The 124,488-nt window shown below is 41.8% G+C and overlaps 3 protein-coding genes and 1 long non-coding RNA gene across 6 annotated transcripts in view; 1 reads left to right on the top strand and 3 right to left on the bottom strand.

The window, feature by feature from the left end:
- Positions 1-3,054: 3,054 nt before the first annotated feature.
- PIWIL2 (piwi like RNA-mediated gene silencing 2) lies at positions 3,055-72,632 on the bottom strand. Of its 2 annotated transcripts, XM_077766605.1 has the most exons (23): positions 72,602-72,632; positions 70,330-70,566; positions 68,489-68,576; positions 68,201-68,339; positions 67,515-67,718; positions 66,806-66,916; positions 63,668-63,788; positions 63,060-63,184; positions 61,902-61,982; positions 61,480-61,593; positions 51,070-51,258; positions 50,369-50,453; positions 49,428-49,517; positions 47,600-47,740; positions 42,633-42,746; positions 41,752-41,940; positions 39,567-39,668; positions 38,186-38,302; positions 37,499-37,587; positions 36,502-36,607; positions 7,317-7,570; positions 6,644-6,751; positions 3,055-4,952 (listed from the first exon to the last, which is right to left on the bottom strand). In XM_077766605.1, the coding sequence occupies exons 2-23, from the start codon at positions 70,516-70,518 to the stop codon at positions 4,796-4,798; spliced, it is 2,913 nt and encodes a 970-aa protein (XP_077622731.1). In that variant the 5' UTR covers positions 70,519-70,566; positions 72,602-72,632; the 3' UTR covers positions 3,055-4,795. The 2 variants fall into 2 exon arrangements, with proteins under 2 accessions (XP_077622731.1, XP_077622730.1); XM_077766604.1 differs by lacking the exon at positions 72,602-72,632 and having other exon boundaries at positions 70,330-70,703.
- Positions 72,633-81,201: 8,569 nt separating this feature from the next.
- Positions 81,202-94,685, bottom strand: LOC144233599 (uncharacterized). The gene is made up of 5 exons (XR_013335710.1): positions 92,859-94,685; positions 91,191-91,218; positions 85,775-85,833; positions 83,714-83,773; positions 81,202-82,473 (listed from the first exon to the last, which is right to left on the bottom strand). It is a non-coding gene; the product is annotated as an uncharacterized LOC144233599 (long non-coding RNA).
- A 3,742-nt stretch (positions 94,686-98,427) lies between these two features.
- On the bottom strand, positions 98,428-103,526 carry POLR3D (RNA polymerase III subunit D). 2 transcript variants are annotated; one of them, XM_077766603.1, is made up of 9 exons: positions 103,443-103,526; positions 103,018-103,187; positions 101,992-102,035; positions 101,215-101,366; positions 100,932-101,056; positions 100,578-100,746; positions 99,920-100,185; positions 99,323-99,475; positions 98,428-99,222 (listed from the first exon to the last, which is right to left on the bottom strand). In XM_077766603.1, the coding sequence occupies exons 2-9, from the start codon at positions 103,180-103,182 to the stop codon at positions 99,100-99,102; spliced, it is 1,197 nt and encodes a 398-aa protein (XP_077622729.1). In that variant the 5' UTR covers positions 103,183-103,187; positions 103,443-103,526; the 3' UTR covers positions 98,428-99,099. The 2 variants fall into 2 exon arrangements, with proteins under 2 accessions (XP_077622729.1, XP_077622728.1); XM_077766602.1 differs by having other exon boundaries at positions 103,394-103,522.
- Positions 103,527-114,774: 11,248 nt separating this feature from the next.
- PHYHIP (phytanoyl-CoA 2-hydroxylase interacting protein) overlaps positions 114,775-124,488 on the top strand; it is a 10,622-nt gene continuing 908 nt past the window's right edge. Inside the window, exons 1-5 of the mRNA XM_077766601.1 lie at positions 114,775-115,099; positions 118,630-118,823; positions 120,059-120,233; positions 122,086-122,203; positions 123,258-124,488. The exon at positions 123,258-124,488 is cut by the window's right edge and continues 908 nt beyond it. Coding sequence (XP_077622727.1) covers positions 118,659-118,823; positions 120,059-120,233; positions 122,086-122,203; positions 123,258-123,792 — 993 coding nt within the window. The 5' untranslated portion in view covers positions 114,775-115,099; positions 118,630-118,658 and the 3' untranslated portion in view covers positions 123,793-124,488. The remainder of the gene's footprint in view (positions 115,100-118,629; positions 118,824-120,058; positions 120,234-122,085; positions 122,204-123,257) is intronic.

Here is a 124,488-nt window from a genome sequence, read left to right as displayed (position 1 = left end):
CTGTTTTTCTTTGTTTTTTTTTTTTTTTTTTTTTGCTTTTTCTTAGTTCCTATTTATTTTTGCTCTCATCTTTATTATTTCTTTCCTTCTACTGGATTTCAGTTTTGTTTTCTAGTCCTTTAGGTGTAAAGTTTGGTTGTTTATTTGAATTTTTGTTTTTTGAGGTTGGCCTGTATTGCTATAATCTTTCCTCTTAGAACACCTTTTGCTGCATCCCAAAGATTTTGTACTGTGTTTTCATGTTTCTCTGTGCATTTTTATAATTTTTTCATTGATTTCTCCTTTGACCCATTCATTGTTTAGTAGCATGTTATTTACCTTCATGAATTTGTGTCCTTTACAGATTTTTTCTTGTGGTTGACTTCTAGTTTCATAGCATGGTTATAAAAGAAGCATGGCAGGACTTCAACCTTCCTGAATTTAAGGCTTGTTTTGTGGCCTACCATGTAACCTTTTCTGGATAATGTTCCATGTGCACTTGAAAAGAATGTGTTATTCTGCTGGAATGTTCTGAATATAGCTGTTAGTTTCATCTGGTCCAATGTGTCATTCAAAGCCACTGTTTCCTTGTTGATTTTCTGTTTGGGTAATCTGTCCATTGATATAAGTGGGGTGATAAAGTTCCCTGATACCATTATATTACTATTGATTACTTCCTTTATGTTTGTTATTAGCTGCTATATGTATTTGGGTGCTCTCATCTTAGGTGTATGAATACTTAAAATTGTTATATCTTCATGATGGATTGTTCCTTTTATCATTATACAGTGTTCATTTTTGCTTAAAAATTTTTTTAAACTGGTATAAAGCACACATAACCTTTGGCACTTTAACCATTTTACTGTTTTAAGTAATTTTGACCCCCATGTGGAGGTTGAACTCACAAGATCAAGAGCAAGCTCCACAAACTGAGCCAGCCAGGCAGCCCCTCGACTTTTATTAGTCTTTCTTTTAATGTCTATTTTGTCTGATAACAACTATTGTTATGTCAGCTTTCTTTTTACTCAATTTGCATGATAAATGCTTCTCCATCCCTTCACTTTCAGCCTGCAGGTATCTTTAGGTCTGAAGTAAGTCTCTTGTAGGCAACATATACATGGATCTTGCTTTTTTATCCATTCAGCAGCTTTACCTCTTTTGGAGTATTTGTAAAAAACTGCCAAACAGTCTTCCTATGTTGTTGTACCATTTTGTAGTCCTACCAGCAATGAATAGAAGTATCAATAATTCCACATCCTAGTCAGCATTTGATTTTGTCAGTGTTCTGATTTCGGCCATTCTACTAGGTGTATATCTTGTTTTAATTTGTAATTCTGTAATGACATCTGAGGTTCAGCATTTTTTCATATACTTATTTGCCAAGTGTGTATCTTTTTTTTTTTTTTTAAATGTTTTTTTTTATTTATTTCTAGGAGAGTGAAAGAGACAGCGTGAGCAGGGGAGGGTCAGAGAGAGAGGGAGTCACAGACTGAAACAGGCTCCAGGCTCTGAGCTGGCAGTCAGCACAGAGCCCGACGCGGGGCTCGAACCCACGAACTGCGAGATCATGACCTAAGCGAAAGTCGGACGCTTAACCGACTAAGCCACCCAGGCGCCCCATCAAGTGTGTATCTTTAATGAGAAGTCTATTCAGGTCTTTTGCCAATCTGGTTGTTTTCTTCTTATTAAGAGTTTTTTGTATATTTTGGGTAAGTCTTTTACCAATATTTTTGGCAAATATTTTCTCCCAGTCTATGGTTCATTTTCTCATTCTCTTGATTTCCCTCATTTTTTAAAGAAACAAAATAAATCTAGACAGGAAAACTAAGAAATTCAGATAAAGCTAGACATGGAACTACAAAGTGAAAGCAGGGTCTTCTCCAATAATCTCAAATCACAGAAGTTTCAGGCACAATTTTTTTCAATGTAGAAAGACAGTCATTTATAAGACTGCTTCCTTTTTCACATCATTCAACAAAATGTTGCCCAATAAAAAGGGCCCTATAACATTATACAGAAATTGGGTTCTGTCTAGGGGTGCCCAGATGGTTCAGTTGGTAGAGTATGTGACTCCTGATTTGGGGTCATGAGTTCAAGCCCTAAGTTGGGCAAAGAGCCTACTTTTTAAACAACTGGTTCTCTTAGGGCACATGGATGGCTCAGTCTGTTGAGCTTCCAACTTCGGTTCAGGTCATGATCTCACAGCTCTTAAGTTTAAGCCTTGCATTGTTTAGGACTCTGTGTTGACAGCTCAGAGCCTGGAGCCTGCTTCGGATTCTGTCTACCCCTCTCTCTCTGCCCCACCCCTGCTTGTGCTCTCAAAAATGAATAAACGTTAAAAAAAAATTTTTTTTTAGGGGCGCCTGGGTGGCTCCAACTGTTGAGCAGCCGACTTTGGCTCTGGTCATGGTCTTGCAGTTTGTGAGTTTGAGCCCTGTGTTGGGGCTCTGTGCTGACAGCTCAGAGCCTGGAGCCTGCCTCAGATTCTGTGTCTCTTTCTCTCTCTGCCCTTCCCCTGCTCACGCTTTGTCTCTGTCTCTCAAAAATAAATAAACATTAAAAACAATTTTTTAAAAAATTGGTTCTCTTGAGAATGAATTCAAGAAGCACCGCACCATTTCAGAAGGGAGTTCCTAAATAAACAGAAAGAGATGTAGTGGTTAAGCAAGCAAGCAAGCAACCAGGGTCTTTGGGGAAGGTATTTTAAAGGGGTATAGACACACTGTAAAGTATACAGAAAGAAGGGCAAGCATTAGAATAAGAGGAGAGGAGAGGCCACTCTTGGAGCTAGTTCTCACACTGGCTAATAGAAATTGTCTGATGGGAAAAGAGATTTGAAAAACAAAACAGAGACACACACATACCCATGCATATCCCTCAACTGTCCCAAAAGTAAGACTATTAATGTCTTTTCCGAGAAATCTTACTACCAGATCACAGTGAAATTACCTAATAATACTGGAGCTGCACCTTGCTTGTTGAGCAATAAATCAGTAATTCTAACAAATGCTACAGCTCTACAAAGGAAAAGAACTATATTAACACATCAACAGCACTATTTCAAACACAACTACATGTTTATACAAATTTGTTTTTATTTATTTCCCAACCCACAGCCCAATCATTGCACATTAAGAATGAAAAACAAAGCAAGAGAACAGGAATAAAAAGTGAAGAAATTTCTGTCTTACATTCAAGCATTTGTCTTTTCTGATTATATAAGAGAAAATGAGTATTAGGAAATGCAACTTCAAAAGAGAAATTCAAATGCTTCCACAGAGCATCAGAAAGCTGATCTGTTAAACCAGAGACCAGTGGTCCAATTTGTTTGATTCAGTGGGTTTTAAATTCCAGGCTTTAGCCCTGCCCTATGTCCCACACTCTAAATGAAACTAGGAGTGCACTTAAGGACTATCAACACTCAAAGTCCCTCAACCCCTGTAGGGCACTGCAACAAACTGAAAACTTGCTTGCTTTTATTCTTCTAAGGGGTTTTAGAAGCTAAATTTCCTCTTCTCAGACACTATCATATAAAATGGGAATTTCTGCTTTGTCCCCTCCCTGCCATCATACCAAAAAATAAATAAATATATACAAATTTGAAAAGGGTAAATAAAACTGGCTTTTAAAACCAGTTAAAGCAAGTTAAAACTGAATTAACCCTGAAGGAGTCAGAAGATTTTAAAACAGGGAAAAATAAACACACACACAAAAAACCCCACAGGCATAGTGACAACTTTCTAAGCTGAAATGTCTGGACTTTGGCAGGAGTGCCGTGTTTTCCAAAGCTGACTTCTGGAAATCTTAAGCTGGATTCAGAAAAGTTCCTAACAATATGAGCCAACAGCCAGGAATAGGTTATTGAGCAAGGGAAATGAGTGATTCCATTTACAAACACATCAACGAAAAGAAAGCCACACATCCGGGAGAAAGGTTTAAGAAAGATTCACTCCATCATGAATCTTCCTAGCTGTTGAATTTCACTGTGTTCTGATTTTTAATTTAAAAGCTGGAACGTATTAAAGATCAATAACAAAGAGCAAATGTGCGTGTGGGTGGGGGAGGCGGTGTAGGAAGAAATCAACATGGTACACTGTAAAGCAACTAAAATATACAGAAAAAAACTTCATCTGGCCTTTCTCAGGAGGCCAAGGAATGGCTAAATGCCCCTTTCAACGTTTCAAAGCCAAATCAAGGCACAGGTGTCATTAACTCAATCCCCAGACAAGATTAGGTCAGTAGGACCTGACTACGCCACCAACTGGTTTTACTACATGCCTTTCACACTTGCCAGCAATAGCAATATCTAGAAAAACTTTGCCTCACAGGCCTTTTTACCACCCTTCTCAGTTGCCCAAATAAAGTAACTCTGAACTTTGAGAAGCTTGGAATGACTTCATTCATTATCACCTGTGGCACCAGAAATAGGAAGTGTTTAGTAAGCAAAATTTACAAGGTATAATTGCTGCTTCTGCAGGTTTCCACAGCTCATGTTGGCTGTGGGGGCTTTTAAAGGTTCCCCGGTATTCACCCCATCCATCTATGCAGGACCAGTACTGCCACCACTTGCTCTACAAAGGCAACAAAGCAATTTCCAGCTGATGTTTAGAAATGGAACTTAGTTCTTTGTGATATCAGGTATAAAAGAGGAAAAAGAAAGAAAAAAGATTAACTTATTCTACCAGGTTGGTAAAAACAAATAAACAAACAAAACCCACCAACACAAAAACCCCTTGGGTTCCCTGCTGATCCTGCCTGAGTTGCAGCTGAGTTCAGAAGTCTAATCTCCCTAAGCACCCATATTTTGGCTGTCCAGTCACAGGAAGAACAGGTTCTCGCACAGCTGGATGGCTGGTTCATGATGTAAGATCTGTCCCGACAGGAAAGCTAGCTTGTGGGCATACTTGCAGGGAGCTGGGACTCTGATGGTGCCAGGCCAGTTCCAGTACATGTGGCACAGCTTGAAAGTCAACCTGTAGGCCAAGAAGAAAATATGAGCCAAATCATTCTCCACCTTCAATTTGGAACATGATGAGGTACTAATTGGTGTATGACACAAAGCATACTTTCCAAAAAACTGGGGAACTAAGAAATACATGATGTACCTTTTGGGAATCATTATTTTTAAGTGGAATTACTTCATTTCTACTATTTATAAGTAAAAGGACATGGGTAAATTCCCTCACTTTAGGTGCCCCCATTTTTTATTGAAACAAGGAAAACAACAGAATTTTTCTTTTGTTTTTGCCTCAAGAATAGGCTGAAGCCCAATGACATTGGGTATAATCTGAGCCCAATGACATTGGATCTCAAAACTAGATATATGTTGTAATTATCCAGAGTAGTTTCTTTTTTCTTTTTTTTTTTTTAAAAAAGGACGGTCTTTAAAAAAAAATCTTTGGGGCACCTGGGTGGCCTGCTTCAGATTCTGTTTCTCTCCTCTCTCTGCCTCTCTCCAACTCATGCTTTCTCTCTCAAACATAAAGAAACAAGGAGCACCTGGGTGGCTCAGTCAGGTGAGTGTCTGATTTCAGCTCAGGACATGATCTCACAGTTTGTGGGTTCAAGCCCCACTTTGGGCTCAAGCGGCACACTGGGCTCTGTGCTGACAGCTCAGAGCCTAGAACCTGTTTCGGATTCTGTGTCTCCCTCTCTCTTTCCCATCCCCCACTCACACTCGGTCTCTGTCTCTCTCTCAAAAATAAACATTAAAAAAAATTAAATAAGTAATAAATAAAATTTAAAAAGTGTTTATTTGAGTGAGAGAGAGAGAAACAATGTGAGCACTCGTGCATGCAAGTGAGCAGGGGAGGGCCAAAGAGAGAGAATCCCAAGCAGGCTCCTTGCTGTCAGCGCAGAGCGGATATGGGGTTTGATTTCCACATCCTGTGGGAATCATGACCTGAGCAGAAATCAAGAGTCAGATTCTTAACCAATTGAGCCACCCAAGCACTCCCAGAACAGTTCTTAAAATACAAATGTCTTAGAATGCTTGGGGTAAAGCCTGGGCATTGTTTTTTTTTTATTTAAAAACATTTTTTTTAATATTTATTTTTGAGAGAGAGAGAGAGAGAGAGAGAGAGAGAGAGAGCCAGAGCATGAGGGAGGGTGAGGGGCAGAGAGAGGGAGACAAAGAATCCGAAGCAGGCTCCAGGCTCTGAGTTGTCAGCACAGACCCTGATGCAGGGTTTGAACCCACACCGTGAGACCATGACCTGAGCTGAAGTCGGCCACTTAACCGACTGAGCCACCCAGGCACCCCTAAAAAGTTTTTTTAATGTTTTATTTATTTCTGAGAGAGAGAGAGAGAGAGACAGCGTGAGCAGGGGCGGGTCAGAGAGAGAGGGAGGCACAGAATCTGAAGCAGGCTCCTGGCTCTGAGCTAGCTGTCAGCACAGAGCCGAACATGGGGCTTGAACCCACGAACCATGTGATCATGACCTAAACCAAAGTCGGACGCTTAACCAACTAAGCCACCCAGGTGCCCCACTTCAAGTAATTCTGAAGTATACAGGAATTACCAATCACTCTTCAAAAAATATATAATTATTATAAAGACATAAAAAAACTCAAAGGGTAAATATTCCAGTTGGGGGCAGTGACCCCATCTTAGCTAGCTGGCCATGATTAATTATGAGAAAGAGTAAGTTATTGGTTAGCTCACCTCTGCATGTGATCAGGGCTCAGGTTTGCAGTGTTGAGAACACAGACGTAATGGGTAGGAATGCCACAACCCTGCCGTACATGATGGGCAAGAAGGTAGAAGTCCACCCTAGGAAGGAAAATGTACCAAGGAATGATATGGTCAGATTTGGCCAAAGAGAGCTGAAAAAGATCATGGTGATCATTTTGGTTCCTTTACCTAAAGCTGAGAGGTCAAATGACTGGATCAAGGATACACACAGACCAAACCCTATTACAGCTCAGGAATCTGGACTCAACAATATATGGTATTACAGGGGTACCTGATTGACTCAGTCAATAAGAGTGTGTGACTCTTGATCTCAGGGTTGTAAGTTCGAGTCCCACGTTGAGTGTAAAATTACTTAAAATTGTTATTAAAAAAAAAAAAAGAATGATAGCAGAAACTACCAAATCTGTGTGCGGAAGGTTAAAAGCATACATAATCTTAGGAAAAGAATGTGCATTCAATACATTATACTTAAGAGGTAAAGATTTATTGTTGGTTTGTTCTTCAATTGTTTAGAAAATATTTTAAGACCATCAAATCTGAGGCTTCCATTCCACATCTCTCTAGGCAACCTCCGTATTCCAATACCCAGGGAACAAATAACCCCTCCAACGTATTCTTACTGAAATATATTTTCCCCACTTACCACTCACAGCTTGTTATGGTATGATCTACCACAGTCCCAGGGGAGGGAGTCACAAAGTGCTCAGTAGCAGCCAGGTACAGATTGGTACTGATTTTCTTCTGAACTACAAATACTACCATCTTGGGCTGATAATTCTCAAAAGCTTCAAAACACTTCTGTAGCTGAGGGATCTCATAGTTGGCAACTGTCTTTAGTTGGCCATCAGACACTCCATCACGGTACACCACAATCTTCTCTGGGAGACAGTGGTTCACCTGAAACGACACCCTGCTGAGGTGAACTATGGAGTCTGGGGTTAATGACCACAGGCAGTGAGAGGCTCACTGAGCATACAGCTTGGCAATCTGGCAGCAGATCTTTCTCACTGCTGGGCCCAAAGCCACCATGTCAGAAGGGAAGGGAGGAAAAGTTTCTAGTCATTTCTAGACTTCCTCAGGGTAGTAAAACAGACCTCGTACAGCAAAAGCGTTATAAACTATGAAAGCAAAATAAGCCAGTGATGAGTCACATACATAGGGCACATAAACAATATGAACAAAGTTAAAAGAAATGGTAGGAAAATTATGGGGTGAATCAACCTTCCTTTGACTTGAATTTCACAAGAATTACCACTTAGGCAAAGAACAAGGTGAAGTGCTAGAGAAATTCTAACATATGACTGCACATCCCACAGATCTATCTTCTTGTTCAAGAGAATAAGCTATTCTATTTTTTTTTTTTCTGAGAGAGAAATTGAGAGCAAGTAAGAGACAGAGAGAACGAGAGCACTTATGTACATGAGCAGGGGAAGGGCAGAGGGAGAGGAGGAGAGAGAATCTTAAGTAGGATCCACACCCAGCCCTGAGCCTGACACGTTACTCTATCTCACAACCATGAGATTATGACCTGATCCGAAATCAAGAGTCAGACACTTAACCGACTGAACCACCTAGCTGCCCCTTAGCTGTTCTACTTTAAACAAGAAGTTCCCTGGGGAGCCTGGGTGGCTCAGTCAGTTAAGTGTCTGACTTCAGCTCCAGGTCATGATCTCACGGTTCGTGGGTTCGAGCCCCACATCAGGCTGTGCACTGACAGCTACCTCAGAGCCTGGAGCTTGTTTCGGATTCTGTGTCTCCCTCTCTCTCTGACCCTCCCCTGCTCATGCTGTCTCTCTCTCTCTCAGAAATGAAAACATTAAAAAAAAATAGGGGTACCTGGGTGGCTCAGTGGGTTAAGTGTCTGATTTCGGCTCAGGTCATGATCTCATGGTTCCTGGGTTCAAGCCCTACATCGGGCTCTGTGCTGACAGCTCAGACCCTGGAGCCTGTTTCAGATTCTGTGCCTCCCTCTCTCTCTGACCCTCCCCTGCTCATGCTGTCTTTCTCTGTCTCAGAAATAAATAAAAAATATTTAAAAATAATAAAATAAAATAAAAATATAAAACAAAAAAACTCTAAGTTCCCTGACAAGTGCTTTAGTTTAATCCACAGTTCATAAGTGGTAGTTTGAGTCTAATCAAGTTGTATAGATTATTCACAATTCCCCTCAAACACCTAAATTAGTACTGAATTAAATATATACACAATATACATTCTTTACATATTTATTCTTTTTAAGTTTCAATTCAAAGAATCCTATTTTTTTAAATGTTTTATTTATTTTTTGGGGGGGGAGAAAGAGCATAAGTGGGAGAGGGGCAAAGAAAGGAGGGGGACAAAGGATCCAAAGAGGGCTCTCTGCGTTGACAGCAGAAAGCCTGATGCAGGGCTCAAACTCACAAATCATGAGATCGTGACCTGAGCCGAAGTCAGACACTTAACCGACTGAGCCACCCAGGCTCCCCAAGAATGTTTTTTTAAAAAAAATGTTTATTTTGGGGCACCTGGGTGGCTTAGTCGGTTAAGCGTCTGACTTTCGCTTAGGTCATGATCTCACGGTTCGTGGGTTTGAGCCCTGCGTCGGGCTCTGTGCTGACTGCCAGCTCAGAGCCTGGAGCCTCTTTCGGTCTGTGACTCCCTCTCTCTCTGACCCTCCCCTGCTCACGCTGTCTCTCTCTCCTAGAAATAAATTAAAAAAAACATAAAAATTAAAAAAAAATGTTTATTTTGAGCACCTAGATGGCTCAGTCAATAAGTGTCCAACTTTGGTTCAGGTCATGATCTCACAGCTTGTGGGTTCCAGCCCTGTGTTGGGTTCTGTGCTGACAGCTTAGACCCTGGAGCCTGCTTTGGATTCTGTCTCCCTCTCTCTCTGCCCCTGCCCTGCTCACATTCTGTCTCTTTCTTTCTCTCTCAAAAATAAACATTAAAAAAAAAAATCTTTTTTCTAAATGTTTATTTTTGAGAGAGAGAGAAAGTGGGAAAGAGCCAGAAAAAGGGAGAAAGAGAATCCCAAGAATCTGCACTTACAGAGCAGAGCTGGACATGGGGTTTGATCTCACAAACACAGATCATGACCTCAACTGAAATCAAGAGTCACTTAATCAACCTAGCCACCCAGGTGCCCCCAAAGAATCCTTTTTTAAAAAATGTTATTATGTGTTTTGAGAGAGAGAGAACGCGCGTGTGTGTGTGTGTGTGTGTGTGGACATACAAGTGGGGAAGGTACAGAAAGGAGGAGATAATTCAAAGCAGGCTCTGGGCTGTCAGCACGGAGCCCAATGCATAGCTTGATCCCACGAAATGCAAGATCATGACCTAAGCTGAAATCAAGATTCAGAAGCTCAACCGACTGAGCCAACCAGGCACCCCTCAAAGAATCCTTATTTATTTATTTATTTTTATTTTTTAAATGTTTTTATTTATTTCTGAGAGAGACAGCATGAGCAGGGGAGGGTCAGAGAGAGAGGAGACACAGAATCTGAAGCAGGCTCCAGGCTCTGAGCTAGCTGTCAGCACAGAGCCTGATGCGAGGCTTGAACCCATTAACTGTAAGATCATGACCTAAGCCAAAGTTGGACGCTTAACCAACTGAGCCACCCAGGCACCCCAAAGAATCTTTTTTTAAAAATAATCCCCTAGAATCTTACTGAAATTAAAGTTCAGAATTTCAAATATTTTATAAATATGACTTTTTTTTGAGACACCCCAAGTACTACATTTACAAACGTGTAATTCATCTTCACAGTCCCAAACTGGAATTATTGCTCTTGTTTGTATGACTTTTCTGTTATTGTGTTGTCTTTGGCTGTCCAGCATCTATTTTACCATTTTTTGGTAAGAACATTTAGTTTCCTTCTCCCCTCAGTAGGATAAGTCTGCTGGGACTATGAGTCGAGGTCCTTCCCCTAATTCAGTGTTTCTCAACATTGGGGATCTATAGAACTAAATTATTATGTATTGGGGGCTGACAATGTTTACCAGTATTCCTGGCCTCTACCCACTAGACTCCAGCAGCAATTGGCCCACTTATAACTAAGATGCCCCTAGACATTGCCTACTGGGAGGACACAACTGCTGCCAGCTGAGGACCACTGCACTAACCAAAGGACATAAAGAGGACTCAAGTTATGCCAACATAATGTGCCTCCTTGCTCTGAATCTTGAGCAGATAATGAAAATCACTTGGAGTTTGGTCCCTCTGTGGTTTGGTCTCTTTAAATCCCTGCTTCTGGAACTCCAGAAGCTATCCTGATTCCTGTCCATTTTCCAGCTTGATATTAAACCTTCTCACCAATTGTCTGAGACTCTCCAGGATTTTACCAATTAATTCTCACTTTGCTCAAGTTAACACATTTCTGTGACTTCTCAAAGACCCCTTACTGATATACTATGTTAAAAGGTAGATACCAGGGGTACTTAGATCAGGAAGAAATCATCATTTCACATAGAAGGAAAAGAGAGTGTAAGTATAATGGATCTGAGGTGAGGAGACCTAGGATTGAGTCTGATTCTGCCATTCCCTGGCTATGATCTTGGAACACTGTTTCCGGAGTTGAAAGATGGAAATAAACCACCACCTTACCTTCTTGTCAGAGTTGTTAAGGAGGATAAAGTAAAAAATATACATAGTTGACTCTTGAACAACATGAGTTTAAACTGTGTGGGTCCACTTATATGTGAATTTTTTCAGTGTAGTACATTACTATAAATGCATTTTCTTTTTTTTTTTAATTTTTTAACATTTTTATTTATTATTGAGAGACAGAGACAGAGCATGAGCATGGGAGGGGAAGAAAGAGGGGGAGACACAGAATCCAAAGCAGGCTCCAGGCTCTGACCTGACAGCACAGAGCCCAACGTGGGGCTCGAATTCACCAACCGTGAGATCCTGACCTGAGCCAAAGTCAGATGCTTAACCGACTGAGCCAACTAGGCGCCCATGCATTTTCTCTTCTGTGTGATTTTCTTAATAGTGTTTTTTTCTCTAGCTTACTTTGTTGTAAGAATGCAGTATATACTGCCTTTACATACAAAGTATGTGTTACATCTACTGTTTATGTCATTGGTAAAGTTTCTGGTCAACAGTAGGTTATTAGTAGTTACATTTTTGATAAGTCAAAAGTTTTACAGATTTTAAAAAAAATTTTGTTTAATGTTTGATTTATTTCTGAGAGAGAGAGAGAGAGGCAGCATAAACAGGGGAGGGTCAGAGAGAGAGGGAGACACAGAATCTGAAGCAGGCTCCAGGCTCTGAGCTAGCTGTCAGCACAGACCCCGACGCGGAGCCTGAACCCACAAACTGTGAGATCATGACCTGAGCCAAAGTCGGATGCTTAACCAACTGAGCCACCCAGGCGCCCCATACATATATTTTTTAAAAACTGTTGAGAATGAATTAGATTAAGGAAATAAAGATATTCCAAAACATCAAGAAGGAACATAACAAGATCAATGGAGTGAAAAATAGAATCAATTTATCTGTAGTATTCACTGACATCACATCTTTCTTTAAAATTAGCTAACCAACTAATGAGTGTAAGATACCATACTTAGCCCTATAATGCCAGCAGAAGTGAAACACATGATTCCTGTTATCAAGGAGCTTAAAAATCTAAGAATAGTCAACAATGGTTACTTTTCTAGGTCATCTAATCCATTCTCTTTATTTCATAAATGATAAAATTAGGGTCAGGAGGTAAGACAAATCACAATATTGAAGCATAAATGTTAAATGTATATTCTTAAACCATTTAAATACAAGAGTAAATAAATGAAACAATAAATTAATGAGTATCTTGAAAGCAGGACTGTGCTTCTTTGACTTGTATTGCTTGCACTGAGTACAATGGCAAGGATCAAGTAGAAAATAAATATCTGCTGTAAGCTTGAGATATTCTTTTAGGTAAGGCTCCATTCGTTCATAAAACAAACAATGCCACTACATACACGCAACTGTGTTAGTGTCAGAAAATATAAAAAATTACTTTGATACAATCTAATTGTTCATGGAACTCAAATTAGATCTGGAGAGAGAGACACATAAAGTAAATGTTTGCAATAAATTATAAATAACATAACAACGATGACTTTTGTTGTCTGCAGGGAGAAGTGAACATTATGCCTCAGGAAAAGGTCTAATGAATCAACATATAATTTAGGAAGCAAATTAGGGTAAAAGGTTTCCAGGCAGAACACAAGCAAAGGCCTAAACTGTGGGTGGATAAAGGGTAAAAAACAACTAGAGACTTCTATATTATCAGTCACAAATCTGAAATCTACTCTGGCAACCATCTAAAAAACAGATCAAAGATGATTAAGAATGGGTATTAGATCACTTCCAGTTCAGGATTTCAAATGAGACAACAAAACCCTTCAGTCTTATGGTAACACCAAAAAAATCAAAATAATATAAAAATCACACTTAGATATGGGACCATCAAAGACCAGTGGAAGCAAGGAAGCCTCGATGAACTTCAACAGAGAGAGGAGCCTTCAAAATGAGCAGTGAATTTCTGAAGTATCCATGAGACAAATGACAAGAGTGAATGTGGGTGGCATAAAGATGCAGCCTGAGGTTGGAGAAATTTTACCAGGAACAGACAAGACTGACAGGATTCTGGGGAGATGGCAGAGAAGGAAAAGGGCTTTCTCTCTCCACCTAGATAACAAATCCACTAACATAATCTGTCTGATGTGAATAACTGGAACTGTGGAGTTTGTTGAAGGCTTGCAACTTCCCAGGAAACAAGTGGATGGTGAATTGTAGTTAATTTCCACTCTCGGTACAAAAGCTGCCCTATACTATGCTCATCCACATTGCAGGGCCCTGTCTTACAAATACTGGGATCTGTTCCTGAGTGCTGCTTCTGATCACAGAAGTTCAGACAAAGAGGCTGGTAGCCATTCTTGTTGCATCTAACTCTCCAGCTGAAGTACTTCCAGGGTATTTAATGGACAAGTGCCATTCTTCTCCCACCCTTCATTTTTCTCTTTATCCTTTTTTGGAAGTTAGACATTAAAGACTAGAACATCCAAAACACCACATACATGTCAAAAATCAGAAAGTGACCATGCATGTCCAGATAAAAGCTCAAAAAACTGAAAGACCTTAAGTTCCAGCACAGTCATAACCTATACTGATCAAAAAATGAAAACGACACAGAGAACAAAGCCCTGAAGAAAGGAGACAATCTGATTTCCAAAGTTACCACATTATTAGAATCAAGTGTCCAGTTTGCAACAAAAGTCACAGGGCAAACAAAGAAAAGGTAAGTATAGCCCAAAGGAAAACATTAAATCAATAGAAACGGTCATTGACAAAGACCTCATGGCAGTTTTACTGACCAAAGACCTTAAAACAACAGTCTTAAAGGGGCACCTGTGTGGTTCAGTCAGTTAAGCATCTGACTGACTTAGGTCATGATCTCATGGTTCATGAGTTTGAGACCTGCATTGGGCTATGTGCGAGCCTGCTTCGAATTCTGTGTTGCGCTCTCTCTCTGCCCCTCTCCTGCTCATACTCAGTCTCTCTCTCAAAAATAAGTAAACATTTAAAAAAAAAAAAAGGGGGGGTTTTCTTTTTTTAACAAAAAACACAATGGTCTTAAAGATGCTCAAGGAACCAAAGGGAGATGTGGACAAAGTAAACAATGTTTGAAAAAAGTGGAAGTATTAATAAAGAAAAAACCTAAAAAGTACCCAAAAATCACTACAAGAGCTGAAAAATACAATAACTGCAACTTCACTAGATGGATTCAAATACAGATCTGAGCAGGTAGAAGAACCAGCAAACTTGAGGACTGTATGATGAAATTATTGTTCACAAATAAAGAAGACTGAAGAAAGGAGAATAGCGCCTAAAGGACTTAGGTGACACCATCTAGCAGACAATATTTGCATCCTGGGACTCCAAGAAGAAAAGAGAAAAGGGGTAGAAAGAATATCTGAAGAAATAATGACTGAAAACTTCTTAAATCTGATCAAACATGTGAATATAAACATTCAAGCTCAATGAACTCCAAGTAATATGAATTCAAAGAGAACCACAATGACATACACAATCAAATTTTCAAAAGCTCATGATAAAAGGAATCATGGAAACAAGATAGAAGAAAATCACTGCACAAAGAATAAGGCTCAGTACGATTATCAGCAGACTGCCCATCAGAAACTCTGGAGACTAGAACATAGTGGGTTGATATATTCAAAGTGCTAAAAGAGAAAAACTGCCACTCAAAACTTGTACCAGCAAACTATTTCTTTGTCAAAAATAAGAAAGAAATTAAGACATTCCCAGATAAAAGCTCAAAGAGTTTCTTGTCAAGAGACATGCAAGAAATGGTCAAAGGAATCCTGGAGGATGAAATAAAAGACGATTACACAGTAATGTGTAGCCATATAGAGAAATAAAGATTTCAATAAAGGTGAAGTATTATTGTATTATTTTAACAGTGGTTTGTACTACATTTAAAAATTTTCTGTATGATTTATGACTAAGGTAAATTTAAAGAGGGGTGCCTGGGTGGCTCAGCTGATTAAGCATCCGACTTCAGCTTAGGTCATGATCTCATGGTCCGTGAGTTCAAGCCCCACACTGGGTTCTGTGCTGACAGCTCAGAGCCTGGAGCCTGCTTTGGATTCTGTGCCTCCTTCTCTCTCTGCCCCTCCACCACTTGTGTTCTGTCCTTGTCTCTCAAAAAATGAATAAACATTAAAAAAAAATAATAAAGTAAATTTAAAGAAAAAAAAAGCAAGCATTAGTCTAAGACCAAGTATTATTTAACTTTGGTTTATAACTCCAAATCTTATTCACAAAATTTAAAGACAAATGTATTTAAAAGGATTATCACTCTATATATGAGGGCACATAATATGCCAAGATATATAATTTTATGACATCAACATCTAAAGAGGGAGAGATGGACCTGTAAAGGAACAATGTTTCTATATGTTATTGAAGTTAAACTACTATACATTCAAATTAGTGTTTTAACTTAAGGATGTTAAATATAATCCCTATGATAACCACATACAAAATAGCTACTGAACATACACAAAAGCTAATGAGAGCCCCCAACAAAATTAACCCAAAGAGATCCACACCAAGACACATAATAATTAAAATGGCAAAAAGTAGCAGCAAAGAATTTTATTTTATTAAAACATTTTTTTAATGTTTTATTTTTGAGAGAGACAGATGATGAGCGAGGCAGGGGCAGAGAGAGTGGGAGACACAGACTCTTAAGCAGGCTCCAGGCTCTGAGCTCTCACTATAGAGCCTGATGCGGGGCTCAAACTCATGAACTGTGAGATCATGACCTGAGCCAATGTCGGATACCCAACTAAGCCACCCAGGTGCCCCTAAAGAGAGAATTTTAAAAGCAACAAGAAGGATGCCTGCGTGGCTCAGTTGGCTGAGTGTCCAATTCTTGATTTCAGCTTAGGTTACAATCCCAGGGATGTGAGATTGAGCCTCACGTTGGGGTTCATGCTGAGCATGGAGCCTAGTTAAGATTCTCTCTCTCCCTCTCCCTCTTTTCCCCATTCATGCACTCTCTAAAATAAAAAATAAATAAAATACAACAAAGTAAAATAAAATAAAATAAAAGCAGCAAGAGAAAAGAAAACAGTTACATACAAGGAAACCAAGAGTTGGTTTTTTGAAAAAATAAAATTGACAAACCTCTGGCCAGGCTTCTCAAAAAGAAAAGAGAGAGCACTCAAATGGACAAAATCATGAATGAAAACAGACTGATTACAACCAACCCCTCAGAAATACGAGCAATTATCAGGGAATACTATGAAAAACTATATGCCAACAAATTGGACAACTTAGAAGAAATGGACAAATTCCTAAACACACACTCACTACCAAAATTCACACCGGAAGAGATAGAAAACCTGAACAGACCCATAACAAGTGAGGAAATCAAATCTGTTATCAAAAATCTCCCAACAAATAAGAGCCCTGGGCCAGATGGCTTCCCTGGGGAATTCTACCAGATGTTTAAAACAGAATTAATACCAATTCTTCTCAAACTATTCCAAAACATAGAAATCGAAGGAAAACTTCTAGACTCATTTTATGAAGTCAGCATCACTTTGATTCCCAAGCCAANATCAGGGAAATACAAATCAAAACCACAAGGGGATACCACCTCACACCGGTCAGAGTGGCTAAAATGAGCAAATCAGAGGACTCTAGATGCTGGCGAGGATGTGGAGAAACGGGCACCCTCCTACACTGTTGGTGGGAATGTATACTGGTGTGGCCCCTCTGGAAAACGGTGGGGAGGTTCCTCAAAAAATTAATAATAGAACTCCCCTATGACCTAGCAATAGCACTCCTAGGAACTGACTCAAGGGATATAGAAGTGCTGATGCATAGGAGCACATGTACCCCAATGTTCATAGTGGCACTCTCAACAATAGCCAAAACATGGAAGGAGCCTAAGTGTCCATCAACTGACCAATGGATCAAGAAGATGTGGTTTATCTAGATGATGGAATACGACACGGCAATGAGAAAGAATGAAATCTGGCCATGTATAGCAACATGGATGGAACTTGAGGGTGTTATCCTGAGTGAAATAAGTCAAGCAGAAAAGGACAGCTACCATATGTTTGCACGTATAGGAGGATTAGGAGGAACTTAATGGAGGACCGTGGGGGAGAAGAAGGGGGAAAATAGTGGGGGAGAGGGAGAGAGTCAAAACATGAGAGACTCTTGAATGATGAGAACAAACTGAGGACTGATGGGTGTGGGGGGAAGGGTGATGATGGGCATGGAGGAGGGCACTTGTGGGGATGAGCACTGGGTGTTATATGGAAACCAACTTGACAATAAACTATTTGTAAAAAAACAAAACAAAACAAAAGAAGATAGTAGTACAGTAAATGGAGGACAAAAAAAAGGAATAAAGCATATAGAAAACAAATAGCAAAATGACAGAATTTCTCCCTTTATTAGTAATTACTATAAATATAAATGGATTAAATGCTCCAATAAAAAAACCCAGATTGGCAGAATAGATAAAAACACATGATCCAACTAGAGACTCACTTTAGATCCAAAACACATACAGACTGAAAGTGAAATAATGAAAAATGATATTCTGTGCAAATACTAATGAAAAGAAACTAGGGAGATCTATACTAATATCAGAGAAAAGACTTCAAATTAGAAACAAACAAGACAAAGGACATTATATATTAATAAAAGGTTCTAAAACTGTGAGAAGAGCAACAATTATAAACATTTATTCAGTTGATAATAGATCATCAAAATATATGAAACGACAGACTTGAAGAGAGAATCATTTGGGAAATGCAAACCAAAACTACAACAACATACCACCTCATGTCCATCAAGATGGCTAATGTATACACACACACAGGAAAAAAGTGTTGGCAAGGATGTGGAGACACGAATCACTGGGCACTTCTGGGGGGGTTGTACAATGCTATAGCTGCTGTGGAAAACAGTATGACAGTTCTTCAAAAAATTAAAAATAACACTTATCATATGTTCAACCAATTCCATTTCAGGATATATACCCTAAAGATTCAACACAGGCTCTCAAAGAGATGTTTGTATACCCATGTTCACTGCAGCATTATTCACAATAGCTAAAACATGGAAGCAACCCAAGTGTCCATAGATGGATGGATAATCGTAAGTTCATATACACATACAATGGAATATTATTCAGTCTTGAAAAGGGAGAAAATTCTGCAATATACTACAACATGAATGAACTTTCAGGACATTAAATTAAGTGAAACAAGTCAGTCAAAGAAAGACAAATACTACATGATTCCACTTATGTGAGGTACTTAGTCAAATCAATAGAGAATAGAAGGGTGGTTGCTCAGGGGCTGGGGAAAGAAGAGAATGGAGATTAACTATGTGCAGGGTTTCAGTTTTACAAGATGACAGAATTATGGAGATGGTGGTGGTAATGACTGCACAACATTATAAATGTATTTAAAACCAATGAACTGTGTTATTCGAAAATGGTTAAGATGGTAAATTTTATACATATTTTACTCAAATAAGAAAATATGGGGAAAAAGGTAAGAAGAGGCCAGGCAAGCTACTGGCAACTATGGGTTCAGGAAGGGCAGGCTGACGTCTCGAAGATTCTTCCAAATAATAATCACTTTCTCGAGTTAGCACTCCACCCCAATCTCTTCTTAATTCTGCTAAGAAAAGTGAAGTTGTAACTGAAAAGCAGAAAGAACTCATACCACATACTCTACAGCTGCCTGCAACTTTTCATTCCAATGGCAATACCTTGGCCTTTTCCCCTTTAAAGTCAAATATTAGTCAAAAACAGTCTAGCCCCATGTAGTCCTAGGCACAGCTAGAATCACATCAACAGCAACAAGGGTTAATCAGAGCAGAGTTCCACCTTCTTAAGCTCAGACCAAATAACTGATGAACTGAACATTTGGTGTTCCTCATTATGAGCTGTAAAGCTGAGGTAGCTTGGGTTTGATTTTCATACTGGCGGAGAAGTAAACACTGGGATTCAGACTCACATACTAGGTTTCAGTGACCTCTGAAACACTGAACTAGAGAGGCCAAGTAGGTAGTTGGAGATAAGACTAGGAGTTCAGATGAACAGCATATGCTAGAGTATGTCCTCTGGGGTCCCATCTATCTCTACCCAGAAGTCCTTGAAACATTCTAGGGAGTCCATAAAGTAAAAAATATGTTTCTTCTGTTACTACTATCACTACTGCTGCTGCTACTACTATACTACCTGCCATTTTCTCTGTAATTCTCTCATAAATATACACTAGAATTTTCCAGAGAGTAAATGATAATGGGATATCACAACAGATTAAAGGTAAGATTATTTACTTGTGGGACACCTGGGTGGCTCAGTTGGTTGAGTGTCCCACTTTGGGTCAGGTCATGATCCTATGGTTCGTGAGTTCGAGCCCCACATTGGGCTCGCTGTCAGCACAGAGCCCACTTTGGATCTTCTGTCCCCCTCTCTCTGCCTTTCCCCTGTGCTCTCTCAAAAATAAACATAAAAAAAATATTGCATTTTGCTAACCCAAATTAAAGGCTTTCACAAAAATGCAAAACAATGGCTTTCTTCTCACTAAACATTTTAGAAGTAGTTATCTTTAATTTAAAATGTTACATTATTGGAACCCATGGGTCACTCAGTCGGTTGCGCCTCCAACTTCAGCTCTGATCATGAGCTCACGGTTCACTAGTTTGAGCCCTGCATCAGGCACACAGCTGTCAGTGTGAAGCTCACTTTGGATCCTCTGTTCCCCTCTCTTTGCCCCTCCCCCACTCACTCTGTCTCAAAAATGAATAAACACTTTAAAAGCGTTATATTATTGGGGCACCTGTATGGCACAGTCAGTAAATATGCAACTCTTGAACTCAAGGTTGTGGTTCTGGCCCCATGTTGGGCATAATGCTTACTTAAAAAGTAAATAACATAAAAATAAAAATGTACTGAGTGTATAGTTTTTCTTATTCTATTTTTATGATATAATTGATATAGAACATTCATTTCAGGTATACAACACTGTTAGCAACTTTCAAATATACAACATGTGATATTTATTAACTATAGTCATAATGCTGTACTTTACACCCATGACTTTTATAACTTGTACCTTTTGACCTCTTTCAACCATTTTGTCCACTCTCCTCACTCCCCACCTCTGCAACTACCAATCTGCTCTCTATGAAGTTAGGTATTTTATTTTTTTGTTTTTTAAGATGACACATATAAAGTCATATAGTATTTTTCTTCCTCTGACTTATTTCACTTAGCATAATGCCCTCAAGGTCTATCCAGGCTGTTGCAAATGGCAAGATTTCATTCTTTTTTAATGGCTAAGTAATATTCCATTGTAACACATATATCACAATTTCTTTATCTATTCATCCACTAATGGATAATTAGGTTGTTCCCATACCTTGGCTACTGCAAATAATGCTGCAGATACCACTTTTAATGGTTTATTTTTTCTTCAGATGAATACTCAGAAGGGGAATTGCAGAATCATATGCTAGTTCTATTTTTAATTTTTTGAGGAACTTCAATACGGTTTTCCATAGAGACTGCATCAATTAACATTCCCACCAATAGTGCACAAGTGTTCCCTTTTCTCCACAACCTTACCAGTATTTCTTTTCTTACTGTTTTTTAAGCTTATTTATTTTGAGGGGGAGAGGGGCAAAGAGAGAGGCAGAAAGAATCCCAAGCAGGTTCTGTGCTGATAGTGACATAATTAACATAGCAATCTAAACACTTACTTAACCAACTGAGCCGTCCAGGTGCCTTCAATGTTTTATATTTTTAAATTTACTTTTTTTTTAATTTTTAAATTTAATTTAAAATAACAATAAGAAGGGCATCTCAGTGGCTCAGTTGGTTAAGCGTCTGACTCCTGATTTCAGCTCAGATCATGATCTCATGGTTCACGAGATCAAGGCCCATGTGGGGCTCTGAGCTGAGCACGGAGCCTGCTTGGAAGTCTCTGTCTCCCTCTCTCTCTGCCCCTCCCCTGTTCATTCTCTCTCTCAAAGATAAACTTAACTTAAAAAACAGTAAAAAAAAAAAAAAACTTTCCTCAGTTTTCACTCTGAAGATGGTAATTATTGATAGATATATGCCATATAAACAAAAACCCATTCATATTTAGGAATGTAAAGGGTTTCTTAGACCAAAAATTTAAGAATGCCTGGACTAGAGATATAAATCTAAATACAGATCTTAAATAAAGCCACAGATGAGCTTAAAGCTTGCCTGCAATGCTTCAAGTGGTGGACCAGGAATACTGAGCACCTTACAACTGAAAAGCTGGACAAAGTACATAAACATTCAGGTGAAGGCCTTAGATCTAGGCAGCATCAGTGAAAGAATGGAGGCCTAGGGAAATAAACTAGGCTTCTCTATCTGTTTTTTCCCTAGCAATAGTTGCTGGTTTTGATGATTCTACAAGGGTGTCTAAAAGGCTAGAAGGTTTAGAGGTGTTTTCTTTCTTTTTTTGAACAGCTTTATTTGGTTCTAATTTGCTACACCATAAGCTCACCCCCTTTTTAAAAAAATTTTTTTTAATATTTTTTTTTTTTTTTGAGAGAGAGACAGAGCACGAGTCGGGGAGGGGCAGAAACAGAGAAGGAGACATAGAATCTGAAACAGGCTCCAGGCTCTGAGCTGTCAGCACAGAGCCCAACATGGGGCTTGAACTCGGGAATGGTGAGATCATGACCTGAGCTGAAGTTGGGATACTTAACTGACTGAGCCACCCAGGTGCCCCAAGCTCACCCCTTTTAAGGTACAAAATTCAAAGGATTTTATGTTTATAGAATTTTGCAATCTTCACCACTATTTAATTTTAGAACACTCTGACTGATGACCTCAAAATGTAATCTCATACACATTAGCAGTCACTTCACATTGCCCCCTACCCTCTTGGAACATACCAATGTACTTTCTGTTTCTTTGGACTGGCCTATTCTGGACAGAATCGTATAATGTGGCCTTTTGTAATTAAATAATTTCACTTAGCATAACATTTTCACAGTTTATCCATACTGTAGTATGTATCTGTCCTTAACTTCTTTGTGTTGCCAAATAAATTCCACTGTGGGATAGATCAGATTTTGTTTGCCCATTCATCAGCTCATGGACAGTTGGACTGTTTCCATTTGCAGTATTTATGAATACTACTATAAACATTTGTGTACAGGTTTTTATGTGGACATGTTTTCAATTCTCTGAGGTATATACCTAGGTGTAGAATTGCTAGGTCATACAGTAACTCTATGTTTAACATCCTGAAGAACTGCCAAACTGTTTTCCAAAGTTGCTCCACCATTTTACAATCCCATCAGCAATGTATGAGGATTCTAGTACCTCCAAATCCTCAACAATGCTTAGTATCTTTTAAAATTATAGCCACTGTAGTGTGAGGTGGAATCTCACTGAATGTTAAAGAGATTAATTTTAGACCACTTTTTAAGTTCACACAAAAATTGAGGTGACAATACAGAGATCCAGATACTCCCTCCCCAACCTACTGTTTTCCCCCGCTGCCATACATTAGGATGGTAATTTATTACAATTAATGAGCAAATATTGACACATTGTTATTAAGTAAAGTCCATAATTTATATTAGGGTTCATTTTTTGTGTTGTATGTTCTTTAGACTTTGACAAAGGCATAATGCCATGTGTCCATCACTGCAGTATCATATATAACAGTTTCATAGACCTGAATATCCCTGATGTTCCCCCTATTTATCCTTCCCTTCCTTATACTACTATACCTCTGGCAACCATTGATCTTTACTATCTCCACTGTTTTATCTTTTCCAGAATGTGCCAGAGTTGGAATCATGCAGTATGTAGTCTTTTCAGATTGGCTTTTTTCACTCTGTAATATGGATGTCAGGTTCTACCACATCTTAATAATGAACTGACAGCTCACTTCTTTTTACTGCTGAATAACATTTCATTATCTGGATGTACTGCAGTTTACTTTTCCATTCACGTACTGAGGGACATCTTGGTTGCTTCTAAGCTTCAGCAATTACGGATAAACTGCAATGAACACCTTTGTGGAAGTTTTTGCACTGACATAAATTTCCAACTCATTTGGGTAATACTAAGAAGTGCTACTGTGGATCTTATGGTAAAAAGTGGTTTTTTGTTAAGTAGGTTCCACTCCAAACATAAGGCTTGAATTCACAACCATGAAACTGAAGAGTTGCATGTTCTACCAACTCAACCAGCAAGGCATACCTGAGGAATCTTTTTAAGAGAGTTTTGAAAGAAACTGCCAAATTGTCTTCCAGTGTATCCATACCACTTTGCATTCCTACCAGCAATAATGAATGAGAGTTCTTGTTTCTTCACATCCTCATTGACATCTGGCATTGTCAGTGTTTTGGATTTTGGCCATTCTAATAGGAGTGTAGTGTAGTGGTAGCTCATTGTTTTAATTTAGAATTCACTAATGTTATATTGAGTATCTTTTCATGTTCTGCCATTTTAATAACATTTTGGTGAGGTATCTGTTCAAGTTTTTTGCCCATCTTTCTTTTCCTAATATTTGTTAATTTTGAGAAAGACACAGAGAGAACAAATGGGTGATGGGCAGAGAGAGGGGGAGAGAGAGGGAGGGAGAGAGAGGGAGAGAGAGAGACAGGGAGGGAGAAAAAGAAGGAGAGAGAGAGGGAGAGAGATGGAGGGAGGGAGGAAGGGAGGGAGAGAAAGAAGGAGAGAGAGAAGGAAAGGGAGGGAGAGGGAGAGAGAGGGGGGAGAGGGGGAGGGAGGGAGGGAGGGAGAGAGGGAGAGAATGAATATGAATGAATCCTAAGCAGACTCTACGCTGTCAACACAGAGCCCAATGCAGGGCTCGAACTCACGAGCTATGAGATGATGACCTGAGTCAAAACCAAGAGTCACACAGATGCTTAACTGACTTAGCCACCCAGGTGCCCCCAAGTCTTTTGCCCATCTTTTAATTAGACTGTCTTGAGTTTTAGGACAATTCTTTATCAGACAGGGGGGGTTTATTGCAAATATTTTCTCCCAGTCTATAGCTTCTTTCCATTCTCTTAGTGTCTTTCACAGAGAAGTTTTTAACCTTTTTTTAAAAGTTATTTATTTTGAGAGAAAGAGCAAAATCAGGGGAGGGCCGGGGAGGGGAGAGAGTGTGCAAGCAAGCGAGGGAGGGACAGAGAGAGAGGGAGACAGAATCCCAAGCAGACACTGCACACCACACTGCCAGCACAGAGCCTGATGTGGGTCTTAAACCCATGAATCATGAGATCATGACCTGAGCCAAAGTCAAGAGACGCCTAACCGACTGAGCCACCCAGGCTCCCCTGTTGTTGTTGTTTTAATGCTTATTTTATTTTATTTTTTAGTGTTTATTTATTACTGACAGAGCATGAGCATGGGACGGGCAGAGAGAGGAGGAGACACAGACTCTGAAGTAGGCTCCATGCTCTGAGCTGTCAGCACAGAGCCTGATGCAGGGCTCGAACTCACAAACCACGAGATCATGACCTGAGCTGAAGCAGGACTCTTAACTAACTGAGACACCCAGGCAACCCTTAATGTTTATTTTTAAATATTTACTTTTGAGAGAAAGTGGGTATGAGGAGAAAAGGGACAAAGAGAGAGGTCTTCCTCATAGATTTACCATTATAAAACATCCTCCCATGTCTTTATTAACAACCGTTATCTTAAAGTCTAGTTCAGCCTGGTGTCAGTACAGCCACTCCATCTCTCTTTTGGTTACTATTTATATGGTATATATTCTTGTTTTATCCTTTTACTTTTAATCCACTGTGACTTTGAAACTAAAATGTGTCTCGTGGGGCGCCTGGGTGGCTTAGTCGGTTAAGCGTCCGACTTTCGCTTAGGTCATGATCTCGCGGTTTGTGGGTTCGAGCCCCGCATCGGGCTCTGTGCTGACTGCCAGCTCAGAGCCTGGAGCCTGTTTCAGTCTGTGACTCCCTCTCTCTCTGACCCTCCCCTGCTCACGCTGTCTCTCTCTCTCTCCTAGAAATAAATAAAACATTAAAAAAAAAAAAAAAGGAAACTAAAATGTGTCTCTTGCAGAAAGCATTAACATGCATTTTCACTTACTCCATTTTCTAATTTTTTTCTCTAATTTCTATTTTTTGAATGGAATGTTTCTTTACAATTAAGGTAGTTACTAATAAGGAAAGATCTACATGTGCCATTTCACTGTTTTCCACATGCTTTAGATTTTTCTACATGCTTTATATCTTCCCTCTGTTCAACTGCCTTATATTTCCTATTAAACAGATATTTTCTAGTTCCCACTTTAATCTCTTTTGTTATATTTTTCAGTTCTTTTCATAGAGTTTTCTCTGGAGATTACAATAAACATATTCACTCAAAAAAGTATCATTTGGTTGACTAATATAAAATTAATTCCAGAAATATTAAAAAACTTTGCTTGAAAAAAACAAACAAAAAACTCTGCTTGTATGACTCCATTCCCTCCTCTCTCCTTTGTGTGTTTGTCAAAGTATTATCGTAATACACTGTATGCACATCCACTCACATTTTTTGCTTTATGCAACTGTCTCTTAAAATTGGAGTAGAAAAAAAGTAACAAAAATACATTTTTCCTCTCTTTTGTATTTATCTGTATGGTTTATCACTTCTGGTGCTAATGATTTTTTCATGTGGACACAAGTTACTGTCTAGTGTTATTTCCACATGAAAGAATCCTTTTAGTATTTTTCTTCTTTTAATTATTTTTTTAAAGTTTATTTATCTTTGAGAGACAGAGACAGAGCATGAGCAGGGGAGGGGCAGAGAAAGAGGCAAGACACGGAATCTGAAGCAGGCTCCAGGCTCTGGGCTGTCAGCACAGAGCCTGATGCAGGGCCCGAACCCATGAACTGTGAGATCATGACCTGACCCAAAGTCAGAGGCTCAACCAACTGAGCCAGCCAGGAGCCCCTGGCAGTTATTTTCTTTTTTTTTTTTTAAATTTTTTTAATGTTTTATTTACTTCTAGGAGAGAGAGAGAGACAGCGTGAGCAGGGGAGGGTCAGAGAGAGAGGGAGTCACAGACTCTGAAACAGGCTCCAGGCTCTGAGCTGGCAGTCAGCACAGAGCCCGACGCGGGGCTCGAACCCACGAACCGTGAGATCATGACCTAAGTGAAAGTCGGACGCTTAACCGACTAAGCCACCCAGGCGCCCCCCTGGCAGTTATTTTCTTTAAGCACTACATAGCTATTATTTTATTATCTTGGGGCTAGCACTTTTTCTTTGCACAAGTTAGCTTTTAGTCCATTTGTTGTTCTTTTAAGGTAACCTTTCTTTTGTTTTCTTTTCACTGTTCTTAACAAGTATGTGTATGTATGTCTGTGTATTTGTCTTTCAAGAGTTTTACTGGGGTGCCTGGGTGGCTTAGTCAGGTTAAGCATCTGACTTCGGCTCAGGTCATGATCCCGCGGTTCGTGGGTTTGAGCCTCATGTCGGGCTCTGTGCTGACAGCCAGCTCAGAGGCTGGAGCTGTTTCAGATTCTGTATCTCCCTCTCTCTCTGGCCCTCCCCTGCTCACATTCTTTCTCTCTCTCAGAAATTAGAAAAAAAAAAAAAAAAAGAGTTTTATTATAATGTGCCTAAGTGTACTTTTGTTTTTATACATCCTACTTGAGATTTTTTGGGTATCTTTGTATTTGTGATTTGTTATTTTCTATCATAATGTTTGGAATATTCATTATCATTGTTTTTTCACGTGTTTCTTCTGTTCTATACCCTCTTTAACTTCCTTCTGGGCCATTTGTGCATGTATTATATTTTAACCCTATCTCTCCCATGTCTCTGTATCTCGGTGTTTCAGTTTGATATTTTTCTTATCTTTCAGTTGACTTTTTAAAAATGTTTATTTTGGGGCGCCTGGGTGGCTCAGTCGGTTAAGTGTCCGACTTTGGCTTCAGGTCATAATCTCACAATTCGTGGGTTTGAGCCCTGCGTCAGGCTCTGTGCTGACAGATAGCTCAGAGCCTGGAGCCTGTTTCAGATTCTGTATCTCTCTCTCTCTGACCCTCCCCTGCTCACGCTGTCTCTCTCAGAAATAAATAAAACATAAAAAAAATTTTTTTTAATGTTTTTGAGAGAGAGAGAGAGAGAAGAGAGAGCGTTCATGTGCATGTGCGCACAAAGTGGTGAGAGGCGGAAAGAAAGGAAGACAGAGGATCTGAGATGGGCATTGCACTGACAGTAGAGAGCCCTATATGGGGCCTGAACTCAGCAACTGTGAGATCAGGACCTGAGCCAAAGTCAAATGCTTAACCAACTGAGCGATCCAGGTGTCCCATCTTTCAGTTGATTTTTTACTGCATTGATTAAGTCTAAACTACTGTTTAGGAAAAAAAAAACTACCCATTTTTATGCATGGAGTTGTTTCCCTACTAACCCCTATTACCCCAGAATGGGGCTGTATTTGGAGTCTGAGCTTTTAAAGTGGTTATTAAGTTTAAATGAGGTCACTGGAGCAGGCTCTAATCAAATATGACTAGTGTCTTTATAAAAATAGGTAGGATATTAGGGGGCATCTGGGTGGCTCAGTTGCTGAAGCGTCTGACTCTTGATTTCGGCTCATGTCATGATCTCATGGTTTGTGGGACTGACCCTTGCATGGGGCTCTGTACTGACAGAGCAGAGCCTGCTTGGGATTTTCTTTCCTTCTCTCTCCGTCCCTCCCCCACTTATGCACACATGTGCTCTCTCAAAATAAATAAATAGGGGTACCTGGGTGGCTCAGTCGGTTGCATGTCCGACTTCAGCTCAGGTCATGATCTCACGGTTCGTGGGTTCGAGCCCCACGTTGGGCTCTGTGCTGACAGCCAGCTCTGAGCCTGGAGCCTGTCTTTGGATTCTGTGTCTCCCGCTCTCTCTGACCCTCCCTTGCTCATGTTGTCTCTATCTCTCTTTCAAAAATAAATAAAACATTAAAAAAAATTTTTTTAAATAAATAAACTAAAAAAAAAAAATCCAAGAATATCAGGACACAGATACACACAGGATGAAGACAATCATCTATAAGACAAGAAGAGAAACCTCAGGAGACTCCAGCTCTGCCAAGAAACATTAAAATATGGCCCATTCACATGAAAAAATAATAGTCAATATAAACTGCCTGGGATAAACCCAGATGGTATTACTGGACAAGGATTTTATTTATTATTTTTTTTAATTTCTGAAAAAAAGAGAGAGAAACAGCGTGAGCAGGGGAGGGTCAGAGAGAGAGGGAGATACAGAATCTGAAACAGGCTCCAGGCTCCAAGCTAACTGTCAGCACAGAGCCCGATGCAGGGTTCAAACCCACGAACCGTGAGATCATGACGAGAGCCGAAGTCAGACGCTTAACCGACTGGGCCACCCAGGCACCCCTGGACAAGGACTTTAAACCAGTATTTTATTTTATTTTTAAAAATTTTTTTTAATGTTTTATTTCTGAGAGAGAGACAGCATGAGCAGGGGAGGGTGAGAGAGAGAGGAAGATACAGACTCCGAAACAGGCTTCAGGCTCTGAGCCAGCTGTCAGCACAGAGCCCGACGCAGGGCTCAAACCCACGAACCGTGAGATCATGACCTGAGCCGAAGTCGGACGCTCAACTGACTGAGCCACCCAGGTGCCCCTAAACCAGTATTTTAAATAAGTGATGTGAGCCTTAATGTAAACAAATCTCTTTCTATACACACACACACACACACACACACACTCTACTGATTCTGTTTCTCTGAAGAACGTTAATATAGAATAAGCACACAAAAAGAGGACAAGAATAGAATTATATGAGAACAAAGTTTTTATGTATTACTGAAATCAACGTGGTATTAGTCTGAACAAGGTTGTTAAAAATTAATATGCAGAAAAAGCATTTGCTAAAACCCAGCACACTTTCAACATAAAAATACTCATCAAATTAGGAACAGAAGGAAACTTCCTTACCATGATAAAACAAGGTTATGGAAAACTTGCAGTTAACATATACTCAATATAGAAAGACTTAAAATTATTACCTACTAAGATCAAGAATAAAACAGGACGCTTGTTTTCACCACTACTATTCAATGTTGTACTGGAAATTCTAACCACAGCAACTGTACAAGAAAAAGAAATAAAAGGAATCCAAACTGGAAAGAAAGAAGTATGACTATCTCTATTTGGAGTTGACCTGATTCTATAAATAGAAAATCTCAAGAATGATTTTTCAAAAACAGTAAGTCCTAAACCTAATAAATTAAAAAAAAAAAAATGGTAAGTTTGGGGACCTGGGTGACTCAGTCAGTTAAGCATCTGACTCTTGGTTCAGCTCAGGTCATGATCTTGTGGTTTCAGGAGTTCAAGCCTGCACTGGGCTCTATGCCGGCAGTGCAGAGCTTGCTTGGGAGTCTCTCTCTCTCCCTCTCTGCCCCCTCCCTACTCAGACCGTCTCTGTCTCTCTCAAGATAAATAAACTTAAAAAGGAAACAAATTACATTTATAATAATATCCAAAAGAATAAAATTTCTAGGTATAAATTTAACAAGGGAGGTGAAATACTTGTACATGGAAACTATACAATGTTGCTGAAAAAAAGGAAGACCTAAATTAACGGAAAAGTATTCTATGTCCATATAAGACTATATACTACTAAGATGGCAATACTTTCAAAGCAATCTATAAATTCAGTGCAATCCCTATCAAAATTCCAATGTTTTTTTGTTTAAAAAGTGGAAATTTCATATGAAATTCTAAGGGGCCTGAACAGTTAAAACAATATTGAAAAATGAAAACCTGGAAGACTCACACTTTCCAATTTCAAAACTACCTAAAAAATAAAAGACAAGGGCGCCTGGGTGGCTCAGTCAGTTAAGTGTCTGACTTTGGCTCAAGTCACGATCTCACGGTTAGTAAACAAGTTTGAGCCCTGCATCAGGCTCTGTGCTGACAGCTCAAAGCCTGGAGCCTGCTTTGGATTCTGTGTCTCCCTCTCTCTCTCTCTGCCTCTCCACTGCTTATACTCTCTCTCTCTCTCAAAAATAAAAATAAACATTAAAAAAATAAAAACTATCAACATTATAAAAAATAAGAAATAAAAATAAACAGTAATCAGAACAGTCTTGTACTGACAAGAATGACATTTAGACCAACAGAATTTAGAGTTAGAAATAAACTATGAAATAAACATCTATGCCCAACTAATTTTTTAAAAGTGTTTATTCGTTCTGAGAGAGAGAGTAAGAGAGCACATGCACATGAGCAGAGGAGGGGCAGGCAGATTCTGTGTCTCCTTCTCCCTCTGCCCCTTCCCCACTTGTGCTCTGTCTCTGTCTCTCAAAAATAAATAAAAAACATTAAAAAAAACAACGACAGGTCAACACCATGACGTATCATAATAAAACTGGCAAAACATAAAGATAAAAAGAGAATTCCGAAAGGGACAAAAGGTCCTTGGCCTACAAGGGTAGACACATAACGTTAGTAGCAGAACTGTCCACTGAAACTTGCAGGCCAGAAGGGAGTGGCAGGAAATATTCAATGTGCTGAATAAGAAAAATATGCAGCCAAAAATCCTTTATCCAGCAAAGCTGTGTCATTCAGAATAGAAGGAGAAAGACACACCTTCCCAGACAAACAAAAACTAAAGGAGTTCGTGACCACTAAACCAGCCTTACAAGAGATCCTATGGGGACTCTGTGAGTGGAAAGCAGCAAAGACTACAAAGGACGAGAGACCATCACAACAAACATGAAATCTACAGATAACAGAATGGCACTAAATTAATATCTTTCACAATTATGACTCTGAATGTCAATGGACTAAATGCCCCAATCAGAAGACACAGTATCAGAATGGATAAAAAGACAAGATCCATCTATATGCTACCTATGAGAAAATCATTTTGTTTTATTTATTTATTTCTGAGAGAGCAAGAGCGAGTGAGTGCAAGAAAGCTGTGCGTGCTGGGGAGGGGCAGAGAGAGAGGGAAACACAAAATCGGAAGCAGGCTCCAAGCTCTGAGCTGTCAGCAGAGAGCCCAATGTAGGGCTTGAACTCACAGACTGCAAGATCATGATCTGAGCCGAAGTCGGATGCTTAACTGACTGAACCACCCAAGCAGCCCTAAGAGACTCATTTTAGACCTGAGGACACCTGCAGATTGAAAGTGAGGCGATGGAGAACCATCTATCATGCTAATGCACATCAAAAGAAATCCGGAGTAGCCATCCTTACATCAGACAAGCTAGATTTTAAAGACTGTAACAAAAGATGAAGAAGGGCATTATATCATAATTAAGGGATCTATCCATCAAGAAGAGCTAACATTTGTAAATATTTATGGCCCCAACATGAGACACTCAAATATATAAATCAATTATTCACAAACATAAACAAACTTATTGATAATAATACCATAATTGTAGCAGACTTTTAATACTCCACTAACAGCAACGGACAGGTCATCTAGGCAGAAAATCGATAAGGAACCAACAGCTCCAAATGACACACTAAACCAGATAGCCTTTACAGATATATTCAGAACACATTACCCTAAAGCAGCAGAATACATATTCTTCTTGTGTGCACATGGAACATTCTTTAAATAGATCACATTTTGGGTCATCACACAGCCCTCAACAGGTACACAAAGACTGAGATCATACCATACATATTTTCAGATCACATCACTATGAAATTTGAAATCAACCACAAGAAAAATTTGAAAAGCCCCCAAAATACATGAAGGTTAAAGAACATTCTATTAAAGAATGAATGGGTTTACCAGAAACTTAAAGACGACACTAAAAAATAAATGGAAGCAAATGAAAATGAAAACACGACAGTCCAAATCCTTTGAGATGCAGCAAAGGCAGTCCTAAAAGGAAAATACAAGGTGATTTAGGCCTATCTCAAGAAGCAAGAAAGGTTCCAAACATACAACCTAACCTTGCACCATAATAAAGCTAGAAAAGGAGCAGCAAATAAAGCTCAAAACCAGCAGGAAAAGGGAAATAATAAAGTAACAGAGATTAGAGCAGAAATAAGTGATATAGAATCCAAAAGAAACAAAAAACAAAAATTAAAAGAAAGTAGAACAAATCAATGAAACGAAGAGCTGGGTTTTTGAAAAAATAAACAAAACTGATAACCCCAGACTTCTCAAAAAGAGGAGGACCCAAACAGATAAAATCACAAATGAAAGAGAGAGATCACAACCAACGCCACAGAAATACAATCAATTTTAAGAGAATACTATAAAAATTATATGCCAACAAACTGGACAATCTGGAAGAAATGGAGAAATTTCTAGACACACACACACTACACCAAAACTCAAATAGGAGAAATAGAAAATTTGAACAGACCCACAGGCAGCAAAGAATTTGAATCCTTTATCAAAAAATCTCCCAAGATGGCTTCCCAGGGAAATTCTACCAGACATTTTATTTATTTTTTAATTTTTTTTTGTTTATTTTTGTGTGAGAGAGAAACAGAGCATGAACAGGGGAGGGGCAAAGAGAGAGTGGGACACAGAATCCAAAGCAGGCTCCAGGCTCTGAGCTGTCAGCACAGAGCCCGACGTGGGGCTTGAACTCACGAACCGGAGATCATGGCCTAAGCCGAAGTTGGCGCTTAACCAACTGAGCCACCCAGGCACCCCTCTACCAGACATTTAAAGCAGAGTTACTACCTATCCTTCTCACACTATTCTAAAAAACAGAAATGAAAGGAAAGCTCCCAAACTCACTCTATAAAACCAGCACTACTTTGATTCCAAAACCAAAGACCCCACTAAAAAGGAGAATTACATGCCAATATCCCTGATGAACCTAGATTCAAAAATTCTCAAGATATTAGCAAATCGAGTTCAACAGTACATTAAAATTATTATTCACCATGATCAAGTAGGATTCATTCCTGGTCACAGGGCTGGTGCAATATTCACAAATCAATCAACGTGATACATCACATTAATAGAAGAAAGGGTAAGAACCATATAATCTTGTCAACAGATGCAGAGAAAACATTTGACAAAGTACAGCATCCTTTTTTGATAAAAATCCTCAAGAAAGCTGGGATAGAAGGAACAGACCTTAACATCATAAAAGTCATATCTGAAAGCCCACAGCTAATATCATCCTCATTGGGGAAAAACTGAGAGCTTTCCCCCTCTGGTCAGGAATACAACAGGGGTGTCCACTCTCACCATTGTTGTTCTACACAGTGTTGGAAATCCTAGCTTTAGCAATCAGACAACAAAATGAAATCAAAGGCAAAGAAGTCAAACTTTCACTCTCTGCAGATGACATGACAATGACACTCTACATGGAAAACCTAAAAGATTCCACCAAAAAAATGCTAGAGCTGATTCATGAATTCAGCAAAGTCATGGGACATAAAATCCATGTACAGAAATCAGTTGCATTTCTATTCGCCAATAATGAAACAACAGAAAGAGATATCAAGGAATCAATCCCATCTATAATTGTACCAAAACCCATAAAACACCTATGAATAAACATAGGCAAAGAGGTAAAAGACCTGTACACTGATAACTATAGAAAGCTTATGAAAGAAAATGAAGAAGACAAAGAAATGGTAAAACATTCCATGTTCATGGATTGGAAGGACAAATGTTGTTAAAATGTCAATATTATCCCAAAGCAATCTATACATTCAGTGTAATTCCTATCAAAATAACACAAGCATTCTGCACAGAGATAGAACAAAGAATCCTAAAATTTGTATGGAACCATGAAATAGCCAAAGTAATGTTGAAAAAGAAAACCAAAGCTGGAGGCATCACAATCCCAGACTTTAACCTCTATTACAAAGCTGTAATCATCAAAACAGTATGATATTGGCACAAAAACAGACACATAGACCAATGGAATAAAACAGAGTTCCCAGAAATGGACCCACAAATAAATGGCCAAATAATCCTTGACAAAGCAGGAAAGAATATCCAATGGGGAAAAGTCTCTTTAACAAATGATGCTGGGAGAACTGGACAGCAACATGTAGAACAATGAAACTGGACCTCTTTCTTACACCATACACAAAAATAAATTCAAAATGGATGAAAGACCTAAATGTGAGACAGGAAAACATCAAAATCCTACAGGAGAACACAGGCAGCAACCTCTCTGATCTAGGCCACAGCAACTTATTATTGGACATGTCCTTGGAGGCAAGGGAAATAATAGCAACTAGGAACTATTTGGACCTCGTCAAGATTAAAAGCTTCTGCACAGGAAACAATCAACAAAACTAAAAGACAACCAAAAGAATGGGAGAAGATATTTGCAAATGACATATCAGATAAAGCATTAATATCCAAAACTGATAAAGAATTTACCAAACTCAACACCCAAAAAAAAAATAATCCAGTAAAGAAATGGACAGAAGACATGAATAGATGCTTTTCCAAAAAAGACATCCAGATGGCAAACAGACACATGAAAAGATGCTCAACATCACTCATCATCAGGGAAATACCAATCAAAACCATAATGAGGGGCGCCTGGGTGGCTTAGTCGGTTAAGCGTCAGACTTTCGCTTAGGTCATGATCTCGCGGTTTGTGGGTTCGAGCCCCGCGTCGGGCTCTGTGCTGACTGCCAGCTCAGAGCCTGGAGCCTATTTCAGAGTCTGTATCTCCCTCTCTCTCTGACCCTCCCCTGCTCACGCTGTCTCTCTCTCTCTCCTAGAAATAAATAAAAATAAAAAAAAAAAACATAATGAGATATACCACCTCACACCTGTCAGAATGGCTAAAATTAACAACATCTGTTGTTGAGGATGTGGAGAAAGAGGAGCCCTTTTGCACTCTGGTGGGAGTGCAAGCAAACTGGTGCAGCCACTCTGGAAAACAGTATGGAGGTTCCTCAAAAAATGAAAAACAGAACTACCCTACGACCCTGCTAGGGTTGCACTACTAGGAATTTATCTGAAGTATACAGGAGTGCTGATTCAAAGGCACACATGCACCCTGAAGTTTATAGCAGCACTATCAACAATAGCCAAATTATGGAAAGAACTCAAATGTTTGTCGACTAATGAATGGATTAAGAGGATGTGGTATATATATATTCAACGGAATATTACTGAGAGATTAAAAGGCTGAAATCTTGCCATCTGCACAACATGGCTGGAACTGGAGGGTATTAAGCTAAGTGAAATAAGTCAGAGAAAGACAGATATCATATGATTTCACTCATTTGGAATTTGAGAAACTCAACAGATGAACATAGGGAAAGTGAAGGAAAAATAAAATAGAAACAGAGAGGGAGATAAACCACAAGAGACTCTTAAGTACAGAGAACAAACTGAGGATTGCTGGAGGGGATGGGGAAGAGCTTAAATGGGTGACAAGGATTAAGGAGGGCACTTTTGGGGAAGAGCACTGGGTGTCGTATGTAAGAGATGAAATCACGGAGTTCTACTCCTAAAGCCAAGACTACATTGTATGTTAACTAACTTGAATATAAATTAAAAAAAATAAAATAAAAGGAAGGTGTTAGAACTTGGTGACAAAGTAGTATATCATATAGGTCTCCTTAGAGACAAAATTCAACTTCTTTTTTTTAACCTTATCTCTAACACTGAAAACCATCAAACTACTTAAAGACAGTGTGGGAAACATTAATTTGAAAAGAAACAAGGTGGAGTTCTAGTGACTGACTTTAATTATATGAAATTATTAAATTTCTTGCTGTTAATCTCCATGCAAAGGGCTCTGACCCTAAGAAATGAAAACGACTTATCAACACTTCCTTTGATGTACTGGCCAGGGCAAAACCCAGTATTTTGCTTGCTCATTGTGCCAGACCCAATATCAGTTTAATGACAGCAATTCTCCATGGTTAGCATTCCTGGGAGTCCTAGGGGTGATTACAGGGAGGCATTTGTCTTGAACCAAAATGAAAAGTGCCTAATAATAGCCATAAAAAGCTGAGTAAATTCATAAGCTTTAATTGCTGAAATTTACCCCCCACTTCCCTGATAAGGGCATGAAGATTATGTCTATAGGCATCAGGCTGACAACCTGAGAAATAATCATTACTTACCAAACAAAATCAAAGCATTTATCTCTTTAAGCTGTTCTGTACAAGTAGAAGCCTGAAAGCAGTCCCTTTGAGCTGCCTGTTCAGCAATGATTAACTTTTCAGTCTGTTTAGGAGATTCACCTCCAATATGGGATCCCTCCCACTAAATCAGACTTCCTCTTAAAGTGGTCAGATAGGCAGTCCTTAAAAACCCTGAAACTTTAGAATTTCTGTTCCCCTTACCTCATAAAACTTTTTTAAGGAGCCCACCAGGCACAGCTTTAGGCTATCCACAATCTCCTGATGAGGCATCTGGAACACGACTCGTGAATACCATTTCGTGAGTGTGCTGTGGAGGAGTCAGTAAAGAGAGAGAGAGATCAACACACACTCACAGAGGAAGACCCATGGTCTGAATGTAAGCACTCAGGCACCTCTATGCACCAATACAACAAGTATCTAGTAAATGTATTTATGTTACAGGTAAAAATACACGTTAATATGGGAAAAGAGATATATGTAAGCCATACACAGAATGTAAAAAGATAGGCGTAATTGTGGTATTTGATACAAAACTGCTTCCAACTGAAAAAATTTCAGATATCCACCAACAGAGAACTAGCTAAATAAATTGTGTTCTGGCATACAATAAATTCCATGCAGCAGTTAAAAAGAATTGGTTGAGATTTCTTTGTATTGATATAAGAAAGTATCTGCAATATACAATTTAAGTACATAAAACAAGCCGAGAAATAGTATACATAGCAATATGTCATTTTGTCAATATACATGCATCACCTATATGTGTTACTATGCACATGAGTGAGAATTTGAAAGTATATATACATCAAACCTTTGGTGGTGGTCAATAAAAGATGGTCCATGAGGAACCTTCACTTTCTAAATTTATGCAGATATCTGCATGATCATGTCTTGTTTTTAATCAGAACAAACAAAAAAAAATCCCTCATTCCTGGTGGGGGGAAAAACACCAAGACAGAGCCCCCATTCTGAAGATGATCAGACCACAGCTGTGGCAACAAACTTCCAGACCTGACAAGTTTGCTAAATAGACTGCATAAGCTAATAGGAAAATAAAGAAGAAAAGGCGACTTTAGTATTCTTTTCTAAAATATACTTTTACTATAATACAAAATACTCAGAAAGTATTTGCTGGATTTATAATAAGATTAGGCATCAAAATGAGGTAACCAAACAAAATGGAACTGAGTAGACTTACAGATTGATGCTTGCAACAAAGCCAACCACGGAGCGCATGCCTCGGCTGGGGTCATGGTAAACATCCATCCCAATCACCATTAATTGTTTCTGGGTTAGAAAACAAAAAACAAACCAAGAGATCCATCATCTTATCTTTAATTATTATCTGAACCCCAAAAGCAACATATAAAAATAAACTCTGGGAAAGGAAGAGGGAGACTGCAATCAACTTGACTTTTTTTAAACACTATGAACAAGTCAGAGATCTAGAACAAGGGTCAGCACACTCTTCCTGTAAAGGACTGTACAGTAAATAACACTGGGCTTTGTGAGCCACACAATCTCTGTAGGAACTACTCAATTTTGCCTGTCATTACAGCACAAGAGCAGCCACAATTAGTCCATAAAGAAGTATGGCTATATTCCAATAAAACTTCACTTAAGGACAATGAAAATGGATGTCCTATAATTTTCATGTGTCAGGAAATATTAGTCTTACTTTTACTGGTTTCAACTATTTAAAGTTATAAAAACCACTCGCAGCACGTGGGTTACACAAAAACAGGCCATGAAGCATTTAGACCACTAAGCATGGAGAATAAGGATAACTCTATAAGGAAAATTAGGATAACAGCTAGGTAGGAGTCTGTCTGGAGAGCTAAAGTGACATGTAAATTAAATGAAGACACATCTCAGTATCACTCACCAGAGGAATATCCACTCCCCAGAGCTCACCACCCAATTTACAATTAATCTGAAGTAAAATTTTCTGGGCCACACTCCGAAGCCTGGTTGGCTGACCAATGGTTCGGACGTTGATGACCTAATATAAAGGGGTGTGGGGAAAGATGACACTATCAACCTGTCAGATGATATAAACACGTCTGAAGTAAACACTATATTTGTTTAAGAACCCCCAGTTATCAGGCAATACATTATGCATGACTAGCTCTAATTCTAGGATTTCTATGCAGGCATGTGGACACACACAGACACAACACACATCAAAACAAAAAAACAACCAAAACCCAAAACTTTCAAAAGGATCTCACACAGAAATAAAAAACAAAACAAAACAAAAAAAACCTACTTAGGATAAACAGCTTTCCCCTTTCAGAGTGAAGCCCATACTCTCAGAACCCAGTCATGTGAAACCACCCAGCAGCTCAACTCTGAACCAACAAGAGTACTCATTTGGAGCAAATCAGAGAACTCTAGATGCTGGCGAGGATGTGGAGAAACGGGCACCCTCCTACACTGTTGGTGGGAATGTAAACTGGTACAGCCCCTCTGGAAAACAGTGTGGAGGTTCCTCAGGAAACTAACAATAGAACTCCCCTATGACCCAGCAATAGCACTGCTAGGAATTTACCCAAGGGATACAGAAATGCTGATGCATAGGAGCACGTGTACCCCAATGTTCATAGCAGCACTCTCCACAATAGCTAAAACATGGAAAGAGCCTAAGTGTCCATCAACAGATGAATGGATCAAGAAGATGTGGTTTATCTATACCATGGAATACTACATGGCAATGAGAAACAATGAAATCTGGCCATGTGTAGCAACATGGATGGACCTTGAGGGTGTTATGCTGAGCGAAATAAGTCAGGCAGAGAAGGACAAATATCATATGTTTGCACGTATAGGAGGATTAGGAGGAACTTGACGGAGGAACAAGGGGGAGAAGAAGGGCGGAAATGGTGGGGGAAAGGGAGAGAAGCAAACCATGAGAGACTCTTGAATGCTGACAAAAACTGAGGACTGATGGATGTGGGGGGAGGGGGGGATGGGCATGGAGGAGGACACTTGTGGGGATGAGCACTGAGTGTTATGTGGAAACTAATTTGACAATAAACTATTAAAAAAAAAAAAAGAGTACTCATTTGGGAATATAAAGGCAGCATTTACAAAGAGCATCTGCTTTTCACCAGGTTACTCTAATAAGGGGAACTTTAGACCAGGGTTACACGTGATGACTTCTAATAGTAACCTCAGTCTTTCTGAACATCTGTATGCCTCTTTTCAAAGCCTCAAGGGAAGCTATTGAGTTCCCATGTATGCCTCCTGCCCAGCTCTCCACTCACCTGTGAGGGCACAGGAGCCTGCACACAGCATAGCTTTTTAATGGCCCCATAGAGATCGTCACGTGTGCCCATGATGATGCAAACAACCATCTGTATCTTCCCCTTGAGGAGATAAAGTACATATAAATTAGGCTTTGGAATTCTCAGGGGACCTTGATGGGGCTACAGCTGTGGGCAGTCTGAGAGCCTGTAGAGTCACAGGACCTTTAAGGCCGTGGGGGACTGAAACAAAGAAGGCAGACACTCCATCCCCAAACAGGTTCTTGAACCTTTGTTGGGTTCAGGGCTTCTTTGCAGAGATATGGGATATGATACCATGAATTATCTAGAGCTGGTCCTGACTACCTGACTTCTTCCTTAGAAGATTTAAGATGCCTGCACAAGGCAGGCTTAAAATTCTGCAAGGGTTACTTATTAGTTGCTTTCAATTCTCTAGAATGCTTTTTACCACTCTCTTCAGTAAACTAAGCACCTTATCACATTTATACCACAAAACTGAGGAAACATGGAATGCAATACCACAAGAAAACATTCAGGGCCAAGTACAAAGAAATGAAGCTACTGCCAAATTTTTAAGTGGCTTTTCCTAACTTTCTGGTTAGGCGAGAGAATGATATTGCCAGCAGCATATCTCATATAAGCATTCCTGACCCCTCATCATTTAAGAGATCCAACATTGGAAACACAGGATCTTTCAGTCTGAATAAATGAAAGTAGCACTTAAGTGAAACGGAGGTGCCAATCCTTTATACCGGAAACAGCCATTAATGGTAAATCAATTCAGAATAATATTGAATCAAGATTAGTGTTAGATTAAGACTTCTCATAGAACACACATTCCAGCAATCACATCAAAGTACTTCCAAAGTCACGTAGAACACAGACTGCACACTGGGAGCCTATGGGCTGGATCTATCAAACACATGTAGCTTTTTAGTTCCTACAGTGTGTTACATGTTTGTTTTCTTAAGTGATATTTAAACACACGGAGGGGCACACACATACAAATCCAGATTTTTTTTGCTTCTACTGAAAAACAAATCAAAAATTCATTTGATATTGCTGGGCTTTTATCTGCAGTCATGGGGTTGATTACTCTCTTTAGTTCACTACAGTCCCCTCCTAGCCCACTACACTTGTTTGCGTTGCTCATCCGGCTCCTGTAGACATCTGTGGGATAATAAATCATAATAAAAAATTAATAAGACTAAATAATAAAATAATAATAAATAATAAAACAGCATGTCCTAAAGATGACAAAGAGACAGCAAGACCACTGTGATTTAAGTGTGGTAAAAATGAATGAAATTGCTAATCATGCTGCATGAAAACTGTTGGCAGTACACTCCTAAAGAGAATGTGGCAAGTAGTGAGATGGGGGAGTTGATACATTATGCTGGGTTATTCTTTTGAAAGCAGAGCAAAATTATCAATGATCAGGCCCAGGGGAGTAGCCACGGCAGACTACAATTAGCATGGGAAACCAGAAGGAAATTACAAAGAGAGAACATGAGGGTGCTGCTCTGGGTGATAACCCAGAGTGGGGGATCAGAGAGAACCCAGAAAAATCCAATTCTAGTACTGATCTCACAAGAATGGACGCTTCAAGTCAAAGACTAATTACTTCCCAAAACATTTGCTCTGCTTTTGTTCCCTCCTTAAGCTTCTTCCTCCGTTCTGTGTACAAACAGATAAGAACTGCAGGCTTGAACTACTGAGTTATGAGTGCTATAACCTGCTCAGCTACAGTGCTCCAAATCAGCTATCAGGACCAAGCTGATGCCCCAGAGGTACCAAGTTCATCCCCAGAGCAATTCAAATCTTAAGCCAGACCAGACTGTGACAGTGCAGTACTGAATTGTGCAAAATGGCACCGGGCCCAAATAATGGCTTTCTGAGCACAACATGTTCTATATAGATAAAGAAATAAAGTTAAGTCAGCTATTCTGTCAATTATGTGAAAAAAAGAACACCAGAGTGAGTGTGACTGCCAACATAGAAAGAGAGAAACAAAATTAACCAAAGGGCATAAAGACTACTAGGTTCAGTATTTCATGTGTACGTGAGTAAGACACAGATTTCTGAGCATCATAAACAGCAGACTGATAAGCAAGATAATTTAAAAGCAAGTAGTCAAGTATTTTAAAACAAGCATTCTATTCACATACTCGGATTAGTTTATTACCTCAACTCCTAGCATGGACTGAATGGTTCTGACATAGGTCTCTATTCGATCATCCTTTAGTTCAACCCAAGCTGGTGGGCTCATGCACATACCAATGGGGCCAGCTATCTTTTCCAACATATTAACCAGTTCTCGAGCCTGATCCATTGCTCTCTTTGGGTAAAACAGTGCCCAGAAATGCATGGGGACCTAGAAATAACCAAAGCTATTTTTAGCACCTTTCACAACTTAAACACTCCAAACTCACACCCAGGAGATATTATTCTAGAGAAGAAACTACTTATAATTCTCTCTTGCTTGAGTCCTTTTTTATCTAATTCCTATAACTAACATAGATGTGAGTGATAAGTAAACTGTGGCACACTCTCACAGTGGAATACTATACACTTGCAAGTACACTTTTCCTTTAAATATATTTCAATAAAAAGTTTTAGAAACAGATGTACTTTATGCACAGCCAAAAAGACCAGGTTAGCCAAAAACATTTAAAAATAATGATATACGATTTTGTCCTTTAGTTCCCTTGGTGGGGGGGACTGTTTTAATTACTTCTTTCATGGATAAAAACATCTTCCACAAACCCCCAAGGAAAAGCTGGGAAGATAAAAGAAAATAAATGGGAGACTGGGTAATAGGCTGGCACTATATGAATTACCACAGCAATCTATTTCCTTTTCCTATGTCTATGGCCAACCAAAGTGCTTATCTCTAACAACTCATCAATTTGCTGTATTTGAAGGACCCCTGTTTAGCAGATAATTCAGGATGGTAATTCAGTTGGTACTCTCCCTCAAAAAGAAGGCACTGAATCATTCTTGCTTTCTATTTTCCATATTTTTAGTAATGCTGGTCCCCTCTTCACCACCTCAAAAGTCACTTACAGTCAAGATGGAAAGGTCTCTGGTTACTTCCTTAATCCAGTTTAGTTCCTGAGATGTGATGAATGAAGTATTTCTTAAGTTAATTCTTTCCATTGGCAGAACACGTCCTTCAATCTGTAACAGAAAACAAAGTACCTATGACATGAGTCATCTGCAAACACACTTTAGGAAAAAACACTGACACTGTTCTCTCTTGGGCCTGGTCAATTCCACTGTTATAGACCTGTCCCTGTTATAACCCCTGAGAATGGCACAAAAATGAAACTGCTGGCAGTGAATCCAGGTCAATAAAACTCTGGACAAATACAGGTAAAACTTTCATAGTCAAGAATCTTTAATTATTGAAGTTTCCAACATGGTTTCCCAAGAAAAGGATTAGAAAGCATTATCTCTTTAGTAGACAATGGATCTAAAACAACTATAATTTCAAGATAAATAGGAAAATAGTTTTTAAAAATATTTTAAGGGACAAATTTAAAGTACAAAATTAAAAGTAAAATTTCTTTTTTAATTTTCTTATTCTTTTTAAAATGTTTTATTTATTTCTGAGAGAGACAGACAGAGTGAGCAGGGGAGGGTCAGAGAGAGAAGGAGATACAGAATCTGAAGCAGGCTCCAGGCTCTGAGCTACCTGTCAGCACAGAGCCTGACATGGGGCTCGAACCACAAACTGTGAGATCGTGATCTTAGCCGAAGTCAGACACTTAACCAAGTGAGCCACCCAGGCGCACGTACAATTTCTTTTTTTTTAAAGTAACTTTTTAAAATTTATTTATTTTGAGAGAGAGAGTGCGCATGTACACATACATGCGGCGCAGAAAAAGAGGGAGACAGGATCCCAAGCACGCTCCATGCTGTCAGGGCAGAGTTCGATGTGGGGCTTGATGTCATAAACCATGAAATCATGACTTGAGCCAAAACTAGACGCTTAACCAACTGAGCCACCCAGGTGCCCAAAAGTAAAATTTCTCAATAAGGCTGAACATAAACTACTTATAGTACTTTAAAAGTAAAAGCAGGCAGGTAAAGACATAAATATAACGAAACAACAAATTAAAGTTAGGAAAAAGTCAATCAGATCTAAATATCAAAAGACAAGAAGATAATTAAGTTGACAATATAACAACATGATGAACTACTTTGCAAACATTAAAATTACTTTTTTTCTATAATTTATTTTTTATAATTTACATCCAAGTTAGTTAGCACATGGTGCAACAATGACTTCAGGATTAGATTCCTTAAGCAAAACTCTTACCCATTTAGCCCATCCCCCCGCCCCACAACCTCCAGCAACCCTCTGTTATCTATTTTTAAGAGTCTCTTATGTTTTGTCCCCCTCTGTTTTTATATTATTTTTGCTTCCCTTAAGTTTATCTGTTTTGTATCTTAGTCTTTATATGCGTGAAGTCATATGATAGTTGCCTTTCTCTGACTAATTTTGCTTAGCATAATAATCTCAAGTTCCATCCACGTAGTTGCAAATGGCAAGATTCATTCTTTTTGATTGCCAAGTAGAACTCCATTGTGTCTGTGTATATGTTTGTGTCTATATATATACATATACACATATATATATATATAAAAGACATCTTCTTTATCCATTCATCCATCAGTGGACATTTGGGCTCTTTCCATACTTTGGCTATTGTTGATAGTGCTGCTATAAACACCGGGATGCATATGTCCCTTCGAAACAGCATACCTGTATCCCTTGGATAAATACCTAGTAGTACAATTGCTGGGTTTTCCAGATGGCTGCACCAATTTGCATTCCCATAAAATCACTTTCTAACCACATGTAATATGATCCTATTTTTACCAAAAAATAAATCGTAATGTATGCATCATAAAAATTTAGTCAGGGGCATGTGGGCGGCTCAATCGGTTAAGCATCTGACTTTGGCTCAGGTCATGATCTCACGGTTCATAAGTTCAAGCCCTGCATCAGGCTCTGCAGTGCAGAGCCTGCTTGGGATTCTCTCTCTCTGTCTCTGCCCCACCCCAACCACCTGAGATCCCTCTTTCTCTCTCAAAATAAATGAACTAAAAAAAAAAAATTTGAATGTTTACACTTAATGGTGATGGTCTCTGGAAATGTATAATTATAGAGGAATTTTACTTTCTATGATCTCTACTATTTGCTTATTAAAAAAATACCAGAGGCAGGGTCCCTGGGTGGCTCAATTGGTTGAGTGTCTGATTTCAGTACAGGTCATGGTATCATGGTCCATGGGTATGAGCCCTGCATTGGGCTCTGTGCTGACAGCTCAGAGCCTGGAGCCTGCTTCAGATTCTGTGTCTCCCTCTCTCTCTCTGCCCCTCCCCTGCTTGCACTCTCTCTCAAAAATAAACATTAAAAAGTTTTTAATATGAATAAATAATAACAGGGGCGCCTGGGTGGCTCAGTCAGTTAAGCATCAATTTCAGCTCAGGTCATGGTCTCACAGTTCGTGAGTTCAAGCCCTGCATCAGGCTCTGTGCTAACAGCTCAGAGTGGAGCCAGCCTCAGATCCTGTGTCTCCCTCTCTCTCTGTCCCTCCTCTGCTTGCACTCTGTCATTCTCTCCCAAAAATAAAATTCATTAAAAAAAATATTTTTAAGTAACTACCTATTTTATCTATAATCAAAAGAAACTGCAATGATTTAATAACTATCATCAAACTCTAAAATAAAGAGCAATGTCCATATTACCAAGAGCATATGAATCAAATTGATATGAAAATAAAAACTTGTTGAACCTTTCTAGAAGGCAACTGGCAATATACAATAAAAGTACTAAAAACATAAATGTCCCCTGACCTAATAATTCCACTTCCATAAATTTGACGATGAAAACAAACATGTACAGAGATTTAGTTATAAGGCTCTTCACTGAATAACTATTTCTAATAGAAAAATACTAAATTCAATTTGAATGGAAAAGAAAAGGAAATTGTTAATAAACTATCTAGCAGCCATTAAAATATTCAGAAAAATATTAAATGACATGGAAAAACAGAGGGAAAAAAGGAAACGATACGAATACATGCTATGTGTGAGTATGCATAAACATGTAAGCATGCACAGGTACACACACACAAATCCAATGAAGGATATGTACCAAAATATTAACAGTGGTTATGGTCATACAGCAAGATGAACTTTTTTCTTCTTTGGTTTATGTTTCCTATGTCTACACATTAATACTTAATAACATAAAAACATTTTCAAGACATAATGTTAAATAAAAAGATGTAAAAACATACACAATATAATCACAACTGGGTAAGAAAAAGGTTTATCTAGGGGCGCCCGGGTGGCTTAGTCGGTTAAGCGTCCGACTTTCGCTCAGGTCATGATCTCGCGGTTCGTGGGTTCGAGCCCTGCGTCGGGCTCTGTGCTGACTGCCAGCTCAGAGCCTGGAGCCTGTTTCAGTCTGTGACTCCCTCTTTCTCTGACCCTCCCCTGCTCACGCTGTCTCTCTCTCTCTCTCCTAGAAATAAATAAAAGAAAAAAGAAAAAAAAAAAAGAAAAAAGAAAAAGGTTTATCTCAATGTGGAAGGAAAGGAAATCTACTTAAGTATATTTTATTTTATGTTATTTTGTTATGTTTTTTATTTTATTTTATTATTATTTTATTTTTTTTGAGAGAGCCCACATGAAAAGAAGAGGGGCAGAGAAAGAGGGAGAGAGAGAATCTAAAGTAGGATCCATGGTCAACTCAGTACAGAGCCTGACAGGACTTGATCCCACAACTGTGAGATCATGACCTGAGCTGAAATAAAGAGCTAGACACTTAACAAACTGAACTACGCAGGTGCCCCTGAAGTTATCTTTTGTACATATCTAAAATAAATCATTGAGATACCATCTTTGAATGATGAAATTACTGATGTTTTTATGTTTTCTAAAATTTCAGTATTTTCCTTATTCACTATCCATTACTTTTTTTAAAAAGAGAATTTTTTTTTTAATTTTAACATTTATTTATTTTTGAGAGAGAGACACAGTGTGAGCAGAGGAGGAGCGGAGAGAAAGGGAGACACAGAATGAAGCAGGCTCCATCCAGGCTTCAAGCTGTCAGCATAGAGGCCTGACACAGGGCTCAAACTGTGATATCAGGACCTGAAATGAAGTTGGAAGCTTAACTGACTGAGCCACCCAGGCACCCCAAGAAAAAGAAATTTTTAACAAGGAGTCAATTCAGAGTGCAAGAGAACTATAGAAAAGACAATTATTTTGGTATAACCTCAAAACAAAGATGAAAATCAGTAATAGCTATTGTTTACTGAGCACCTACTACATGTACTAAAGATGATAATCATTCAAATTTTTATAACTCAATCATTACCCTCATTTTACAGATAAAGAAACTAAAATATGCTATGCAATTTGCTCAAGTAACTAAGATGGCAAGTAGCAGAATTGAGATTCAAAGCCAAATAAACAGATACCAAAGGCCAAGGACTCCACCATCTCATGCAGCCTCTGCCCTATGGATCATGCTGCACGAAATACAACATAGGAGACTCAAGCAAACTGCAGGCAGAAAGGGCCATAAGAAAATTAGATCGTGTAAGACTGAGACTCTCCATGCCTACAGAAAGAATGACAATAGTATATTCAAAGAATCACAAGTTACTTGCTGGAAAAGGAAAAAAAAAGAAAACATATAGAACCTTGAGAATTTTTTGGGTTGTAAAACTGATAATGAGGTAAACTGTAAGTCAATATTCCTTGGGCCATCTGTCTGACTAAAAATTAACACCTTGGAGCCCTTGGAAATACAGGAGAAAAATCTGTAAAACATAATAACAAATTAAGACAAAGAAAATTCAAATATTATGACTAGGACCAAAAAAAAGTATAATAATAAAGCAAAACTCCAAAATAAAGACAAGGTAGGAAGCTATCAGCTAGTTCCACTAAGCTCTTAAAATTGCTGGTCAACACTGGTTCCTAGTCTGCTACATTTTCCAGTTTACCTTATGTACATCCTTCTGCAGACAGAGGCCCCAGCGTGCCAGTTCATTGCTAGCTGCCTCATTCTTTGAAATTCTCTGCAGCAAGCATTCCAAAGCATTATGGTGCTGTTTGGGGCTCAGGTTGATCTGCTGGGTTAAATCCTAAATAAAATTAAAATAGAGATGTTGTAAGTATTACTTTCTCCAACATGAAGTTAAACCCCCAACGTGTCTAAAACATTTCCAAAAGAAAACCTCTTTCTCACTGAAATCTGTAGAAATTTTCAAATACCTCCAAGGATTTTAATAAACATCTGTCAGGAATGTGAATGTGGTTTACGGTTAAAATTTTAATCATAAAAGAATTTGAAATGTTATGGTTACTTCTCCCACATGACCTTATCTCTTTCTCAAAGCCATGTTCTGAATTTAAAATTCCTAAGAGAGTCTATGAAACAGGAGCAAAGGGGGCTTGATTACACCTATTTAGTATTTCAGAAAAATAGGGGGGAAAAGTGTTCTGTGCCCAGCACAGAGCCTAGCATAACAGAATGGAAAATCACATCCACTCTTATACTTCATGTCATACTACAGAGCACTGTATTTAATGTCCCCATAAGCAACTTTTTGTCCAATGTTTCATCCATAATAGGTGTTTTCTAAATGTTATTGTTGAATGATATCTAGAAAGTATATACGAAGACTGTCAATCACATAAGTGAGTTCTTTATTCTTCTGAGACTAAAGAACTGTACAGTTGTTGTTCCCTGTGAGGCAGTCATTAGCAACAGTCTACAGGGCTATACAGATAACTCTGTGATCATAAAGTCATTAGGTGACTAGACTTGTAAGGAAGGAGCCTTGACCTATGTAAGAAAGAGAAGGAACAAAAGTAAACATGAAAGAAATCTCTTACAGGAATGTTAAGCTTCACTTCAGGCTCTTGATGATGTTACTGAAAATAGTCTATGGCATCGGAGACAGGAATGGGTCCAAGGGTAACACAGACAAGGGCTGAAAAAGTGAAGCAGCACAGTAGCTCAAGTGTGGAAAGCCCCAAGCGCTGCAGGCAGAGTGGAGGTGAACCACTCTGGCTCTGGACTCATGCTGCTGTGCACGTCTCTGCTTCTCAGCTATTTCCTACAGGGACTGAGCCTGACACCTCCTGGACACTCCAAGCCCCACAAGATAAACTTCTATCCTTTCACGTCAGCCTCTGGCTTGTTGATTGCCTTTTGCTACATTATCTCCTCCATCACTTCAAATAGACTGAAGGCTTGTAGCAATGCTAGAAAAACTCAGTGCTCTCAAAGAACCTCACTTATGATCATATAGGCAGCTTACAGTCATCTATCTGGTGAGGTTTAAAACAGAGATATCTGGGGGTACCTGGGTGGTTCAGTCGGTTGGGCATCCGACTTCAGCTCAAGTCATGATCTCGCGGTTCAGGGGTTCGAGCCCCACACTGGGCTCTGTGCTGACAGCTCAGAGCCTAGAGCCTGCTTCTGATTCTGTGTCTTCCTCTCTCTCTGCTCCTCCCCCATTCACACTCTGTCTCTCAAAAATGAATAAACGGTAAAAAAAAAAAATTTTTTTTTTTAAAAAACAGAAATACCTGTTTCCTTTTACCTTACAATCCAATCATTCCACTGTTCTAACACTCTTCAAAAGGGAGATGTGATCAGCTTTTTCATAGTGTGTGGGAAGGGACATTGGATCATGTTTTACAGAAAGGAGAACTGGAGCCTGGAAGAACAGACCTGCCCAGGTGATAACACAAGCCTGCCCAGGTCTAGCTCATGCTGCTATCAAAAAGGCCTTCCATTCAAATGCCATGGGCATTTCTCACCTTCATGGCTCTGAAGTCTTTCTTCATCTTCTCAGGGATTCCAGTCATGAATGAAAGCTCAGGCAGCAGCAGGATTTCACCTTTCAGCAGCTTTGAAGAAGAATGGAGAGGAAAAATAAGGCAGTAGAAGATGGTCTTGTTCCCCTGACTTAAGAGACATGCCATATCCAGGGCTGGGCCTGCAGGTACATACTGTCACACTAAGGAACATAAAACCCCAGAGAAGAGGGCAATGAAACACTACAAGTATTTTACCCTTTTCCCTTCAGTCACAATACTTAGAGCTTACTGTGTTACATAAAGGGAAAAATAGATTTTTTAAATGTTTATTTTTGAGACAGAGAGAGACACAGTACAAGTAGGGAGGGGCAGAGAGAGAGGGAGACAGAATCCAAAGCAGGCTCCGGGCTCTAAGGTGCCAGCACAGAGCCCCATGCAGGACTTGAACCCACAAACCACGAGATCATGACATGAGCCAAAGTCAGAAGCTTAACCACCTGAGCCATCCAGGCACCCTGGTAAAGGGAAAAATACTGTAACAGTCAAAAAGAGAAGAAAAACTAGAAGAAGACAATCTGTCCCTCTTGGGCCTCCAGACAAGCTAAGGCGATATCTCCATCTCAACTAACCCACTGATCTTCAGCTTTCCCACTTAAGACAGAGGAATCAGTACGAAGGCACTTTTCCCTGGCCCCTAGCCCTGTTTGTTAAATGTCTACAACTTCCCTAATGGATGCAGTGCTTTAATCTCTAGCAGCAAATTCTCTTTCTTCCTTAACCTAACTTGCTCATATGGATACTCAGCTCATTACGGGGAGTTCAAAAGCAAATCCTAGCCTTGCTCAGCGTTCCCCAACCACACTGTGACTCTGCTCCACAGTCCCCAACACCACAGATGAAGAATGTAAGCTAGAAGTACAAATCTGATGCTCCCCACTCACCATCCCTTGGTTATTCTGTCTCTCACTTGGCCTGTGGATCAGCAGTGGCTGGTCCTCTTCCTTAATTGTGATCCCATAGTTTTTGCTAGAGCAGGGCAGAGGCAGGAAAACATTACAGAAGCAGCACCACTACTCTTATGGCAACAGTCTGAGCCTCTTAACTAGCACTGAGGTACACAATTTGAATAATACCCTTGTCAAGGATCCACTAGAAACTCATTATGCATATTATGCATATATTTATAGCTAGAAAAGGCAGGCTCAAGTTAACATTGCAATTAAATGCAAAAGAAATCATCAAATAGTCCAGGGAAAAAATTGCTTAAAACTGTATTGCTTAAAAATTGCTTAAAACTGAAAGGCTTGGGCAACTGGAAAGGCAAAATAACAGTCAAATAATTAATGAATCAAATTTCATCTCTCCAACCAGACTTCTAAACCAGCAAAAGAAATATAATTCAAAGTCTTGGCATTAATTTATTAGGTAACTTCCAAATGTACTAAAATAAATGAAATTGTAAGGGTAGCATATTCAAATCAAATCCCACAAACAAGTTCAATCTTAGGTACATTACCAATCCAATTATTTTAAAAGTGTCCTGCTGTATGCTACCATGGAACGCAATATCCTGCTAGAGAATGGTAGACTACAATTCCACACCCTCTCGAAAGCCCAAGCCCAGTCAGTGTCTTCTTTCTACCTGTAGTATTCCAAGAATGTGATCTCCTTCCCATCAGACATTGTGAAGCTATCTTTTGGTGTCTTATTCCAATCCACATCATCAATGCGATAGGTACGATTATTATATCGGGTTATAACAATATTGCCAACCAGAAGTTTAGTGCACTCATCCTGGAAGTTTTCTTTATTCTGCTGGTACACAGCATGCCTTTGGAAAGAGACAATAGACTTTTGAATCATACCTGTACATGCAGAGCACAATGAAAAGGATAGGGGATACAAATAAGTACCTCAGGGGTATGATCACAGCTATATAGCACCAGAAGGCTCCAGTTGTCTTTTGTAAGAGATAGGATTCTCATCGCTTTTCTTTTTAATATTACCAAAAAAAACCCCCAAATCAATAAAAAATAGTGAAAAAATAAAAGTCGAATTAAAAACAGCAACTATAAAGTAATAAAATTCACAGTTTGCCTTCAAACATGGTATTTAATCTTCAAAATAATGATTCTGTGTCATCACTATTAGGATAGTCTACATTGGAACAACAAAACATTCTTTCAACTATATTTGCCCTTTTGAGCTAATGGAAAGGATTACAAGTACCTATCATTATACAGCACTGGTGAAGATGCTAAAGATGCAGATGAACAGACTCACCACAGATAAATGTACCCTCACGGTAACCTCAAAACAGTGCTGTGAACAAGCCAACACAGGTAACTCACAGAAGGCAAGTCTGAATATGCCCAGGGAGTCCAGGAACGTTTACAGAGGTAGCTGATACTTGAAGGAGCAATCTGCCAAGCAGAAATACCAGGGCAGAGGAATAAGTGACACTCCAGGCAGAGGCAGCAGTATGCAGGGGACAAACAGGGATCTGGGATGGGGAGGGCAAGGAGGCGGAACAGGGACAGAAGATGGTAAGCATGGGCTGAAAATAGGCAGGGACCAGATGTAAATGTCCTTGTAAGTCAAGGATCAGAGCTTGGACCTTTTTCTGTGGGTCAGTGTCACCCAGGGTATATTCTTCAGGAGCACCGGTCCCTTGAGGTTGCAAGGAAGTGTGGAAAAGGTTCTACAATCAAAAAAGTTGAGTCCATTCTGCATATAAGCCCTGTTTAGAGATTCACAACATATAAGAAACACACCTACTGAGCTTGATTTACCTCCAATGTATTTAACCACAGATTCCTCCCACCTTTTTCCTTCTTACCTCACGAATGAACATTCAGTTCATTACCACTCTGAGTAATTGACGTCCTGCAGAACTCTCCCTAAGAAATACTGTAGTATGTGATGAAGATCATCAGACACCTGAAGTTGTTCAACATGATGACAGACCCAGAGCCAAAGTGCCTGGGTTCAAATCTTGTGTCTTCCACTGACTGGCCTATGAGATTTTGAGTGAGTTACTGGTCTTTGTGCCTTGGTTTCCTCATGTGAAAGTGGGGTCAGTGAAAGAACCTAACTCATAGTGTTGTTGAGAGAACACAATGACTTTATACTTAAATGAAGCACTGAGATCAGCGCCTAGCAAAGATAAAAGAACTGTGTAAGTGCTTATAAATATTATCTCCATCATCATTAGTGCTTGATACATGCCAGATGCAGTGTGTGTGTGTGTGTGTGTGTGTGTGTGTGTGTATGTGTGTGTGGCCTTATTCTGATAGGTTAAATACAAGGAAAAGATGACTATAAACACAGTTCACTATATATGTATGTAGTTGTGGAAGTCAAAAGCAACCACTAGCATAGAATCTATATTCAAATACTTTTTAAGCTGTAATTTCTTTTCAAACTCCTTCATGACAGTTTTTAATATTCTCTCACCAATCTGTTTCCCCTAAACATCTTTTGCATCTGAAAAGGTAGGTGGAAGATGTGCAGGAGGGAGGCACAATTAAGAAAAAGCTAAAAATGGACTAAGGAAAACAAGAGATAAAGAATATAGATCTATATCTTGTTAGTCCAATATTCAACATCGAAAAGTAGATAAAGGGGCGCCTGGGTGGCTTAGTCGGTTAAGTGTCCGACTTTCGCTTAGGTCATGATATCGCGGTTCATGGGTTCGAGCCCCGCATCAGGCTCTGTGCTGACTGCCAGCCCAGAGCCTGGAGCCTGTTTCAGAGTCTGTCACTCCCTCTCTCTCTGACCCTCCCCTGCTCATGCTGTCTCTCTCTCTCCTAGAAATAAATTAAAAAAAAAAAAAAAAAAAAAAAAACATGAAAAGTAGATAAAAATCAATGCTTTTATTTTATATTTTTATTTATTTATTTTTTGAGAGAGAGAGAGACAGAGACAGAGACAGCGTGAGCAAGGGAGGGTCAGACAGAGAGGGAGATACAGAATCTGAAGACAGGCTCCAGGCTCTGAGCTAGCTGTCAGCACAGAGCCCAACGTGGAGCTCGAACCCACGAACCATGAGATCATGACCTGAGCTGAAGTCAGATGCTTAACTGACTGAGCCACCCAAGCACCCCAGAAATCAATGGTTTTAAACTGTACCTATTTCACTTTAAGTTCTCTCCTAAGATTAAAATTTTTAAAATCATGCTGAAAACAGACCAAATAACAGAAAAACAAAAAGTGAGTATATGCCATATAATTCCACTTACAGAAAATTCTAGAAAATACAAACTAATTTCTAGTGGCAGAAACCAGATCAGTGCTTGCTGCCCATGGAGGGCAGAGGAAAACAAAAGTATAGAGAGGTCTGAAAGAGACATGAGTAAATTTTGAGTGGGAAATGGATATGTACATGTCTTCACTGTGATGTTTCATAGATATGTAGGTATGTTAAAACTCATAAAATTGTATCCTTTAAATGTATAAGGTTGATCGTGTCAACTGTGCCCAACTAAACCTGAAAAACGAAAAAATTAACCTAATAGAATAAAAGATCCAGATGGGACTGAAATATATGTTAAAATTGAGTGTCCAGTGATCTCTAGTGGCATTTCAAGTTAGTGAGGGGAAAAAAGTATCATTAAAAAATGGATATGAAAACTTGCTAATCATTTATAAAATAAATTATTAAGTTAATGTTAATGTGTAAGAAATTAAAAAATAAAACCAAATGATAACATAAAACTTTCATAAGCTACTGGAAATTAAAAAAGAAATCATCACAAACTTTGGAAAATACAGTTTTGCAGCCACGTTAATCAGTAGCTGTAAGATCTAGTTAAAAAAAATTTTTTTTTAAGTCATTTATTTTGAAACAGAGAGAGAGAGAAAATCCCAACCAGGCTCCGCACTGTCAATGCAGAGCCCAATGCAGGGCTTGAACTCAAGAACCCAGAGATCATGACCTGAGAGAAATCAGATGCTTAACCTATTGAGCCACCTAGGTGCCCCTAAAATCATGTTTAATGTTTATTTACTTTTTTTGGGGGGGGGGGAATGAGCAGGGGAGGGGCAGAGAGAAAGGGAAAGAGAGAGAATTCCAGGCAGGCTCCACACTATCAGAACAAACATGAACTGTGAGATCATGACCTGAGCTTAAGTCAGACAGATGCTCCACCAACTGAGCCACACAAGCATCCCCATATGATCCAGTTTTTTTTAATGTTTTTCTTATTTATTTCTAGGCGAGAGAGAGAGAGACAGCGTGAGCAGGGGAGGGTCAGAGAGAGAGGGAGTGACAGACTGAAACAGGCTCCAGGCTCTGAGCTGGCAGTCAGCACAGAGCCCGACGCGGAGCTCGAACCCACGAACCGCGAGATCATGACCTAAGCGAAAGTCGGACGCTTAACCGACTAAGCCACCCAGGCGCCCCCATATGATCCAGTTTTAAACCTGTTTAATATATCTATATCAAGTCAGCTCAGAAAACATACTCTTGCAAGCTATCTAACCAATGTCACCCCCTTGTTTCTGTAAATTGAGGAACACCTTAATCCGATAAGCATCCCACAGAGTACTAATCAATCAACAACAGACTACTTGAGCAACCAGGCCTTCACTTTCTACTGCTTGCCCCTCTGCAAGGCTGCATTCCTGAACCCTATACCTCTCCAATATTCTATACAATGTCAGCAGTCTCTTTATACTGTAATAAGCAGGAAGTCAGCTTTTTCTTTATTTCATATAGAACAAAAGTCCCATCATTCTTTGACAATTCTGGGGGTTTCACCAAGGTAACTATGGAAGCTCTTCCTCAGCAACAATCTAGGAGTTTCAGATGAACAGATGCACTCACGGGGTGAGGCTTTTGTGCTTAATTCCATTTGTCCTCAAGATCTGCTGTAGTGAGTCAATCCCAACAACAAACTGAATGTTGAAAAGCTTCATTAGGCTTTAGTTGCCTGTCTAATGACCTTTCAGGTTAGAAGTCATTGTTTGGCAATCCCTATCAAAATAACATAAGCATTCTTCACAGAGTTAGAACAAAACATCCTAAAATTTGTATGGAACCAGAAAAATGCCCAAATGGCCAAAACAATCTTGAAAAAGAAAACCAAGGCTGGTGGCATCACAATCAGACTTTAACCTATATTACAAAGCTGTAATCATCAAGACAGTATGGGATTGGCACAAAAACACATGTAGACCAATGGAAAAGAACAGAAAACCCAGAAATGGACCCACAAATATATGGCCAACTAATCCTTGACAAAGCGGGAAAGAATATCCAATGGAATAAAGACAGCCTCTTCAGCAAATGGTGCTGGGAAAACTGTATAGCAACATGCAGAAGAATGAACCTGGACCATTTCTTACACCATACACAAAAATAAACTCAAAATAGATGAAAGACCTAACCATAACACAGGAAGCCATCAAAATCCTAGAGGAGAAAGCAGGCAAAATCTCTTTGACCTTGGCCACAGCAACTTCTTACTCAACATGTCTCCAGAGGCAAGTGAAACAAAAGCAAAAATGAACTACCAGAACTACATCAAGATATAAAGCTGTTACACAGTAAAGGAAATAATCAGCAAAACTAAAAGGCAGCCTATAGAATGGGAGAAGATATCTGCAAATGATATTTCTGACAAAAGGGTAGAATCCAAAATCTATAAAGAAAATTTATCAAACTCAACACCCAAGAAACAATCCAGTGAAGAAATGGGCAAAAGACATGAAAAAACACTTTTCCAAGTAAGACATCCACATGGCTAACAGGCACATGACAAAATGCTCAACATTACTCATCATCAGGGAAATGCAAATCAAAACCACAATGAGATACCACCTCACACCAGTCAGAATGGCTAAAATTAACAACTCAGGTGACAACAGATGTTGGCGAAGATCCAGAGAAAGAGGAACCCTTGTGCACTCTGGTGGGAATGCAAACTGGTGCAGCCACTCTGGAAAACAGTATGGAGGTTCCTCAAAAAAAGAAAACTAGAACTACCCTACGACCAGCAATTATACTACTAGATATTTCTCTAAAGGATACAGGTGTGCTGTTTCAAAAGGGTACATGCACTGTTTATAGCAGCACTACTGACAATACCCAAAGTATGGAAAAAGCCCAAATGCCCATCGACACATGTATGTGATTCAAACAAACACAATGGAATACTACTCGGCACTCAAAAAGAGTGAAATCTTTCCATTTACAACAACGTGGACGGAACTGGCCTATATTATGCTAAGTGAAATTAGAGAAAAACAAATATCATAGGACTTCTCTCATATGTGGAATTTAAGATACAAAACAGATGAACATAAGGGAAAGGAAGCAAAAATAATATTAAAACAGGGGGAGAGGTACACCTGGGTGGCTCAGTCAGTTAAGCGTCTGACTTTGGCTCAGGTAATGATCTTGGGGGTCTGTGAGTTTGAGTCCCCATCATACTCTGTGCTGACGCACAGCTCAGAACCTGGAGGCTGCTTTGGATTCTGTGTCTCCCTCTCTCTCTCTCTCTGCCCCTTTCCTGTTTGCACTCTGTCTCTCTCAAAAATAAACAAACATTAAAAAAATCTAAAAAACAACAAGGAAGGGGACAAAACATAACACAGAGAACAAACTGAGGGTTGCTGGAGGGGTCGGGGGGGGTGGGCTAAATGGACAAGGGGCATTAATAATGGAGGACAATTGCTGGGATGAGCAATGAGTGTTATATGTAGGAGACGAATCACTGGATTCTCCTCCTGAAATCATTATTGCACTATATGCTAACTAACATGGATGTAAAATTAAAAAGAAAAAAAAAGGTCATTGTTTGGATTCAAGTCTTTGTTTTGAGGGAATACCATTTGAAAACTATTTTTGCCATTAACTTGATTATCTCCATTTGCTTACTTTGCTTTTGCTATTATTTGTCTAGATGCATAAAGTCTTCTCTCAGATGTTTTTGTTTTGCCCTGGATTTCCTGGTCTCTGTTAAATGTACTAGAGTGTTCTATAGAGAATGCATGGAGGCATAAACCAGATAAGTCCAGATAACCGAGCTAATCCACTTCAGAAACATCATAGTTGGAGGTCCATTAGTCCAACAACCAATTTGTAAAAAAGCAAGTGGTCAAACATTAGGAAGGTACTTCTTGTCTTGGCAATTTGTGAAAGAAGATCACTGTGTTTATTTAGTTCAAATTCCAGGGTCAAAGATAGTTGGGTCACTGATTTCGTGGCCCTTCCTATCTGTGGTTGGAACCTGAAATAGGATTCACAAACACATATCCTTAGACAACTTTAGTGCTTCTCTTTCTTATTTGTCATAAGTTTGCCTATGTCAAAGGTCTGAAAGTCTCCTTGGAAGAATTTCTGCTTCCAATATAAAGGTATACCATAGCTGTTCTGATTCTGGCACTTTCCTTAATAAATGTAAAATAAAAAATTTGAGTTAAAATTACAATGTCCAAAGTGCACACAGAACATTCTCCAGTATATATCATATGCTAAATCATAGAACAAACCTCAATAAATATAAAAGGATAGAAATACAATACAATCCTGCTGTCCAACCACAACAGAATGAAATTAGAAATCAAAAACAGAAGAAATTCGGGAAACTCACATATATATGGAAATTAAATAACTCCCTCCCCTAAATAATCAAGGGATCAAACAAGAAATCACAAAGGAAGCAGAAAATATTTTGAGTTAGATATAAATGAAGATGCAACATAACAAAATGTACGGGATACAGATAAAGCATTACTTAGAGGGAAATTTATAGCTGTAAAAACCTATATTAAAAAGAAAAAATATCCCAAATAAACTAACCTTTCACACCTCAAGACACTGGAGAAGAGCAAACTAAACCTTACGTATGCAAAAGGAAGAAGAGTGGGAATTAAGGAAACAGAGAAGAGAAAAATAAAGAAAATCAACATCAAATACTGGTTTTCTGAAAAGGTCAACAACACTGACAAACCTTTAGTTACACTACCTATGAAAAAAGGAGAATCAGATTTCTAAACTCTGGAATTCAAGAGGGAACATCACAATTGGGCTTAAAGAAATAAAAAGAATTATAAGAGAACACTTTGAACAGCAATATGCTAACAAATTAGATCACCTAAATGAAATGGACAAACTCCTAGAAAGACACAAGCTACCAAAACTGAACCAAAAATAGAAAACCTGAAAATATCTAATATGTACAGAAACTGAATTAGTAATTTAAAAACTGCACACAAAGAAAAACCAAAGCCCATTTGGCTTCCCTGTTGACTTTCTACCAAGCAATCAAAGGAAAATGAATTCCAATCCTTCACAAACTCTTTCAAAAAACACAAGAGGAAGGGAATACTTCCCAACGCTTCCTATAAGAACAGTAATCCAGAGATATCAAAATCAGGCAAAGGCATCACAAGAAAGATACAGATTTTAGGAATACAGACAAAGGGGTGCCTGGGTGGCTTAGTCGGTTGAGCATCCGACTTCTGCTGAGGTCATGATCTCATGGTTTGTGGGTTTGAGCCCTGCATCAGGCTCTGTGCTGACAGCTAGTTCAGAGCCTGGAGCCTGCTTCAAATTCTGTGTCTCCCTCTCTCTCTGACCCTCCCCTGGTCACGCGCTCTCTCTCTCACTCGCTCGCTCTCTCTCAGAAATAAATAAAACATTAAGGAATAAAGACAAAAATCCTCAACGAAATACAAGCAAACCAAATCCAGCAACATACAGAAAAAAATTATATACCATGAGCAACTGACATTTATCCCATGAATGCAAGGTTGATTTAACATCCAAAGATCAATTTAAAAAGGACTTTTTATAAAGTTTATTTATTTGGAGAGAGAACAAGCAGGGGAGAGGCAGAGAAATGGGGGAGGAGGGACAGACAGAGAGAGAGAGAGAGAAGTCCAAGCAGGTTCTGCACTGTCAGCACAGAGCCTGATGTGGGACTTGAACCCGCGAACTGTGAGATCATGACCTAAGCTGAAATCTAGAGTTGGATGCTTAACCGGCTGAGCCACCCAGGCACCCTAAAAGGAAGATTTTTTTTTTTTAGTGTTTTTATTATAAAAAACAATTGACAAAACCCAAGAGTATTTCATGATAAAAACACTCAATAAAAAGGAATAAAATGGAACTTCCTCAATGTGAAAAAGGGCATCTAAAAAAACCTAAAAAAAACCTCACAACTAACATACTTAATGGTTAAGACTGGAAAGGAAACTGATTCAGCACTATTTTCAAAATATATCCGGGGAACACCTGGGTGGCTCAGCTCGGTAAACTTCCAACTCTGGCTCCGGTCATGATCTCCTGATTCATGGGTTTAAGCCCTGCTTCGGGCTCTCCAAAGGCACTGTGGAGCCTCCTTGGAATACTCATTCTCTCTCTCCCTCTGCCTCTTCCCCACTCATGCTCTGGCTGTCAAAAATAAACTTTTATATATATATGCATATGTATATATATGTGTGTGTGTACATATATATGTATATATACATATATATATGCATATGTACACACACACACACACACACAAATAAAACCAGGAGCCAACCACTTCTCACCACCTCCACTGCTGCCATCTTCATGTCATCACCGAGACTCCTGGTTGGTCACCCCACTTCTATCCCCACCTTTTCAAGTCTCTCCTCCACACAGCAATGGGAGGAATTCTTTACAACTCAGGCCACATCATGTTACTCCAGCCACAAGTCCTGCACTTCCCTCAAAGGAAAAGCTAAAAATCCTTACAGTAGCCTTTAAAGCCCTATACTGCCATTTCTTCCGCCTTCTCCATCCTCCCACCACTCTGGTTTGGCTCTGCTCTTGCCATCCTGGCTTTCCTGCCACTCCCTGAAAACAGCCAGGCATATTTGGTTCTTTTAAATGACTATCACAGCTGTCTCTCTGGCAACAAGTCCCTTCGACCATATATTCACCTGACTAAATCCCTTGTCTCCTCCAAGTGTTGGCTCAAACGACTTGGCCACTCTAAAATTACACCTCTCCAACCTACCCCATCCCACCCCTGGTACTCCTGATCTCTCCTAACCGATGTTCTTTTTTTTCCTTCCAAAGCTCTCAACACTTCTAGTACACTATACAATTTGCTTATGTGTATTATTTATTGTTCACGACTGACTACAATGTAAACTCCACAAGGAGAAGGATCTTTCTTTATTATATTAATGGTACATCCCAAGGCTCTGGTATACAATTGGAGCTCAAATGCACACTGAATCAAAGAATCCATTTATCAGATAAGCAAAGATTTACAAGCCTGATAATACCTAGTAGCTGTACACAGCTGGTGAAAAAATGAACTAAAGTCTTCTAGAGAATAGTTTGTCAATGTACATTTAAGTATTTTTAGTATATATTTTTAAGCCTCTATCATGTTCAGCCCTTTCATTAAGTGATTCCGTTTCTAAGTACATAGCCTTATAGAATCACCCATGAACGCAGATTTATCTATAAAATAGGATTTCATGAAACCATTACAAATTGTACACATCTGTATTTACTATAGTAAACGATTCAATATAGTAACACATTTAAACAAAAACCCAGGATGCGTGTGAGGTTTTTTTTAAACTTTTTTTAATGTTTATTTTTGAGAGATAAAGAGAGAACATGCAAACACATACTAGTGGGGAAGGGGCAGAGAGAGGGTGAGACACAGAATCCAAAGCAGGCTTCAGGCTCTGAGCTGTCAGCACAGAGCTGGAAGCAGGGCTCAAACTTGTGAGCCATGAGATCACGACCTGAGCCAAAGTCAGACGCTTAACCAACTGAGCCACCCAGGCACCCCAGGGTGTGTGTGTTTTAAACCAAGCCTTCTTAACCAGAGAATTAAATACAATTCTTCCTCAAAGTACAGCAAGTCTCCATTTAAATACCCACCTCAGCAAGACTTATCAATAGAGCACATACATTCATTACCCTTAATTAGTTCTACAATTTAAAATCCAAACAGAACAATGGCCAATCTATATTTATTACCAGCTATTACTAAACTTTTCAAAAAAAAAAATGTTAGCTTGTTAAAAGTAGATCCCACCATTCACTCACATGACATCCAGCACTGAATCATTCCTAATGACCTTATGGGAGACATCAGCTAGCAGAAAAAGACCTCCATCTGTTCTTCGGATGCTAGCTGCATAGCCTGGCCAGATCTGCAACCTGAAGAGAAAGGTGAACTTTATCTTATGGTTCTAAAAGGGGCACAGATAATTCTCTGTCCCCATTTGAAACAACTGAGTAAATAATGCCCTTCTCCCTAATAACAATGGAAAAAGCACCATGAATCAAATTAAATCAACATCATTGTGAACTTAACTAAAAAAACTAAATTATGGGAATGGATTTAACTGATAAATTGTATTTACAATCATAAAATACCGTCGAGATTTCTGTACTAAATATGGTACAGATACAACGAAAAATTTCCAGAACATTCAAAAAGTGAGGAAGAGAAAAACACCACTGACCTGTGTTGCTGTAGAACCATAGCACTTGTAGGGTCATAAAAGTTTCTCCCCACAAGCTTCATATCTAAAAGTTTCATTACCCTGAAATAAAGAGCAAATATAGATCTTCTAGAGAAGAATCCAAAAAGTTAAGCTCTATTCTTCTTAGCTATATTTTCCTTTTGAAGCCCGAAGTGCCAAAAATTTTGATGCCCTTTGCACAGTACAGCTTTATTTTTTTTTTAACTTTTTTTAAAATATATTTTTATTTTTTATTTCTAGGAGAGAGAGAGAGAGAGACAGCATGAGCAGGGGAGGGTCAGAGAGAGGGGGAGATACAGACTCTGAAATAGGCTCCAGGCTCTGAGCTGGCAGTCAGCACAGAGCCCGACGCAGGGCTCGAACCCACGAACCGCGAGATCATGACCTAAGCGAAAGCCGGACGCTTAACCAACTAAGCCACCCAGGCGCCCCTGCACAGTACAGCTTTAATGCTAAGAACACCCTTGCCAAAAGAAAAAGAAAAATTAATGAAGCATTATCCTGGGGTATATACAATTGACAACAGCTTGTCTTACTAGGTAACCAAAAACTGAGTTGAATTTCCAGGTTCAATTTACCTTATTTTTCACTATTAACTACAAAGAATGCAAGAGAGTCAATTTTTGTTTGTAAAGATCACTCTGGCATAGGAAGTTATGTTTGTCCTGGTAGTTCAGCTTATTAGGTAGAAATTAGGTTCTGTGTTTCATTTAAAAAGAGATGGTATAGGAATCAGTTTTAATGAAAATTTGGATCTTATAAAAAGTTAAAAACTTATGAGCTGTCTGTATCCAAAAACTCAAGGGACCTAGAAAAAATTCCTCCAGCAAAAATTTTTGTACACTACCACTTTGAGTAGCTCCATCAGTAACACCATTAAATTATGCAATATAAACACCTGCTTTTAAAGTTCCTGAATGATTCCAAAAGAACCCATCCCACTACCTACCTTCATTGTACCCAAATCTGGCTAATCACTTGGCATAAGGTTTGAATAAGTTAGCCTCAATACCATCCATTTATTTATTAAATGTTTCCAAACTTATTTCGATAGGAACTGTAGTATACCCCAACCTTCTTGAAAAGCACTGTTACAAACACAAGACTACGATTAAAGAAAATAAGCTGTTTTCTCACCGACGGAAAACAACATTGTAGAAAGGAATGCACAAGTCAGAACAGGGCTCCAGGATCTTTGTCAACTGAATCTTAATGCTGATCTCTGCATCGTCAGTTTTCCTTTGACTTTTCAACTCAAGGACCTAACAAATAAATATATGCAAGTAAAAAAAAAAAAAAAGACAAAACTACCAAGCCCTAATCTAATCCAATGTGTTCTAGAAAACACTAAAATACCTTAACTATATTTTCTACTTTCCCCTCACTGTGCTTTCCACACTGGGCAAAATCACAGCATGATAACAAGGATTTAAGAAAGGATTTGACAAGAGAAATTAATGGAGAATTGACTAGCCATAGATCCCTTTGCATTTAAATCTTAAACCATTCCCTATCACTGAGTTCACAGGCTTCCAACCACTCTTCTTATTTAAGAAGGGAGTTCTTGGAGAATGCAAATGAAAAAGTGTCTTAGTTTGACATTTCATTGTTACAGAGAAGTCTGTTTTCCCTCTAAGAATAGAAAAGAACAACTCAAACGTCAGGATGTCTGTGACTTCCTACCACTCAAAGAACCAGAACTCTCTTAGGTTTCATTCCAAAATATATTTCCTATTTGGTCTCACTTGTTTCTGAAGCTTAATAGGCAGATAGAGAATGGATCCATCAAAAGCAGTAACGTTGCCGGTGACAGCTTGATGGTCCTTCAGCATGCCAAACCTCATGCTTTTGCACTCCACATTGGGGCTAGAAAACAAAAAGGATTTTACTTCATTTTGCTCAAACAGCAGCCTTTATTACCTCTCTAATAGGTCTGTTAGAGAAACAAATAATCACTTGTAACTATTGCTCCATCTAGTGGTCATATTAAAAATTCAATACAGTTTACCTAACTACAAAAGGAACTTCAACCCAAGAATACCTGCCCACAGAAAAAAGCCCGCTACCCAAAGACAACTGCCTTGGCATGTCAGCGCATGTTTTTCCAGATTTTAGACAAGAGAGTCAGAAAAGTTTTTCAGTAAAGGACCTGATCACAAATATTTTAGGGTTTACAGGCCACATGGTCTCTGGTATAGCTACACAACTAGACCAACATGCACCAAAGCACCACAGACGATATATATACACCAATGACCCTGGTTATGTTCCAGTAAAACTTTATTACAAAACAGGTGGTGGGCCAGATTTGCCCTGCAGGCCAGCCATAGTTTGCAATCCCTGCTCCAGAACCTGCAGAGATACACACTTTAAAAAGAACTTTTTAAAAACATGATTTTATGGGGCACCTGGGTGGCTCAGTCAGTTGAGGGTATGACTCATGATTTCAGCTAAGGTCGTGATCCTGGGGTTGTGGGATCCAGCCCCAAGTCTGGCTCTGCACTGAGTGTGGAACCTACTTGGGATTCTCTCTCTCTCACTCTCTCTCTGCCCCTCTCCCCCACTTGCACCCTAAAATTTAAAAAAATAAATAATAAAAATAGGATTTTACTCTTTTTTTCACTTGTGGCAATTTCTACTTTTTATTGATTCATTGTCACAAATCTTACAACTTTGAAAAGCTCCAGTAGCTACTTTGACATGACTGTCCCATTTCATCTCAGTAACACAATCTCTTCTCTAACTGCAAAGTTTAAAGAAATCTAGGGCTTAAAAGAGTGAAGTGTTTTCAAGTACATGATGAAAGATTAAAAAATTAGGGTTGCCTGGGTGGCTCAGTCAGTTAAACGTCCGACTTCAGCTCAGGTCATGAGCTCACAGTTTGTGAGTTCGAGCCCCGCATCAGGCTCTGTGCTGACAGCTCAGAGCCTGAAGCCTCCTTCGGATTCTGTGTCTCCCTTCCTCTCTGCCCTTCCTCTGCTTGTGCTCTGTCTCTCAAAAAGAAACAAACATTAAAAAATATTTTTTAAATAAAAATTAAAATGGTCTTTCTGGACTTCTGTCACATAATACAAGGAAGCCACAGGATGACCGATCCACTATAATACATCTTCTCAGTATCCTCTTAATGGCCTGGCATCCTCTTCATATTGTGGCTTTAAAGGTCCAGATTTACAATCTTGAAATTTATAAAATCCATGTCTTTTTCACTGTCCAGTCAATGCAAGGACCTGTGAAGGCTCAGACTCCTTTCTGCTTCATGAGCATTTGTCAATCTATTTCCAGAGAAAGGGTTCTTCCCTCTTGTTAATACTCACTCCTTTCCCTTACATTCCAGAGCAGGCCTAGTTCCATTATGCTCCCTTCTTAGGGGTTCAATTTCACCCTCTTTTTTAGTTCCTTCTCTTCATCTGTAACATGTGCTCAGCTTTGAAGCAATCATCCTAGTATTCTCTTTAACTATCATTGCATTTTTCATTCCTCTTACACACTTTTTAAATAAGTGGCCAGCTTACTGGCTATTTCCCATGGCCTATGCTCTCCTTGGTTGTTTTTTTTCTTTTTTAAGTTTTATAAGTTTTGTTTGTTTAGAGAGACAGAGAGAAAGAACAAGATGTGGAGGGACAGAGAGAGAGGGACAGAGGATCAGAAGCAGGCTCTAAGCTAAAAGCAGAGAGCCCAACGGGGGGGCTTGAAATCACAAACTGTGAGATCATGACCTAAGCTCAAGTCGGATGCTTAACCAACTGAGCCACCCAGGTGCCCCTCCTTGGTTCTTTCAGTCTAGTTTTTTCTCCATAACCCTAACAAAGCTACTAGAAAATCAACAAGAGTGCTCTTGAAAGTAAATTCAGTTAACTTTTTTTTCCTGTGGCCAAAGTCAATCATCTCCTCATCATTTAAAGGAGGCCTTTCTTTGGTCTTTATAATCTATCTTCAGGGTATTTCCTCCTAACTGTTCCTTTCTTCTCTCTTACACTCCACATATTCCTCTTGTACCAATTAGTGGCTGTGCTTCAAAAATTCAGTCTTCCATCTTCCTATTTTCTCCCCAAAGATACTCCAAAACATCATTTTCACAATTCCAGCTAATAATCTTCAGCTAATGACTCTCCTGAGATTTTAAAAGAGAATATAAACTAAAATGAATTTTTAATTTTCAAGAATGAGAAACCCTGAAGTTATTGATATAATATTGAACTTATTTTCTATGATTTTTTCTCAGATTTTTTTAAATGTTTATTCATGTTTGAGAGAGTGTGTGTAAGTGGGGGAGAGGCAGAGAGAGAGGGGACAGAGGATCCAAAGCAGGCTCTGCATTAACAGCAGCAAGTCCCATGTGGGGCTCAAACCCATGAACAGCGAGATCATAACCTGAGCCAAAGTCGGCACTCAACTGACTGAGCCACCCAGGCACCCCTTACTCTCAGATTTTGTCATAGACCTTCACTGGAGAGCCATCATGGTAGGAGACTTATGCAAGGAGGATCTCGGTTTTGTGAGGTGTGGGTCTCACACCAATGGGGGAAAGGGGTCTCTCCTTAAGACAAGGAATACAAAGTTATAGATACAAAATAAGTTAAAAGATTATGCAAAGGGTCTATGCAGGTAAAAGGCCCTGCACTTAAGCTTCGTTAACTACACAGAAAATCCTTACAGGTGCATAAAATGGTAAAAAAAATAAAATAAAATAAAATCTGAAATGGTAATATAGCTAAATATAAATAACGTTAACCTTAAATTTATCACAAGGACTGGAGTTTGTATATTATTGTAGGCAGAGGTTCATTATGAATCACACAGAAAAATATTCAATTATACCAGGAAAACTATTTCATTACTGCTCTCTAAGAAGTGAATACAGAGAAAAAAGCTGTGAATACCTGAAAGTCACATGATACTGATAAACTGCTTCATTATGACACTGTATTTTGATAAGATTCAATCCCAAAGATTGAGGTGTACCTTTTGATCCTTGCTTCACAAGAAGCTCTCTGAAAAATAAACAGAAGTACGCATATATACCTAAAACAAAAATGCAAACAACTCATGCCACAAAAAAAATAAATAAAAAGAAAGAAAAAAACATTGAAGGAAGTAATATTTCACACTTAGCTTACACAAGACACTCAAAAGCAGGCTTTGAAGGCTAGAAGCTAAATTCTTAGTAGTCTCTAATTAGAGAGGCAAGTCCACCTTCTTTGCTCCAGTAACATAAATGGAATAATCTAGGCCAACTAACTAAGAACACAAGAATTAGTTCCACTGAGTAAGAAGAACTGCTCCCATATCTTTCTAGATGATTTCCTTATCTTCAATGTGACAAAGAATTGGCTATGTCTGAATTGAGAAGGGAATGAAAAATCACTTGAATCCACTCTCCGATACATGCTTTCTATACCATCAACCCATTTTACTTCAACAGGAATTGTCCCACCTCTTTGTCATTCCCTCCACTGGCAAACAAAAACAAAAACAAAAAACCCTGCAGTAGCTACCACCCACAAAGGAGTTTAGACACAATTTACAATATTATGGGAAGGCCTCCCCCCACATCACTGCCAAGCAGAGAAGGCAGTGCTCCAGACTTACTTCTTGTGTTCTACAGCCCCAAGTAAAGGGTGATCCAGAGAGTGTGGTGAGGATGAGGGCAGAGTTGATAGTGATGACGGCTGGGCAGGATCCAGAGAAGTCAAGCTGAGAGCGGCAGGAGCCTTGTATACTCCTCTGCCTATACCACCAGCTGCCCTTCCAAAAGGGAATAAAGACACATCCGAACTTCCTCTTCCAAGCACTCTGAAACATTGAGAAGAGAAGCAAATCAGGATTTTATTAACCATCTACACCCCATCTAAATGATTGCTCCAAGTCTACATTCTTTTCCTGGAGGTGTCAGCAACAGGGACCCAACCTTGGGATTCTCTCCAGATCCATGTAGGCATCTACATGACTCATTTTGCTAATTTCTCTTAATACTGACTCTCAGGGCCAACTTTCATGGCAGAATTGAGGTGGAAGTTAGAATCAGCCAGGTTAAAAAACCACACAAGTTAATTTAACAGAGCAAATGAAATTATAAACTGCCCAGTGGAGGACTACTTTTTACCCTTTTCCAATGACTGCCTGGATAGGGGCTCCTGATTACCTTACAAAATGTCCATTCTTTAATATAAAACCATGCATTGTTTATAATACAACACTTTCCAGAGTTTCTCTCTGGACTTACAGAGCTATTTCATCTGAATTTGACACTTACCCTAGAAGGCAACTGTACCCACCTATTCCAACCAACACAGGTCTCTGCCATCTTGCTATCCCCAGCTGCCAGCACTGAAGGATCCAGAAAAGTGGGATGGGGATCTTCTCTGTCCTTACGTACCATACTGGTAGACAAGCCTCGACCTAAAATGCCTCTACCTGAACGGAAGGGCCAAAACCCAACTATAACTGTGAGTTGAAGATACTTTAATGTACAATTATTTTTCTGAAGATAAACTGTATGAATTTAAAAACAAACCAACCATACATACATACCACATTTTTTTTCAAATTAGTTTTCCACATACCTAGTGGAGGCATTTCCCGTTTCAGAGGGGTCTGAGACACTGTTTCAAGGCCCAGTCCTCGGAACATGGAGACCAAACCCACACATTCCTATGAAAAGAGTAGAGTTATTCTAAGATATATTTCAAAATTCTAAGATACAGAATGTATTTCATTTCTAAGGTGAATTAACAGTGTTATTTCAATGACAGGAAATAATGCACATTCCGTAACAAATGTAGTGAAGTGTTTAAGAAGATGTAATAAAAATGTTTCTAACAACAACAAAAAAAAAGACACCTACTGATGGTTTTCTAACAGTCTTTGTAAATAATAAAAATCATCTTTGAATTCTATACATACTACAATAAAGGAAAAAATGCTTTATAAAAAATTTTTAAGTAGCTTTAATAAACCCTTTAAAAAAAGAAAATGTTTATTTACTTATTTTGAGAGACAGTGAACATCCATGTGTGTGCAGCAGATGGGAGTGGGAGACAGAATGAATCCCAAGTAGGCTCTATGCTCAGTATGGAGGCTAATTCAGGGCTTGATCCAATGACTGTGAGATCATGACTTAAGCCAAAATCAAGAGTTAGATGTTTAAGTGACTAAGCTACCCAGGCACCCTAATAAACACTTTTAATAAACATTTTTAACTATGTCATATTAGATTTTCAAGCATATATATAGCTACCGTCTATGATTTGATGGTACAGTTTAACAGAGTGCAATTCTTCTATTTTATTTCCTATACACCCAAGGTAAGAGGAAACACATAAACTAGTTAATACATTTTCTGAAAAACTGGATCATTTAAAAGTATCTGAAGTTTGTGTTTTTTTCTTTTCCTTTTTTTTTTTTTTAAATATTTTTATTTCTAGGGGGGAGAGAGAGAGAGACAGCATGAGCAGGGGAGGGTCAGAGAGAGAGGGAGACACAGACTCTGAAATAGGCTCCAGGCTCTGAGCTGGCAGGCAGCACAGAGCCCGACGCGGGGCTCGAACCCACGAACCGCGAGATCATGACCTAAGCGAAAGTCGAACGCTTAACCGACTAAGCCACCCAGGCGCCCCTGTGTTTTTTTCTTAACCTCCAACAAAACTTGCTCCTGTTTTCCTGCAGCAGTTTTGAAAGGTTACTGCTGTTACACTTGTTAGAGCTGCCACTTATAGATCCAAGAAAATCATCTAAGTAAAAATACATGTCATCAATTTCCTTCCTATAGAATATTACATTTGACACTGTCAACTCTTAAAATTGTCATAACTGCGTATCAGCTTCTTCCTATATGTGCTAACTTATTATTTGAGATTTCTTAATTACAAACACTACTCTTAAAATTAGTATATAATTAGGAGATTAAGAATGCACATACATGCAAGCGTATACATATTAAGAACAATGGCTGAAGATCTTTAAGATTTGGGCAAGGAGCCTTCTGGAAGGAACCTTCTTAACAATTATTACCTCAGAAGCAGGAGTGGCTGCTAATATCACAGAGCCAAACCCAGCATGAAAATCTAAACACTTAGAAAAGAACAAAAAACTATTATCATTAAACCTGTCATTTATGTATATACATTTATACCTATAGAAGCTAGAGGACTAAGGCATTTACCTAACTCTATTTAGCAGTCTTTATGAGGCACTTTTTCTAAACTCTTGCAACTTCAGGATTTTAAAGATGCCTGGAATGCAATTACTTGTTAAAGAAAAACCGAACCCAACCCAATCAACCAACCAAAAAAACCCAAACTTTTTTTTTTTCATACAGGGCTTCAGTTTTCTAAGCACTCTGAAATCTGTTATTTCCTGTGACGATAAGCTGTACTGCCACATCTGCATCCAGACATGGCCTTACCCTTTGCGCTGCCCCACTCCGGGGGCTTGGTTCCCCCAGCTTTCCAAACGCAAGGCCTCTGCCTGCAGGTCCTGCCCTGCCCAGCGCGGAGTCCAAAGGTTTAGGAGCTTGCGGCCAACAGCCAGGCATCCGCACACACTGAGATGGGTTCACAGAGGAGCCCCGGAAGGGTGGTCGGACAGGATCCATTGAAACGCTGCAGAGGACACTGGTGCCGATCCTATTCTGATTAATTACCTGCCAACATTTCATTTTATAAAGATTAAAGAGTTCCAATTGTTTTCCTTTTCCTTTAAGACAGGTTCACAAAGCATTAAAAACATAGCTGGGGGCTTTTTTGTTGTTTTGTTTTTTAGAGACAGCGCGCGCGCGCGCACACACACACAAACACACACACACACACCAGGGGTGGGGGAGGAGAGAGGGAGAATTTTAAGCATGCTCCATGCTCAGTGAGTAGCCCAACGCAGCTCAATCGCAGAACCATGGGATCATGACCAGAGCCGAAATCAAGAGACAAACTCTCAACTGACTGAGCCACCCAGGTGCCTCCGAAACACATTTTATTAGGTCAGACCAGTAATAAAACAAGCCTCCTATAACAATTCACTTCAAAAGGTCTATTTAGCGCAGAAAATTTTGAATACTCTCTATCAGCAAGCCCTTAAAAGCCAAACTCTCCTTAAAGGTACTTGTATTTTCTACCCAAATAGCCTCTCAGAGAACTCAGTCCCGCCAGTTAACTACCTGTTGCACAAGGAAACACTTTTCATGTATGGAAAGGATTTTGGTTTATGAGCAAACTCATAGTTAACATAATCATATCACAAAATTATTCTGTCAGTAAATATTTATGGGGTTTGCTCTATTTTTGGTCTTTCTTTTCTCCACTAGACTTGTAATTTTTTTCCCAATCTACTTTCCCATTAAACTATTCCATCTCCCCCTTGATCTCCATAGGTGCTTCTCTGAATCTTTACCCAATTCTTCTCTATAAAACTCTTCTTTCAAACCCTACCGGAACTGAAGTCTCTAGGATGCAGACCCTTCTGCTTTGAGCTTGCAATACCCGCTGAGTTTCACGGGTGACATTTAACACGCTTTTCTCACCCCGGTAACCAGGGATAAGTCTCTTCCTAGCTCCTCAAATCTCAGGACCATTAGGCCTCTTCAAAATCACTTTATAATCTACAGAAGTCAGGACTCCTTTAAAAAGCTTCCTTCATTGCCCTGATCCACCCGATTCCTGAAAAATCCTTAAGTGAGAAGCAAACCTCTTCTTAACTTTTGCAAACTTGCCTTAAGTATTAGCTACAAGAAACCAGGCCATCATATAAAGACTGACAGAATTTCTAAGTCAACACTACAGGTGGTTATAGTTCAGGATCTGGCAAAACAAAAAACAAACAAAAAACACCAAACTTCTAATTTTTAACTAAGCTTATAAATGTAAAACTAAAATGGCAGGATATACCTCCCTTCCTTAAAGGCTACAATAGTTCTCCCGTTTAATTGTTTAAACTCCTTTCCAGTTGCCCTGGGCTCCTTGCTAACATCTTCCCAACACCACCCAAAGAAATCAGCTGTCTAACCAGCACACACTGAGAGGCGCTATAATACCTACAAATTACAGGATTTCTGGAATCCTCCTCTTTCTCCACCCCTCCCTCATGTCCATCATCACTTCTAGGGATTCAGGCCCCTACTCCAGAATGCCCTCCCTCAGTAGAGACTTTCTCCTTTGATTAGTTAGCAAAGAGCTGGCTGGTTAGAAGGCGTGATAGGGACAGGCCCCAGGTCAGGCCTACCTTCCCCACGTCTTCAGGTGCAAGCTCTGGGCTGGGGAATTAGGACTTGGGGGCTAACCAGAAGGGAGGCTTCTGTAGGCAAATCCTACCCTCCTTCCACCCCAGAATAAAATCCTAGTCCCAAAACCAATAACTGCCGGGGTTCCCACTCACCGCTTGCGTCTAAATAACTCTCATGCTCTCCTCTGGCCACAACTACTCCCACCTTTTCCAGTTCCTGTGTTCCTCCTACACACCCAGCCTCAAATAACGACTTCCTGGCCCGGGCCCCAACCCCAGCCCCACCCGGGGACCCACAGCCCCTCGCGCCTGGGATTGGGGGGTTGAGGGCAGAGGGTCCGCAGTGGGCCGGAAGGACCCCCTCCCGCCGCTCGCCACCTCTAGCTTGAGCGAAAGCCCATCCGGCCTGCATGGGGACCAGCTGGGCCTCTCTGGTCTTCCAAACCGGTGTCCCGTCCACTCACCAAGCTCCAGCCGTCGCCAGGCTCCGCCGGGCCTCAGGATATCCCGGCTCAACTCACCTGACACGCCCAAAGGCCCACATGCTGCTGACCAATCTCCCGTCTTCTCGCGAGGCCTCAGGGGCTGAACCCATTGGCCAAACGACGTGCCACTCACATGATGCAGCCATCTCATTGGCTCTCGTCTGAGAAAAGAACCTCTCCCTTTCTAGCAGCTTCGTTCTACGGCAGGTTCATCCCCAAAGAAGAGCTTGAAATAGGGGTCTGGAAGTTAGGGGTAAACCGAATTAGAGGTGTTAGGTTCCTAATGTCTTGACTCCGTTCTGAGGGCAACTCCTGTTTAAAAAAATTTGCTCATAATGAAAGCGACTTGCTCCATCCTTCCCAGGGAGAGGACATAGGAATATAGGTGATGAATAGAGAAGAGTAACTTGAGTTTACCTTCAAACTCAAATTCTCCTGATTATGTGATCTCTGTGCCTCACTTTCTCTATATATAAGATAGGAATAAAAACATCCATTCACAGGGTTTCCATACATGGAACTATACATAAATGAGATGATGTATATAAATCCCTTACCATAACAATATTGCCTGCAATAAATGTTGCTATTATTATTTATTGATGTTTGAATCTGTAAGCCAAGAAAACCTTTCTCCAAACTATATAAAAGTATTGGTGGTTAATTTTGCAATTACAGAGTATTTCCACCCAAAGAAATAAAGATTTCTCCCCCTCTCCAAACATTTTGGCAAATAACTACACCCTTACCTAAACCGAGGTTTTCTGAGATGGATGGGTTCAAGCTTCAAGAAACCTTGGCTGATTGTGCTGAGACATGCAAATACTCTGCATGAAATAGCACTGGAGAAGCCGTTTCCAAACCTCAGATGTTTCATACCTTGTTTTAATCCACACATTCAAGGAATCTCCTCTTTTTCTCAAATCAGAATAAAGTTTGAAAATTATTGGAGCAGGAGGATTTACAAAGCAGATATTTACAAATATCTACTCTTTGTAGATATTATTTGTTTAATGTGGTAACATTATAAATTCTTCTACCCTACTACCTTCCTACTGTGCAATGTTAAAATGTTATGTTCTAATAACATACATAGTGGGCAGACTTTGGTGCCCAGGCAAACATTTAGTAGCAAGTGCACTCAGAAACAGTAATACAAACTGTTTTGTAACCTTGATAAAGTCCCAACTACCTGTCCTTTTAGGTACTTTCACCAAACTTCGCATGAAAGATTTATTCCATACCCAGGAAACAATATTTTAGGGGCAGGATTCAGCAGATCTTCACAACAACAATTTCCAGATAATGTTCTGAAGCTGTCAGTTTGGGAATCTAAACCAAGAGCACCATTACAAAGTAATAATGGTAATATGTATTATAAAGGGCATATCTAGGTTCCTTGTCATGCAAGAGTAGGTGGTCTCTGTACAGTGTTTCTGGCCAATCCATACATTATGAATACTACTTATTTCACCAAAGAAAAATCTGTATAGTCTGTTTTGAATGGACATAAAGATAGTATGGACATCTGCTCAAAAGCTAATCAATCTTTCCTGGAATTTATATTCCCCATCAGGGTACTTCACTTGTTAATTAACCATACATAGGATATCAATTAAAAATAGTACACATAGATCATACTGTCTTAAGTATTTAAAATTAAATTATCTGTGATATTTTCATAACACCAAATTCCATCTACTTAGCCCTGCCAGGATCTAAAGCTCAGGATGAAGATGACCCCATAACTACATGCAATCTGGATTTTCCCAGGCAATCATGACTTCAAATACTCTGGCCCTTTGTCCTCATAACTACTTTCATTCCGACCACATTTCCAGATTATTTTTGTTTAGAAACTAAAGTCACCACAACCACAGCATTATCAAGGGCAGAAAATTACATTGCCTGTTGGGTCTAGAAACTACAGGGAGGATTTAATTGGAGGTAGACCTATGTCTGTAGTACCTCTGGGTTTCAGGTAGATGTAAATACAGATCCTCTCAGGAGAAATATAGCATCAACCTGATCCCAAATGTCCCATAAAAAGTATCAATAAATATGAACTCACAAGAAAAATAAATAAATCACAAAACACATTAGGGTCAATAAAGTAAGTGAACAGTTCTTTTGTTATTTGTAATTTAAATCTAAAATACACATGAGTGCACATATAAACACACACACACACACACACAGAGATTAGGCTCAAAAAGAATACAAAACAATCCAATAAAAAAATGGGGGACAAGCAATTTGAACTGATGTTTCACCAAAGATGATATGCAAGTGGCTAGTAAGCACATGGAAATATGCTCAATGTCATTAGTCATTAGGGAAATGCAAACTAAAACCACAATGAGATATCATTTCACACCCACCAGAATGGTTATAATAAATAAGACGGATAATACGTGTGATGCTTAATTTTATGAATCAGTTTGACTGGGCCATCTCTGGGGTGCCTAAAGATTTGGTCAAACATTATTCTGTGTTTTGGATGGGATTAACATTGGAACTGAGAGACTGAATAAAGCAGACTTCCCTCTCTGGTAAAAGTGGGCCTCATCTAATCAGGGGAAGGGCTAATTAGGACAAGAAGTTTGACTCTCTGGAGTAAAAGAATTCTTCTTACCTTATTGCTTTCGAACTGGGATATCCGCCTTATCCCGCCTTCAGACAGAGACTAAAACATTGACTGTTTCTGGGTCTTAAGCCCATCAGCCTTTAGACTGGAACAACACCATATATGTATCTTAATGGTTCTGTTTCTCCAGAGAACCCTGACTAATAACAAATTTTGGAACCATGAAGGGGGCTACTGTAACAAATACATAAAGGTATGTGTTTGTTTGTTTGTTTTTAAACAGAGAGAGACAGAGCATGAGTGGGGGAGGGGCAGAGAGAGAGGGAGACAGAATCTGAAGCAGGCTCCAGACTCTGAGCTGCCTGCACAGAACCCGATGCAGGGCTCGAACCCACGAACCGCAAGATCATGACCTGAGCCGACATCAGACGCTTAACCAACTGAGCCACCCAGGCGCCCCTGTAAGTGTTTTTGGAACTGGGTGGTTAGTATAGACGGGAAGAGTTTTGAGGTACATGCTAGAAAAAGCCTAGATTGCCCTGAAGAAAAGTATTGGTAGAAGTATGTTCATGGTGCTTCTGGTGAGATCTGGGACTGAAGTGAGGACCATATTATTGGAAACTGAAGGAAAGGTGATCCTTTTTATAGAGTGGCAAAGAACCAGGCTGAATTGTGCTCTAGTGTTTTGTAGAAGGTGGGACTCATAAGCAATGAACTCGGATATTTAGCTGAGAAGATTTCTAAGCAAAATGTTGAAAGTGAGACCTGGCTTCTCTTCCTGCTTGTAGTAAAATGTGAGAGGAGAGATATAAATTGAAGGAATGATAGAGGTGCCTGGGTGGCTCAGTAGGTTGGGCATCTAACTTTGGATCAGGTCATGATCTCATGGCTTGTGAGTTCAAGCCCCATGTCAGGCTCTGTGCTGACAGCTCAGAGTCTGAAGCCTGCTTTGAATTCTGTGTCCCTCTCTACCTCTGCCCCTCCCCCACTCGTTCTCTCTCTCTCTCTCTCTCTCTCTCTCTCTCTTTCTCAAATAAACATTAATTTTTTTTAATTGAAGGAATGATTAAGCAAAAAGGAACTAGAACTTGATGATTGGGAAAGTTCTCAGCTTACCCATATTGCAAAAATGGGAAATCTTTCTCAGAAGAGAACACAAAGGGTGTGGCTAGACAATCCACTCCATTAGGAGATTATCTAAGATTAACTATGGAGTTAATTAGCTATCTCAGCAAAAGCTAGAAGTAAAGATGGGATTATAACCGGCAGAGACACTGCCAGTTTGGACCAAAGGGAACAGAGCCTGGATGAAAGAAAGGAAGGCTTTTGGATTCCTGGGACTCTAGAAGACAGGACAATATAGCTATTCAGTGTGCTTTATCCTTTAAGGAGAGGAAAGAATAATCCCAAAGGTGACTCAGAGATGTCAGGGCTGGGACTCCCACCCCAAGCTGGGAAGCAAAACGGTTTCTTCTTCACAGGTTCACAGCTGGAGAGGACTATTACCTCGGGATGAATCAAACATGATTTAGATGATATCCAGATGAGACTTTGGATTGGGAATTAACGCTGGAATGGGTTAAAACTTGGAGGGGCGGGGTGGGTATTGGCATGGGATGAATGTGTTTTACATGTAAGAACCACATGTATTTTGGGAAACCACAGGGCAGGAAGTCATGGACTGAATTTTGCCATCCCTAGATTCATATGTTGAAGCCTGACCTCCACTGTCACTGCATTTAGAGACTCTACAAAGATAATTAAGGTTAAATGAAGTCATGAGGTTAGGGGCCCTACTCTGACAGGATTAAGCAGAGGAAGAGACACCAGAGATCTCTGTTTCTCTCCATTTGAGCAAAGAGGAAAGTCCCTGTGAGGACAGAGCGAGCAGGTGGCTGTCTACAAGCTCTTGCCACAAACCAAATTTGCCAGCACCTTGATCATGGACTTCTAAGCCTCCAAAATCGTAAAAAATAAATGTCTGTTGTTTAAGCACCGCCCTCACCACTCTCACATTCTGTGGTATTTTGTTATGGCAGCTGTATCCAACTAATACAATAATAAATGTCAACAAGGTTGTGGAAGTGTACATGCCTGACATTAAGCTTTTGATTGCTGAGGCACATTTCAAAGAGACCATCTCAAATACACATCTTGCCAACTAAATAACTAGGTAAGGAGCCAGTCTGTCTTCATCCATGAAGTTCCTCTTTAGAAGCCTTGTGGAAGTCTGACTTCTTGAGGGCCCCTGTCCTTCCCACACCCTAATTCCTCCTCTTATGTTTTAAATTCACCAAAGAGTAAACCCACAAAATCCCAGCACCCCATCTTCGATCCTAAGAAAGGTAGATGCTCAGGTAACACCCCCCCATACACACACACACACCTTGTCTCTCTCCTTCCTTTCTCTCCCCTTGATCTTGCTATGTGGCCCTCAGGCATTTTGTGTACCCTCCAGGACTTGTGAATAATAAATTTTGTGGTGTGTTTTTTTTTTTTTCCTCCGATGGTTGTTGCTGAGATGGGTCTTGTAATCATAAGAACCACAAGGGTTGGTCCAGCCACAGCATTGGCTCCGGTCAGGGAAATGTCTGTGGGGGCTCGCCACAAGCAGTACAGTGAATGCCAGGTGAGTACCCCCAGGCATTCCTAGCTGATAGCATCACTATCAAGAGGCACATGTAGCAAAACCAGAATCCTCATACATGGCTGCTGAGAATGTAAATTGGCGTAGCCACTTTGGAAAACATTTGGCAGTTTCTCAAAAAGTTAAACCAAAAATTTCACTCGAAACCAAAAATTTCACTTCTTGGTAACTACCTAAGAAATGAAAACAAATGTCCACCCAATGCATGCATGCAAGTATTCATAGCAGCATTACTGATTAGAGCCAGAGTGTAAAAACAACCTATCATCAACTGGTGAATGGACAAAATGTGGTATATCTAAACAATGAATAAATGCAGCAATAAAAAGGAACAAACTATGCCAGATGCCATGGATAAACCTCAAAAACATTATGTTAAGTGAATTAAGCCAGACACAAGAGACCACATATTGTATGATTCCGTTTACATGAAAAGCCTAAAAAAGACAAAAGTGTAGAGACAGAATGTAGACTAGCAGTTGCCCGGGGCCAAGAGCAGGAATGAGGAGGAGCTGTTAATGGACCTAAGGGATCTTATTAAGGTGATGAAAATGTTCTAAAATTGATTTATGGCGATGTCTGTACTACTCAATAAATTTACCAAAAATTATTGAATTTTATACTTGAATAGGGTACATTTTATATATGTAACATAGACCTTAATAAAGCTTTTTAAAAAAACACACTGTAAGAAACAAGCAGATTCAGACCCACAAATATCTCACAACAAGAATCACTAGAGACAATATAAATAAATCTGTTATATGTTTTAAGAAATGAAAGTGGCAATTAAAATCACAAGTTGAGAGCAAAGTCTATCAAAGTTGACTAGGCAGATTTGAAAGAGAACCAAAATTAAACTTCTAAAAATGAATACTATAATTATATAATAAGACTATATAATATTTTGAAATTAAATATTTGGTAGGAAGATTATACATGGGGGTAGACATGGCTGAGGGGGGCCATCATGAATTACAAGAATAATCTGCAATAATTACCCAGAATGTGGCACTGATGGAAAATATGAAATGGAGGTTGAGATACATGGAGAACAAAGTTACAACAGAATTTGAGAAAGAGGTAATATAGAGATACAAGTTAATGGCTGAGAATTCTTCAGAATTGATGAAGGATGCAAATCTTAAAAGTTTTTTGAAGTTTATTTATTTTTGAGAGAGAGAGAGAGCACAAGGTGGTAGACAGAGGCAGAGAGGGAGAAGGAGACAGAGAATCTGAAGCAGGTTCCAGACTCTGTGCTGACACCTCAGAGCCTGAAGTAGGACTCGAACCCACGAACTGTGAGATGATGACCTGAGCTGAAGTCAGACGCTCAACTGACTGAGCCACCCAGGCACTCCTGAAGGATACAAATCTTAAGAATCAGAAAGCCTGGTGAATCTCAAAAAAAAGTAAAAAGAAATCTACACTTAGCACATCATACTACATACATATATCACATTGTACTGCAGAGTATCAAAGCCAAAGAAAAGATCTAAGAAAAAAACACATTCCCTACAAATGAAAGAAAATGGGCTCAACAGAAAAAGCCTGGAAGACAGTGGTATAATATATCCACAGGCCTAAAAAGTTAAGGGGGGAATAAACCCAAAACACTGTCAACCTAAAAATTGCATATCTAATGAAATTTTCTTTCCAGAACAAGAGTAGAATAAAACATTTTGAGACAAACACAAAGAGAGATTTACCTCCAACAAACTCTCTCAACAGAATTTCTAAACACTAAAATGAAGAAAAATGATCCCAAAAGAAAAAGATGAGATGAAAAAATGAGTCATAAGGAAAGTAGTTGGCTGAACAAAGTAATAATAATAATGTCTGATAGGTGGATAGCTTAGCAGAAAATCCTCAGAAGGCAGAGCCTGAGATAAAAGTTGAAGTGCAAGGATTTTATTGGTGTGTATGTGATCTTAAGGGAACAAGAATGAGTGATGGAGCAATGATGTAGGGCAGGAGAGTTCATTCAAGGATACATGATTAATTTGGCCACCACTACAAAGGTCTGGTTGCTCCATCCCTCAGGACCATTTGAGAAACCATATGAAGTACATATCAAGACTACCCATCCTGGGGGGCCTTGTAGGCTCAGTAGGTTTAACTGTCCAGCTCTTGATTTTGGCTCAGGTCACGATCTCCTGGTTGTGGACTTGAGCCCCACATCGGGTTCTGCGCTGAGCATGGAGTCTGCTTAACATTCTCTCTCTCTCAGGGGTTGCCTGGGAGACTCGGTCAGTTGAGCATCTGACTTTGGCTCAGGTTATCATCTCCTGGTTCAGGAGTTCGAGCTCCACATTAGGCTTGCTGCTGTCAGCCTGTCAGTGCAGAGCCCACTTTGGATCCTCTGTCCCCCTCTCTTTGTTCCTTCTCCACTTTCACTCTCTCCAAAACGATAAACATTAAAAAAACAAAAAGACTCTCTCTCTTTCGGTACCTGTTTGGCTCAGTCGGTTAAGCACCGACTCTGGATTTTGGCTCAAGTCATGATCTCACAAATCATGAGTTCGAGCCCTGCATCGGGCTGTCCCCCTCACTCTGCTTCTCACCCACTTGTACTCTTTCTCTCAAAATAAATAAATAAGCATTTTAAAAAATCCTCTTTCTTCTCAAGATAAACATTTAAAAAAGTGCTTCCCTCTCTCTCCCTCCCCCACACACTCTCTCTCCCTCTGCCCCTTTTGGGATTCTCTCTTCTCTCTGCCCCTTGCTCACTTTCACCCCCCCCATCCTCAAAAAAAAAAAAAAAAAAAAAAAGGACTATTCATCCTGGGTGGGGTATGGGGGGATGTTACCAGAGAGTAAGGGGGATGCATGTATCCATTGATTCTCTTCTTTCCCTTAGTCAAAGGCTCACCTTAAGGAGTGTTATACTTTCTAGGTACACCATGCCAGGGGAGATCATGTACCCATGTTTTTCTGTGCTTTGGCATAAACACAGATGCCTCAGGGGAGAAGGCAGGGGATGGACAGGGCAAGCCTGAGGCTAGGAATTATCAGATTGCAATTGTGTAGAGCTAGTGAGTGCCCACAGAGAACTGTTCACCACAGAGCTGGCTGTGTAAAGAGAAGTAAGGCCAGAAGAGGATCCGTAATGAGGCATAAAAGGTGTCCAATACACTGAAGTTAAAAAAAAAGAAGGTAGAGCCAAGAGATTAAGAAAAATAAGATACAAGTTAAGAGGGAAGTAACTAGAATTACCTCTAGTTCTAGAGGAGAGTAATAATAATTAACTCTACACTGTATAAGTATGCATATCAAAACTTCTAAAAATATTTTTATTGAAGTATAATTAACATACAATCAAAATTTTTTAAAATTGAGGTACAATTGACATGAAACATTGTATTAGTTTCAGGAGCACAGCATAATGATTTGATATTTGTATACATTGTGAAATGATCACACAATAAATCTAGTTAACATTCATTACCTTATATAATCACAAAAAATAATTTCTTTTTCTTGTGATGAGAACTTTTAAGTTTTACTTTTAGGAACTTTCTTTCTTTGTTTTTAGAGAGAGAGAATATGCACATACAAGCAGAGGAGGGGCAGAGGTAGAGGGAGAAAGAGAATCTCAAGCAGGCTACATACCCATTGTAGTGTCTGATGCAGGGCTTGATCTCACAACCGTGAGATCATGATCTAAGCCAAAGGAATCAAGAGTCCCACACTTAACCAACTAAGCCACCCAGGCACCTCCCCTACTTTTTAAAGTAGGCTTCACACCCAGCATGGAGCCCAAGTCAGGGCTTGAACTCACGATTCTGAGATCAAGACCTGAGCTGAGATCAAGAGTTGGATGCTTAACCAATTGAGCCACCCAGGTGTTCCTCTCTTAACAACTTTCAAATATGCAAAACATATTATTAACTATAGTTAGCATGCTGTGCATTACATCCCATGACTTATTTATTTTATAATTGGAAATTTGTACGTTTTGACGCCCTTCATCCATTTCTCCCAACTCCCACTCCCACCTCTGGCAATCACCAGTCTGTTCTCTGTACCTATCAGCCTATTGTATTTTAGATTCCACATATAAGTGAGATCATACGGTATTTGTCTTTCTCTGACTTACTTCACTTAGCATAATATCCTCCAATTCCATCCATGTCATCATACATGGCAGGATTTCCTTCTTTTTTATAGCTGAATGATATATATATCTGTATATGGAATTTCTGGATCATATGGATCATGCGGTAGTCCTATTTTAAGAATTGTTTAAAGAAATAAAATGCATATACTTCCAATTGGTGGGAGGAAAAATGAGAAAAACTCAATCCGAAAAAAAAAAGGCAAGAACAAAGAAAAATAAATCATAGAAAAAACCGGACAAAGAGAAAGCACAAATTAAATGGTAGAAATAAATCCAACAGTGTTAGTAATTATGATAAATACAAATGGACCGAACTTTCCAAGTAAAAGACAAAGATTATTGGGGTAGAATTAAAAACCAATATCCAGGGGTGCCTGGGTGGCCTGGTCAGTTAAGCATCCGACTTTGGCTCAGGTCATGATCTTCGGTTCGTGAGTTTGAGTCCCACATTGGGCTCTGCGCTGACAGCTCAGTAAAAATAAATAAAAAACAAAATCCTAAAAAATAAAAAACAAAATTCAATGATATGGTGTTTAATAAATGTTAAACAGAGATAGACATAAGAAATAATAATAGAGAAAGGCTGAAAGTCAAACTCTAAAAAAAAATGAAAGAAAAGAAAAGCTGGTGATGCTGTATCAATTTTAGACAAAATAACTTTAAAGCAAAAGTATTGTTAGACAAAAGGTGGGTCAGTTAGGGGTGCCTAGGTGGCTCAGTCAGTTAAGCATCCGACTTCAGCTCAAGTCACAATCTCACCTCTCATGGGTTTGAGCCCTGTGTCGGGCTCTGTGCTGACAGCTCAGAGCCTGGAGCCTGCTTCAGATTCTGTGTCTCCCTGTCTCTCTGCCCCTCCCCCACTCGTACTCTCTCTCTCAAAAATGAATAAATGTTAAAAAAAAATGTTTTAAAGTGGGCCAATTAATGTCAGAGGACTCAGTGAGTTTTAACAATTCCAAATTTATATGCATCTAGTAACATAGCATCAAAACATATAAAACAAAAACTGATGAATACAAAGAAAAATAGAAAAATCTTCCGACAAACTGGAAGTTGACAACATGTGTATCTTAGTAATTGACTGATCAAGTAAACCAAAAAAATCAGTAAGGTTAGAGAAGACTTGAATAACACAGATCACAGGCTTTATTGGTTTTGTTTATTTGCTTGTTGTTTAACAAATATTCATATGGAGTTTAATATGTAGCAAGTTAAAAAATTCCGTTTTTGTTTTAATGTTTATTTACTTTTGAGAAAGAAAGTCAGCAAGAGAGAGGGGGAAGGGCAGAGAGAGAGGATGAAGATGGGGGGGGGAGCGGGGGACAGAGAATCCTAAGTGGGATCCATGCTGACAGCAGCAAGCCCGTGGAACTCACAAACTATGAGATCATGACCTGAGTTGAAGTCGGACACTTGACTGAGCTACCCAGACACCCTGCAAGTGCTATTCTAAAGAATTTTTGTCAAGAATTGGAAAGAAAGGGTTATGATCTAAATACTTTCCAGAGTCAAGGTAGTGTCACTGATCACTTCAGCTAAATTCAGGGACAAATTTCATAGCACTTTTTCTAATAAGACAACTCCCATCATGAAGAGAACTCCCCATGGGATACCACACAAATAACAAGCTAATTATCTCCCAGTAATAAAAGACAGGCTCATTTTGAAGAGGTCTCTACAGTTGTCTAAGAGCCACATGATCTACTAATCATGTTCTCATACTCTTTTATTACTCACCCTAAAGTACAAGTCACCATGATTTGGGGAGACAGGCAAATTAATGTGTTTATGGTGCTCCTGGAAAAAAAAAAAAAGCATGGTTTACAATTGCTGGACCCCCCCTAGTAGGACCCTACATCAGTCAGGGGTACAGGCTGACAGTATCTCCAATGTGGCCTCCCAGCAAGATTATAATCCTTAGGGTTCACACTGTTGTTAAAAGAATTGAATCTAATTCTTGTTTTTGGAGGGACTGCTAGAGGGCAGTCAGTTCACCCTCCTCTACTTGTCCACACCACCAGCCAAATGGCATTCATCCATCCATCCATCCAATGGAATGACTGGTCAATGCTAGGGGAATGATGGTGAGATCTGGAGGTGCTGATGGGTGTTCCGTGTGGAAGGGGAAGAAGCTAGGACCAGCCCCTTCTCTTTCCTATAGACCCTAGCTAAGATTAAAGAGAAAGGTGACCAAATGGAGGCCACAGCTATCTTGCAGGGGAAGGCCAATGCAGCAGTAAGTTCAATGTCAAGGGCTTGTGACAGGTGGAGAGAAGCAGGGTGCTTTCCTTTGTGGGGAAGCCCAGAGGTAGTTCTGACAGACAAAGTTCATTAATGTCTCACCCTCTCCCAGGCCTTCCCGGGGACTGAAGTGGTCTCTCCCTGGTACCTAATTCATTATTCTCCCTCCATTGTTTTCCATTCCAGTAACTGTAAACTTACTATTTGTCACACCAAGACCATTTGTCCAGAAGAATCAGGTACAAGATGGACAAGGGTATTTTTATAAAATTTAACCTGTTGTGTTACTAGTGTCTGAGTAATTTATTTCACAGCAACTCAAGACAAAAGAAACATCTGATAATCCTATGATTAGTTTGTCAGGTCCCAGTATCTTAACACATATTTAGGTTGTCATAGCTTGTAACCATTTGAAAAAATAATACATGTAAATTGAAAGAAAAATAATACTTTAATTCTATTTTTAAGTAACCATAATTATTTGCTAATGGGATGTTCTAGGTGCTGTACAAATTCTCAAACTTTGGAGTCAGATTTGATACCACCATACTCATTGCTTGTTCCGCACTGATATTCACGCAGTACGTGCGTGCTTTTTATCACAGCAGCGGCAGGAAACTCAACTTTGCAAAGATATGACATTACTAAAAGGATAATACTCTAATGCTGGAGCCATGATCTACCTTGTACTAGCAGTTCACACAGTCTCCTACAGATGTCGAGTATCACTGTGTTTCCCTTAAAATAGTCTACAGTGTTCCATGGGTTTACTGCTACAGCACCCTGGAGTGCCTCATGATACAGTTTGGGGAACTGTGGGTCTAACATAGAATTGTCTACTGTTAGGCACAAAATTCTTTGGCGGGGGGCATTCAAAATCAGACTGTCACATTTAGTTTTCCTTACTAGTGTGAATGTTAACAAACCTCATAACAAATTAATAATTTAAAATCTTTCTAAGCATTAAATTTGAATCCCCTAGGCCCCCTTTTGGCTGGGTAGCTACCAGAAGGTAAAGCTACCAGGTCTGCCAGGGTTGCCTTCAGTAGAAAGAAACATTATGTGCATGAAGGAATCTCAAGTTCTCAAAGTAGGCCTGTTTACCACCCAACCTTTTCATCCTGATTAGTACTCAAGGAGTGGTCAAAAAGAAATGATTGCTTTCTAAATTTAGTGACCACACTGCCTTAACTAAAATGCCTGGATCAGGAGGAGGTGATGGAGGTAGGGTCAGAAACTGTTTTGAGCAGGGGTGCCTGGGTAGCACAGTTGGTTAAGTGTCTGATTTTGGCTCAGGCCATGATCTTATGGTTCATGGGTTCGAGCCCTGCATCAGGCTCTGTGCTGACAGTTCAGAGTCTGGAGCCTGCTTTTGATTCTGTGTCTCCCTCTCTCTCTGCCCCTCCCCAACTCAAGCTCTGTCTCTCTCTGTCTCAAAAATAAATAAATATTTTTAAAAAATCATTTTGAGTTGATTTCTGAAGAATCCATTCCAATGCTCAACAATCACAGATGCTTGTGGATGGTGGATAGTATGGAAAATCCATTGATAAATACCTTGAGTGGCTTGAGAGCTCACTGTGATCAGAGGTGCATCATGGTCAGACTGCAAATATCTGGAAAGCCAGAAATATAACAAATATCAGTTTCAAGTGCTACAATGGTCTAGCCAGAGTCAATTGATTGGACTCAGCACTGCAGCAACATTGCAACCTACAAAAATTATCAACAGTGGTGAGCCACCACCGGTGGCCCCAGGAAGGGGGTCAAATGTTCAATGGACTCAACTGTCTCACCCAGTGCAACAGGCCTCCCTCATGGAGAGACAAACAGTTCAACTTTTATTATGAGTCACAGGTCTGCCATGCAGTAATAGCTGGTGCATCTGAAATAGAGTCCTTTATTTGGTGCCCAGTCTATGTTGGTGGGTGTGCTGCTTGTCTGATTTAATGATGGGTCCACGCAGCAAAACTGGGTAGTGAAGGCTCAGTCTGCAGCCTCCAGTTGGTCTCAGAGAATGGACTCTCACCCTGGGCACCTACATGAATGATCCAAACAGCTCCATCAGCAGCCAGGATTTATTCCCATGGTTCATGGCCCCAAAGAGGGAAGTCTTTAATCTTCCAGTCTGTAGTTTTCCAAGTGGCAGACCAAACAGCTAGGGCAGTGTTAACAGCCCAAAAGTCAGTAAAATGTAGGAACATTCATCAAGGAGTACTGGCTGGAGCTATGAGGACTGCTTTGAGTTCTGCCCACTGAGAGGAGTGACCACATCTGTTTTCCATTCCATGTAGCTGGCACCGATGCCAACCAGCCACAGAGGCCAGAGGACACCATGGGTTTCAGCATAGCCAAACCATCTGTGAACCACGCCCAGGCATTTAGGGGAGCCTCTGTGGATTGAAAGCTCCACTGAGTGAGTGGCTTTGCTTTAGCTATGGAGTGGAGGATAACATTTTCCCCAAAGGGATAGATGCCTTTTCTTCATGTAAAGCTGAAAATGCCATTGAGGCCAGGCAGCTCAATATAAGTCAAGCAGACTTAAATATACCATTTACATCACAACAGTGAGACTTGTCAGGCCCTTTCCCACATTATTAGTTGTCACAAGGCCGCCACAGGTGTGTGTTCTAGTAATGTCAGTTGTTCAGCTTTGACAAGAAGTCAGTAGAAGCTAAGAACTGCTTTTCAAAAGAGGTGTACCTCTTAGCCACATTAGGGAGGAAATCCCTCACCAAACATGGGGTGCCTCCTAGTGAGGGCGACCTCCTTGGAAAGTGATCAATCAGGAAAATGATCAATCAGAGAGAATTTTAGCTCAAAGGGGCCTTAAGGTTGTGGTGTCCCCCAAAACACTAGCACTTCCCTGATGCAGCATTCCTGGCTGGTCATAAATCCCTTTGGGCATTTATGAGCAGTCACAGTACGTTTACGCAAAACACCAGTTCTCAATTACATACTCAGCAGTGAAAGCCATGAGAACAGTACACTGAATTGGTCCAAAGCCCTGCCCACAAGGTCAATGAGATCCTTTCTTCTCTCTGGAAAAGTGAGAGACATTCTTCCCTTGGGAGGAAGAAAGGAGACTTGAAAAGTCCTGTTTTGCTCTTGCTCAGAAATGTGGCTATCAATTCTTTAGCACACATGTACAACCTACATAATAATCATCATTCCTTCATTCTTACAACAAACATTCATTTGGTGCCTATTATACGCAAGGAACTATTTCAAGTTCTGGGGATACAGTAATGAACAAAACAGTCTCTACTGTCAGATAGCTTATGTTCTAGGGGGAATATCAAGCAAAAAAAAAAAATCAATAATATGTCAGATGGTAGTAAATGTTATGGAAAAAAGAAATCAGGAAAAGAGGCATAAGGAGTATTGGGGATGGGACTTTACTAATTTATGTAGCGTGATCAGGTTGTTGTCTCAAAGACCCAAAGGAATGAGGAAAAAAGACGTGAAGATGTCGGGGGAAGTGGGTTCTAGGTGGGGGAGGTGGGGGTGGATAATGCAAAGACCCCAAAGTTGGAGCCTGTCTGCTCTGTTTCAAAAGTGGCAAGGCCTGTGCGGCTGGAGTTGAGTGACTCGGGAGGGTAGGACACGAGGTCATGGAGGACATGTGAAGGTCCCTTGAGGTCTTGGTAGATTGAACACGCTTGGCTTTTACTCTGAATGAGGTGGAAAGTGGCATGATGTGGCACATTTTACCAGGATCTCTCTGGCTGTGTGTTGAGAACAGACTGGGGCTGGGGGCGGTGTAGAGGCAGGCGGACTGTTTAGGAAGTAATCATGAAATCCCACAGGAGAGAATGTTAGATTGGTCAAGAGTGATACCACTAGAGATGTGGTGAGAAGTGGTAACATTTTGGGGAAATTCTTTTTAATTATGATTTTGAAAAATATAACCACAACACCAGCTTAAAAAGTAACAATTATTGAATATTATCAAATATCTAGTTGACATACAGATATACCAGATTATCTCATGTATTATTTTTACATTGGTGAGAAATGGTAAAGATAAAGCTGATATTAAAGCAGTGAAAACAGAGTTATTCAGCAACTATTGACAATAGGGAAAAGAGCTGAGCTCCATTCTGATTTGTGAAGAGGCGACTGGGCATTTTAAAGGGAGGGTGAAGGCAGGGGGGTAGAGTAAGGCCTCATGCTGCAAATTACAAAGGGTTGGTCACCGTAAATGTGATTAGGCCAGCAGTATCTGTTAGCGGGCAATGATAGAAGCTAAGAACCTATCCTCCCAGAGACTGGGAGACAGAAGCCCTCTCCTTCCTGATTATATTTTTAAGGAAGGCTTTCAGGTCCTTGAGACAGAGTTGGGAGTTACAGAAGATACACATACAATTCAAAGGGACAGAGGAAGAATTCACAGTTGTAAGCCCTTTTTAGTGAGTGCTCTAAGAGATGGGGGCCGATGTCAGGTATTAGCTGGAGCAAAGAGCAATTTTTTTTTTTTTGACAGCTCTGAGCTTTTCTAAACAGGAACTCAAAAGGGGCTGGGTTGTCCCAAGGATGAGACCTTCAGATGCTAGATGCCAAGTTAAAATTTGGTCAAGAGTCTTAGGGCAGGGGTTTGAAGGCAGTGTTCATGATGAGAGTTTTTTGCAGTTCTCAGAATCCAGATCAATTAAGGTCCATATATTGTAACTGATCGATATTCTGTCCTAAATTTCTTTTAATCTATAGGGTCCTCCTTCATTCCTCCCTTTTTCCCTTTACAGTTTGTTTGTTGAAGAAATGGAGTCATTTGTCTTGTAGACACAATCAAGATTTTGCTGACTAGACTCTCTTGGGTGATTTTAATGTTTCTTGGTTCCTGTATTTCCCCCAAAATGGTAGTTAGCGTTGAGTTGCCTAGTAGACATTCAAGAAGAGATGGGAGAGTGGGCAGTTGGATATAGGGCTGGGGGGCAGGAGAGATCCAACTGGTGATAATAACTGAAAGTCCTAGACACAGTTCGAACCATGATCCTGGCTGTGATTGCTGAGGGGATGAGAGGACAGGGGAAACCCTCTAAGACTGAAGCCCTGGGCATTCCCATGTTTAGAGGTAGATGGGGAGGGAGAGACCAGGAAGGGTGAGGAGCACATCCAACATGAGACAAGAAGGAACAGTTAGGGCAGTGACTCTAAAGCCAAGAAAAGAAGGTAGGTAAGGAAGGAAGGAGTGCTCAACCACCGTGTCAAACGTAACAAGTAAGGATTGCAAATTTACTACTGAGTTTGGTAAAGATATCACTGGCAACTTTGAGAAGATGGGTTCAAAAGGGAATGGATGAGAGCAAGTGGAGACAAGTAAAGACAACTCTTTAAAGAAGTTTTACTAGGGCGCCTGGGTGGCTCAGTCGGTTGAGCATCCGACTTTGTCTCAGGTCATGATCTCACAGTTCGTGGGTTTGAGCCCCGCGTCAAGCTCTGTGCTGACAGCTCAGAGCCTGGGGCCTGCTTTGGATTCTGTGTCTCCCTCTTTCTCTGACCCTCCCCTGCTCACATTGTCTCTCTCTCTTTCAAAAAATAAATAAAAAACATTAAAAATAATAAAATTAAGAAGTTTTACTGCAAAGGAAAGCAGAGGAAAAAGGTTAACTGGAGGTCAACACAACCTTGAAGGAAAATTTGTTGTTTTCAAGATGGATTCATAAGAGACTATTTGTCTCCTGTGAAAGTGAGCTAATAGAAGAGGCAATTAGGTTATTGTGTAGGGGAGTTGCTGGAGCAATACCCTTGAAATAGGCAAGAGGGGACAGAATTGAGTGCCCCAGTGAAGGGTGTGGTCTTAGGGAGGAGCAAGACAGCCCATCCACAGTAACAGGAGGTGACGTTGTAGACCTGGACACAGATGCAAACAGACCCATAGATGCCGTAAGGGGAACGCGTGTTCTGAGTCCTTCTGGATTCTTAGAGAGGCAGGGTTGTCAGCTAAGAGTGAGAAGGGAAGAGGTGTTGGAGGTTTGAGGACACAGAAATAGGGATTAGGTGGTCCTCTCTGGGGAGTGAAGAAAGTTCAGTGGAAAATGTAGTAGATCATTGGTCTTAAAGTGAGATCATCAGCTTGGCTGGGTATTTCTCCAGCCAAATTTCATCCCTCAGGGGAAACTCAGAGTAGGCAGAGTTTTCCATTTACCTAAAAGTGGGATTTTGTGCAATAAGACAGGAGACAGGGGTAAGGACATTGAGAGCATAGGCAAGGAAGTGGTTATAATAACCACACATGGTATCTACACAAACAATTGAGGGTTTGCTTATGCAAGTGATGTGCCTTGAAAGTTCTTCTCTGTCACAGTTGGGACGGGCAGTTGTTCAGTTATCAGATGTGACAGAGGCTGCTTGTCATTCCTCAATATCCTGTTTCCTTCTTTCATGATCATGAACCTTAACTTTTAGGAGTGTATATGCTCATTCAAGAGAAAGACCACATTTCTCAGCCTCCTTCAAGACCAGGGGGGACTACGTCTCTACTTTCTGGACAAAAGTATATCATCATCAATATTATGAGGCAGCTCCTAGGAATCTCCCTAAAAGAACTGACATACACCCTGTCATCTGGCAATGGGTGGGGAGTATGAACTTTTCATTCATCTGGCTGCCTAGAGTGGGGATGCAATGACTGGAGCTCTGGTTTCCAACTGGGAACATGAGGATGAGGTTCACACCCTAGACATCACAGGGAGATAAGCTGGAGGAACCCTAGGCCGCTGGGACTTTGTGGAGTAGAGCTGCCATACCAGCTCACACTGTGCATCTTTACAGTTTTATAAGAGAAAATACAATGTTGTTTAAGCTACTGTTCTGGGAGGGGGCTCTGCTTCTCATAGCTCAATCTAACCTTCACTGATGTTTGGGGGGATATTTTTAATGAAAGAAGCATAGCTATTTTAAATATTTCAACATGACACTTATACATTTATCTTGCCCACACTTAATTCAACAGCATTTTTAATTGACTCACCTTTAATAAGTCTTCCCATAGCAGTTACCTTAGTTTAGAAAGAAGAACTTTGTTTTAGCACTTGTATTTCAACAGTTTATATAATAGTTACATATTTAGTTTATTTTTTCAGAAACACTTTCTCTTAGCCCTCCTACTTTATTAATTTATGCAATGTTTAATTGAATTACACGATTACAACAGTGAACACTGCTGGCAAAAATGAGCTGAGTAAACCACAACTGATTTTGGGAAGCATATCGCCAATTGTGGAAGCAGTATGTACTTTCCATATCAACCCTCTCTGATGTTTGATGGAGCGAGAGAGAGAGAGAACATTAGTTATCTATCCAGACAGCCAGTTGAGTATAGGTCAGATCTGCTCCTCAGCATTTTTTAACATTTCCATAGGTTGTTTTTTTGTTTTTTTTTTTTAAGTAGGCTTCATGCCCAGTGTGGAGCCCAACACAGGGCTTGAACTCATGACCCTGAGATCAAGACTTGAGCTGAGATCAAGATTCAGATGCCCAACTGAGTGAGCCACCCAGGCACCTCCTACATTTATATAGTTTAACACAGCAACTTGACTATACATTTAACTTTACAAGTGTGCAACCTCCTCTTATACACTGTTGATATATAAGAGGCCTGTGAATGGATATGAGTATTCTGGAGGTCAGTATTTACCAAAGTCTTAAAGATGTTATAGAATTGGCTCGGCAAAGCCATTTTTACTAAAGGATCCTAAGAAAATAATTGAGGCATTTGCAAAAGAATTCCTATGGTTATGTTGCCCTAGGGAAAGGTTTAAGAGCCATGCTCAGTACGGCTAGTTTTAAGTACTAACTACGTTTTCATTTGGAATATACTGTGTTGAAGGAATGAATCAACAAGAACTTTAACTTTGGATGGCAGCATGACATGGTCACAGAAAGCTTTTTTTAAAATTTTGGATCCTTACTCCAACTGCAGTAAATACAGCTTACCAGCTCTCTCATGCCACCTGATTATCCAAGGTTAGAAAGGGAATCCCACATTTCCCTGGATCTCTTGTGCTGTGGTTCTGGATGTGAATTAGGCTCTACCAATTGAGATATGAAAGGGGGAAGTGCAGGCCATCTTGCTACTCCTTTGGCTGTTTTCTGATACCAAAGCTGTGGAATCTGATTCTTCTGTTTCCCTCACATCTCACATCTACTCTATCAGCAGACCAAGCTGGCTCTACCTTTGAAAGAACTATCTAGAGTCCAAGCACTTCCAGGCACCTCCGCCACTCACACACTGGTTCACACTATAACCATCTGCTGCCGGGATGACTGAGCAGTCTCCAAATTGGTGTCACGGCTTCTACCTTTGCCCCAACACAGCAGCTGAAGTGAGCCTTTTAAAACTTAGACAACGCTTGCCATAGCAAACCATTTCACTTAGAATACAGTCAAACCCCTTACAGGGGTCTAAAGCCCTGGCTATCCTGCTCTGTACACCCCACAACTCCTCTTGCACTGGTCTCCCACGTGGTTTCAGCTCTAGCCAGCCTCCTTTGCTGTTGCTGATTCTAGCTGTCCTCACCCCCTACTGATCCTGCTAGTTCACGACCTCAAATGACACTTTCTCAACTTCCTATGATGTGTCGAGGTACCACCTGTAGACTCCCCTTACCATTTAAAAAATATCACACAACATACTTACTTACGCTTGTTGTCTGTCTCCCTCACCAAAATGAAAGTTCCGGCAGGAGAGAGGTCTTTCTCTTTCATACTGATGTATCCTAAGCTTGAGCTGTATCTAGCACTCCAGAGGCACTCCATCTGCATGGGGTTTTTTCTGCAGGTGTTTCAGGGTCCAGTCTTTCGCTCTGTGGCTCTTCAGAGACAGCTGAGACTGGGGATTTTGTGATCACTGGACTGCAGCATGCAGTGTGTGCTGTAACTCGACAACTCTATAGCCAGATCTCCACCCTCCCGACTATGGTGGAGGTCGTAGCTTCTCTGCTGGTCAGTTCTCTGGTGTTCTGATTCCTGGAGGCTCAACCTATTACTCCTCCAGCTTTCCAACGAGTCTATAAACACTTATTTTCCTGTTTTAAACCTTTCTGCCTAGAATAATTGGAATGAGTTACACAAAAATAAATTGAAAATGGGTGAAAGAGCTAAACGTGAGACAGGAAACCATCAAAATCATAAAGGAGAACACAGGCAGCAACCTCTGTGACCTTGGCTGAAGCAATTTCTTACTAGACACATCACCAGAGGCAATGGAAACAAAAGCAAAAATGAACTGTTGGGACCTCATCAAAATAAAAAGCTTCTGCACAGCAAAGGAAGCAACCAACAAGACTAAAAGGCAACCTACAGAATGGGAGAAGATATCTGCAAATGACATATCTGAGAAAGGGCTAGTATCCAAAATCTATAAAGAACTTAGCAAACTCATAATCAAATAATCCAGTGAAGAAATGGGCAGAACACATGAATAGACACTCTTCCAAAGAAGACATTCAAATGGCCAACAGACACATGAAAAGATGCCCAGCATCACTTATCATCAGAGAAATACAAATCAAAACCAAGATGAGATACCACCTCACGCTGGTCAGAATGGCTAAAATTAACAACAAAAGAAACAACAGGTGTTGGCAAGGATATGAAGAAAGGAGGACCCTCTTGCACTGTTGGTGGGAATGTAAACTGGGGCAGCCACTCTGAAAAACAGTATGGAGGTTCCTCAAAAAGTTAAAAATAGAACTACCCTATGACCCAGGAATTGTACTACTAGGGATTTACCCAAAGGATAAAAAAATAGATTCAAAAGGGTACACACACCCCTATGTTTCTAGCAGCATTATCTACAATAGCCAAAGAGAGCCCAAATGTCCATCGACTGATGATGGATAAAGAAAATGTGGTGTCTATATGCGATAGAATATTACTCAGCCATGAAAAAGAATGAAAACTTGCCATCTGCAATGACACAGATGGAGCTAGGGTATACTATGCTAAGTGAAATAAATCAGAGAAAGACAAATACCACATGATTTCACTCATACGTGGACTTTAAGAAACAAAACGTGAACATATGGGTGGGGGAAGAAAGAGGGAAACAAACCATGAGACTGCTACAGATAGAGAACAAACCAAGGGTTGATGGAGGGAGGTGGGTGGGGGATGAGCTAGATGGGTGATGGGTATTAAAGAGGGCACATGTTATGATGAGCACTGGGTAGTGTTGTATGGAAGTGAATCACTGAACCCTGCTCCTGAAACTAATATTGTACTGCAGGTTATCTAAAAATTGGAAGAAGAAGAAAAAAGAATAATTGGAATGGTTTTTATTTTTCCACTGAACCCTGAAAAGGACACAAGATACAGCTGTCAGGCCATTGATGTTTAGGACTGACTGAACTAGATCTTAGATGTAAATGAGACAAATGAGAAAGCCCAACCCCTGCCTCAGTTCTTGAGGAGTTGAACTTGTGACTGCTCTAATACAAGGGAAGAAAAGAAACGCTTCAGAGAAGCTAAGTCAAAGGTTGGGCACACAGGGGATTACAAGAGTTGACATTCTCTCTCCATGTTTTCAGAGGACACCCCTGAGACCCAACCACACTCCAGTCTCTGTCCTCTATTGGTACAACTCTGGCAGCTGAACCATGTCCAAGAGGAGCTGTTAACACCACATCTGTCATTAGCTACAGCCATCTGAAGAGGGCAGATGTCCAAACCCTGAGTGTCCTGCCCTAGGACGGCGGTAGAAGCACCAAATGAACAGGCAATTGTGCACAATACCTTAGAAATAAGCCTCTTTTCCTTTAAAGAGCTAAGTGTTAGGGGATCAATTCAACTGGACCATGGGGGTAAGTTTAGGACTAAAAGATCCTATCTTTAATTCGTTCAGCTAGCTCAGGCATATCTTTTTTTTTCTTTTTAATGCTTATTTTTGAGAGAGAGAGAGAGAACGAACATGAGCAGGGGAGGGGCAGAGAAAGAGGGGGGCCCAGGGTCTGAAGTGGGCTCCACACTGACAGCAAAGAACCATGAACTCATGAATCATGAGATCATGATGTGAGCAAGTCGGATGCTTCACCGACTGAGCCGCCCAGGCACCCCTACCTCAAACATACCTTAAGTAAAACATGTTCATTAACAAAGAACTCTGTTTACTTTCAAGTAAGATAAAGTACATAAGACAGCATATTTATATCATTATATAGAATATACACAATTTTAGAGCCTGAAAGAACATGTACTAAAATGTTAAAACTGGTTTATTTAGAAGAAAAAGTAATTAAACATTTAAAAAAATTTTACCTAGATATACTTCAACTCTTATCATTGCTGCTTCTTCCCTACTAACAAAACTGTCTCAGGTTAACAGGATGCCACAGGCCAGGAGACAAACTGATCCACTCATCCCTCTCGGTCAGCGCCGCATTCTAGAGTCGTTATGTGGCCCAGCTCTGTCACAGACACCGGGGCAAGTCTCTTTGGGCCTTGGAAGCGTATTCCTCCCTAAGAGCACAATGAGAAAGTTCCTTTACTGCTGTTTACTTTGCTTCTTGCTGTGTCTTTGGACTGTTATTTGAAGAAATGGCACTGTGTAGCAGCCACTTTGCAGTACTGAAGCCAGCAAAACAAAAGGATCTAAGAAAATCTTGATAACATTGTGGCTACCACCCAAGTCTGGAGCCATTTATCTCTAGACTTCTCCTTATAAGTGATAACATCCTTATTGCTTATGTCACTGTCCGCCGAGTTTCCTGTCACACTTGTGCCAATCTCATTCTGCAAGACACATTTTTCCATCTGGCAACAAATAAATCCTTTATGGTGTTTGCTTCGGCAGCACATATACAAATAAATGCCTTATGTTCATGTGATTGAAAAACGACCCTATTAAAAGTCTACTATGACCTCGTTTTTATAGAAAATGAGTAAGTTTTTATAGAAAACTGAGCTTAGGGAGGTAAGCAATTTTCCCCAAAGTTCCTGGTGGAACTGGATTCAAACCAACCCTGACTCTAAAGCCCACACTGTGTCACTTACTCACAGTTAAAAAATGAACAAGTCTATAGCTCTCTCTTTTATAATCATAACAAAATGCCTACATGCAGATACAGGTAGTAATAAATTTGCATGCATTTGCAAACACACATATGAATTTGGCTTTAGGCTTTTTACTCCCCTTATTTGCATGTATAGTAGAAATGTATGCTTCAGAGGCTTGGTCAAGAAAGTAGACTTGGGGGGCGCCTGGGTGGCTCAGTCGGTTCAATGTTTGACTTCGGCTCAGGTCACGATCTCACGGTTCGTGGGTTCGAGGCCCGTGTCGGGATCTGTGCTGACGGCTCAGAGCCTGAAGCCTGCTTGGGGATTCTGTGTCTCCCTCTCTCTCTGCCCTTCTCCCACTTGTGCTCTCTCAAAAAAAAATAAACATTAAAAAAAAAATTTTTTTTTGAAAAGAAAGTAGACTTGGGGTGCTTGGGTGGCTCAGTTGGTTGTGCATCCCACTTTTGATTTCGGCTCAGGTCATGACCCAGGGTCATGGGATTGGGCCTGTGTCAGGCTCTGTGCTGAATGTGGAGTCTGCTTGGGATTCTCCCTCTCCAACTGCCCCTCTCTCTCACTTGCACATGCTCTCTAAAATTTAAAAAGACAAAACAAAAACAGACTTGCTTCATGTTTTTTCCACACTTTCACTGATGACCGCCATTTTGTGTATCAGGGATATAGAGACTGCTCATGGGGACTCTGATGCAGGATCATAGTATTCAATCCCCAAGATACTTGAAATGGAGAATGTGAAAGTGGTACATGCTCTTCCTCAAGCTTTCTTAGAAGTCAAAGAGCTAAAGACTACAAGATACCAAACAGCTAAGGAGGCAGCCCCTTTGAGTTAGCCCAGTAACTCAAAGCAGAAGACTATTTTTGAACCAAAGAACAGAGGAAAAACAGAGGATTACAATATAGGCCCACCGGCACTGCATTAGCTATCTAAAAGAAGGCATCACTTAAGTCCAGAGAACAAAAACTCAGCATTATACGAAACAGAACTTCCACAGTACATACCTCCACAAAAGACTTCTGTCCCGTATAACAAGAGACCAGAACAACACTACTGACAGAGCTCACATGACCTCTTAGCTACAGAAGGAGAAATGTTCAATTACCCCTCATAGCTTCTGGCTAGGCAGTTTGAGGGGCTCAGCACAGGAAAACCCCAGCTCTCATGAATAAAAAACAGACTTGAGGGACAGAAAGGTGAGACCAAAGGAAGGCATATCAATCCAAAACCTCTGGAGCCACCAGAAGTCAGGAGGAGGCACTCTTATGAGCCTGTGTGGCCCACTGCTATTCCAGAGGTGGTTGGCTAAACTCACAACCTGGGACCACAACGTCACCCAAAGGTAAGTGTATGGTGCTGGAAGGAGTCTCTGACTTTACCCCTGGTAGAACCTACAGCTAGCATCTCACCACAGTGAAAAGGGAGCTGTGACATCAGCATCTAACAGCCACAGACACTGCTGCCTTCCCTAACCCCAAAGACGGAACCTCAGGAAAAAACCTGGCACCTGTCAACAAGGGATGAGGGAAGAGAAGCAGCTCCTCCGAGAACACATTGGAAGGATCAAGAGTGTGATAACCTAGTAAAAGAACAAGATCACAGACCCATGAACTCAAAGGCCATTGTGGCCAGCTGGGCTTGAGATGCAGACCTGGTGATGGCAGGACAGGAGGCAGAGAGTGGCCTGTCAAATTCAAGGCTTTGAAGTGGGAGGTCATCTGTCAAGTGCCAAAGAGGCGGCTCTTCAATAAATCCCTAATTTCTGTCTTATCAGAGGTTGTTTTCAGCAGTATTTGAGTGTGGTTTTAATTCTCTGAGTGGTCACAGGATTCTGTTGGGAATATTTAAATGGAAGTTAAAAGAGTACTGCTACTTATTGGAGGAGCTGGGGGGAGACGGGGGAGAAGTCCTAGGACCACAATGTCACGCAAAGGCAAGCGTAGGGTGCTGGGAGGAGTCTCTGACTTCACCTCTGGTAGAACCTACAGCTCATACTTCACCACAGTGAACAGGCAGCACTTGACTAACAGTACGCAGGAGAAAATGGGCAGAGAAGGGCCTGAACCTATACCTTCAGAGCATCACGCCCGGGGGGACAGGAAGTACAGCCAGAAGGCAGGGACACAGCAGCTCTATTCACTTCTCTCAAGAGATTCTTGGAACCTCTATTTTGTTTGAAAACAGACTCAGGCAAAGGGAAGGGAAGGTAACATTTATTGAGTGCCTAGTGTGTATATCTGGCCTTGTGCAAGGAATTTTCATCTACAACATTCCATTTAATCCTCACACCAACCCTGTGAGGTAGGTATTATCCTCATTTTTGTCCCATGAGGAATATGAGGCTCAGAAAGGTTAGGTAGTTTGTCCAAGGTCACACAGCTAGTAACTGATGGAGCTGGGACTGAGCGCGGAGTCCCAGACTCAAAAATTCCCTGCTCTCTCTCCAACACTGCTTCTTGGGAAGGAGGAGGGAGCAAAAGCAGCAGCAGTCTTTATGCTTCCTACCCTGAGAACAAGACAGTCAGCAAGAGAAGGAGCCTGGGCTTTCCCACAGACTGTCCCCTCTCTACCTGGGGAGGGCGCAGTCCTTTGAAGAGATAAGACATAAATATAAAAATAAATAGAAGAGACAAGCCCCTCAGCAGCGAGGATGTGCAGGATCCATGCTGTGGGAAGGCCACTGTGCCATTCACAGCTGCTGTGGGAGGGAGCCACGTGGGCCCTGTGGAGAAAACTGGGACAATGGCCGCCAAAGGCTGGAGTGGGTGGGCTAAACAGGCCCCTTCTGGGTCGCACAGATTTGAGAACAAAACGTCTGGAGCAGGCAGCAGCCGTGGGCACAGTCACCATCATCCTCCATCTGCTCATTTTACCGGTGTTTGTGATCCAAGAGGGACTCAAAATCGGGGGAACATACAAGTTTGTGCTTTATGTGTCCCAGGACTGTCATCTCACCGGTCCTGCTGTCTCCAAGGCCCACGGACACCAGCTCCTGCCAACCAACAGAGACAGTGTGGAGAAACAAACCAAACAGCTCATTGCTCAGTGCTGTGAATCTCACAGGATAATCCCCAAACCCTACAGGCTCTCACCTGCAGAAAGGAGCAGGCGGTTCCCATCGTTACATCTAAAGTCACCTTGCCCAGGAGGAGCTGCACCTTCCCTGACTTGCGGATGAGCAGCTTGCCAACCTGACCCTCTGTCAGGTCAGCCAGGGTACAAGCATTCTCCGCCAGCCGGGCTTCCTGTGGAGAGAATCGGGAGATGGGCACTGGGTAAGGAGCCGCTTCCTCCATTCTTCATGGATGAAACCTTTTCCGAAGGAAGGCAGCAGCAGCGAAGGTTAGAATGAGCTCCTCAAGAGGGCCTTTTCCCAAGGCTGCCTGCCATTGGCTGAACGATAAAACCCAAAGCAAACAGATAAACAAATGGACAAAATATTGATAACTGCTGACATTTTCTCATTTGTGTATGTTTAAAATATTTCATTGTAAAAAGTAAACACACGTAATTGGCGTTGAAGTAAAGAGCCCCAAGCCCCTCACAGGTAGAAAGAACAAATGTGTGTTATTTTGGCATTTCAGCTTGGGTGGCACACTTTTGCTTCCCGAACAGGTCATTGTCTCCCTTCCTGCCCCGCCCCCCCGCCCCCTCCCCTGCATTTTCACAGAACTCATTCCTGAGCATACCCGGTCTTTCTCTTGCTTTATCACCACCATCTGTCCATCCTCGCTCTGCACCTCGGTCTTGATAGGCTTGATGTCCTGAGTAGGCGGCTGGCCAGGGAGTGTGTCTGGCAGCTGAAGAAACAGCAACTCTTCATCCTGGGTGAGGCTCAGCTCCCTGAGCAGTTCTGCCACAGATACGTCCTTTGGAAGGCTCGGGGTCTTTCTGGCTGTTCTGGGAGGAGCCTTCATCTTGGCCTCCTCCTCCTCATCCCGGGGCTCCTCTTTCACTGCCCAAGATAACAAATGAAAGAGCTATCAAGTGGCCACCCTGTGTGTCATCTCACTGTACCCATCCCTTCATCCTCATCTGCTTCACTGTCACTCAGCTAGGAAGCTTGAGGGAATCACTGGTTATGAAGAAGGATCCAGGAGTTGTATGACTTACCTCAAAAGGATTATCTGAGGCTGACCCACAGATCCACGGCAGCATGAACCCTCTGAGAGTGAGAACTTACAGTTATCTGTTCAGGTCATGCATTTTATAGTTAGAATGTGGGGAAGGGGGCGCTGCTTATTAGTCTGGGAGCTTCATTCCTAGGGAGGATTCAGGTAGGCAGGGGGCGGCGGGGGTGGGGGGATCCACAGGAAAGGAGATGAGACATTAATGGACACAGAGTACCTTTCACAGCAGGTACGTCCACCTCCATGTCCTCTTCCTTGGGGCCACCCAGCCAAGGTTTAACATCTGGTTCTTCATTCTCTTCCTTGAAAAGCCATCCTGAGTGAGCCAGTGGCAGCTGAACAGGCATGTTTCGAGTGTCATTCCTCAGCCCAGGGTCATCAATGAACTACCAGAGAAGAGACAAGGGGTCACATGGTCTGACTAGCATACATGCAGGTGGACTGCAGCCCACCTCAGCCTTTTCTAACTGAAGATTCCTGCTGCTCACAGGCTTCCAGGACATTAGAGAGTTCTTCTGCCACCAAGCCTGGCTCCCCAGAAGCCCATTCCTCCCAGCCTGCCGGTACCTACATCATCCTTCTCCAGCATGCGCAGGATCTGTTTTGTTTCTTCATCTGTCTCCCTCTTCTCTTTTTTGATGTTGATGATATGAGAGGGCCCCATGTCTGACACATCCACTGTCTTATCCCAGTTCCCTGTGGGAAATCACTGGGTTCACCAAGGGTATGGAAGAAGCCAAGAGCAAGGAAAACTAAACTAGGAGCAAGGAAATTTTATTGCCCTTGCCCTTCTCTCAGAAGTCTGAACTGAAATCCACTGATTCCTTCCTCCCGGAACCCCAGCAGCTTGGTACCCTTTTTCTTCATCATTTCAGCGGGGCCCTGCTCAAAGATGGAGTGGGACTGGATCACTTCCGGGCGGCCCCGTCCCCTTCCATGCCCGTCTCGCTGCCGGTCTCTATCCCTGTCACGCTTTTCCTTCTTTATGGTTACTTCTTCCTTGGGCCTGGAAAAGAAAATGGATTAAGGAAAACTGTTCACTCACTCCACCTCAAAGAACTGGTCTCACTCTCTCATACCACTCTACTCCTCTACCTGAGTGGAGAACTAATGAGCCAATAACTATATCGGAAGCAGAACCCAATCCTAAGTCTGGCACCTTTTCTACTTCCTTGATGGGGCAGCAATCTTTCAGTTTGCTTTGCTTTACCTTCTTGCTTGAGAAGAACTATATTAGAACTATGACTCAAAAGTTGAATTACAGAGACTACCCCCAATGTGGACTTCTTAGTACTGCCTAAAAGCAAAAGGTTATAATACAAAAGAACGTAAGTGAAAACCTGATACTTCTTTGTCTAAACTAATGGCTCTCAACTCTGGCTATAAAGGATAATCACTGTTTCATTGCAAAAAAGTTAAATAACCATTTCTAGAGATGGACTTCTAGGCTTCAGTATTTTTTTAAAACCTGCACATTAGAAATACCTGGGAGCCAGCGCTGAAAGTCACCAGTGAAAAAAACTAAATACACACATTTAGATGTCTGAGCCACATACCTAGTTACTTCCCAAAAGTCTGAAATTCAGAGCAAGTAAATAAGGAGAAAGTTTTTAGAAGGCCCAGCTACTTACTCTTCCTTGATTTTCCGACTGATGATATTTGGGGTGAAGGTTTTCTGAAAGTAAAATATGGGAGTCACTGATTTGGTAAGTTCTGATCCCAAAGTACAGAGAAAAATGAAAACTCTCAAAGAGCATCTTGTATGGGCCAAGACTACCACTCTACATTCCACACTGTTGCCAGTGATTTACAGAGACAGACATGTGCTTTAAGAAGGAGGAACATCATGCCATGATAACAGGGGGCTTACAGAACAGGGTACCAAAATCCATTGAGCTAGCAGCCTCAGCTTCTGCCGTCTGAAAAGAGAGCCCTCGGGATTTCTAAAACTTATTTATCTAACCTCACTTCTTGTCCTCAAACAGCTTTACCATTGATTGTGCTACCACTGAGTATCACAGGAAAGAGGTGTAGCAGCAAGGCTCAAGTAGGAAGTAGGCCAGCACTCACAGATGATAGAGTTAGACTGCCACTAGCATTTCCCAATGCAAACAAGTCTTCCAAAACTGGCTGCTTTATGCTTGTTATCCACCCACCTCCTAATTTCAGGGGTATCCCTATATCTAGTCATAAACACAACAAAAAAAGTCACAGAGCCTCTTAGGCTATGCCTAGGATTCATTACACTCTAGATCAGAGTTGGCCCATTAGGATCGAAACTCTAAACTCTAATATTTGAAGCTCTAAAACTGCAGGGAAAATTTACGCCTGCTGGCTTTCATGGGTTTCTTAAAAGTGTCTAAAACATATAAAAGAAAGATAAATAAACAATGCTCAAGTTGCTTGGGAACCAATTAGTATTCTCAGCCCTTCAGCCACCTCTGAGAACCACGTCAACATCCTGTACCCAGTATCTAGACTTAAAGGTAGGGCAGGCTCCCTAGAATTTGTTGGCCAAAATCTGGGTACAAGATTTGTTAGGCCCCAAGCCACACCTGGCACAAGGTGGGCCCTACGTGAACATCGGCCGAACCCCAGGTCCTGGAATTCAGGACCAGCCAGTAGTTGGGTTTCTTTAGAAAGGTGCCGTCGGGTACCTTCTTAACTCCTCCGAGGGTGAGGTCCCTGGAGCGGATGGAGGGAAGACGACCTGGGGTAAGTGGAGGCGCCGGCCTCCGCCCGATAAGACCCCTGGCCCCAGAGAGGAGGGGTCGAGGTCCTCCCGGACCACTCGGCTCGCCTGCGGCGTTTCCTTGCGACATGTTGCCTGAGAGAAAAGGAGGAAAGGGGCTGTAAAGTCACTAGAGGGGGCGGACACGCGGACCCTGGGCGGAACCCCGCCCACGTGGTCTCCCGCCCCCCAGTCAGTGCGTCCCTCCCTTTCCACGTGGCAAAACTCCCCGGACCACCCACTTAGAGCGCTTGGCGAGCCCTCTGCCCAGGACCCCGGTCAGGCACGAGGCAGAGACGCACCCCAGCGCCCCCGTGCTGTGGCTCCACACCAGGCGCGTCCCGACTTCACCTCCGACGCGGCCCGCAGCCGGCCCTCAGTCTCTTCGCCCGGCGGAAGTCTGCGTGGCAGGACCCGCGCGCCGCCATCTTGCCGCGGGGCGGAAGTGAGGTCGGTGGGCGGGGCCGGGCCACAGTATTTATCCGGCGGCGCTTCGCTCGCCTCCGCCTTCTCTTCCCGGTTCTTCCCGGAGTCGGGAAAAGCTGGGTTGAGAGGGCGAAAAAGGAAGAGGGGTCTAGGTTACCCTGCGGTGCAGCGCTCGGGGGGTCTTGGCCCGGGCGAGTGGGTAGAGGCGTCCAGCTAGGGGTCTGGGGGTCTTGGCCCCAGAACGACCTAATATAGGGATTCGCCGTGGTGGAGCCTCTGGGAGTAGTGGGGTCGCGGCTCCGGACCCCGCGAGGGGCCGAGAGCGAGATCCGGACCCTGGGTCGAGGATCCCTGGGTCGGGGCGAGTTGGCGGCTGCGCCCTCGATAATGACCTTGGAGTGGTCATTGTACTCTGGGCTGCAGCCTCGCCCTCGCTCGGGGCGGGGAGGGGGGGGTCCTGTAGATGGGGCTGTGGGCTCAGCCCTAGGGCAGCTGTGGCGGACTCTTGTTCCAAGCCCAGAACCTGAAAAACGAAGTCTGATCGACTGGGAGGCAAGAGTTTAAAGAACTTTTATGATGACTCCGACATTTTAACAAAAAAATGCCTTTACTGTTCTCCCCACCCCCCGAACCATGTAAAAACCAGTTAATATTGCGGAAAGTTTGAGGGAAGGGAAACATTGCTACAATTCCACATAGAATACTACTATTAAAACTTTTGTAAAATATTACAATCCCTTTCGTAGAGCTGTCGTACTACAATTTTGAATCCTCCCTTTTGAAATAACATTTCTTTGTTGCTACATCAAATAACTAATATAATTCTCAATGGCCATGTCATGATTTGTCTATTTTTCTATTTGGACTCTTAGGTTGTCACCCTCACTCCCACCCCTCACCCCTGCACTCCCTGTTGTAAAAATGCTATAGTGACCATCTGGTGCACCTAACGTTTTTTTCTTCTTTTGGATTATATCCCTAGGACAACTTTTTTTTTTAATGTTTATTTATTTATTTTGAGAGGAAGAGAGATAGAGCAGGGGAGAGGCAAGGGAGAGGGGGCGAGAGAGAATCCCAGGCAGGCCCTGTGCTGTCAGTGCAGAGCTGGAAGCAGGGGGCTGGCCCCCCACCAACCCTGAGATCTTGACCTGAGCTGAAATCAAGAGTCCTTTGCTTAACCAACTTAGTCACCCAGGCACCCTTCCCTAGGACAATTTTTCAGACTTGTAATAACTGGCCAAAAGAAGATGTACTCTTTTTTATTATTTTTATTTTTGTAATGTTTAATTTAATTTTTAATCTTTATTTATTTTTGAGAGAGAGAGACACACAGAATCTGAAGCAGGCTCCGGGCTCTGAGCTGTCAGCACAGAGTCTGATGCAGGGCTCGAACTCAACAAACCATGAGATCATGACCTGAGCTAAATTTGGACACTTAACCAACTGAGCCACCCAGGCACCCCTGTACTCTTTTTTTTTTTTTCTGGGAGAGAGAGAGAGAGAGAGAGAGAGCATGAGCAGGGGAGGGTCAGAGAGAGAGGGAGACACGGAATGCGAAACAGGCTCCAGGCTTTGAGCTAGCTGTCAGCACAGAGCCTGACAGGGGGCTTGAACCCATGAAACGTGAGATCACGACCTGAGCTGAAGTCGAATACTCAACCAACTGAGCCACCCAGGCGCCCTGTACCCTTTTCTTTTTCTTTTTTTTTTTTTTAGTAAATTTAGAAAATGGGTATACATGTGGTTTTAAGAAATAATACAGAAATCTCCCCCAATAGAAACATATCACAAAACTATAGTACAATATCACAACCAGAATATTGACATTGATACAGTAGAAATATAAGACATTTCCATCACTCCAAGGAGCCCTTTTTATTGCCTTTTTATAGACACACCTCCCTCTTTCCACCCACGCTAATCTGTTTTTCACTTTTATACTTTTGTTATTTCAAAAGTGGAACTCATTCAAAAATGGAATCATACAGTATGTGACTTCGGGAGATGGCCTTTTTCACTTATTCATTGTAGCATAATTCCTTGGAGATTACTCAAATTGTCACGTGTATCACTAGTTCATTCCTTTCTCTTGAACATACACAGTTTGTTGGTTAATTCTCTTTTTTAATATTTTTAATTTTATTTTTTATTTTTGAGAGAGAAAAAGAACATGAGTAGGGGAGGGGCAGAAGAGAGGGAGACACAGAATGCACAAAGCAGGCTTCAGGCTCTGAGCTTGATTCAGGGCTCCAACTCACTAACCATGAGATCATGACCTGATCTGAAGGCAGCCGCTTAACTGACTGAGCCACCCAGGCTCTTTGAAGGACATTTGGGTTGTTTCCAGTTTTTGGCTATTAAAAATAAAGCTGCTGTGAACACACATGTACAGGTTTTTGTATAAACATAAGTTTAAAAACATTAAGGGGCACCTGGGTGGCTCAGCCAGTTGAGCGTCGGACTTCAGCTCAGATCACGACTTCACAGTTCATGGGTTCAAGCTCCATGTTGGGCTCACTGCTCTCAGTGCAGAGCCAACTTCAGATCCTCTGTCCCCAGCTCTCTCTGCCCCTCCCTGCTCATGCACTCTCTCTCAAAAAATAAATAAGTAAATAAATAAAGTTTTCATTTCTCTGAGATAAATGCCCATGAGTGCAATTGTTTCGCTGAATGGTGATTGTATGCTTAGTTTTATAAGAAACTGCCAGAGTATTTCCACAATGGCTATACCATTTTGAACATTGTACATTTTACAGTTCTTCATCAGTATTGCTAAATTGTTTTCAAAAAGGGTCATACTAATATGCATCACCACTAGGAATATATATAGAACATAAAATATATATTTTGTCACATCTTTTTTTTAATGTTTTATTTATTTTTTGAGAAAGAGAGCATAAGCAGGGGTAGAGGGAGAGAGAGCGGGGAACAGAGGATCCAAAGCGGGATTTGCTTTAACAGGCTGACAGCAGTGAGCCCAACACAGGGCTCAAAGTCATGAACCATGAGATCATGACCTGAGCCTAAGTTAGATACTGAATGGACTGATCCATCCAGGTGCCCCCACATCATTTTGAGTATGGGCTCTTAAGATTTTAAACTTTTTTGCCAATTTCTCAACATATTAATATTAAATTAATATTTTTATGTCAGTTTCTACCCAGACTTTTTTGATCTTCTTTTCTCCATATTGGCTTTATGATAACCAAATCCAACCAAAGTAAAACTCTTCCTGTCCCCTACAGAGCTGTACACAGTACCCCTTACCTTCTGACTGGAGCACTAGATGAAATTGCTTTGATTTCCCTGGGCTCTGAGGTCAGAGACCTTTTAGTATCTCCTAGGTTTTTGTTTCATATTTTTTTACAAATACACTTATTCATTGTAGAAAAGTTGGAAAATTTTAACAAGCACCCAAAAGAAAATGAAAGTCATCTGTTACATACTTGAAGTATTAAAACAAGTATTTATTACTTGTAGTAATAAAACACTTGAAGTTGTTTTATGCATGTGGATTTTTTTAATGTTTTTATTATTATTTTATATTAGAAAAAGCGAGAGTGAGGGAGAGGCAGAGAGAGAGAGAGGATCTGAAGTGAGCTCTGTGCTGACAGCAGAGAGCCTGATATGGGGCTTGAACCCACAAAACATGAGATCGTGACCTGAGCTGGTTGGACTCCAAACTGACCAAGCCACTGAGGCACCTCTATGCATGTAGATTTTTTAAAATTGAGATGTTTTACATTTGGTTCTAAAAGCTGCTTTTTTTCCATCTTAACAATATACCATAAACATGTTTTGAGTCATTGAATATTCTTCTAAACTGTAATATTTTTTTATTTTAGACAGAGCCAGTGTGCATGGGGGAGAGGGTCAGAGGGAGGGAGGGAGGGAGAGAGAGAGAGAGAGAGAGAGAGAGAGAGACTGATTCTCAAGTAGGCTCCACGTTCAGTGTGGAGCCCAACACAGGGCTTAACCCCATGACCCTGGGATTATCACCTGAGCTGAAACTAAGAGTTGGACGCCCAATGGACTGAACTACCTAGTGCCCCAACTTACAATTTTTAGTAGCTAAATAGTACTCCACATTGGTATTTGCACCATAATTTATTTAACCAGTTTCCTTCCTGCAATGCTGATTGGATTTCCACAAAATTTTTCACCCCAACAGGACAAGAGAAGAAGGCCTTCTATCTTTAATATTTTGGGGCTTGCTTCCTAACAACAATTACTGTAATTTCCCATTAAGAATATTCTCCAGTGTTCCCTCTAATTAGACTAATATACTTTTGGCACCATTCTCCTTTCTTTATTTGTTCTAACACCTACCTCCCTCTCCATTTTCTTCTGAAGAGTGTACATTCTTTTATCTAGACTCAAAAGTAACTTGTAAACCGTCACCAGCTGAACCCCATGCCATTGCATCTGTGATTCTAGCAGATCTTATTATTAATAACATTTTATTTCTACATATTTCATAGTAAAGGCAATAATCTCATTCTTGTCTGATAACTTAATGAAATTAATAATCAAACTCAAAGCAAATATAGTGTTTTTGGTCTCAGTGCAGAATTCAGAAGGTATAAACAGATTCTGTCAAAAGCCTGTTTCTGTGAACTCTTGATGGACATTTGAAACACAAAATGAATAAGGAACTGTTTTGGATATGTATCCGTAGAATAAAAGGAATGCGTGGTATGAAAATGTCATCCAAGTCCAAGCCATTGCATGTTCTCTATGAGTAGTTTATCCTAATTTGTTTGCATCATTTTGCAGACCATTATTTGCTGGTTCGTCCTCGTCTCTTTGACCTCTATACATTGGAGAGCTCTAGGATTCAGTCCTCAGACCTCTTCCCTTTTTTCTCTATACTTTCTCCTTTGGCAATGGTTCAGTTTCTCAGCTTCAAGCCCTGTGCTGAATGTTGATGACTCCCCACTGCTTATCTCAGTGTGGACCTTTCTGAAGTCCAGATGTGTATCTCTGCCTATCTCACCCTTCACCTGCATGTCTGCAAGCCATCTCAAACCTATGTCCACACACATACTTTTTTTAAAGTTTTTTTGAATTATTATTTTTTAAATGTTTATTTATTTTTTAGAGAAAGAGACGGACAAGTGAAGGAGGGGCAGAGAGAGGGAGACACAGAATCCAAAGCTCCAGAATCTGAGCAGTCAGCATGGAGCCCAATGCGGAGCTTGAACCCACAAACTGTGAGATCATGACCTGAGCCAAAGTCTGATGCTCAACCAACTGAGCCACCCAGGTACCCATAAATTTTATTTTCATTTAAGTAATCTTTACACCCAACATGGTGCTTGAACTCAAAACTCCAAGATCAAGATTCCCATGCTTTACTGACTGAGCCAGCCAGGTGCCCCTCACACCCAAACTTTTGATGTTCCTCAACTATTTAAAAATTTTTTTTAATGTTTATTTATTTTTGAGAGACAAAGATAGAGCGTGAGTGGTGGATGGGCAGAGAGAGAGAGAGAGAGAGAGAGAGAGAGAATCTGAAACAGGCTCCAGGATCTGAGCTGTCAGCACAGAGCAGCACAGAGCCTGATACAGGGCTCAAACTTGGGAACCGCGAGATCATGACCTGGGCCAAAGATAGCCATTTAACTGACTGAGCCACCCAGGCTCCTTCCTCCTCAAACTACTTTAAAGTGTTCCCCATCTCCATACATGCCATCCCTCTAGCAATTCAAGTAAAAATTTTTGCAGTTATTCTTCACTCCTCTCTTTCTCTCATGTGACGCATCTAGTATGTCAGCTTTTCCAGATCTATCTAGAATCTTACCACTTATTAGCACATTCACTGACATCCCACCCTGGGCCTGGCCACCATCTTTTTTTTTTCTGTTATTATTAAACATTTTTTTCATGTTTGTTTATTTTTGAGAGAAAGGAAGAGAGAGAGGGAGAGAGAGAGAGGCAGAGGAAATGAAGCAGGCTCTACAGGAGAGCCCAATGCAGGGCTCGAACTCATAAGTGGAGATCATGACCTGAGCCAAAGTCAGACTGCTTAACCGACTGAGCCACACAGACACACCTGCTGTGATCATTTTAATAGCTTCCTAACTGGCCTTCCTGATTCCACCTGAGCCCCCTCTGTCTAGTCTCAATGTAGCATAATTAACGTATTTTCACATCAGGTCACATCTCTGCTCTAACCTTCCCAGCGGCTTCCCATTTCAGAGTAAAAACCAAAGAATTTAGACTGGACTACACAGTGTGGCCTACATAGTCTGTCCCTCCACCCACCATCTCTCTGTCTTTAACTCCTACCATACCCCCCTCACTCACTCTGCTCTAGTTGCAGTGGCCCCCTTGCTATATCTGAAACAAGCTGGCATACTTCCTCTCCTGGACCTCTGCTCCTGCTACCTGGAATACCCTTCCCCCACATAATTCTGCATAGCTCCTCTCCTCTCTTCAGTCAGGTTTTTTTTTAATCCTTTTTCAAGGAAGCCTTCTCTGATAGCATTATTAAATATTGTATCCTCCCCCACAACATTCTCTTTCCCTATTTACTGACTTCTTTTTCTCTATAGCAGTACATTTTCTCTAATATATTTAATACATGTTTTCTAATAGACTACAGAGTTTGTCCATATTCCCCCCCAAACAGAAAGTAAACCCCATAAGAGCAGATATTTTCCCCCTCTTTAACTACAGTATACTCATTGCCTTAAACAGTGTCTGACACAGACTAAGCACCCAATAAAATTTAAAAAATTTTAAGAATGTTGTATTTGAGTGACAGAGAAAGAGAGAGAACGAATGGGGGAGAGGGAGAGAGAGAGGGAGACACACAATCCATGAAGCAGGCTCCAGGCTCCGAGCTGTCAGCACAGAGCCTGATGTGGGGCTCAAACCCGTGAACCACAAGCTCATGACCTGAGCCGAAGTTGGACACTTAACCGACTGAGCCACCCAGGTGCCCCCAATAAATTTTGTTAAATGAGTGAATGAATTTCAGTTTGTGTTGAGACCAAGTAGCAAATCTGGATGTGCACTGGAGAAATAAGTGGACTGACTCAGTGATTCAACATTAGCACCATTGACGTAAAAGCTATCTTTGCATTGCATGTCTATATGTCTTCTCTATAGGTTCTCTTTATGCAAGTTCCTTAACAGAGTAAGGAGGTAAGCAGCAAATAATGAGTGGAGAGAAGCCTTTGCAGCATGGCAGCAGTTTCTGTATCCACTATGTCTAAGACTTGTCCCTGGTATCTTGCAGGAAGTGCCCAGTGGTATTCCATAGCTTCTACATTATGCTCATCCCCTCAGGTGTAACTCAGTGACTATTTCAGGACCATGGAGTCATCATATTAGTCTTTCCGCTTCTCATTTGGGCTGTGATTCTTTATTCATTGTTCTTGGTCTTTGTCCCTTCAAGTTCCTTTTGCCCCTCCAACATTTCATTAGTGTCTCTTCTATAGCTTTTCAGTGTACTTAAATATAATTCAGCATTTTCCCAGTCTTTTTAAAAAATTTTTTACGTCTTTATTTTATTTTGAGAGACAGAGACAGAGAGCGAGCAGGGGAGGGGCAGAGAGAGAGGGAGACACAGAATCTGAAGCAGACTCAAGGCTCTGAGCTGTCAGCTCAGAGCCCGACACAGGGCTCGAACCCACGAACTATGAGATCGTGACCTGAGCTGAAGTCGGACGCTTAACCAACTGAGCCACCCAGGTGCCCCAAGCATTTTCCCAGTCTTAAAACTGTTAAGTATTTAAGTAAAAAACAGCTAAAGCACTTTAAAAGTTGAAAGTAGTGAGGGTTGTAAGAGGTCTAAACATAATTTCAAAACAATAAAGTAAATAAGCACTGAGAAATCCACACAGTTCTTATAAATAGTCACTGCCCACTCCTGTCATTGCCAACACATGTCGACGAACAAAGTGGTTTTTATGAGCTGTCTGGATGTGTTTGCATTCATTGGCCCTTGAGATCTCCACATTTAGTTCAACCATGGGGAAATACACGTAAACATTTTCAGTCTTTAAAAGGCACAAATAATATTAAGACTGTAGATCTTTTTTCCCTAAGGCCTCTATCTATTGCCTCAGACTCTATTTGTTCTGTGTCCTACCATAAAGAAACCAGCCTTTGCGCTCAGGCCTGAATTTAAATCTAGTTTTACTTCTTTTGGACTGAGTCCCATTTCCCACCACCAGCCATTTCAAGATGAGATTGAAAGATCCACCTCGCAAGGTTGTTATGAGAATCCCATGCCTAGGGTCTTGGCGCTTAATAAATGCTTTTGTTATTATTGGAGTCATACTTTAGATATGCTATTAAATATGGAAACTTCCAAGTATGCACAGAAATGCCGAGAATAGCTTGTTGGACCTCCAAGGACCCAGCTTCAACAATTGTCTACCGATACCAATCTTGTTTCATCTTGTTTCACCCCTTTCCCCCTTGATTATTTTGAAATAGGTCACAGATATCATGTCACTCATCCATAAATATTATAGTAGATATCTCTGAAGGATACATTCTTTTTCAAAATAACCATAAAATAACATTATCAGAGTATCATTCCTAAAAACTATCAAATACCCCCTTAGTATTCAAATTGCTCAATTGTCACACAGGGTTTGTTTTTGAACAATTTAAGTCAGTATCCAAATAAGGTCCATACCCTTTAATATTTTATTGGAAATATAATTAAGGAATGGGAAGAGTTTTGCTGTAAGAATGTGCATTGTAGTGTTGTTTAGAATGAAGAAAAATAAAATAATCATAGAAGAGTAGGTGATTAGCTCCAAAAAAAAAGTGATGTGACCTGACAATAGAGCATACACAGAAATTTAAAACAATACTGTAGGGGCGCCTGGGTGGCTCAGTCAGTTAAGCGTCCAACTTCGGCTCAGGTTATTATCTCACGGTTCATGAGTTCGAGCCCCACATCAGGCTCTGTGCTGACAGTCAAAGCCTGGAGTCCCTTCTCTCTCTCTGCGCTCTCCCACTTGCACTCTTTCTCTCTCTCAAAAATAAATATTAAAAAAAAATTTTTTAAACTGATACTGTAGAAGGACTATGTATTGAACAGAAAAGGTATTGGTGAGTGAAAAAGGCAGGTTATAAAACAGTATTTATACTTTCTATTTTTGTTAATAAAATATATGTCTCACATGCCTATTTCTGAATGGTGGGGAAATGAACAATTTTAATTCTCTCCTAAATTTTAGAGTTAAAATTTCTCATTATTCAGTAGTGATCATGTATTACTTGTGTAATAAAAAGTCATTAAAAATGCAACAAAAGTGCATCTTGGTGGTTGCTTGGTTTCATACAGAGTTACTTATATTCGGCTTGTTAAGCTTCATTCTTACCATGCGCTTTCTCATGTGATCTGCAGAGAAGTCCTCAGAGGCAAGAAGAAGCAGAAACCCTGAAAGGCTTTGTGCTTTCACCTGATGCCAGCACACAGCTCCACAAAAGCTCATTCAGATGGCTATTGTTCGCGCTTGGGACACATGATCTCATGCAGTCTCCACGTGCCATCCTGGGAAGGTGGGAGGCAGAGGTGTGCTGGGGCTCATCTTCCTTTAAAGGGGAGAACCGAGTCACAGAGAACCCGACTTTTCCTCACACCACCCCTCGGGTTAGTTGTAGGGCTAGGTTTGGGTCCAGATGTCTGGTGCTGGTCATAGCCATGAGATTACGTTTTGCATCTCTTCGAAATTGCAACATTTCAGTGTAGGTGTGCAAGGGGCGGGCCTACTTCTGTTTGGCGAAGGGAGTGCTTAATCCTGTCTCAGTGTAACACACCACACTGCATTCTGTGGTTCAGGATCTGACCCAACTTGCTCAGGTTCTCCACACCCATTTAGGGAAGGATTGGCTTCTGCTTGTCTTTGCTTTCTGTGAAATATTCACGTTCTGTCCGTTGTCACCTCCTCTAACCTTAACTGCCTGCAAATGTCTGCAGCCCCCAGGTCCTGTGCACTCAGCTCATGCCAGGTTCTGTGGCACTCTGAAGCCCTCAGCCATGACCTGCGTGGTCTGTCTGCTGTCCCTGCACCAAGCCCTCCCCATTCCCACAAACGCTCCTGCTTCCGCGGTCTCCTCTTAGCCATGCTCCACCTGTATTCGAGCTGGTTCAGACTTCTTCTCTGAATCCTTATCTGTACCCTACAATTTAGTTGTATATTTCTTGTTCTCTATGTGCACCCTTTTCCCCTAAAAGACTGTGGGCTCCTTGCAGGCAAACATTGTCAATAACGAAGGCAATGATAACAGTTTTGATAGGTGCCTGTGTACCAGGCCCACAGCTCAGTGATTTACATAATTTCTCACTCAATGGTGACAGTATTTATAATCTCACTTGACAGATGAAGAAATCGAAGCTCTGAGAGGTTGAGTAACTAGTCCAAGGTCACCCAGCTAGAAAGTGAGAGAACAAGAATTTTAATCGTCTCTGTTTGATGGTAAAGCCCATGCTTTTCCACACAGCACACTCTTTGTCACTGTTGGTTGCTTGATTCAGATTTCTTGAGTGTTCTTCACAGTGGCGTCCCTGGGGTTTTCCTTTGGTGGTAGAAAAGCCTCCTGTCAATAAGAGAGCAGATAGTACTCTCCCTGGCCCAGATGGTTGGCTGGGATGAGAACACTCCAGGCTCTCTGTGTGTTCTTCCCACCCCCTTTCTTGCCTCTGCACACCCTTCACTGCCCAACAACTCTCTCTTGTACCTTTCCCCAGGGACACCTAAGCAGCCAGAGGACTCTCCCTAAATGATTGGGGATCCCTGGGACTGCAGGTCTGATATCTTTTGATAGAGTTGGTAAGAAAATGGAGGCATGGATCAGCCAAAGTCCCTGAGGAGAGAATCCAGACTGAAGACAGAACCAACCGCCTCCCACCCTCATAGACCCCATTTGGACCCTTTCCCTTCCCCCAGTCAGAACCCCTATTTAGGGGCTCCCAAGCCTTTGGGCTCAGCTCCACCCCTCTCCCAGCATCCTAAAGTTTGGGGGCTGCATTCAAGTGAGAGATTTCCAAGTAGGGGTGTGTTAGAGGGACTTCTTCTGAGGGCAGCTTGTCCTGGAAAAACAAGGAAAAAGTGGCAGCCACCGCTGCTATCTCTGAGGACATCAGGGTAGCTTCCTGGGAGACCTTGTGCCCTTTCCCCTCCCACCAGCCCAGGAGAGCGAGCGGCGCGATCAGGGACCGAGCTTGCTTATCGTCACCTGACGCTGGGCAGCCACTGATCCCATTGGTGGAGCCAGATTCGGTCTGGCTCTCTCGTTCTTTCTCGCCTTCTCTGCCTCTCTCTCTCCTCCACGCTGCTTTGATTTCGCTCTCGCCTCTCCTTGCGCTCGGCTGGGAACCTCGCCTCTCTGGGGGCAGCAGCAGTGCGCTGCGGAGCCGGCAGGAGCTGCCTGCCTGCGGGGCATGGAAGAAACCTCTTTGGCAGCCTCGAGAGGAGCGAGAGGAGCGAGCGAGCGCCGCTGTCTGTGACCCAGGCATCGCCGCTGCCCCTCTCCCTGGGGAGCACATCCACACAGAGGTCTCTCCCTTCTCTTCCTTCCAGGTCTTCCTCTGCAGAGCCGGGTGGCGCCAGGTGAGTGCCGTTTCTCCCCAGAGCATCCTGCTGTCAATTCTGAGAGAGACTCAGGTGGCAAGGGGCTAAGAGCTGAGGGCACCAGGGGCCTGCCACTGCCCACGGTAACCACCTGAATGGCTAGGGCCAACGACCTTGTCCCCCACTCCCCAGGGCCTTGGCAAAGAGGTTAACCCCCGGATCCAGTCCCCAGGGCACCATAGTCAGTCACCCCGTGACCATTCTGCTGCAGTCAGCGATGCCAACAGGGACAGTGGGGTGGGGAAAGATTTCCCTCTGGCTTGCGGGTGGCTTTTCTGGATGGGCATGGGCAAGGGGTATCCGTGTGTACGGCATGTATGCATGCTTGCGAGGAGCCTGGAGGTTTGCTTGCGTAGATAGTTCTGTATGTACACACTTAAGCTCATGTGTGGGTTTCCACTGCTGTGTGGCATGTTTAGGAACATACATTTCTTGTACACGTGAGGTATGTAGGGGGGGATCACTTATCTGAGTAGCCTCTGGGTTATGTGGGTGGGGGCAGTGTGAGGCAGTATATTTATGGGGTGGACATATCACTTGTCATGTGTGTGGGAGTACATGTTGAGGGAGGGAATGCATGCAACCAAAGCGTTTCTAAGTGGGGAGGGGCAACTCCAGAGCAGAAAGAGGTAGGCAGGTGGAGAGTGTGGGCAGAAGCTACTGTCTGTGGGCAGCCCCACATAGGTGTGCAAACCTGTCGGCATGGGAAGGATCAGGGCTGGCAGAGTGTGGCTAGAGACAAACCACATTTCCAGAGCCGGGGTCTTTGAGCCCGGAGAAGACTTGGGACAGAATCTCAGAATATGGGCAGAGGTTGACATGCGTGTGAATACACATGTGTGTTTAAGCAGGCATATGGGTTGCATGCCTTCTGTGGAGGTAGCACGTGCCTGTGGCTTTCTTTTCCCCCCAAATATAGCTTGTGAGAATGTGTGTCTGTACATGTGTGTGCGTGAGCCTGTGAACTTGAACATGTGTGGGTCTGTGTGGCGCTGACAGCTAGTAGAGGGAAAACTGTGGGACATTCTTAGAATGTGGAAGGTGGCGGAGGTACCTGAGTGCGTAGGTGAGTGCGTGGAATCAAGAATGTCCTAGGAGATGTGTGCAGCCTGTGTGCAGCAGGTGTGGGTGGGCACATTTGGTGCATGTGTTCGTGTATGAATACGTGTGTACGCATGCATGTTGGCCTGCCTATGTGTGGGTGTCTAAATGCTTGTCTTGGCCATGTGGGTGTTTCTCGGGTCCTGTCTCGACCTGCCCCTCATGCCCTGACCTTCCCCAGTCACCTGGACATGGAGAACTGGGGCTCACACCCAGCCTTGGTCCACCCTGGCTTTGCTGTTCTCCCGAGTGTCACTTACGACTCTCCCAAACTCGCATGGGGGAGTAATCTCAGCTTTTCTAAAACTGTAGAAAGGAAAGGGTGAGCCAGGTCCTGGAGACACCCCCCTGCAAAGATGGCTGCCCCGTCTCTGGGAGAGATGCTGAAGAGAGGACTACTGAGGCAGGAATAGGTGCCCACCCACGGGATGGGCATAGACTGAATTTCCTGAGGATGGGAGGGGGTGGCTCAGGCCCTTTCTAGGCTGGGAGTGTGTCTGTGTTGGTGTGTTGTGTTGATGCGTGTGTGTGTGTGCATGTGGGTGCGTGTGTGTGTCTCCCCCGGGGAGATTTTCACAGGGAGCCCAGAGGATAGCAACTCCCCAAGTCTCCACATCTGTCCCCATGAATTGCAAGCTGGTTTATTACCATCCAGTTGTTTACCAATCCTATTCTGCTTTATTTTTGGGTGGACCTGGTAGCACCCCCATGCTTGTTTGCCATAGGATTCTCTGTGCACAAGCCACCGGCATTTGGCTGGACTTCACAACAGGCAGGCTCATGCTTTAGGGTAGGAAGCTCAAATGAAACAAGGGCTCAGGGGACAACCTGGAATAGGTAAAAGCCATCACCCATATTCTTCACCCTGTGCCTGCCACTCAGGCAGCCCACAGATGAATTTAGAGGTACCAGGCTCCACAGCAGGCTTAATTGACAGGAGAGTGTGGGTTGGATCTTTTGGAAGCTATAAATAGAAGTACCTGCTTTCGAAGGCACAAGGTACCCTCACCCTTAGCGCCTGGGCAAAGAGAAGAGAAGAAGCAGAGGGGAGAAAAGGAAACCACATTCCAGAAAGCTGAGGTGTGCTTGGACGGGGCTTGAGAAAGAACCAGGAAAGCATGAGCTCCACTGGGCGTTAAGCAAATGCCCGGGAGCAAGTCCAACCCACGTTCATGTTCTTGTCCCAGAGACAGTCCCTCCCCTCTCCCTCCCCCTTCTCCACCCTGTTCCCCAGACATTGTGAGCCAGGCCATAGTCAAGGACAGAGCTCTTCCTAGTGAAGGCACAGGTGAGTGACCGTGCTATGGTCCTTTCATACCTGGAAGAGCAGCCTGGGTAGAAGAAAGGTGAGAGGAGAGGAAGGTGAGAAAAAACGCAGTTACGTGAAAGGGAAGGATAGAAGGAAGAAAATTAAATAGCAATAAAACCATGTGCACCTATGCATATACGCATGCCACACAGGTCACACGCACACACACATGCATACATGAGGGGACACAACCTTGGCTTAATGATAAAGAGTTTGAGGTCTGGAGTCAGACATGAATTCAAATCATTTTCTAGGATGCGCGACCTTCCGCAACTTAGTACCCCTCCCCTCAGTTAACTCATCTGTAAAATGGGGATGGGGCGCCTGAGTGGCTCAGTCAGTTAAGCGGCCGACTCTTTATCTCAGGGGCTTGAGTTCAAACCCCGCATTGGGCTCTGTGCTGGGCGTGAAGCCTGCTTAAAAAATAAAATAAAATAAATAAAATAAAACAGGGATGATAAGAGTACCTACTATTGTGAGGTTTGCATGAAATGATGCTTCTGCAGTTACTACCACATAGTCAGCCTGCAGTAGATGTCAAAGGTAAATCAAATCATTTAAACAAGTCAAGCAACAGAGGATTGGCTAAAAGGAAAGAGTGATAGTTGAGAAGTTATGGGTGGAAGAGGAGCTGTGGCCCATGCTGCCCCCTCCCGCCACCAATGTATCCAAGTGCATCTCTGTGGCACTGGTCTCCTCCGTGGGTGCTTCCTGTCGCTCCTACGCCTCATACAGCTCTCTCCACCCCCACCCCTTTCTCTTTTCACGCCTGCTGGCTGAGGCCCCCCCTCCTCGGCTCCATCTGCTGCAAATCTGTCCTGCCTGGCGTTTGCAGCATTCCCACTGCCTTTGCCACCTGTCAGGTGCCGTCTGCTCTGCAGACCCCTCTGAGGAGAGCCAAGAGCCCCCTGCAGGGGACACCGCACCCCATCTTTGGTCTTACCCCTCCATCTTTCCATGCAATCTTCCCAACAGATTGGATGAGGTAGGTGTAATCAGTGGATTCCCAAGGTCCCAATTTGCAAGGGATGCTGAGAGCAAGACATTCCAGAAAATTCGATGTTGGGGAGGAAGGTGCTAATTCTTCCTCTCCCGTCAGTCTCCACTGGAGCCAAGCCGCAGGGGAGCATGGAGCTGCTGTCCACGCCCCACAGCATTGAAGTCAACAACATCACCTGTGACTCCTTTCGCATCTCCTGGGCCATGGAGAACAGTGACCTGGAAAGGGTCACCCATTACTTCATTGATCTTAATAAGAAGGAGAATAAGAACTCCAACAAGTTCAAGCACCGGGTGAGTGGAAGGTGTGCAGAGGGCTTCTTGTTTACACCCCTCCTTGAAGGAGGCAGGGTGATGGAACGCGTGTGGACGATCGCTGAGAATCAGAGAAGCCTGGTTCAGACTATCCTGTGTAATCTTAGGAAAGATCTTTAGCCTCTCTGAGCCCAAGTTCCTTCACTGGTAAAAAGGGCATAATAATGCCAGCCCCCACAGGTTTGTGAGAGGCTTCGGTGAGGTAATGTTTGCGTGGTGTCTGGCTTGGGGCTCAGACACTGTGAACACTATTATCGACATCATGACTGGGCTTCAGAGGGGTCAGGAAAACCTGGAGGGGGCCACAGACATCACACCTGAGGCTGACATCTCAGGGTCTGACAAAGCCCCTGACTCAGAAAGCAGCTTTGTTGTTTTGTTGTCAACTTATGTGGGCCTGCGTGGGCGACACAGGCCCTGGGCAGGGGTGGGGCCCTTTGCTTGGTCCTCAATGACTCCTCTTAGGCCCCTGTGATCCTCTTTGGCCCTGGCTGTCTGGACTATTGGTGGCTGGGTTTAGGAAAGGAACATGAGAGAGTCCTCCACTGGCTGGGGTGTCCTTTCCCTGGGTCAGAGCGGTGTGGGAGTGGGCGGGAGGAAGGCTCCCACCTTCTCGAGCTGGCAGAGATGAAGGGGGAAGAGTGAGGTGGGAAGGAGCTGGTTCCCACGACGACTGTATCATGTGGGTTACTCACCCTCTCTCTCTTTGGAACTGGCTCTCCCGATCTGGGTGTCTTTTGGCAGGCCAGTTGCCACGGTGACGTGAATGTTCAACACCACCCCCTTAACCCTCCCCCCCAAAGAATAAGGATATTTTCCCTTCCTCCCTGGCTCTCAGCATTTGCCGTTGCCGTGGAGACGGCACTGCAGTGTGCAGAGCTCTCGAAGTCTCCCTCGAAAACGGAGGTCTTGCCGCCCTCAACTTTTCGGCCTCCACCCCTGTGGCCTTTCTCCCTAGTTCCCAAGAGGATGGGCATCAGGGGACATTGATGAGGGGTGGAGGTTGGGGGGTATCTGTATGGCCTTCCCAATGGCCACTGCTTGCTTCCTCAGGAAAGTGGTGGCCAGGGCACCGAGCCATTGAATCTTGGAGATTTTGGCCCTCCTCAGGCAGCACAGGGGCCATCCAGGGAGTATGAGTTCTGGCAGAACACCAAGATTGGGCGTGACCCCCAGTTTGACTCTTGGCTCTCTGTCTGCATCCCATTTCTCAGGATGTCCCCACCAAGCTTGTGGCCAAGGCCGTCCCACTGCCCATGACAGTGAGAGGCCACTGGTTCCTGAGCCCCCGCACGGAGTACAGCGTAGCCGTGCAGACCGCCGTGAAGCAGAGTGACGGAGAGTACCTGGTGTCCGGCTGGAGTGAGACGGTCGAGTTCTGCACTGGGGGTGAGGTCCTGCTGGGACATATGATCTTGCTCCAGCACACACTTAGGAACACCTGCCGTATACAGGCACCACGCTCAGGCTGTCAGGGAGATACACATGGATGAGACTCGTCCCGCCCCCAACAAGCCTGCAGTCTAACACAGGGGCCAGACTCGAGCACTGCTAATTGTGTTGACAATACCACTTCCTACAGGGATGGAGTTACTTTGCTGGCTTGGGGCAAGCATAGTTTTTTGAATTGTGGCAAAAAACACACAAGCACAAAATTTCCCATTTTAACCATTGTTAAATGTATAGTTCAGCAGTATTCAGTCCGTTCACACTGGTGTGTGACCGGCCTCCAGAGCTTTTTCAACTTCCCAAACTGAAAGTCTATCCGCATTAAACAGCAGCTCCCCCTTCCCTCCTCACTTCAGGTCCCAGCAACCATCATTCCACTTTCTGTCTCTGTAAATTTGACTACTGTTGGTACTTCATGTGAGGGGAATCACACAGTATTTGTCCTTCTGTGACTGGCTTATTTTGCTCTACATAATGCCCTCAAGATTCATCCATGTTGAGCATGTGTCAAAATACCCTTCCTCCTTAAGGCTGAATAATAGTATGTATGGACCACATTGTTTATCCATCGTCAATAGATGGATATTCAGTAGGTAATCACATTTGCTCGTCTTGAGGCTCCACATAGCCTGGGAAAATGACCCCTATTCCGTGGTCCTGCAAACCTCTCCCCAGAATTCAGTTGGCAAATTCCAGCATGAACAAACACCAGGCTTATGTGTACTTGGTCGTAGATGACCCGCGATCTGCCCCACAATATTCCATTCCTTTGGTGTCCACAGTGAGAACTGCTCCAGATCTCTCTCTGTCACAAGAAAGAGGCAGGGAACATTCTTAGCCCCGGGCCTCTGAAGCTGCTGGCTCCATCCTCTGCCAAGGTCTATGCCCCAAGTCTCCTTGACGTGCCATTCTCTTTTGAGTGGTGCTTTTTCTTAACTCTGCTGCAAAACCCCACTCTCTGGAGGTGCTCCCACTCCTTGCAGGGAAAGCCTCTTGGTTTACCCCAGAACTCCACACGTAGTGGGAGTTTAATTCAAACCAGGGAGCTGGGGATGGCTGCAGTCCAGTCCATGCTACTCTTGCCAAACCCAGCACCCTGGCCAGGGCTGCATCAGCAAGGAGGAAAGGGCACCTTTTTCTAATTTGTACAAAGGCTCTGTCTTGGCTAGCAGCAGCCCTGCCTGGGCCCCAGGGCCCCAGACTCTGATCCTGGCCCTGGGAGGTGTCTAATCTTATCATCCTGTTTCCAGCCTTCCCTGCTTCGCCTGGGGTGTGGAAGCAGTCACTGCCTCAGACCCTGGTCCGGCTAAACCTTCACTTCAGGGCTCTATGGTCTCATCATGAGCCCCCACCTGTAATTTCCACTGGCTTCTACAGCCTCCTAGTGGGTTTGGGGCCTCCCTAGGGGACCTCAAATCTCTTCTCTCTTCCCTCTCCATCCTTCCTTTGCTTGCTGGTCCTCTTCCAATGGGGATGGCCAGTGATTACATACAGCTCCTCGGGCCCCCAGCATGATTGTCTAACTGGGCAGCCCCTACCCCTTTCTGACTCAGAGATCTGAGCCTCTGGCAATGAGGGTGCAGAGATGATGAGGACAAACAGCATCCAGCTGTCCATGTTCCCAGCTGGGCCACCTGACCTGTTCCTGTGTGGTCCAAGGTGCTGCGACTGTTTGGTATCTCCTGTTGCTCTGAGGACAGACGTGTGCTAACGTTCAATGTACACGGTGGGTGAATGTGGGAGGCTGTGATGCCCAGCCTGGCCCTGAGCTTACCAGCCTGAATTCTTGCAGATTATGCCAAGGAACACCTGGCCCAGTTGCAGGAGAAGGCTGAGCAGATCGCAGGCCGCATGCTCCGCTTCTCTGTCTTCTACCGCAACCACCACAAGGAGTACTTCCAGCACGCCAGGTACAGCATGGCCCCTAGCAGGGCCTGGGTCTCTCCTTCCTCCCCTGGCTCTGCTTTGCCCACACAGCCCTGGCTGTCTGACACCACCCCCACCTTGTCATTGTCAGACCAGAGTCCCCATGGTGTCTTCTCACAAGCTGGCTCTGAGGGGAGGGCTGGCTGTTTGGGATTGGGCTCCAGGGAAGGAGAAGGCTGTCCTTGGGATGGGGCTGCCTGGGGGAGTCATGCTAACTGGCCTGGGTGAACGAGATCTTGGGTTTGCTCCTCCTTTGGGACAGTTCCTTTCATTGGGTTCTAATGCCAAGGGTCAGCCATCTCTCCAGTTCAAGCCCTGGGTCCCAGGGGGAGATGGTGAGGGAAGCACAGAGGCCAGTTTGAGCTCCTCTTTCAGCAAGTGAGAAAGAGTCAGAAAGCACTCATATGTGCTAGGATATAAAGATGAATAAAGGCAGAGTCCCCCCCCCTCTTGAAAACCTCAGAGTCTATCAGGGGGACAGTACAGACAGAAGGAATGTAATGAATATGTGTAATTGTTGAGTACCTGATGCTCCTGGAAGATTTTGGAGAGCAGGGGATACCTATGCTGGGCCTTGATGGATGATTAGGAATTTGCCAGGCTAGGTGGAAGGAGGTGGGAAAGGCAGTCCAGGCAGAGGGAAGAGCACTGCAAACGGACAAAGGCAGGAAAGTTGGGGTTCACATGTGGCTGGAGGATGTTACCTGTGGATGCAGGGGTGGTGGGAGATGGGGTTAGAAAGGCCAGATCAAGATGGGCTTGCTTTTCATGAAAGTCCCACTAAAGGGTTTTAAACTGGGCAGTAGTAGGTTCAGACGTCTCCTCTGAGAAGGAGTAGGTTGCATCAGCCCTTCTCCCGGGCTCTCCCTGATCTCGCATTCTGGAATGTTCTATTTGTGACTGATGGAGGCGGCAGTGGGTGGGAGAGCTGGGTGCTGCGCTGGCTCCCTTCTCAACCACACACAGCAGCCAAGCCTCAGCCCAGCTAACCAGCGGCATTTTCTCTTCCCTTTGGCATTTTCCCTGGGGTGTGGGTAGGACCCACTGTGGGAACATGCTGCAGCCCTACCTGAAGGACAACAGCGGCAGCCATGGCTCCCCAACCAGCGGCATGCTCCACGGCGTCTTCTTCAGCTGCAACACAGAGTTCAACACAGGCCAGCCGCCTCAGGACTCCCCCTACGGCCGCTGGCGCTTCCAGATCCCTGCCCAGCGCCTTTTCAACCCCAGCACCAACCTCTACTTTGCGGACTTCTACTGTATGTACACAGCTTACCACTATGCCATCCTGGTGCTGGCCCCCAAGGGCTCCCTGGGGGACCGCTTCTGCCGTGACCGCCTGCCCCTCCTGGACATTGCCTGCAACAAGTTCCTGACCTGCAGCGTGGAGGATGGGGAGCTGATCTTCCGCCATGCCCAGGACCTCATCCTGGAGATCATCTATACCGAGCCCGTCGACCTGTCCCTGGGCACCCTGGGGGAGATTAGCGGGCACCAGCTCATGAGCCTGTCCACTGCTGACGCCAAGAAAGACCCCAGCTGCAAGACCTGCAACATCAGCGTGGGCCGCTAGGGACTCCTGGGGAGCTGGGGGGCTAGGGAGAGACGACAGGCAGGGTGGCGATGTGGCGTTGGTTCAGGGAGCTGGCTTTCTCTCCCCTGTCCCCGGCTCCCTCCACGCCACCGCCTCCCCCTTCCCCAACCCGCAGGCGTTCGAGGCAACAGAGGGTGGTCCCCTTGGTAAGCAAGGCGTATTCAACTTCTGGCTGACTTATAAAGGCTTCTTAGCCTGGATAGGTTGGTGGAAGAAGGGTAGATTTCTGGAGATTTTCCCCATTCCCGGTTTCCCCGTCCTGCTGATTCTTGCTTCATTCCGGCCTACACTTAACAGAGACTCGCAGCCTGGGGGCTTTCGCTGAGCAGCCCACCCTGGCCAAAGCCAAGTGTAGCTTGCCCGCCCCAAGAGGCGCAGCAGAGAGTTGCGGGGTGCTCCTCTTTAGCCCCGCCCACCCCACTCAGGGCCAACCACAGAATGCCCCTCCCCGCTCTGCTGGGCCGGGGACCTCCCACTCCAGGCCCGGCCCTTTCCCTCTATACATAGTCTCTTGCACCGCTCTGCCCCCCAGCTGCACCTTGACTCCCAGCACCCTCTTCCTGCATGGGGAGAGCTGTCCCTTCCTTTCTCCACCTGCCCTCTAGAAAGGGGCCCTCTTTTTCCTCTTGGCTTTTTGGGGGCTCCGGGCTGTTGGGACTTTTCCTTTCTTACCTG

This window comes from Crocuta crocuta, unplaced genomic scaffold (assembly GCF_008692635.1).
Source record: "Crocuta crocuta isolate KB4526 unplaced genomic scaffold, BGI_CrCroc_1.0 scaffold225, whole genome shotgun sequence".
NCBI classification, from domain to species: domain Eukaryota; kingdom Metazoa; phylum Chordata; class Mammalia; order Carnivora; family Hyaenidae; genus Crocuta; species Crocuta crocuta.
Note: the sequence above shows the minus strand (reverse complement) of the source record. Positions and strands in the feature narration are given on the sequence as shown.

Bases quoted from the DNA above. Each gene is read 5' to 3' on its own strand.
- PIWIL2 (XM_077766604.1), bottom strand. From the start codon at position 70,581: ATGAAATGTTGGCAGGTAATTAATCAGAATAGGATCGGCACCAGTGTC. The intron at 61,983-63,059 runs GTGAGAAAACAG...TCTTTATTTCAG, and splicing joins TACAATGTTGTTTTCCGTCG to GGTAATGAAACTTTTAGATA. The intron at 37,588-38,185 runs GTGAGTGATACT...TTTCTAACCCAG, and splicing joins GGGGAGTGGATATTCCTCTG to AAACAATTAATGGTGATTGG.
- POLR3D (XM_077766603.1), bottom strand. From the start codon at position 103,182: ATGTCGCAAGGAAACGCCGCAGGCGAGCCGAGTGGTCCGGGAGGACCT. The intron at 102,036-103,017 runs GTACCCGACGGC...TTTTACTTTCAG, and splicing joins CCCTCGGAGGAGTTAAGAAG to AAAACCTTCACCCCAAATAT. The intron at 101,367-101,991 runs GTAAGTAGCTGG...TTTCTTTTCCAG, and splicing joins AGTCGGAAAATCAAGGAAGA to GCCCAAGGAAGAAGTAACCA.